This window comes from Bufo gargarizans, chromosome 3, assembly GCF_014858855.1.
Source record: "Bufo gargarizans isolate SCDJY-AF-19 chromosome 3, ASM1485885v1, whole genome shotgun sequence".
In the NCBI taxonomy this organism is placed as follows: domain Eukaryota; kingdom Metazoa; phylum Chordata; class Amphibia; order Anura; family Bufonidae; genus Bufo; species Bufo gargarizans.
The window spans coordinates 230,355,485-230,499,663 of record NC_058082.1 but is presented as its reverse complement, the minus strand read 5'-3'; the positions used below and the strand labels follow the sequence as shown (position 1 = coordinate 230,499,663).

Genomic DNA, 144,179 nt, shown 5'->3' with positions numbered 1-144,179 from the left:
TATATTCAAACCATGGTCTTGTTACCAGTGGGATACCTCAGGGATCTGTTCTGGGACCCATATTGTTTAATATCTTTATCAGCGAAATTGCAGAAGGCCTCGATGGTAAGGTGTGTCTTTTTGCTGATGACACAAAGATTTGTAACAGGGTTGATGTTCCTGGAGGGATACACCAAATGGAAAAGGATTTAGGAAAACTAGAGGAATGGTAAAAAATCTGGCAACTAAAATTTAATGTTGATGATTGCAAGATAATGCACCTGGGGTGTAAAACCCCAGAGCAGAATATAAAATCTGTGATAGAGTCCTAACCTCAGTATCTGAGGAAAGGGATTTAGGGGTCATTATTTCAGAAGACTTAATGGTAGGCAGACAATGTCATAGAGCAGCAGGAAATGCTAGCAGAATGCTTGGGTGTATAGGGAGAGGCATTACCAGTAGAAAGAGGGAGGTGCTCATGCCGCTCTACAGAGCACTAGTGAGACCTCATTTGGAGTATTGTGCTCAGTACTGGAGACCATATCTCCAGAAGGATATTGATACTTTGGAGAGAGTTCAGAGAAGAGCTACTAAACTGGTACATGGATTGCAGGACAAAACTTACCAGGAAAGATTAAAAGACCTTAACATGTATAGCTTGGAAGAAAGACGAGACAGAGGGGATATGATAGAAACTTTTAAATGCATAAAGGGAATCAACAAGGTAAAAGAGGAGAGAATATTTAAAAGAAGAAAAACTGCTACAAGAGGACATAGTTTTAAATTAGAGGGGTAAAGGTTTAAAAGTAATATCAAGAAGTATTACTTTACTGAGAGAGTAGTGGATCCATGGAATAGCCTTCCTGCAGAAGTGGTAGCTGCAAATACAGTGAAGGAGTTTAAGCATGCATGAGATAGGCATAAGGCCATCCTTCATATAAGATAGGGCCAGGGGCTATCCATAGTATTCAGTATATTGGGCAGACTAGATGGGCCATATGGTTCTTATCTGCCGACACACTCTATGTTTCTATGTAAAAAAATTAATAAATAAATTGCACTAGGTTTTTATTCTGCACAGTATCAGAGCTCTGTTGGATTTACTTTAGATTCAGCAGCACCAGCAGCTAGATGAAGGTCTTACATACACTCTACAGAAGCAACATGTTAGGAAATGTTTAATGAAGTCTATGTACAAAGCTGCTTAATTTTATATTTCAGAAGCAAATGAAAACTAAAAATTCAGAGCTAAAGTTTGTATAGCTTTTAAATAGTGTGCCTTGTTGATTTTGTACAAACCTCTGTTTGGTAATGATTCATTTTTATGTTGAGACAGTTTGATAGGGTGCTATTTGTAGAACATTACAGACATCAGATATTAAAATGTACACTAAATATTTTGCACTCTTGCCAAAGAAAACCATTTTCCAACAACAGAAGCTGGGATTGAAATCTGTCAAGACTAAATGGACATTCATTCCTTTGATATTCTCACTACCTTAAACAAGACAACAACAAATATAACCTTACTGAACAATTCCACCAACATTGATTGACACATTTGAAAAGTAAATATAGCAAATGTTTCAACTAACAAATTTGGTTGTGACATCTTTAGTGGCCACTTGACCTTTGGTCCCCTAATCTTTTGGAAATGGAATGCAATTGCAACATTTCAAGTACTTTTTGTGCAAGTAGAAGGCACTTAGTAGCACAGTAATCAGTGGTGATTCCTTTGGGTTGGAGTCACAAATGAGAAATCTAAATACAAATAGATGTTCTCCCTTTATAGACTTATTTACAGACACTCTCTTCTTTATCTCACCTAGATTTGTATTTATTTTTCTTCTATTTGTCTTATGCAGGACATTTGCTCAAGAGAACAACAGAACCCTGGCAAGCAACAGGAGAAGAGATGAGAGTTGATGATATTTTAAGGATGTTGATGCCTAGACTAGTCATGTGAATAAGCATGTGTTGTTATTTGATTTTATGTTTAATATTACTTTATCCTCTGGCATTGCGCAAAATAGCCACAACCCTGGTGGAAGAGTAGATGTCATCATTCTCCCATATTTTTCATATTTCTTCCATACATTAAAGGGGTTGTCTCACTTCCGTAAGTGCCATTTATCATGTAGAGAAAGTTAATACAAGCCACTTACTGATGTATTGTTATTATCCATATTACTTCCTTTGCTGGCTGGATTCATTTTTCTATCACATTATACACTGCTAGTTTCCATGGTTGCAGACCACCCTGCAATCCATCAGTGGTGGCCGTGCTTGCACAATATATAGGAAAAAGCACTAGCCTATGTGCGCTCCCATGGTCCCGGCCACCAGAGAAGCTGATGCTTTTTCCTATAGTGTGCAAGCACGGCCACCACTGATGGAATGCAGGGTGGTCTGTAACCATGGGAACGAGCAGTGTATAATATGATGGGGCCATCTTCTCAAAGAGGTGGTCTATTGCAGTGTTTCCCAACCAGTGTGCCTCCAGCTGTTGCAAAACTACAACTCCGAGCATGCCTGGACAGCCTTTGGCTGTGCGGGCATGCTGGGAGTTGTAGTTTTGCAACAGCTGGAGGCACACTGGTTGGGAAACACTGGTCTATTGGAAAGGTGTTACAGTACATGATAAGTAAGGCAAGTTTCACATCTGCATCCGGCTGTTTCATCCAGCAGTTTCAGAAGACAATGGAGAGAATTGGACAGACAAAAAACGCAGCATGCAGCCAATTCTCTGCATATTTGCCGAGTAGCGGCTGGATCTCTGCTGGACCCCATTATAGTCAGTGGAGACGGGTCAGAAGGCAGCAATATCCGGTAATGCCAGATCTGGAGAACTCCAGCAGACTATTCTCTACCTTCACACTGCATGTCAAAGAGGAAATCTCAGAAGACATCTGTCACTGACCTACCAAGTATGCCTGGATGTGCAGGGGAGGACCTAACAACCAGAGTAGTTTCATTAAGAAGCAGAACTGTCTGCTGCTTACAGTTTCTGCTTATAGTATAGGTACTTTATTCATCTATTCTACATGAGTTTGGAATAAGAGCAGCGGAACATCTCTTAAGTGCCATGGTTTGCCAGTACCGTGCCCACACTAAATTTGTCTTTCAATCCCTCAAGTTTCCATTGACCAGGAACTTATTTCTGTTTAACAACCATTTCTACCGCCAGCTCAGGGGCACTGTGATGGGTAATTCCTCAGCGCCATTGTATGCCAATTTGCTCCTGGGCTGGTGGGAGGAATCCTTGTCTTCAGGAAACAGCAACATATGGTATGTCTGCATGTAGGCATGGTATAATGATGGCTAGGCAAGAAGGAGGTCCTCAGATAGTTTGTGTTTTGTTTTTTAGACCAGTTTCATTCAGAATCCAATTGGCCTTAAAGTAAATTGTATAGGTTTATGAGAAAGGATTCTGTAAAACGTGTAATTTATGCATTTATAGCTCTCCTCCTTTTATGCTTGAAAGTCATGTGGGCTATCCTCCTCAGTGACTGACAGCCTTCCCTGTATGTTTAGTAATGCAGATTTGGCTGTCAGTCACAGAGTGACACCACCCACATGACACATAAAAAGAGCAGTGGTTTAAATGAATAAATTATTGAATCTTTCCCCAAAAATCATATATCTGCTTATCTCCTCCTGCTCTATAGCATTCTGCCTACAGATTGAACTGCATTTTCATGGTGACAGGTTCCCTTTAATATAACTTTATAGTGGTATAAGTGTTGTTTTTCTGATAGACATCTCCAAAACGTACGTGTAGACATTGATATAAAAATAACATTCTTGCTGCTGCAGCCACCAGTTGGGGAAGCTTTCTTTACTGTATATTATTATGCTTAAAGGAGTTATCCGAAGTCTAAAATATCCCCCCCCCCCCATGCCCAGGCCCAGGCCCCTCAGCTAGGGAGGCTTCCCCCCATCGTGGCCTGCTATTGGCTGCTCCCCCCTGTCGCCGGATGTTTTGATGCAGGGTTCCGGAGCGATGCGGGTGGTGGGGTGCAGGGAAGTATAATGTATACGATGGGCCGGGACATTGGAGGGGATCTTTTAGACTTTGGATAACCCCTTTAAACACTATATAATTGGTTCCTAAATCAATATATATGCAGGAATATTGTAGCCCTGTATTGGAAAAGTAATTCTCCATTTCTAAAATATATTAGGAAATTAATTTGTTCAGAATTTTCAACCTATGTATTAGATTAAAACAATGGTGCTGGTCAGCCACATCAAATCTAAATTATAGTAAGCTTCACCTCTAATCCAACTAGTGTTAACAAATCAAGATAGTGAACTTTCTATAATTGTTCCCCTAGCGACACCAGTTGCATATAGAATTTTAGTGAGGGAGCTGCAATAAATATGCCTTTAGGTAATTTATTCAATGTACCTTTAGATAGTCTGATAGTGGTCAAAGGAAAATCTCTCTCCAGCTCTGTCATGCATTTCTGACAATCAGTAAAAGACTGCAGGAAAGAAGATGTGAGCTGACAGAAGAGGAGGAGTTACAAGATGAATGACATAATGAATCACAACCATGGAAAGACGTTATAAAACCAACTATGGCCACTGGATGCCAGCAAAGTACACTAAGTATAGTGGATAACAGATATAACACTAAATAAAATTAAATGGATGAGAAACTATAAGCTGTAACAGCACAACCCTACAAAATGTGGCTAGTAAAAACCTCCTGGTAGAGCTCAGGGCATTCTGGTTGTTTCAAGTTATCCTCTACTGTTGGGACCCCCAGTGATCACGTAAATGGGGGCCCCATACCACCTACAGCCTCACTGAAATGAATAGAGTGGCGGGTCGCATATGCATGTGGCCCCTCCATTCATTTCTATGGGAGTTCTGGAGATAGCCGAGTACAGCGCTCGGCTATCTCTGGAATTTCCATAGAAATTAATGGAGCGGCCACAAGCATGTGTGACCTTCTGCTCCATTAATTTCGAGGGGGGGATGCAGGAGATACAGGGCCCCTGTTCTCGTGATCGCTGGGTAGCACCCCCTAATAGTTATCCCTTATCCTGTGGATAGGGGACAACTTGAATAAATTGAAAGATCCCTTTAAGTCCAGTTGCGGGTAAAAGTCACATCCAATTCAGTAGACGAAAAGGCAAGCACCACAATTGCCAGACTTGATTCATATCTTTGTTCTCAATCCATATCCAAATTGAATACACAGCAAGGGGGTAAAAGGTGCCATCGCTCCAGATTGTGCCCCGCTATTACCCTCTTCCTGTGTATTTGATTTGGATATGGATTGACTGAAAATACAGACATAAATGAAGCTTGGTGAGTGCTGTGCTAGTCTTTTCTCTTACCGCATTTGATATAAATTATTGAAAAAAAGCTGATGAGTTCTACAAATAACAAATATGAGGTTTACACTTTTTAATATAAATTCATATCAGCTGAATGATAATGATGGATGTTATTGCTTTTGCTAGACTGAACAGAGTAGTCCATATTAATTCCCCTCCTTTCACAGTCATAAAAAAAAATACAAGGCAGTTCCAGGGATCTAGGGATCTTCTCCATTGCAATTTGTTGTTTCCAGGATATCAAACAGAACTTGCATTTTTCTTTAGTGTGCGATAGAAATAAGCATCCCTGAGAGATTTTTGTTATCTATACCAAGCTGAAGATGTTAACACTGTATATAATTCAAAGTAAAAAAAAATCAATTGAAAATTCAAGAACAGTTAATACATAACAAAATTCACTTACTGTTCTGTATCATTCCTTCCTGTTATGAAGCAGCTTACCCACAGGATGGTGCATTCTTCGACTGGATCCAGCGGGTCATTATATACCAGCCATTCCCAAAATAGAAACCATTATGGTTTTTTTCTGGGATAGGCCATCAATACCAGATCAGTGGGGGTCCGTCTCACAGCAGCACACACCGATCAGCTGTTTGAAGGGGTCTCAAATGGTAATTAAACTAGATGCATGTAACTGAAACTACTTATCTATGTACGTTGATGCCCTAGCCCTGCATCGAAATACCTTGGCCATGGCAAAACGGGTTGTTGGGGTCCCCAACAGACACCCCTAGTAATTTCCTACAGTGCTGAAACATGCCTGGATTTATAAATTAGAAAATATAATTTAATTTAATAAAACTTCCTTCTAGGACATTTATGTTCCTTTAAAGGGGTTTTCTGTGAATATGAACTGTTAAGGAAAGGTTCCTAGACTGCATTGCCTTCCAAAAGGTTGATACTTCCCTGCTCGGGTTCTATGTGCTGTCGCTTTGAGATCATCATTGGCTACAGTGGCACACATAGCCATGTACATGTCCCGAGGACTGGAAGGTGGAGAAATGGGAGTCTAACGGCAGGGTCAGTGTGGTGGGCAGCAGGTAAGTATGAACCTTTTGGGAGATGATACAGTCTAGGAGCCTACCGTTCAAAATTTATATTTCTGGCAAACACCTTTAAAAGGTATGTTGAATGGGGCTGCTCTAAAGGAAAAACCCTTTGAGGTTTTCCTGGTGCAAAGAAGAAGTCATGGTTGTCCAGGTTCTGAGGCAGCAAAGCATCCCTATCACATTACTACCACCATGCTTTACTGTTGGTATGATGTCCTGTAATCTGGAAATCTGGCATGCTCCCTCTTATTTCTCTGTATTCACCTTGGTAAGGTCCCCTTCACTTATATCTGGTCCTCTGATGTGATGAAGAGTTTCATGTCTGATGGCTTACAATGGTTGGCCACTAACTATTACTAACTGCACCTGTGCTGGGAACAGCTCACACATACAGATAGTTATGGTTAGTCTTATTAAACCACCAATGTATTTTAGTTTAATTTGCCTAATTTATGTGTACTTACAGGTCCTGTTACCTGCCTCTCGGCTTTGCACTGCCGGAATACCTGTGATAGAGGGTCTCGTCCATCAGCAGCCTTCATTCACTTACACTGGGGACAGACAGGGGAACTAGCGTATTCAGTGGCTAGTTTCGAAGGGAAAAGCAAAGAATACCTGCAAGTAAACATATATTAGCCATATTAAACCATCTGACATTGGTGCCGATGGCTTCATGGTTCCTATTACTAGCTACATGTATGTGCTGTTCCCAGCACATGTACTGCTTGTAATACATTGTGGCTAACCCACCAGATGCCTCCCTGCGCCAGGCAAAAAACAAAACAGTTTTCTCTTTACACATACACCCAGCTGAACACTTCTTTCCTCTATCCCTCCCAAATCATTTGCTGTAGTAACACTACAATCCTTGCCAAATTTCAGGCCCTTGGTCATGGAATTATATTAGGTTTAGGCTTGCAGGGGTGCACCTAGCCTTTCTGCTGCCTGAGGCAAAAACTGAAATGGCGCCCCAAACCACCAATGCCAATTTCCTTACCTAACCCCTTTACTCCAGACCTACTGTTAAAGACATACTAGGAAAACATTACATACAGAGCTACAAAACATACAGGGTAATATAGTGCCATATACAGTGCCCACTGTGCTTCCCAATACTACAGTATGCTGCAGAAACAGATAATCCCCCTCCTGCTGACCCCCTCTTGCCCCTAGCTGGTGCTGCCTAAGGCAATCGCCTCACCTCGCCTCATTGCTGGTGCACCCCTGTAGGCTTGTCCCCATAGGTTAAATAATATCTATCCAAATCTCACTATCAACACCACTGAAAATCTTATCCATGCCCTAAACCGTTCTCGCCTCAACTACTGTAACTCATTGCTGATTGGTATTCTATTAGGTAGACTGCCTCCCAATGAATCCATCAACAATGCAGCATTACTGCATGATCAGAATGTAAAACAGCTGCAGAGGTAAACCAAGGATAAGAGGATACAAATGTAGTGGAATTAGATATTCCGGTCTATAACTGGCAATTGTTAAACTGATGTCATTCTACTTGACACAGATATTAATACCATTGTTAAACGCGTGGGGAAAATCAAATGTTCAGCTATGTGGATTGATCATCTCCTAACACACATTGGTATTATATCTAGAACATGTTATCTCCTATGTCATTGTTTCTTACATTAGCCTAACTTAAGGCTCTTTCACACTTGCGTTGTCCGGATCCGGCGTGTACTCCACTTGCCGGAATTACATGCCGGATCCGGAAAAACGCAAGTGAACTGAAAGCATTTGAAGACTGATCTGTCTTCAAAATGCGTTCAGTGTTACTATGGCAGCCAGGACGCTATTAAAGTCCTGGTTGCCATAGTAGTAGTGGGGAGCGGGGGAGCAGTATACTTACCGTCCGTGCGGCTCCCGGGGTGCTCCAGAATGACGTCAGAGCGCCCCATGCACATGGATGACGTGCCATGTGATCACGTCATCCATGCGCGTGGGGCGCCCTGACGTCACTCTGGAGCGCCCCGGGAGACGCACGGACGGTAAGTATACTGCACCCCCGCTCCCCACTACACTTTACCATGGCTGCCAGGACCTTAGCGTCCCGGCAGCCATGGTATCCATTCAGAAAAAGCTAAACGTCGGAACCGGCAATGCGCCAAAACTACGTTTAGCTTAAGGCCGGATCCGGATTAATGCCTTTCTATGGGCATTAATTCCGGATCCGGCCTTGCGGCAAGTCTTCAGGATTTTTGGCCGGAGCAAAAAGCGCAGCATGCTGTGGTATTTTCTCCAGCCAAAAAATGTTCCGGTCCGGAACTGAAGACATCCTGATGCATCCTGAACGGATTTCTCTCCATTCCGAATGCATTAGGATAAAACTGATCAGGATTCTTCCGGCATAGAGCCCCGACGACGGAACTCTATGCCGGAAGAAAAGAACGCAAGTGTGAAAGAGCCCTTACCTACATATACATATAGATCAGCAGGGTAAGCATTATTTTTTTCAGGTAACTGGATGATGCTGTGGTTGGAAATATGTATCAGGAAGTGTATAGTATGTTACTCACAAGCAAGCAGATTATTACCTAACATTTAACAAATACTATCTGAACGGATCCGATCGTAATAATGCAGACGGAGGCTCCGTTCAGAACGGATCCGTCTGCATTATATTAGCTAAAAAAAGCTAAGTGTGAAAATAGCCTCGGACGGATCCGTCCAGACTTTCAATGTAAAGTCAATGGGGGACGGATCCGCTTGAAGATTGAGCCATATTGTGGCATCTTCAAACGGATCCGTCCCCATTGACTTACATTGTAAGTCTGGACGGATCCGCACGGATCCGCACGCCTCCGCACGGCCAGGCGGACACCCGAACGCTGCAAGCAGCGTTCAGCTGTCCGCCTGTCCGTGCGGAGGCGATCGGAGCGGAGGCTGAACGCCGCCAGACTGATGCAGTCTGAGCGGATCCGCTCCATTCAGACTGCATCAGGGCTGGACGGCTGCGTTCGGGTCCGCTCGTGAGCCCCTTCAAACGGAGCTCACGAGCGGACCAGTGAACGCTAGTGTGAAAGGAGCCTTAATCAGTGAAGCTTACCTAAGATATATGAATTTGAGTTTCATGTTCCTATTTCTGTGATGCAGTAAAGAGAATTATTAGAAATTTCACTAGTAATGTTACTAAATGCATCATTTCTCCTGTTTGTATGTTGTAGCAGAAACTATTTTTCAGAAGTGTTTAGTGTTTGGTGATCCTGGTGACTTACGTTGTTAAGTGATAAATGTGGTGGCTGCTGCTGTGACACATCCATTTTAGGCATTCTAGATCATTATGATGCTGTGAGCGGTCAGAGGAGCAGTGTTCAGTTCGGGAAATAAAGGTGTCACAACAGAGTTTGTTTCCCAGAATGAATAGGCTCATGTGAAATTGGCCTCAGGATGCGGCTGGACCTAGACTTTTTTTTACCACACTACAAAAAAAAAAAAAAAAACACTGGAAATCGTTATCCATATGGAATGCAATGAGAAGCTTGAAAATTGCTTCCAAATTGCTGTCTGCTGTGGAATGATTTAATGACTACCAAGACATTTCCAGGTTACTTTTGAGGAAAAATTTGCTTGGAAATTGCTGTTAAATCCCAGGATGTAACAATAAAAAAAATTGCTAGATAGTTGTCTGCAGCAATCACATTTGTGTGACTAAAAATACTTACTTGACTGCACTCTGGTTTGTTTCCATCTTGTATATGTTAGCATTGCGTCCTCTCTCAAGCGGGCACAGGTGCTGTTTTACTCACTCTCCCTGTCCTGGCTGGTGACCAGGTCCTGTTTACCCTCCCTTACCTCACCCACAGCGAGCCCAGCCACTGGTGTCTTGTGCTGCTCTGACAGGCCTCAGCCTGCTCTTCCATCTTTAGCCTGGTTTCTCTTCTCATAGGGTTTCGCGCATTTCCTGGCTCATGAAGGCCCGTACGCACATTCTAATTATTTCCCAGCCTATGGCTGGCTGTCCCTGGGTACTTAAGGAACCTTCCCCTTTGGGAGGGTATATTTGTTTTAGGTTGTCTAGCTTGATAATAGTAGCGATGGTGTGACCTTTCTGTTAGTCTGGAAATGTACTGATTTCTGCCTGTCTCCTGACCTTCTGCTGCCTGACCTGACTACTGCCTGTTTACTTTACTGACCCTGACCTTAGATTATCTTTTCAGATTTGCACAAACTCTGCTTGCCCTGACATCTGCCTGTTACCTGACTATTTGCAAGCTATAGAACCCCTTAAAGCTCAGTTTACATAAAACCCTTTAACCAACAAATATACAGCACAATACATATCTCTTGCATGGGAGGACATTATCATGTTACTATTAAGTAGCATGGAATAGTAGTGCGGGGCATACAAGTAGATCTGAAGATAAGGGCTCATACACATAGATGCACAGTGCCCATAGACTTACGGTATGTAGTAATCTCGCATCTGGATATCACCACTAGAAGGACATTGTGCCCTCTGTGAGGATTCGCTCTGGTAGGCAGATTAGTGGATGCAGTATAGAGGCAACAACAAAGTCTTTGAATTAAACAGTTCAGTATTCACACATTAAGTAAATGACAAAACAAAAAGTCAGTTTCAAGGAAAACAGTCACCTTGTGATTCTGGTGTTCGTTTACACCATGCAGCAAAGAAGAAGTCCTTGGAAAAAGCAGAATCCACCTGCTTTCCCACCAACAAGGTAGAAGGCCTTAATCCAGGCCCAAACTCCCAGGTCCCAACACAAAGACTGACAGAGCTCCACTGTCAGAGAAGAGTAATCCACCTAACCTGACAGTGCTGCCTGTGTTTTATAGCCCAAAACCAAGACCCGGCCTGGAACGTGGGGAGTAGTCACCCACCCAGCACTTTGACTACTCCCAGTAAGAGCCATCCTGGATCAGCTATAACAGCCATACTAAATAGTAACGTGTCAAACAGCAACTGCTGCTAACACATGAAACCGGCTCTTACTTTACCGAGGCCAAGAACATATCTATCATCCACAATTATCCCTTGAACCCTCCTACACCATTTATAGAACAACATAAATTGAGCTCGCTCTGGTGTAGTTGCAGAGGAGAGCCATAATTGTATTGCTTAAAACAGCTAAACACTTTCTGGTGACATTTCAGAATAAGCACTATTTCTGATCAATGTATGACTGGTTTCCTGCATTTTTTCAGTAGTTTTCTGCATGCTATTCCTCTATTTGTCAGTTTTACCTTAACTAATAGGTAATGACTAGCTGTTATAATGTCTCCCATAGAGTGTAAATGAGGAAAACAGGAGATTCTTCCTAAGTCTCACTCATTTGCTCAGAAGTATCATACAAGTACATTACAGAGAAGTAATGAGCAGTAAGGATGCAAATAAAACACTTGGGGTGCAATACAACTGCAATACAACACTTACTATTAACTGCTACAGCCTCTGTGGCTATGTCTCTCTCACTGCAGCTCACTCCTTCCTTCCCTCTCATTTGTCCATACACTTCTATGAGAAGCTTTAATTTAATCCTTCAGTAAGCTGACAGTCCATCTTGGTCTTTCAAGACAGATTCAGCAGAAGATTCACAGTAAATATGTGTTTAAGAATGGAAGGGGAAATGAAAAGAGCTGATATTTTGAAAAAGAAGCACTTTTCTCTGATAAGATATGCTGTATTACAAAGTTTGTTATATCTGCCTGCACTATAAATTCATGCGATGTTTTGTGAAAAGTTAGTAACCATTTAAGTCTATGGCTATGCAAGGGAGTAAGAGTTCTGTATCAGAAAATTGGCTTTCTAACTGCTATGAAGATATAATAAGAAGTTAATTAGTAGAACATTGTACCTAAAACATCACAATGTACAATTTGGATATTAACATGGGATATCCTAATTAAAGTACTTTTACATCGATGGTGTGTCCTCAGTATAGAGTATAAATATAGGGGGTCATTTATGATTAGATATAGGCCACTTTGTGGCGTATATCTGTAGCAGATTTGGTCGCAAAGGGGAATTGTGGCCGAATCTGCGACTTCTTTTCCATCCACGCCATGTTCGCCAGTTCTAAAAGTAAAAGGGGCGTGGTGTGTGCAGACTTGGCTGGCCTCATTTATCATTTTCTGCGCCTATTTTAGGCATAGAAAATAATCTAAATCTACGCCAGCAAGGGAGCAGGCGTAGATTTAGGCCAGTAGTAGATGCACCTAAGTAAAGTAGAGGCCAGTGCCAGTGCAGGGTTATTAAGACCTGCGTCTAAAATGCTGGTCTTAATAAATGACCCCAATAGAGAATAAATAACTGAAGTATGGGCCAGAACTACAATGCTCCTCCCATTGTGTAGAGGACAGAGCTAGTTACTGCAGCGCTGCTCCCATTAACTTCAATGGAAGTGCATTGTCAGACATACATTCTAATGGATACTCAGTGAAGTAAGTTGTCTGCTGTCAACTGAAGATTTTCTGCTAGACTATCAATTCCTAAAATAAATAAAACAACACCACAAAAAAGTTATGACATTATAATACAAAGTTGTTATAAATGTATATATAGGTATAATTTTCTAAGTGTTTTGTTTGGCTAGGTGGTTAAGGTAAAATCCAGTCAAAGTAACCTTTGATATGGTATAGATCTAGATCACAATTCACTTTGTTAAAGCATGGAAATGAAAATTGAACCAAGATCACCAAAAATCACTGATTTGATCTTCTCATATGCATTTATGTATTTGCATCTTACATGTGGCAGAGTACATCCTTTTGTCTGGCTTTCCCATTTACATCTAATAGGAGTATACATGCAGAACACATTTATGAATTCTCAAAGGTGTCCATCTATGAGACATAACATTAATATTGTGACCTTTTAATATCAGTTATCAGTGACATTTATCAATACAGTCAAATATAATAACTTACTTTGGATGATTTTCATGTAGAACTTCAGGAACACACAAAAGTAAATTATAAAAGGTGAGAATATCATCTACAGTTCTAAAAATAATCTGTAGTATGCTATGCTAAAAATGAGAGATGAAATAAAGGTAGCAAGTGATGACTAATTACGAGGAGCGCTTCGAAATCCAGAATAGGTGCAGTCAGCACTGGACAATGATCCATTTCAGCTCCATGTAAAATCCTACACTGATCTGGAATTAGAACGATTCGAGATGCAATATGAAGAAGCCGTAAAGGTCATTGACCTTTGAGTTTGTAGACATAAAATCATCCAGCATATGTATTCAACGAGTCTGCTGAGCTGCTGTAATTGGAACTGCTGTACAGACGTGGACAAAATTGTTGGTACCCTTTGGTCAATGAAAGAAAAAGTCACAATGGTCACAGAAATAACTTTAATCTGACAAAAGTAATAATAAATTAAAATTCTATAAATGTTAACCAATGAAAGTCAGACATTGTTTTTCAACCATGCTTCAACAGAATTATGTAAAAAAATAAACTCATGAAACAGGCATGGACAAAAATGATGGTACCCCTAGAAAACACAGAACATAATGTGACCAAAGGGACATGTTAATTCAAGGTGTGTCCACTAATTAGCATCACAGGTGTCTACAACCTTGTAATCAGCCATTGGGCCTATATATATGGCTCCAGGTAATCACTGTGTTGTTTGGTGATATGGTGTGTACCACACTCGACATGGACCAGAGGAAGCAAAGGAAAGAGCTGTCTCAAGAGATCAGAAAGAAAATTATAGACAAGCATGTTAAAGGTAAAGGCTATAAGACCATCTCCAAGCAACTAGATGTTCCTGTGAGTACAGTTGCACATATTATTCATAAGTTTAAGATCCATGGGACTGTAGCCAACCTCCCTGGACGTGGCCGCAGGAGGAAAATTGATGACAAATCTAAGAGACGGATAATCCGAATGGTAACAAAAGAGCCTAGAAAGACTTCTAAAGAGATTCAAGGTGAACTTCATGCTCAAGGAACATCAGTGTCAGATCGCACCATCCGTCGTTGTTTGAGCCAAAGTGGACTACATGGGAGACGACCAAGGAGGACACCATTGTTGAAAACGAATCATAAAAAAGCAAGACTGGAATATGCCAAACTACATGTTGACAAGCCACAAAGCTTCTGGGAGAATGTCCTGTGGACAGATGAGACAAAAATCGAAGTTTTTGCCAAGGCACATCAGCTGTATGTTCACAGACGAAAAAATGAAGCATATCAAGAAAAGAACACTGTCCCTACTGTGAAACATGGAGGAGGCTCTGTTATGTTCTGGGGCTGCTTTGCTGCGTCTGGCACAGGGTGTCTTGAATCTGTGCAGGGTACAATGAAATCTCAAGACTATCAAGGAATTCTAGAGAGAAATGTACTAGCCAGTGTCAGAAAGCTTGGTCTCAGTCGCAGGTCATGGGTCTTGCAACAGGACAATGACCCAAAACACACCGCTAAAAACACCCAAGAATGGCTAAGAGGAAAAAATTGGACTATTCTAAAGTGGCCTTCTATGAGCCCTGACCTCAATCCTATTGAGCATCTTTGGAAGGAGCTGAAACATGCAGTCTGGAAAAGGCACCCTTCAAACCGGACACAACTGGAGCAGTTTGCTCATGAGGAGTGGGCCAAAATACCTGCTGAGAGGTGCAGATGTCTCATTGACAGTTACAGGAAGCGTTTGATTGCAGTGATTGCCTCAAAAGGTTGCGCAACAAAATATTAAGTTAGGGGTACCATCATTTTTGTCCATGCCTGTTTCATGAGTTTATTTTTTTACATAATTCTGTTGAAGCATGGTTGAAAAACAATGTCTGACTTTCATTGGTTAACATTTATAGAATTTTAATTTATTATTACTTTTGTCAGATTAAAGTTATTTCTGTGACCATTGTGACTTTTTCTTTCATTGACCAAAGGGTACCAACAATTTTGTCCACGTCTGTATATAAACTGTCAAAGCTACGCGCTTCCAGAGCGTTAGAGCCTACAACTATTATGGTAGAATTTCATACCAGTCTTTGACAAACTGTTTGCATAGTTGCACTTTACAAGGAAGCTGCCCCTTCTGTCTTCCACCTTGGCATAGTCACATAAAAGGGGCACTTGTCAGCCGTGATAATTTATATTGCACATAATATATAGCGACTTTCTAATACTCTTCTGGTATTACAAACAATTCAGACACAATTTCCCCTGTAATAAATTAGTAGCATTTAGGAATGAGTGAATTGATTCACCATCGGCCCCATGTACCATCCTCAGTGGGTCAACAAGAGTCACCACTGTGTAGGAAAAAAGCTAAGGGCTTTTGGCCCATTTATTTTAGGATCCGCAGGGATAACAGAGCAGATACCTTAGCAAAACACCAGTAGCATCTGGCTCATAGCCTGATGTTGTTAAAACGCCCTCTGATGGTTTGTATAGGCACTGTTTGCACCCAATACTTACTTTATGACCTCTAATAGTGCCATTCTTCTAATCAGACAATCTGTCCATGCTGAGGATCGCCACTGTATGGCCTCCTGCCTACTGATGAGCCCTTCCATAATAAAAGTGCTTATTAGCACAGGTCCAGATGCAACTGCTTTCTTTTAATCACTTATAGCTATGCCACTGGCCAAAGAGACTATGCCGTCTTTGGGAGAACTTCTCATGGCGGTCTAAGGAGATTGGAGAAAAAAAACATGAAAGACACAGAAATATTAGTTGTGAGTGATTTGATTAAACCCTTTAGTATTCTTTGTCTGCATCTTGTAAAATGTTTTAAATTGTATTTTATGAGCAAGTAAGGTAGTTTTTAATAATTAATTCTAGAAAGGGCATGCCATTTGCCTAATCTGCCTAGGGCACCAAAATACCTTGTACTGGCCTTACTCCTCTGCCAGCAATAACCCGGGGGGCAGACACTGGTCAAAGATATTAGTGAATCGAACCATTGGCCCTATAGTCTCTATAATGATCCCTCCTGGTATTTCCACCTTATTGGTTACATTGGTCTTATTTACCTCTTTCTCCTTAATCTTAATAAAGAAATGTCCTATGGGGTTGGTGCCAGATACATAGGTACCAATGGCAAACACTCGCTGGTCACTCTTTTGGGGGTTCTTTAAAGTTATCAAAAGTTTACTACAGTTTATTTGCTCAGTACACTCTGAGCTCGCTTTCTTTATCACCTTCAACCTCGAGTCTTGTATTCGACGTAATCTATACCCAAATTCTTTTCAAGTGTTCCAAACTGCTGAATCCCAGGTTGAACATTTGCAGTTATTAGTGAGTATAAAACATATATATGTATCAGAACATGATAATTTAGCCATTTGATCCCTATTCTGACACTTAACTTGCATCAGGGAGCAGAAGCTATTTCTACTGTAGATGTTTCCCCCACATATAAAGTTATATTCATCGGGTTATAGTTAAGGCCAGTGTTATACTAATCTGTGGGCTCCACAAGGTAGGTCATTCTTCATCCATCTGTCCTGATTGCAATTCTTGTAAAGAATGCTATTAAAAAGCATCCCACCAGTACTGTCCCTAATAAATGCATCCTAGATCTGATCCTTTTGTCTGAGATAGGGGTGAGGTGTTTCCACCAGGTTCAATACAAGCCTTCTTAAATGGAAGACTTCCCTTTGAAGCTGGACTTTTGACAACTGTATCAGATCTTATTCTGTCCCTACCTTCCTAACCGGTTTACAGTAGGACAGGTGAATCTAAGAGGTACAGTCTGCTATTTTATCAGCTGTAGGGCTTGTTAACAGGACTTGATAATGAGATTACCTTGGGCATTGTGTTTGGAACAAATTAGACACGATAGACAAAGATTTTCTAGAGTAGTTAGTAAGTCCATAGGCTGTGAATAGGCTGGGTATTATCTCTACCATCCCTCCTTTTGACACATGAGTTGTTCCATTGCTCAATATAGCTCTTAAATAACATTAGCCCAATGTCTATCCACACACATAACAACCTTCATTATTCCTTCTTACTCCGTCTCTAACTTAGTTAGTATCTTGGAAATAGCTCACTAGCCCCACAACCATAAGAGGTGCACAATCTGATGAATTCACCCTTCAAATTGGTATAACTGTCAATGTAGGATTAGCACACTCAAATATGAGGAGCCCCACGGAGTTGAAACAATTTATTATAACTACGTATGATAAAATGTGAATAAAATAAAATAAAATAGAAATATAAAATACAGTTGTAAATAAAATTGGATTAAACAATGGTTGTAGTTATTCCTATATTGCTCAGATCAACTTATTCCAGATACTGGTAAGTATCCTGAACTAGTAAGGTGCTCTGAGTATTTGTCAATGGTGAGTGGACCTGCAATGGTATACAGTAGGTTCTGTGTGTATTCAATTGCAAATCCTACAACAAAATAACATCTTACAAATTCATTGCACTCTGTATTATTTCACTTCACGCATCTGTGTTCAAGTTTGCCGAAAATACTATTCAGATTTTTCGAGGGTTTGCTGAAAACAATTTGTGAAAAAATTCCTTTCGGAAAGATTTCTCACTCACGCTCGATAAACACTAAAAAGTTTTGTGCAAAGTCACATGCAATAATTCTCTATATAGGCGCTATGTGAATATCTCTTTGTATTTCCTACAATCCATGCATTTCTTGGTTGTTATATACTTGATTTCTCATAAGAGTTTTTGCATGGATGTATATTCGGATGTTTTCAGATTTTTTCGAAAATCGCCGAAGTTCAAAGAGATTCTATGGACAAAGTTCCGATTCTATTTGTATTCAGAAAACAGCGATGCGAAAGTCTCTGTGCAATAATCACATGCAATAGTTCGGCCTAAAGTCGAAAGCGACAACTACTCAGAAAAAACAGCTGAATAAAAAGGACAGGTAAGCCCACAAGTGTGGGTTATTGGTACTGATATTATACCTATATCTTCAAAGAGATAATAACACAGTGCCCATATAGAGAACTATTGCATGTGATTATTGCACAGAGACTTTCGCATCGCTGTTTTCTGAATACAAATAGAATAGGAACTTTTATTCACATTTTATCATACGTAGTTATAATAAATTGTTTCAACTCTGTGGGGATCCGTCTCTAACTTGTCCGCTATTTTTACTTACTTCTTCTACCACAGAAATTGTTGAACTTTCATCAAGGAAAGTTTGTCCCTTCCCCCCCTCTAAAAGTGTAGTTCAGCGTGTCTGGCATAGTCCAGAGTGGGGGTGAGTCTACTAGTGATCAATCATGTGTTTAGTTATGAAGCTGCTTATTTGTTGTAATCAGCCTTTTAAGAAGGAAGCTGCACCAGGTATCCACTCTCCACAATACTCTACTATTCTTAAAAATTGCATCATTCACCATGGATTTCTAGGGAGAGAGGTTTGCTGAATGGAATTTAAACCTGGAAATATACTCTGTCCTAGAAATGTGGCCATGGACTAAACTAGGACTGCAGCTAATTTTTGGATACTTTGCTGAATTTCAGTAATAGAAATTATAAAAGACTAACAAATTCTTAAAAACATTGCTGTTCTGCATCACATACTAATAGAACACCAAGATCATGTGTTATCCAATAAACTACTATTTGTCTCTTCAGTATCTTTTTTGCTACTGGAAATAGGGGCATGTCCTATAGGGAAGTACTTTTACATATAGTCTCACCTCTTGTAGCTGGGATCCAATGGCCTTTTCCTGGGCATGGCCTAGGAGGTACTGACAAAGACACAGAGGTGTGAACTAGGACTTATTTTAACATGGGCAGGTCAAACAGGCCTCCTGCCAAAACTACTTTACTGGTCTCCCACAATGTATCAGGTACCAATTACAATGTAGCTTCTGAAATAGGGTGTGGTGTGGTCTGAGTGGTAGCCATTATAAGGCTGTATATGGAAAGTCCCACACCTTTCAGTTGGGCTGCCTCACCCTTTCTACTAACAGCCATTTCTACTTAGCAAAGCACATAGTCTGATCCCTGCTGTTAAAAAGGACCTTTCACTAGTTTAAAAACTAACTATATCAGTGGGCAGAGCGGCGCCCAGGGATCCCCCTGCACTTACTAGTATGTCTGGGCGCCGCTCCGTTCGCCCGGTATAGGCTCCGGTGTCTGCAGCTCCATCTGTTGTACTGGGCGCGTTTTTGTATTAGAGTTGTCCCATACTAGTAAGTGCAGGGGGACCCCTGGGCGCCGCTCTGCCCACTGATATAGTTCGTTTTTAGTTTTTAAACTAGTGAAAGGTCCTCTTTAACTGAACATTCAGTAAGTAACATTTCACATTTCACACAATAAATAAGTTTACATTCATATACACGTGAAACTCGAAAAATTTGAATATCGTGCAAAGTTCATTTATTTCAGTAATGCAACTTATTACATGAAAAGCGAGATATTTCAAGCCTTATTTGTTATAATTTGGATGATTATGGCTTACAGCTTATGAAACCCCAAAGTCACAATTTTGAGGTACCCTTTGCTCAGGGGATATGGATTAATTAGATGACTAGAGTGTGACACTTTGAGCCTAGAATAGTGAGCCTATTCACAAAATTCAAATTTTAAGCTGCATTAATGCAATTCCTTTTAATTTGCATTGCTGAAATAAATGGGCTTTTGGACAATATTCTAATTTTTTCGAGTTTCACCTGTATAACACCACAAACAGATAAGACAACACGAAGGGCCCAATTCACATACCTCATCAGTCTCACATTTTCATTCCTTGATGTTAATATATGGTGAAGGTGTTACGCTGACTCGATGAGGAGGCAGTAGAGGAGTAAGTGGAGGAGGAGGCAACAGGAGGCAATGAGAAATGTCCTGCAATCCTGCGCCAAACTGCTATCCATCTCAGGCCCAGCAGCCACTGCATTTATCCAGTGTGCAGTTAGGGAGATATAACGTCCCTGCCCGTACTTACTGGTCCACATATGGGTAGTTATGTGGACCATGCCACAGATGGTGTTGCACAGTGCACACCTGCTTTTGTCTGCCACTTAGTTGTGCAGTAGGAGAAGGTAGCTCTGGTCAGGCGCAAAATCACTGGTGGAGAGGTCTTTTGAGTTCAAATCTTTATTTCATAAATAGCGTATATACATAAAACAATGCATTTCGGGGCTCAAAAAGTCCCCTTCATCAGGTTACTAGATAATCATATCAGCTCAGAGTATACAAAGATATATATATATATATATATATATATATATATATACACATAAAAACCCGCCAAAAACAGAGTACCTGTGGGCTGCCCACAAATAGGAGGGGCGGGCCGTAGTGAAATGGCCTGCTGTCGGAGCGCTGGTGCATGCGCCCGGCTGGCCTTCAGGAGACCTGTACTAGTTGCCTCAAGAAAGGAACTAGGGATGTCATGTGATCGCAAGTCTTGCGATCATACGACTGGTGACCATGGGGATGGGGACGCTCAAGCATCGTGTATATCACGCTTGTGTAGGGGCACAATATACTAGCGTACCTACTAGGGAGTTATCATATGATTGCAAGTCTTGCGATCACATGATTAGTAACCATGGTGGTGGAGACGCTTCAATAGGGAGTAAATCGTCCTTCTAGGGAAGTTCAATGTATTTGCATGACCGTTAAGGGGGGCCTATACATGATAGGGTTGAGAGATAAATACTGAATATGGCATAAATATGTAAATGCATGTTTTTATCATAGATGGACAATGGTTTTAATGCATGAATAATACATAAAAAATAATTAATTAATTAATTAAAAAATATTTATATATAGATATATGAACTTATAAGGTATATGAACTTATAAGGTATTGTTAGTACCCATATTTACTCTTGTTTTGGTGTGAGTTACCCAAAAGATAGATACTTATATATGTAGTCAGGAAACCTTACACGTATGTACAGTGGGATGCGAAAGTTTGGGCAACCTTGTTAATCGTCATGATTTTCCTGTATAAATCGTTGGTTGTTACGATAAAAAATGTCAGTTAAATATATCATATAGGAGACACACACAGTGATATTTGAGAAGTGAAATGAAGTTTATTGGATTTACAGAAAGTGTGCTATAATTGTTTAAACAAAATTAGGCAGGTGCATAAATTTGGGCACTGTTGTCATTTTATTGATTCCAAAACCTTTAGAACTAATTATTGGAACTCAAATTGGCTTGGTAAGCTCAGTGACCCCTGACCTACATACACAGGTGAATCCAATTATGAGAAAGAGTATTTAAGGGGGTCAATTGTAAGTTTCCCTCCTCTTTTAATTTTCTCTGAAGAGTAGCAACATGGGGGTCTCAAAACAACTCTCAAATGACCTGAAGACAAAGATTGTTCACCATCATGGTTTAGGGGAAGGATACAGAAAGCTGTCTCAGAGATGTCAGCTGTCCGTTTCAACAGTTAGGAACATATTGAGGAAATGGAAGACCACAGGCTCAGTTCAAGTTAAGGCTCGAAGTGGCAGACCAAGAAAAATCTCGGATAGACTGAAGCGACGAATGGTGAGAACAGTCAGAGTCAAGCCGCAGACTAGCACCAAAGACCTACAACATCATCTTGCTGCAGATGGAGTCACTGTGCATCGTTTAACCATTTGGCGCACTTTACACAAGGAGATGCTGTATGCGAGAGTGATGCAGAGGAAGCCTTTTCTCCGCCCACAGCAAAAGTGCCGCTTGAGGTGGGTTAAAGCACATTTGGACAAGCCAGCTTCATTTTAGAATAAGGTGCTGTGGACTGATGAAACTAAAATTGAGTTATTTGGCCATAACAAGGGGCATTATGCATGGAGGAAAAATAACACAGCATTCCAAGAAAAACACCTGCTACCTACAGTAAAATATGGTGGTGGTTCCATCATGCTGTGGGGCTGTGTGGCCAGTGCAGGGACTGGGAATCTTGTCAAAGTTGAGGGACGCTTGGATTCCACTCAGTATCAGCAGATTCTGGAGACCAATGTCCAGGAATCAGTGACAAAGCTGAAGCTGTGCCGGGGCTGGATCTTTCAACAAGACAACGACCCTAAACACTGCTCAAAATCCACTAAGGCATTTATGCAGAGGAACAAGTACAACGTTCTGGAATGGCCATCTCAGTCCCCAGACCTGAATATAATTGAAAATCTGTGGTGTGACTTAAAGAGAGCTGTCAATGCTCGGAAGCCATCAAACCTGAATGAACTAAAGATGTTTTGTAAAGAGGAATGGTCCAAAATACCTTCAACCAGAATCCAGACTCTCATTGGAACCTACAGGAAGTGTTTAGAGGCTGTAATTTCTGCAAAAGGAGGATCTACTAAATATTGATTTAATTTCTTTTTTGTGGTGCCCAAATTTATGCACCTGCCTAATTTTGTTTAAACAATTATAGAATACTTTCTGTAAATCCAATAAACTTCATTTCACTTCTCAAATATCACTGTGTGTGTCTCCTATATGATATATTTAACTGACATTTTTTATTGCAACAACCAACGATTTATACAGGAAAATTATGACGATTAACAAGGTTGCCCAAACTTTCGCATCCCACTGTATTAAAAAAAAAAAAAAAAAAAAAAAAGTATACAGGATCCAATACAATTATGTGCACATATAAAGCTTGGTTAATTTTCATGGTGATCATAACCCATTAAATTGTTAAAAAAATAAAATAAAATTAAATAATAATAAAAAAACATATATTTTTTAAATTATGTATATCATAGAAGAAAGGGAGGTGGGGAATATATGAAAATACGAGGGGGGCGTATTGTGCAAAGGGTGGGAGATATGCCCATATAGAAAGGGAGTACAGTCCTTCTGTATCTACAAGTATGTGAGTGTATCTACACCCATAGCTGTTCGCCTTTGTAAGTTTATTTCAAAGGCTTCGTTGAGACCGTAAGGGTTTAGACTATTAAGTTTAAAAATCCAGTACATCTCCCTGCGCCTAATGTACTGGGTATCCTTATGTAGATGAGCCGGGATTTGTTCAATTGGTGTCACAATGAAACCAACTGGACTCCCCTCATGATGTTCTGCCGCATGTCTAGACACGCTGTATTTCAGGTACTTTTTCTTAATATTTGATCGGTGCTTATTATACCTGTTCCGCAATGTTTGAATCGTACAGCCAACGGACATTCCAATAGGTATATGACATGGGTACAGTCACAGTTTAGATTGCTCAGGATGGGGAAGAACTCTCCATTCGCTCGGCTGTGGAAGGTAGATTTTTGGCATATAGTTGAACAACATAAACATCTTTTGTGATCACATCTTGAGCTTCCTTTAGGGGCAGTGGTACCATGGTTGTCAGTATGGTGTTCAACTGAGTTTAATTTGCTAGGTGCGAGAATGGTTTTTAAGGTGCATGCTTTTCTATATGTCAATTTTAGGAACTCAGGGATAATCTGGCTGAGGATGGGGTCTCTTTTCAGAATATACCATTGTTTTTCCAGAATGGCTTTAATGGACGTATGATTTTGATTGTAGATGGTGATGAAGTTACAACTCTATTTATCGCTATTGGTGCCCTTCTCTTGTTTACGTGTTCGAACAAGGCATTCATCTTGGGTAAGTTCAGCAGCTTTGGTTCTTGCACCAGAAATATTAGCAGGATAACCCTTATGGCTGAACCTGGAGGCCAGAATATCGCATAGTTGGGTAAAGTCATCTTCCAAAGTACAGTTTTGTCTCAATCGTTTAAATTGACTAAAAGGGATGTTAGCTTTCCATTTTCTATAATGTGTGCTGTTGAAGTCCAAGTAATTGTTACTGTCAACCTTTTTGAAAAACGTGCATGTATTAATTTTGCTATCCTGAATAAAAATTTCTAGATCCAAAAACTCGATTTTGATGTTATTGTATGTTCTGGCAAAGGAGATGGGGGAATCATTAGTATTAAGATGTGAAATAAATTTTTCTATGGAAGACTGGTCTCCGTTCCAAATAAAAATTAGATCATCAATATATCTTCGGAAGCAAATAAATGTTGTTATTGGACCAGAAGCTTGTTTGGTAGATAAACTCCTCCTCAAAAGCCCCCATAAACAAGTTAGCAAAACTTGGCGCGAAACGCGTCCCCTCATATCTGTTTATAGATTCCTTTCTGGAACATAAATACATTATGCGTAAGAATGAACTCAATGCCCTTCATGATGAAGGCCTTTTGTTGGATAGGCATTTCTTGATCTTTTTCCAGAAAAACGGATGTGCATTTCATATCTAGATCATGGTAAATGTTGGTATATAGGGCTGAAACATCCAAAGTCACCCAATGATAGCTATCTTTTCATACTATATCTTTAAGTAGGGTAATAAGGGATGTTGAGTCCCTTAGGTAGGATTTGAGATTGAAGACATATTTTTGCAAATAGATGTCAATGTAATGCGATAAGTTCCAAACTTATCACATTACATTGACATCCATTTGAAAATTATCCCTGAGTTCCCAAAATTGACATATAGAAGAGCATGCACCTTAAAAGACATTCTCGCACCTAGCAAATTAAACTCAGTTGAACACCATACTGACAACCATGGTACCACTGCCCCTAAAGGAAGCCCAAGATGTGATCACAAAAGATGTTTATGTTGTTCAACTATATGCCAAAAAATCTACCTTCCATAGCCGAGCGAATGGAGAGTCCTTCCCCATACTGAGCAATCTAAACTGTGACTGTACCCATGTCATATACCTCTTGGAATGTCCGTACCATCTACAATACGTTGGCCATACGATTCAAACAGTGCGGAACAGGTTTAATAAGCACTGATCAAATATTAAGAAAAAGTACCTGAAACACAGCGTGTCTAGACACGCGGCGGAACATCATGAGGGGAGTCCAGTTGGTTTCAGTGTGACACCAATTGAACAAATCCCGGCTCATCTACATAAGGATACCCAGTACATTAGGCGCAGGGAGATGTACTGGATTTTTAAACTTAATAGTCTAAACCCTTACGGTCTCAACGAAGCCTTTGAAATAAACTTATAAAGGTGAACAGCTATGGGTGTAGATACAAGTACATACTTGTAGATACAGAAGGAATGTGCTCCCTTTCTGTATGGGCATATCTCCCACCCTTTGCACAGTACGCCCCTCTTGTATTTTCATATATTTCCCCTTCCCCCCTTCCCCCCTTCCCCCCTCCCTTTCTTCTATGATATACATAATTTTTATTTTATTTTTTGTAATTAAAATAAAAATAAAAAATTCTAACAATTTTATGGGTTATGATCACCACGAAAATTAACCAAGCTTTATATGTGCACGTAATTGTATTGGATCCTGTATACTTTTATTTATTTGTGTTTTAATTATTTTTTTTTAATACATATGTGTAAGGTTTCCTGACTACATATATAAGTATCTATCTTTTGGGTAACTTATTATTTTTTATGTATTATTCATGCGTTAAAACCATTGTCAATCGACGATAAAAACATGCAATTACATATATATGCCGTATTCAGTATTTATCTCTCAACCCTATCATGTATAGGCCCCCCTTAATGGTCACGCAAATACATTGAACTTCCCTAGAAGGACGATTTACTCCCTATTGAAGCGTCTCCACCACCATGGTTACTAATCATGTGATCGCAAGACTTGCAATCATATGATAACTCCCTAGTAGGTACGCTAGTATATTGCGCCCCTACACAGGCGCAATATACACAATGCTTGAGCGTCCCCATCCCCATCCCCATGGTCACCAGTCGTATGATTGCAAGACTTGCGATCACATGACATCCCTAGTTCCTTTCTTGCGGCAAATAGTACAGGTCTCCTGAAGGCCAGCCGGGCGCATGCGCCAGCGCTCCGTCAGCAGGCCATTTAATTATGGCCCGCCCCTACTCACAAGGCGATAACGTGACTGAGGAGAGGTGGTTATATGACCCTTCCTCTCCTGCCAGCCACTTCATCAATATAAATACAGTTTTTAATATTCTGAAGAATCGTTTTTCCTCAACCAACTGGTGGATAGATTTTCCACCTGACAATGTGCCCTGATTGATGTCTTAATAAAGTTTTCTTCATATGTATTCATCATCACACCTGGGGTTAGCCCCTCCCATTTGTGGGCGGCCCACAGGTACTCTGTTTTTGCATTTTTATATATATATATATTTATATATATATATATTTATGCACACTCTGAGCTGATATGATTACCTAGTAACCTGATGAAGGGGATTTTTTGAGCCCCGAAACGCGTTGTTTTATGTATATAAGCTATTTATGAAATAAAGAAGATTTGATCTCAAAAGACCTCTCCACCTGTGATTTTGCGCCTGACCAGAACTACCTTCTCCTACAAGCATCCTTTGGGGGATTGGGCATCCGATCCCAAAGAAATTCCTTCTGCGGCTGCAGTCCTGGAAAAAGGGTCTATAATCCTATAAATCTACAATAGTGTTGTGCCTATCAGTAGCACAACCCTAAAAGGTGAGCACCTTTGTCTTCTAACCAATTTACACTTGTGTTGGACGTACACCCCTATTGTGCGCCCCCTACCCCTCTTTTTGTCTTTTTCCCCTCGCTATCGAGTGGAATCTAGATACGCCCGTGTCTTGAAGACTTAGTTGTGCAGGGCAGGGTTTGCTCACCTGGAAAAGTAGTGGCGGCTGGGAACTACGTACTGTGGGACATCCACCGCCATAAGGATTTTAAAGTCTCTGTCTCCACTAGATGGAATGACATCATTTCAAAGGCCAGAAATTTTGAAATGCTGGCATTGAGGGCCAGGGATCGTGGGTAGGGAGGGGAGTACTTCCTCTTTCTTTGTGTTTGGGGGATGGACAGCTGAAAACTTCCATGAGACAGTGTGGACATGCTGGGTGACGGTGGTGGAGGTGGTGGTGTTGCTGCCACATCCCCTGTTTGCGGGGTGGCAGGTGCAACTGTCACTTCCGAGGGGGAGGAAGAGGCCGAGACCGCAGCAGAAGACAAGAGGAGCCTGAGATCTTTTGTGGTTTTTCAGGTGTGTACTCCACTACAGCTTGTGCTTTGCATTTAGATGCCTGGTCATGCAGGTGGTGCTCAGGTTTAGAACATTTATGCCTCGCTTCAGGCTCTGATTTCACAGCGTGCAAACCACTCGCGTCTTGTCATCAGCACATTGTCTGAAGAGCTGCCACGCCAGGGAACTCTTTGGAGCTGGCTTTGGTGTGCTCAGTCCCTGGTTGCGGTGGGCAGTAGCAGTCATACTGGCTAGGGGACGGCCACTCTGCTTTTGCAGCCTGGTCCCTCTTTTGCTGTGGGACTCGTGCTGTGTGACCACCACCTCTTCCTCCGAACTGCACACGTCACTCGCATGACCTTGATTCCATGTGGGATCTAGGACCTCATCATCCTCCACATCATCTTCCACCCACTCTTTACCCCTGCCCTCCTTGCCGGTCTGCACACAGCAAAAAGCAGCAGCAGTTGACATCTGTGTTTCGTCATCATCATCAGAGACATGCTGCGGTGGTCCTCCAATGTCCACATCCTAAAACATAAGTGGTTGAGCATCAGTGCTATATTAATTTCCCTGTCACATACGCAGTGCATATGTATCTCACACCAAAAATGGGTATATGTTACCGGACGAACTAACAGACTAATTAACTATATTAATTTCCCTGTCACGTATAACGTGCACGTGTATCTCACACCAAAAATGGGAATATGTCACCCACCGAACCAACAGACGGATTAACTATATTAATTTCCCTGTCACTTATGCAGTGCACGTGTGTCTCACACCAAAAATGGGTATATGTCACCGGCCGAACGAACAGTCAGATTAACTATATTAATTTCCCTGTCATGTATAAAGTGCAAGTGTATCTCACACCAAAAATGGGTATATGTCACCCACTGAACTAACAGACGGATTAAGTATATTAATTTCCCTGTCACATATACGGTTCAATCAGTATTTTATTGAAGCATATAAGTAAGTGATATAATAAGCACGTCCAAATACCCATACAAGGGAATACATAATAGCCAACACTGGCCTCACAGGTAATTCAAAAGTAGTACAATCCAGAAACATCCAGATATAACATGGTAGTTGACTGACAAGCCTTTAAAAAACTACCCGAATTAAGAGTGAGAGATACTAGGGTAACAGTCTCCAATTACCTTACACTCAAATATAAGAAACAAAAATGAACATGACAAGACTCGACAAACCAAGACATGACACAAACACAAGGAAGGGGAAGAAAGGATAGAAAATGGGTCAGCCCCACTGTATATAACATTTTTATAGACCACTAGTCTGAATGGTACCAGTTAACAACCAGCTGGGGAATGATGCGGAGGCGCGGAACTGTCCCTGTCACATATAAAGTACACATGTATCTCACACCAAAAATGGGTATATGTCACCCACTGAACTAACAGACAGATTAACTATATTAATTTCCCTGTCACATATGCAGTGCACGTGTATCTCACACCAAAAATCGGTATATGTCACTCGTTTAACTAACAGATTAACTATTATATTTTTGTGAGAGGGGTACAAAAATGGTGCATTGCACCCACAAAAAATCACTATAGTTCACCCACAGAATTAACAGCCAGATTTATTATTTTATTTTTGCGTCAGGGGTGCAAAGCTGATGTATTGCACCCACAAAAAATCATTAAAGGTCACCCACAAAACAAATAGCCGGATTTCTAACACTCTTCCTCGCTTCAGCTTCCTGTCCCTGCACTACTCAGAGCTGATGGGCGGTGCTACATGTGATCCAGCCTGTGTAGAGGCCTGGTCACATGATGCACCAGCCAATCACAGCCATGCCATTACTTATCCAGTTCTTCAATGACTGTCTACGGATACGTCACCTCACCTCAGTCCAGGTGAGGTGACAAGTCCAGAGGTCTTTTGCACAGTTTTCAGCCCATGGCTGGATGAAAACAGAGGATGTTGGATTCTGGCTCGAAGGACCAAGTTGTTATGGAAGTTTTTCTTTTACCAAGTCAGGATTGGAGTCATCTGAATTTGATGCAGGCACTTGTTTTTTTGCTAGCTAGCAAAGAGACAATAACAGATAACGGTGTCGTCAAAGTGAAGTCTAACGTATAGACAGGATGCATACATTTTATACCTTCTAGCTGGCGTCTCCTTAATCAGAGTTATTACCATATTTCCATATTTTAGACAAAAAGCATTGGTTACAATATCATGTGAAATACACAGATGGTTGTAGTTAGCTTTAAAAAAATCCCTTTTCTTGTGGTCGCTGAGAAAGTTTCAGAGAGCTTCCTTTATTTGCTTAACCTCAGCACCCCGACATAGACTGCAAGAGTTAACTCTTTATAACATATTTTAGACATACTTTTTCCTACAGATATTGGATTCCTGACCCTGGCTTGTACCCTGACTCTGATACTGGGGGTTAAAGGGGATAGAGGAGGCCAACGTTTTTTTGTAACAACACAGAAGACCTACAAATGCAGCATTCATTAAATAAACATTCATTGCACCTTGTGGCAGTAACTAGTTAGGAATAGCTCTCCTGCGAAGAGCTAGTTAGGAAGCTGTAACAGGTGCTGGTGGGAATTCGAGCTTGGTGATATCTGATGGGGCAAGGTACTGTACTGCCCTTACGGTTGTATTACACCAAAAGATAATCTGACAGATATCTGACAGATTTCTGACCAATCATTGGCCAGATTACTTATTACACACAAATATTTTGTTATACAGACAAACTATTGATCTGATTGGACACATATTAGTCAAATAATCTGTTGGTGTATTAATAGAGCAGTTCTGGAGTCTGCAACTGGTTATAGACCAGGGCAAAACTGGAAATGGTTACAAGTGAGACATAGCTAAGATGAAAGGGGGTCATTTATCAAACTGGTGTAAAGTAGAACTGGCTTAATTGCCCATAGGAACCAACAAGATTCCTCCTTTTATTTTCCCAAGGGGCTGTCCAAAATAAAAGGTGGAATCTGATTGGTTGCTATGGACAACTAAGCCAGCTCTACTTTACACCAGTTTAATAAATGACCCCCCAAAGTGTTTATGGACTGCTACCGAACTGTATTCTATAGTGGATAATCATGCTGGGCATCATGTAACTTGTTACCTCAGTCAAGAGTAACTAAGCAGTATGCCCACCTGATAATGCCTGAAAAGGGTGAAGCTCTATTAACATCGTATGAGGTGAACATGCGCGTAACTCTAGCCATAGCATTTGCTATGGGGCCCAGAGTGGGGAGTGGGGCTCAGCCAGGTGCAAGAACATTGTACTTTTTTGTGGGGAATAACAATATAGCATTTTTTTTTTGCTATAATTTGGATTTAGTGACATATTGTGCTATTATACATACCTATAATGTTTGCTACTTATGCAGCTGGTGGTGAAGCAAACTGCACAGAGACCTTAAGTGATAAGTATTAAATTGTGACCTAAAAAATGTGTGCTAAATTGCATGACCCCCGTAATAAAGCTAGTCCTGCAAAGTGCTGTACAGTCTGATATGCTGCCAAGAAATGTAACCAAGTGTTGTGCCTTGTAGTGTTGAGTGAATTGAGCTTCAGAATAAAGATCCAAAGTAGATTCGCTCAAAACTTCGTTTTAATGCTGTTCGGAAACTCGTCTCCATACAGCATTAAAATGTATGGGCTCCGGTGAGTAGCAATTAGTTATCACCGAAGCCTCGCAAGACTTCGGTGAATAACTTCGGCATTCGATTTTTTTTACTTTAAAACCATTTTAAAACAGGAATCCGAAGTCGGCTCTGTTACCAGGCTGGTACCTTGGTACCGAAGCCGACTTCGGATTCCTGTTTTAGAATGGTTTTAAAGTTGAAAAATCAAATGCTGAAGTTATTCACCAAAGTCCTGCGAGAATTCGGTGATAACGAAATTCTCTCGCTGGAGCCCATGCATTTGAATTCTGTACAGAGATGAATCTCCACAGAGCATTGAAGCAAAGTTTTGAACGAATCTACTTGGGATCCTAGATCCGAAGTTTGTTTTGCTCAACATTAGTGCCTTGTAAATAACTGTTGTGTTTTAACCAATAAACCTGCACCCTCTGAGAGAGGTACTGTAACCGCCACACTAGTTGCCTCAATACAGAGGAAACAATTGTTCCTGTTGGACTTGCTGAGTCTGTGTCAGTCACTGCGCCATCTTCTTGTGGGGCCATATTACAAGTCAGCTATCTAGTTCCAATAATACTCAACAAGTTCTCCCAAAATGAGTTCATTTTCCTATTTTCCTCCTAAGGGTTTCAGACATTACAGGTTGTATTGGCCCTTGACCCACAAGAGGATGGCGCAGTGACTGTCACAGACTGAGCAAGTTCAAGACGGGCTGGTATGGTAAAAGACAGCTGTCAAAGGGCCAATCATTCTCATAAGCCCCCTCATCTGTTGAGGCGAGGGGTTTGTTCCACTTTGATTGGCAATGTGCCCCAAATATTTGCTGTTGGACCGGACCGTGGAACATTTAGGGAGCTATAAACATCACCTCTTTCTCACGCACACTACTTAGACTAGCACATTCCTTGCGAAGATCTTTTCATTTTCATCTTTTTCTTATTTAGACATGACAGGTTGTATTCGCCCTTGACCTGTACAAGGATGGTGCAGTGATTATCACTGACTCGCCAAGTTCAAGAATAAACAGGTGCTTACTCAGAACTAGTACAACGGTTACAGTCTCTCTCTCTGTTACAGAGGATGCAAGCCTATAGGTTACAAGAAAACAGTTATTTACAAGGCCCATGGTTGTTACACTTGGCAAAAGCACAATACTTGGCGGATGCTGTCGCAGGGAGTACTCTCTTAACACTATGGTAGTCAGAAAACAGTTTCTCATAAAACTCTCCACCACAGGCATATCAAGTGGCACTCAGTGGCCACAGTTCAGTACACAATAAACTAGTCACAGTGTCAATGCAGTTTGTTTGTTTGTTATAAAGAGGATCCATGCCCATTGCTGTCTCTGGGTCACTTCACTTCCAACTTCAGACTATCAGACCGTACTTTGCCTCCCCTGATCTCGACCTGTACCTGAATATGGTTTTGCCTGATCCCTCTGGGTTCCATACCACTGTCTCCGACCCACTTGGATCAGCTGTCAACCACAGAGAGACTACTCGAGGTGGTAGTGGCCTCTTGGCTCCCCTGCATCAAAGTCCTGACCCTTGTATGTATGTCTGTGCGTTAAAGAGGTATAGGGTTAAAACCATGGGAGTGCCAGGATAATGCCCTTAGGATTAGCTCTAAGTCAAATATGTTGGTTGATCCAGTGGTTTCACATTCACTACTGTAATATTTCTTTACTACATGTAGTGTTAAAGGGCACCTGTCATCAGATTTTTACCTATGAAAGTGGCTGACCTGTTGCACCTAGAGGCCTTGCTTTCTCTACAACTGCAGTGCCTTCTCCATTTTGTTGATTGACAGGGCCAGGCAGTCAAATTATCATCACCCCTGGCCAATCAAAGTGGAAAGGGGGTAGTAGTGTCAGTGAAAGCGGAGGCTCTATGTGTAATGGCAACGCCCCCATTGCTCCTAGAGGCTAATTTGCATATATAAAAACTTATTTTATTTTTTAGCAATGCAGGCACCTATGAACATGAGACCGACACAGATGCCTTCAGCTGCCATGCGCATATACAATAGCATAAGTTCCATAATTTTAAAAAGTGGAACAATATATATGGCAGCAGAGTATTACTAATGTCCATGTGTGTATTATATCCTTCATTATGGAATTGATCAGGTAGGAGTAGCCAGAACTTTTGACATTCAATGATGATTTATTTCATCCATGTAATCCTTGTGATCCATAAAGACAATAACCCTGCCCTTGTCTGCAGGTTTAATTATAATGTCCTTCTTGTTTTTAAGTGATCTGAGAGCCTCCTCTTCTTCCCTACTGAGGTAATGTTGAGTGGGATATTGGCATTGTTGATACTCAGTGATAGTCTTATTAATATCCCGGTCTATCAGGGCTATTACGGTTTCCACTCCATAGAGGGTTGAAATTAGTGGAGGAGCATAGACCTCCAAGGGTCTGGAAAATGGATAGTATATGAAATACAAAACTAGTGAATGTTGGGGGCAAAGGAGACAGTGTTCGTCAATTACCATATGGCATAAAGTTTTAAAACTCAATCTTGTTAAGCACAGTATTTAATTAATGTGTAGAATCTGTCTCCTGCAAGTGTATCCTTGTTACCGATGCTTAGTTCAAAGTGTCAAAGATCATATATTGTGTCATGTGCCTAAAAATATGAGTAGCAAGGCAGTATATGGTATCATACAATACTAACCAGCCAAGCAATGACTTCACTTTGGCATAATGCTCTGCCAGTATGAAACATCAGCAAGATGTTTAAAGCATGTTACAAAACATACCTTGTTGCCGAGAAAATTCCAGCTCTTAAATAGAAAATTCTGGGGGTGCTGTTAAAGTACACTGAATAAACACAGGGGGAGATTTATCAAAACTGGTGTAAAGGAAAAGAGGCTTAGTTACCTTCAGCAACCAATCAGATTCTACCTTTCATTTTTTCAGAGCTTCTTTGGAAAGGTGGAATTTGATTGGTTGCTGAGGGTAACTAAGCCACTTCTCCTTTACACCAGTTTAGATAAATATCCCTCACAGTATGCTGAATATAATAATTCCTGTAAAACATTTTTGCACAAAGCCTGTCTGTACTGCAACGAGAATACTAGTGCTTTTATTCAGATGGTATAGCATCCTTAACCCCTTCCCAACTGCCATACGGCTATATATGTCTACGGTCGGGACTTTAAAGATGGCGCCTGCTCCTGTTTCATACAGAAGGCACCCACGGCTAATGTCCATGACCATCGGTAATGCCAGTCACGGACATTCAACACTTCAGATGTCCATGGTCAATCCTGACCACAGGCATCTGAATGCTAAAATAAAACGCAAAATGCTGAAAACCCGAAAAAACTGTGGAGATTGGGGGAGCTGGAGAGTGTTAGCAGAAGCCCCTGTTCTCCTGTGTGACAGGAGGCTACTGCACAGAAATTTCTATGGAGCCCCTGCCTGTGGCATGGCTCCATAGAAATACAGTAAAATCTTCATAGACTCCAATGCTAATGCAATGATTGCTTGTTATGGGAAACTAAATACATATTTTTTTTTTTTTTTTTTTAATATAAAAATTCTAATCACCCCCCTTTTCCCCAAAAAAATAAATAAAAAATACACATTATAGGTATCCCCCAGCATGCAAAAATGCCTGTATTATTAAAATATATATATATTTTTTTAATCCAATATGGAAAATGGCAAAATGGGGAAAAAAGTCAAAATGGCCGATTCGTCATTTTTTGGTCACTTCTCCTCCTACAAAAAGTTAAAATTATCAAAAATTCACCCAAAAATAGTATCACTAAAAATGACAGATCGCTCTGCAGAAAATGAGTCTTCACATAGCTCCGCATTTTTAAAAACAAAAGCGTTATAGGGGTCAGAATATGGAGACTAAAAGAAAAAAATTATATTTTCTAGGTTTTTATTTTTATAAAAACACAATAAAAAATATACATATGTGGTATTGCCAGATTCGTACTGACCTGGAGAATTAAAGTAACTGATCAGTTTTATGATATAGGGAATGCTGTAAAAACAAAACCCAAAAACAAAACCCAATTTTACCGCATTTATAAAAAAAAAAATTCCCACTTCCCACCAAATTGTATGCAACCGTCAAAAGTGCCTTTAGAAAGGGCATCTTGTCCTGCAAAAAAAAATCCTCATCCAGCTATGTGAACAGAAAAATAAAAAAGTTATGGCTTTGAGAGGGTTGGGAGTAAAAAACTAAAACAAAAAAAAAAGGAAAAATCGCTCAGTCATGAAAGGGTTACGATTTATTACACATTTTTTTATTACTCTTTCTGTTCAGGTGAAGAGAGCAAAGGCACCTTGAAAACATTACATCATACATGTAAACTCTATATCTGGGAGCTAAATAATGCACAAAGTAATTCTCTATTGCCAAATCCTGTACACTATATAGACAAAAGTATAGGGACACCTACACATTATACCTACAGGAGCTTTTATGACATCACATTCTAAATCCATAGGCATTAATATAGAGCTGGAAACAGCTTCCAATTTCCTAGGAAGGTTTTCTACAAGATTTAGGAGTGTGTCCGTGGGAATTTTTGCCCATTCATTCAGAGGAGCATTTGTAAGGTAAGATACTGATGTTGGATGAGATTGCCTGGCTTTCCATCTCCCAAATGTGTTCAATAGGGTTGAGGTCAGGATCCTGTGCAGCTCAGTTAAGTTCTTCAACACCAAACTCAGCCAACCATGCTTTTATAAAAAATTGCTTTGTGCACGGGGGCACAGTCATGCTGGAACAGAAAAGGGCCTTCCTCAAAATTTTCCCACAAGCATACAATTGTCCTACATTTCTTCCTATGCTTAAACATTAAGCTTTCTTGTACCAGCAGAAGAATGGGTGGTGGTAGCAGAAGTTGGAGCAACAGGTCAGAGCTGCCAGTGTCATCCAGCAGTCGTGTTTTGACAACCAATCCCAGTGTCCTGGAATGACTAACTTGGTCTTGAACATTAACTCAACTGACATCAGACACCCACAGCCAGGAGTCTGTGGGTTCTTCTGAGACCACAGTTAGTTGGCATGCCCCAGGAACAAGCTCTGTGCCCTCACCTGTCCTGAACCTGCTTCTTTCCTTTTCTGCTCCTACTGCCAGGCAAGTGATCTACCCCGCCGGCTCTGCTCCACTTTTCAGCGAGGAAGATATTACTGAGGACAGTCAGCAGCTACTGCCCAGTGCAGATTTGGAGGAGAGATCTGCTGCTTTCTCCTGTAGATGTGCAAATAGCGATGATGAGAGTCACGTCGGAGCAGGTGTTGAGAGCAGTCATGGACATCTCCATGAGACTGGCGAGGGTGCCATACTCACTGGCGTGGGAATTTTTCATTGAGTCGCTTGAGAACGCCAGCATGGCTGTATGTATGATCTGTGGGCAGAAGGTGAAGCGCTGCCAGGGTGCCATGGCCCTGCATCATTACATGGCGTGTAACCATGCCACGAGCAGACCCCACCCCTTTAAAAAAATAAATAAATGTGTGAATCGTCTGAATCAAATTTTTTTAATCTATGCTCATCTCTAGGCATAGTCTTAAAGGGGTTTTCTAGGATTAGTATAGTGTTAACGCTGATGCTAATGCCATTGCTTACCTGATGTAAATCAATCGAATCGCTCTGGTTTGTTTCCATCCTTCTTTTAGCACTTCCTGTTGCTGTATCTAACCAAACCCGTGATGCACTTCTCCTTTCTCTGCCACAGCTTCAGCACTATGCCTAACAATGCCCAGTTTATAGCTACCACCTAGCTAGTTAGACCAGTTTTACATGAGTGCGTTTGGTCCGGGAAACACTCCATGTGATTGCTGCATTTCCCAGATTGAATACTACTCCTTTAACCTGAAATCACAGCAGCATAATGTTGTGCTGTGAGTTCCTGCACGACCACGGGTCTACTATACTGTGCTCACGTAATGTCATGAGTATAGTACAGTAGAGCTGCAATCCGGCACAAAGTCACAACATCATAAGTCATTATGATATTGTGAGTGCTGGTCAGAGGAGCAGCGTTTAGTCTTGGAATTGTAGCCATCACAGAGAGCTTGTTTCTCGGAAGGCTTGGTTTTTTGTGGGATGTTGTATTTTAAATGGCAACATTTTGGGGTAAATATTATGTGTTTGAACAACATATTGACTCCTGACTTCAGGTCTTTATAGAAGATTGGAATTGGGACATAAATACCTGAGCAAAGTCTTATCTGCTCAACAGACAATAAACCTTGTTATTTTATCTGAGAAATCAAGAATCAATACAGGGCCTTGCCCCCTGAGGTGCACACCTGTGAACACATGATTTATGATGCTTCCAGATCTGGGGGAAGCCAGTGGTGCTGTTTCTGAAAAAAAAAGCTGAGCCTTAGCTCATTTATTTAGTGCAAATATGTTTTCAAGAAATATATGCATGTGCCTGAATAATTATTGTTTTATGATTTATTGTTTATGTTTAAAATATAATAACCCATTTGTAATTTTATCATAATATTTCTCATTTTTGTTGATTGTGTCTTCTAGCTCTGTAGAGTTTTATGCTCAGACTTGGCAGATCGAAGATAACCTCCATATCAAATAGCTTTTGGAATTTCTGAATAAATGCATTCTCCTGAAGCGTATTTTCTTTCCTAAATCTCATAACCCAAAGGATAGTGCTGTTTTCACTGCACAAATGATCAAGTGTCTCCAGAAGTTCTTCTAGATACGGATGGTTGTAAACAACATCAGCTGCAAAAATATAGTCAAAGTGTGAGGAGGACTTTGGAAACTTCTTCTCTAAATTAGATCCCCAGATTAGTTCTTTAACTTGTGGCACATATTTACATTTCATTTTGGTATTTCGTAGTATATTGTACTGCAGGTTTCCAATCAGCTCCTCCAGATCTGTTGCTACAACTTGTGCCCCTGAAACAGGAAAGAAGGAGAAGAATGTCAGCAAATGGATTCAAAAACAAGTTTATAAATGTCAAAGTCAGCTACATTATAGAATAAAATTAGAAATCACAAATAATAATATACTTTTATAAATATACTGTACTTTAAAGGGGTTGACCACTATCTATTACAAGCTGCACATGTGTTGGAAATAGTGGTGTTTATTCACTTACACTTCGGGACAGACAAGGGAGCTAGTGCATGTCCATCCCCAGTATAAGTAAATAGAGGCCACTGATAGACGGGACCTTCTATCAGTGACCGTTTTTAGAGTGCAGCACCAGGAAACTGATGAAAAGACATGCAAGTAAACATAAATTAGACATATTAAACCATCAGACATCGAGGACGATAGTTCAAAGCAGGGGTGTCAAACTAATTTTCACTTAGGGCCACATCAGCATTATGGTTGCCTTCAACTAGCTATTTCTAATTGTAAGAGTGTATAAATATAAAACTCTAACATATTGTTAAATAACCTGAGACCGCACAACATGCAGGTTTTTAAAATGTTCCCTTGGTGTTGTGCTTTTTTATAAATATATAACAGTTATATCTAAATATCATAATTATAGTGGATTTGATCACCTATAAGCGGCCATATTGTGATATATTCACCATTATTGTATGTATTTTTAAAGTTGGTTTCTTCTCTATAGCTGTACCAGTCTGATAAGAGTCATTCTTGCCTCCTTATAGATTTATAAATGAGATAAGGATATTCTCTAGACGTATCTAGTACTAATTACCCCTACAGTTGATGTCTATTGGTGAAGCAGAAAATCTGTGGTGTCTGTATACACATATAATGAACCTTTTTTTTTTTTTTTTTGTATTAGATAATCGATAGGACATATGTATTGTTTTACAGTACAGACCAAAAGTTTGGACACACCTTCTCATTCAAAGAGTTTTCTTTATTTTCATGACTATGAAAATTGTAGATTCACACTGAAGGCATCAAAAATAGTCACCTGAAATGGTCTTCCAACAGTCTTGAAGGAGTTCCCAGAGATGCTTAACACTGATTGGCCCTTTTGCCTTCACTCTGCGGTCCAGCTCACCCCAAACCATCTCGATTGGGTTCAGGTCCGGTGACTGTGGAGGCCAGGTCATCTGGCGCAGCACCCTATCACTCTCCTTCATGGTCAAATAGCCCTTACACAGCCTGGAGATGTGTTTGGGGTCATTGTCCTGTTGAAAAATAAATGATTGTCCAACTAAACGCAAACCGGATGGAATAGCATGCCACTGCAAGATGCTGTGGTAGCCATGCTGGTTCAGTATGCCTTCAATTTTGAATAAATCACCAAAAGTGTCACCAGCAAAGCACCCCCACACCATCACACCTCCTCCTCCATGCTTCACGGTGGGAACCAGGCATGTAGAGTCCATCCGTTCACCTTTTCTGCGTCGCACAAAGACAAGGTGGTTGGAACCAAAAATCTTAAAATTTGGACTCATCAGACCAAAGCACAGATTTCCACTGGTCTAATGTCCATTCCTTGTGTTCTTTAGCCCAAACAAGTCTCTTCTGCTTGTTGCCTGTCCTTAGCAGTGGTTTCCTAGCAGATATTCTACCATGAAGGCCTGATTCACACAGTCTCCTCTTAACAGTTGTTCTAGAGATGTGTCTGCTGCTAGAACTCTGTGTGGCATTGACCTGGTCTCTAATCTGAGCTGCTGCTAACCTGCGATTTCTGAGGCTGGTGACTTGGATGAACTTATCCTCCGCAGCAGAGGTGACTCTTGGTCTTTTCTTTACTTAGCTGCTTTTTTCTTGCCATAATACAAATTCTAACAGTCTATTCAGTAGGCTTATCAGCTGTGTATCCACCCGACTTCTCCACAACGCAACTGATGGTCCCAACCCCATTTATAAGGCAAGAAATCCCACTTATTAAACCTGACAGGGCACACCTGTGAAGTGAAAACCATTGCAGGTGATTACCTCTTGAAGCTCATCAAGAGAATGCCAAGAGTGTGCAAAGCAGTAATCAAAGCAAAAGGTGGCTACTTTGAAGAACCTAGAATATGACATATTTTCAGTTGTTTCTCACTTTTTTGTTATGTATATAATTCCACGTGTTAATTCATAGTTTTGATGCCTTCAGTGTGAATCTACAATTTTCATAGTCATGAAAATAAAGAAAACTCTTTGAATGAGAAGGTGTGTCCAAACTTTTGGTCTGTACTGTATATTGTTAAATATTATGAAGGACGTCAATGCATCTATTATCTTATATATTTCTCACTAGGAACGCAAGTACTCCTAAAATATGATGAGAAGAATTTTGAGTATAGATTTTGTTAATGATTCTCCATTCAGGGAAGGCTGTGTTATTTTAACTAACAATCAATCACCCGTTGAAGTGACAGGGGAGACACATATGTCTGTGAGAGTACAAGGTCTATTATATTCTTATCGGTACCATAAATTTGATAGTTGGGAGATGTCTAAAATGGTACCTTAATGTCTATGCTTTAATTGGTACGTGCGTCAAAGTTAATCCCTATAGCTCTGATTTAGGATTCCATATGTTATGTATATGAAATGTAAGAAGAAGTCAGACCTGGACATTTAACCCTTACTAGTAATGATGCTAGTAGCTTATGCAATGGTGCCATCTAGGTATAAATAAGTAACATTACACCAACAGCAGAAATGCATTCTGGGTAATACAGTGACTTCACAGTCGTTATTATATGTACACGCCTAACAGACAATGATTGGACAGAAAAGAAAGGAGAGACACCCCAGCAGAAAAATCCCAATGATCAGAACAGACTTTAGAGCTGACTTCCCTCAGGCTCTGCATATCATCTGCATTCTCAGATAACGTATAACTTTATTATGTGTAGTATTGATTGAATTAATTGGCCTGATATTTAGTAACTCCCCGCTTTAGTGCGGATGTATAATGTTAAAAGTGCTACATCAATATTATCACTATTCAGTAAAGATGCATATTACTGAATAAAAGATGTAATATTGATATCGGAGAAACTCTCTTATTGGAATATTCACATTCCATACTCAATATCAGGCATGATAATTTATAAGTTGTGTCGCAAGACTACCCGATATCCGAGATTGCTCATAGTTTGAGTAGAGTAAGGGTTCATATCTACCCTAATCTCTATTGAGTTTACTGTGTCAACTGAGAGTATATCTCATAATTTTGGTCGAGACGGTTGTAGTAAATTTTATGTTTGAGAGGCGGCGAATTTAGGGCACTAGATATTACTGCGTGTTATTGCATATTATTTAATTTTATATTGATTAAGCGTTAATTGTATTCTAAGTTATTGTATAATAAATCATTTATATTTTTGCATAGACGCTTGTACCATGTTTTATTGATTGCACAATATAATTAAATTAACGACAAACTCTATTTGAGGTGTTTTATATGTCCACCTCTAAGATCAATTCCCTTTAAAATGTTTCCTTTGATCCTTTTTTTTATATAAAGCATTTGCTTTATATCCGTGACATAAATTGGAGGCCCCAGCGAGAACGAGTTGATTTATAACTTATTTGTGCAAATAGTAAAACGTTCCATAAATTTTCTTGGCTAACCAGATTGTTCATATATCTGTGTACCAATTATTGGTAGGGAAAATGAGTGCAGCCAGTAGTGAAGCGGGTTATGGTGATGCTACAGGAGATAGTCCATCTAGCCCGGAACAGTTAATCCATAACATTGCTGAATATGTAAATTCACGGTTGGGTTTGTATCAGGATGTAACTGCATGGTTAAGTGAGCTGCAGGCAGAAGCCAAGAGAGAATGTGTGGATGTATAGACATTCTTTTGTACAGTCAGGAGACATCTAACCTATTTTGGTGTGCTTAAAATTAACAACAGTAAAGACCAACACCTCTTAAAGATGTTGCCCCCAGTCCTGTATGCAGTACTAGAAGTCAGTACCCTATTAAAGAGTAGAAATATGCATATAACAGACATTCAGGCCTACAGTATATATCTCCTATAAAAACAGAGTTAGAATCTGCAAAAGTATCAATAGAGGACTTAAAGCATGAGCTCGATCTCAGCCATGTTGCCTATCATCAACTAAAAAGGGAGGCAGATGAGATGAACCTCAGTTATTGCAGCCTTCAGCAAACAGACGGACCAAGCCATACTATAGTCAATGTTAAAAGTGATCTGTCTGATAATGAGAGATTTTTGGATCCTCCAGCTCTCACCCCAAAATCTAAATATGTCATCATCACATGCTCTCAAAGCGGAATCCGTTCGAGACCCTAAGCCACCCGAGGGTGATGGCATGATTACATAGGAGGCATTAACCCAATTAAGTCAGGCGTTTCAAGCTGTAACTGCCTGACTAGGTGCTAGCAACACCAAAGGCCACAGAAGTGTCCCCCCACACCTTTCCCTGGAGAGGAATGTTCGGGTTAAGCCACCTGTGCCAAGTGGGTGCGATGGAAGTGATCGGAGTATGAGTGATTATGACAGTGATGTGTAAAAGCGTGTGGCTTATTCCCTACTGCGCAGGCATGAGTTTTCCCTCAAGGGGGATGAAAGTTCCAGGAGACTGTAATATTCTGAGGTGGTGAGGTGGTCTCTAGAAAGAAATATGCTCAGTGTTCAGAAGGGGATCAGAGTTCCTCGAGTATCATTACATTTCTAAATGCCACTGTACCTAAATTCTCTAAGAGAGGTTCTCCTGAAATTGCTGATCACTTAAAACTGTAGCAGTCCACCATGGATTCTTTAAAATTGTATTCTGATGCGAACAGGATCAGATTCCTAACATGGGCATTTGAAAATAAGTATCACCTCTACTTTATTTCCTTCAGGGACAGGGGGATCAGGGATTGGCAGGATTATTTGCATGAGGTGAAATTAGAATTTGGCCCTTACCGGACTATTACTGCTACAAAACTTGATATTTATAAACTCACATGTAGATCCAATCAAAGTCCCAGTGAATTCCTCTCTATCCTTAAAAATGCCTATGGGTTAGTGTATAGGTCCCCAAATTGGGAATCTGGGGAATTCAAACAACTGTTTTATAATGCAATGCCTATGCAAATTAAATTTAACCTAACTAGAGATCTTGATCGGCTGCCACTTCACTGTTTAACATCAGTGAGTGCCATGCTACGGGTGAGAAAAGATACAAAAGGTCCCCAGAACAAAACTTATCAGAAGCTAAAATAAACCCTAACCTGGGATTTTAAACACAGTCACGCAGGTACCCTCCGTCTACAGGACCTTTCCAATGAACCAAGCGACAAGAGGTAGGACCTAGGCACACAAAGCCTCATAGCCCCAACGGGTCAGAGGAGATAATAATGGTGATAAGAGGTCTAACTACCATACCCAGTATTACAATAGGGGTACCCTGGGATACAGGCGCTGGAATAACAGGCCCAGACAACAGAAAGAAGGTAGGCCTAAACCCTTTACTTCACCTAGAATTCGGTCACCCACCTCTAGAAATGGTACACCACAAAACCAAACTGTGCACAAATCAAATGATCGGTTTGATCAGTTGGCAGATCAAGTGGCTAAATTAAGCGAAATAGTTAATAAGATGTCCCAGGTGTCCATCGACACTTTTCATGAGACTTTTTTAGGGGCGGCTGCAGGTCCCAGCTCAGCCCTATAAAGCAGGCAGGGTGGGGCAGAGCCCAGGCCAACGAAAGGCTAACGAGCTGGTTGTAGAAGAATCTAATGTGATTCCTAATCCTATATTGCCTTGCAGCGTTCTTGACCCTAAAATTGAGGCCAAAGAGGAGGTGTCTAACGTATTATCTATCTTGCAGTCTAACCATGTAGATTCGTGCACTAATGTGTCTTCTCCAATGAGTGATCCCATCATCTCAGCATCAATCTGTTAGCTGCCATCTGTAAGCTGTGATATAATCCAGTTTTCCCCAAAAGTGGGGGCTGCTGCCGCATGCATAAAGAATATCCGGGTTTCTCCAGAATTCGCATCGCTGCAAAAGGATCAAATCCTCAAAAAGCAGCAGATGAGTGAACATCCTAATTTCATATGTGATTTGTTTCAGGTTGAAGGCCAATATTTTGGTAATTCTTTTTTCCAATATAGTTTTTATAGATTTTCTCCCATCCAAAAATAACATTTATATCATTATCAGACAAATGATATTGATCATACACAGCAAGTGTCAAAATACAATATGAATATGAGCATACAGCTTTATCCCATTATACTGCATGTCATGATAATGAAATAACAAAGTAATAATAATGGACGGTCTAATTCTTGTTCCTAAAAGCGAATCAAATTCATTCGCTCTCCACTCCCTAGTCAGATCCTTGCACAAACTTTTGCCGTAAGACATAATCTGCATATATGGAAAAAAGGTTGGCTCCTTCAAATTCCACTTCTTTCTCAACTCCGTCTGTGTCATCCACCTAGACTCCGTTTCATGAAATAGATCTCCCATTTTTCTAATCCCCGCCTGAGTCCAAGTTATCATGAACTTGCCATCCCCACCTGGTTCAAAGTTAGGGTTGGCCGCTATTGGTAAATGTTTAGACATTTGGTAGGGTAAACCATACATCTTCCGTAATAGTTTCCATACGATAATTGTGTCCCTCAGCACCAGGGAGTTTTTTACTGGTCCTGGTAATTTAGAGATACCAGTGTGCAGCAATGCCACCAGATTCCAGGGTTTCGCCAGTTGTGTTTCCAGTTTAAGATTGGAGTAAAAAGATGTCTTGTTTACCCAATCCAATATGTATCTACTATTGCAAGCTATATTATAACCCCTAATGTCCGGGAAATTAATACCACCCAAGTCTTTCCTTACCTTAAGTTTGCTTAGAGCAATCCTTGATTTTTTTACTCTGCCATATGAATTGAATAAACCTACTCTCCAGAAAAGCCACATCTGCATGGCGTAGCAAGAGTGGGATCGTTTGCATGGGATACAGCAGTTTCGCAACTCCCATCATTTTCACCAAGCAACAACGCCCCAGTAGAGAAAGAGGTAATCCCTGCCACCTATCTAAATCTTCCTTAATTCGTGAGATTAGTGGTGGAAAGTTAAGTTGGTATAAGGAGTGAGGGTCTTTTCCAGTTTTTATCCCCAAGTATGTTATATATGATTTAGCCATCGTAATTCCCAGTGAGTTAAGTAATCTTTTCTCAGAGACCTCCCGCATGGGCAATAGAGGTAGGCATTCACATTTAGCTATATTCACCTTATATCCAGAGTACTTTCCAAAAGCTTCCAAAGCTTGAAAGACAATTGAAATATGTTTCCCCGACTTAGCTAAAAATAAAACCACATCATCAGCGAAGAGTGCTGCCTTTACTTGTGACGAACCTACCCCTATTCCCTCATATAAATCCGACGAGCAAAACAGCCGCGCAAGAGGTTCCAATGCCAGATTGAATAGCAGTGGAGAGAGCGGGCACCCCTGCCTCGTGCCCTTCTTCCGATCGAAAGGTTTCGATAGATAGCCCTGGGTATACACCCTTGCCCTAGGGTATTTATATAGATTCGTTATAAACGTTCTGAAAGTCCCCTCAAATCCAAATTTATCAAGGACTGCCTCCAGCCATGCCCATCTCACATTATCAAAAGCTTTCTCAGCGTCTAAGGTGAGCATGGCTGGAGTCTCTCCAATTTTAGGACTATGGCGGACTCTATCCAGAACCGCCAGGACCGTCCTAATATTCGTAACTGCCGAGCGCCCTTGGACAAACCCCACTTGTTCAGTCCCAATCAGGAACGGCAGGAAAGAGGCCAATCTGTCAGCTATGATTTTGGACAGGATCTTTGTATCCACATTTATTAGTGAAATAGGCCTGTAAGAGCCTGGCAATAGGGGGTCCTTCCCTGGTTTGGGTAGAAGTTTAATGTAAGATACATTTTCTTTATCTGGGTCTATTTTACCCTTCAGTACGTCATTATATAGTTTTAGCATTACTGGGGATACTTGTGAGATAAGTATTTTGTAATATTCCCCCGAAAACCCATCTGGTGCTGGGGCTTTAGCATTTTTTAAACCTTTGATGACCGCTTGGAGTTCCTCTATAGTGATATCCGCATTTAGTTTCTGAAGTTGTTCATCTTTCACCTTAGGCAATTTTACCTGATCTAACAGGGTATTAGTTATTGGAGATGAGGAATTATCCTCATATAGGGCCTTATAATACTGACCTAAAATACCATTTATACCTGCCGGGTCAATAACAACCTTCCCCTTGTTATCTTTAATGCTAGATATAAATTGGGGCGCTCTCTGACCCTTAGCTAAGTTTGCTAGCATTCGACCCGCCTTGTTACCATATCTGTACAATTTGGTCTCAAATTGTGTTTGTCTGAAAGCCTCTCTGTCCCTTTCGCTTAGTTCAAAAGCCTGGCGTGTTTCCACCCATTTCACCTTATTTTCTGCAGTAGGTGTTTCCGTAAATTGCCTATACGTTTGTCTAACTTTAGCGCTCGCTTGTTCCAACGCCTGCTGACTCGCTTTCTTTCTATTAAATATATATCCCATAATGCGTCCTTGCATTACCGCCTTAGATGTGTGCCAGAAAAGTTCCGACTCATCCCAATGGGCCTGATTGTCTTCCTTGTACTCCTCCCACCATCCCACTAGCTTATTTCTAAAATCCTCGCTATCAGTTAAATTCGAGGGGAACCTCCACAAATAATCTGTCCCCTTCAAGAACGTATCCCTCATAACTAGGGTCACTGGAGCATGATCTGATATAACTATAATCTCTAATATCAGCATGTTCCACCAAGCCTGATAAGGTGTCCTGAGTAAAAACATAATCGATACGTGACCATGAGTCTCTGGCGTGAGAATAAAATGTAAATGCTCTATCATCTGGATGATGCTGCCGCCAGGGATCTACCAGTCCTACCGATTCCATCATGGGCCCCAAAACAGCGTCCTGTGCTACGCCATTTCTCACTTCCTTTGATTTGGTTCTCCTATCTTCCTTTTCCATTACTACAGAATTGAAATCGCCTCCCACTATTAGATTGGAAGCCTTATCTATGAGAAGATTGCCTTCCAGTGCCCTAAAAAATTGGGCGTTATTGGAGTTTGGGCCATAAACATTATAGATAGTGTACCTCACATTTTGGACTTGTACCGTCACTTTGACCCACCTTCCTTCATCATCTGCTACAGAATCTAGTAAGGCAAAATTAAAAGATTTGTTAAACAACATCAGGACTCCCGCTCTCCGCTCAGAGGAAGCCGATCCGATCACTTGCCCTACCCACAATTTTTTCATTCTCCCAAAATCTCTCGCTAACAGATGAGTTTCCTGAAGCAAAGCTATGTCAGGTTTCATCTTCTTAACGTGACGTAAAATCATCCACCTCTTCTGCGGTGAGCGTAAGCCCTTCACATTCCAGCTAACTATTTTCATGCTCCCCCCAATTTTCAATAACTGGCATTTTAGCGACTAGGATTGTACCTAGGTACACATAACCTCTGATCATATGTATCTGAAGACGGACAACGGCTGATGCAAGAACATATAAAACATTAGTATAAAACACGCTTGTCTGTAGGTGGTGAACGTCTCCACTCCGGGCTCTTGGTTCCTTCTCTGCCTTGCCAACGGCGTCCCGGGGACCTCCCTCTCTGCCGCTGGTCTCCCTCTCGGGTATTCATCTGCAAGAATTACGCTGCAACATCTGGGTCCTGAAAGGATTTAACTTCGCCGCTTGGCATGGAGACTTTTAAAATCGCTGGGTATAACAGCTGAAATCTCACTTGCTGTCTGTACAACTCCGAGCATACTGTACTGAATTCACGCCTTTTCTTTGCCACCATAGCTGAGTAATCTGCGAGCATCAGTATGACGTGCCCTCTCACCCTCAACGGTCCTTTGCGAGCTCTGAAGGCCCTCAAGATGGATTCCTTGTCTGTATAATCCAGGAACCGCATGATGACTTGGCGTGGTTTTGGATGTGTGTTCTGAGAGCTGGCATTACTTTGCCCCTGAGAGTCCATAGCCGGTCCCACTCGGTGAACCCTCTCCACTTTATGTCTCCCACTCAGATTTAGGGCTTGTGGTAGCTCAACCTCACAGATTTCTCTCAAAGCTGGCTGCTTGATACTCTCTGGCAAGCCCACTATCCGTAAATTATTCCGCCTAGACCTATTTTCTAGGTCTTCTAAACGGTCTTTCAATATAATGTTCTGCTTGAACAGGTCTTGATTGTCACGACTGTATCTGGATACATCCTCCTCCATTGTCGCGACTCTTTGCTCCAGTTCTTCTATGCACGTTTCGTGCCTCGCCACTGTATCATGCAGTTCATGCAGAGACTGTGTAAGGGTCTTGGCGAGTGTCTCCTTAATATCCGGAGCCAGGTACTTGGCTACCTCAATGGCTAAAGTTTTATAATCGATTCTGAGCAAATCATCAGTCGGCTTTACCTCTTCTGCTGCCGCTTTACCAGCTCCTGTGCTGTCAGACAGGGATGCAGGGCGGGAATCCGCCATCTTGCCCAGCTTGATACTTGCGGTCTGACTTGTACCGCTCTTAATTTGCCGTCTGCCGCTCCTCAAGAGATAACAGTCCATGGACCGGGTACCGCCGCTGTGTGGGTACTCCCTGGCAACTTTCGGAGTCCCTTAGTGCCGCTATGAACGGAGCGCAGGAGATATCAGGGAGTCAGGCGCCGGAGCTCACTTACTCCACGTCCTGCATTCCAGCGCCGGAACCGGAAGTCCTTTTTGGTAATTCTTATCTCCAAGATGAACTTATCGGGCCAATTAGGAGTTTACTTGACACAGGATCACAAGCCACTATAGTGTCATACAGTTATTTCCAACAGGTTATGGATGTGACAGCAAAAAGGCCGAAATTGGAATCGTTTGATGGCTCTTTGATAAGTGTAGACGGAGACGCTTTGCAGGTAAAAGGTACAGCATGGTAAAATTCAAAATAGGCAAGAAAGTAATTAGACATCCCAAACTTATTGTGGACCTTCCCTATGATTGGATGATCATAGGAATCGACCTCCTGAAAAGATTGAGTAGATCAATGAAGCAATCTAGACTCAGGTAAAGGCACTTATTGCCTATGAGTGCTCTTGCAATGCACAACCCCAACCTAGTTGTCATGTGATTGAAGAAAGGCTTAATTCTGTTAATGTTTGTTTTAAGAACAACTGGATGCCGGATGTCACGATCCTGGTAAGTCTGGGCAAGATGTCACTGTTACCGCTCATACCATAACCATCCAGAAGGCAGAAGGACAGAATTGAAAAGGTATCCTTGGATGGGAAAGTATTAACTATTTCTCTTGAAGGGGGAAATTATGAAGTTGCGGACCTGGCATGGATTGAGAAGGTCAGTGATAACTTATTGATTCCCGTACTGGTGAACAATATAGACCGGGTGAAATATGCCATGTTGGATCTAAAATCTGAAGCCAGTTATATAAGCCTAGGTCTTTTAAAAGAGGTCAACAGCCCTAAAGTGATTAAAGGTTCCTCTCCACAGGACCAATGGATTCATGATCTGGATGGAGATTCTCAGAGTCATAATGTGATTGCGAGATGTCTATTGTCTATTTCCATAGGAGATAAGACTATGGAACATTTATTCATCGTATTGAATGAACCACGGTACCAGATGTATTTAGGTAATGACCTTCTACACCGATTTGCCGTGCAGATTGATCTGGTCAACAATACTCTATGGTCCAGATTACCTGGAGACCATTCCATGTCCTTAATGGTATGGCCATTGTAAATCACATACAAACAAAATAATAAGAATCCAGTTGCTCAAGGATTAGCTGAACATCACGATTGTACCAATGCAGGAAATAAAGTTGAATCACCAGGAAATGATTTCCTGGAAGAACAATCTTTATCTCCATACAAGTATTATGAAGAAGAGAATTGCAAATCCTTACCATGTGTATATGTAGACGGCTGTTCTTTCCATACCAATATAGGAACTGAACGTACATTGATTGCGGGTATCGGAATCGTGTGGAATAATATATTCCCAGATGTGTCTGTGGGGTACAAAATTAGTTCCAAAAGTAGCCAAGTCGCAGAGCTTACCTCTGTGTATAAAGCCATACAAATGGCTATCGAATCTGGTATTAAAGAGTTTGTTATAATCACAGATACTAATTATGTTTGCAACTGTTTTGTGGAGTACCCCCCTGGATGGAAAAGGTCTAACATGGTAAGAAGCAACTACAAGTCTGTCAAGCAGGGTAAAATGTTTTGTAGGCTCGACGAGATGCTCATCGCCCACGGTATCACCATTTACTGGAAAAATGTAAGAGGCCACTCAAAATATCTAGGTGTGGATAAGGAAGGGAATGATTTGGCAGATTCCCTTGCCAAACAAGGAGCCATTAATGGAGAAGTCCTGAATATTGATGACCTTATGGGAACTGTTCAAGTGAGGGCAATGAAAAGAAGACAGGCCCAAAAGGAGGACGAAGTTAATGTAGTGGATGGGGGCAAGATTCCCCTAGTGAGGATCTCATCATGAGTCAAAGCGGGGATCCAGTCATTGGTATCTTTTACAAACACACTGAAGATCCACAGAATTGTCCCATAACTGTGGAAGACTGTGTAGGCAAAGAAGAGTTATGGATTTTGATGAAAGGTAAGTCCCAATTCTCGTTACAGGATGGATTGTTGGTAAGAACCTCAAAGAATGGTATCTCACATTGGGTGGTACCCGGAGCATTTCGAGGCTTGATGTTACAGCATGCCCATGACGCCCCAACGGCTGGTCATCAAGGTGAGATGTTAACGTATGAATTATTATGGGGTTACGCTTATTGGCCTTATATGTTGCAAGACATTCGCACATATAGTCAAGGATGTTTAATATGTCCTCAATTCCAGCCACAAGCACCCACTCATCGGGCACAGCTGATGAAAAGGGGGATGTCAATGCCATGGTCAGACATCCAGATTTACTTTATTGGACCAGTAACAACTTCATCAAAAGGCAATAGATATATGTTAACCGCGACTTGTTTATTCACAAAATGGGTGGAATGTTTGCCTTGCAAAACATGCAGTTCATTGTGTGTCCCGAATGCATTGAGTCCGATCTCGGAAGTCATTTCACTAGTGCGGTGATGACGAAAATGTGGGAGATACTGGGGATAAAAAGAAAGCTACATATAGCTTATCGGCCAGGCTCTAGTGGTGTAGTAGAATGCTACAACCAAACAATGGTCAACATTCGAAAGAAATTTGTCAATAAATCCGGTAAAGACTGGGATGTAAGGTTGCTTTTGGTTCTCATGGCCATCAGGGCCACCCCAAGAGCGGCAAACAAACTTTCTCTCTTCGAAATGATTACAGGCAATAAGATGGAGTTACCCCAGCATTTAATCTACTGGACAACAGACCACAATTTGATTAATGCTTCAACAGCTCATAAGTAGATGTAGAATCTACGCAAGCACCTTCAGCATGCATTTGCGTTTGCCCAGAAGAATCTAGAGAAAGAAGCAGTAAGCGCCAAAACCTACTATGACCTGAGGACTACTCGAAAGGAATACCAGATTTCCGATCAGGTTTATCTCTATAACTTTGCCCGGGATCAGGTGAAGGAAAGGAAGTTCCTGCCTTCCTGGAAGAGACCCTATGTCATCGTTGACAAATTGTCACCTGTGGTCTACAAGATCAAAATTCCTAAGGGGGATGGATTTATAGAGAAATGGGTGCATATTAATCAATTACGTGTTTGTCATCCTAAGTCACAACTTCGCAAAAAGGAAGGATTACTGGATGATGAGGAGTGAAGAGATATCAAGGTTCCAGCTAAAGACAGAAACCCAGGATCGGTATCATATAAACAAACGAGTGTACTAACCTATCCTTGTAAGATCCTCACCTGCTTTGCACTCCAGGGGAACCAAGAGGGGTCCTCGTGGAGTTGCGGGACAGGTTATGCGTGTCTCTGATGCACCAGCGCTGACCCCTTTGCGAGCCAGTGCGGAGATGCGTTCGCGTGGACATCGGAGGGGAGGACCGTCGGAGTCCCGGGGACAGAGTGGCCAGGCGAGTGACAAGACGCCGCGGCCAGGGTTGTCTCCGGTGTCTCCTGCGACTTCCGTTTCCGCATCTGGGTCCACGCGCTCGCATACTCGCGCTGAGTCAATCATGCGTCCGTGCGTACGCACGAGGGCAGGTTCGCAAAGGGATACATGGTCGCGAGTACGCGCTTCTTATGCACTTCGTCGACCAGTGGCGCATATTATACTGACTCACAAGAGCAAAGTGGATTAGGGAGCTAGCCATGGGTTAATCAACTTGTGATTGCCTTAGGCCTTGTACTCAGGTGCAGGGCAATTTGTTCACCTATGGTAGTGGACACTTGGCACCCTGGGATTGGTCAGCAGGCATTTAAAAGGAGGTCTCTCAGGGTGATCAGTGCCCACTGTTATTTTCCCTCAACCAGGTATAGGTCACAACTCCTAGTGACTGAAGACTGCCAGGAACTTTGTCCTTTACAGCGGACCCAAGATCTGGAGTGACTCGACTGCCAAGTGCACAGCATCATTCAGCACTGGTTGGGACTATTCCTGGAATCTCCTTGCCTGGTTTTTTGTTATTATTCCTTGTTACCAGCAAGTGTCCTGGATGTTTATGTTTCTGGTGAATAAACACCTTTTTGCTTTCATCACTGGTCTGTTTGTTGGTGCCTTGCATTACAGAACAGTGGGCCAAACTAACAGTTGCCATGGACAAGATCCAGCAGCAGCTGAATGAATTAACGGGAGCCGTTAACCTGCTGTTCCAACGACGCCCAAATATACCAGCAGCCGCTGCAGCGCAAATCCAAGAGCAACTGACAACTGTGATGGAGGAGGTTCAGCAGCTTATCCAGGGAGCCTCAGCACTACCCGTCACTATCGCAAGGCATCAAACAGAACCTAAGATCCCTCTGCCTGACCCCTTCACAGGAGAGCGACAGGAGTTCTTAAACTTCAGGGACTCCTGTCTCCTTTATTTCCAGTTACGACCGATGGCTTCTGGCACTCTCAGGCAGAGAATTGGGATTGTAATGTCACTGCTACGTGGAGACCCCCAACGTTGGGCATTTAACTTGCCTCAAGACCATACAGCTTTTTCGTCAGTGGATGCCTTCTTCGAGGCTATGGCTGTGATTTACGATGACCCGGATCGTACTCACACCGCAGAGACCAATCTTGAGCATATTCAACAAGGCCGCCGCCCAGCTGAAGAATACGCTGCAGAATTCAGGCGATGGGCAGCTTTCACCACCTGGGGCGACGCAGCCCTACGCCATCGCTTCCGTTTGGGACTTTCGGATGCGGTCCGGGATCTTCTTTTGGCCTTGCCTACCCCCTTCTCGTTGGAAATGGCTATCTCTCAGGCAATCGATGTCGACAGGCGAATCCGTGAGAGGCGAGTGGAACGGTCGTCTCGGTTTTCATCCTCTCGACCACATCCAGGGCCTCTAAAATCGGCCAAAGAGCCAATGGAGGTTGGATCCTCCCATCTCACACAGGCAGAACGAGCTTGTCGCCAACAGAAAGGCCTGTGCCTATTTTGCGGAAAGTCTGGACACCTCGTTAAAACCTGTCCCCTCCTGCCGGCGGGAAACGAATGAACCTAGGGGGCATAGAGGAGAACCCCCTAGGTGCTATTATCCCTCCTCCAAGCCGGGTGATGGTATCCATATCCTTACGGTGGCAAGACAAGGTCCATGAGTTTTCAGCACTAATCGATTCGGGGGCCGCTGGGAATTTTGTGGACTCAACCTTGGTTCGTCGACTTGGCATCCCGTTGATCCAGCCGAAAACCACCATGTCAGTGACCGCGATTGATGGTTCCCCTCTTCAAGATGGTCGTGCAGTGTGGATGACTCCGGGAATACAGGTAACGGTGGGGGCTGATCATCGGGAGACCTTAAGCCTTTTTGTCCTTGACATGCCATCCACTCCCGTGATTTTGGGTCTCCTTTGGTTAAGGCTCCATAATCCAGTAGTGGACTGGCGCTCGGGTCTTATCTGTCAGTGGAGTACGGAATGCCTTACTAAGTGCATTCGTCCCGACCTGTCACTAGCCTCCATGGAAGTATTAAGTACTTTACCACAGCAGTATCATAATTCAGGCTCAGCGGGAGTATATTAAAGAGAACCTTGAGAAGAATTTCATTCGTCCATCCACTTCCCCTGCTGGAGCTGGATTCTTCTTTGTGGAGAAGAAGGATGGAGGCTTGAGACCTTGCATCGATTATCGTGCCCTTAATCGGATTACGGTGAAGAATCGGTATCCACTGCCTCTGATTGATGATCTGTTTTCTCAGGTGGCAGGGGCCCGAGTCTTCACCAAACTCGATTTAAGGGGTGCTTATAATTTAGTTCGCATTAGAGAGGGTGACGAATGGAAGACCGCATTTAATACCAGAGACGGGCATTACGAGTATCTCGTGATGCCTTTCGGTCTCTGTAATGCTCCTGCGGTCTTCCAGGAGTTCATCAACGATGTTCTCAGAGATTTCTTGGATAGATGTGTTGTTGTCTATTTAGATGACATACTAATCTACTCTTCGGATCTGGTCTCTCATCGGAGACACGTGTGTCAGGTTTTCCAGAAGCTGAGGGAGAACCGCCTCTATGCCAAACTTGAGAAGTGTCTGTTTGAGGTGAAGGAGTTGCCTTTCCTGGGGTACATTATCTCAGAAAAGGGATTGGCTATGGACCCATCCAAACTTTCTGCTGTCTTGGATTGGCCTCAACCTAAGGATCTTAAGGGGTTGCAGCGTTTCTTAGGCTTTGCCAACTTCTACCGCAAGTTTATTAAGAATTTTTCTGCGATAGTAGTACCTCTCACCAACCTCACTAAGAAGGGAGCTAATCCTTCTAAGTGGACGAGAGAGGCAGTCAGAGCCTTTGAGACGCTGAAACAGGCCTTTTGCACGGCACCAATTCTTACTCATCCAGACACCTCCAGACCTTTTGTTCTCGAGGTCGATGCCTCAGAGGTCGGTGTAGGGGCAGTTCTCTCACAGTATTCTGGGGACCCCGAGAGGTTACATCCCTGTGCCTTCTTCTCTCGGAAGCTCTCTCCAGCCGAGTGTAATTATGATATCGGCAATAGAGAGCTTCTGGGAGTAAGATTGGCTTTTCAAGAGTGGAGACATTGGCTAGAGGGTGCAGAACATCCCATCACGGTTTACACTAACCACAAAAATTTGGAGTATCTAGAGAGTGCCAAAAGACTCAACTCCCGACAAGCCAGGTGGGCATTGTTTTTCACCCGCTTCAATTTCCGCCTCACTTATAAACCAGGTTCCAAAAACGTGAAGGCAGATGCCCTGTCCCGCTGCTTCTCTGAGGCTGCTTCCGTCCTGGACTCTGAGCCAGAAACCATTCTCCCAACTAAATGTTTTCTTGCTGCCCTGGGGGCCGCAGAAGTAATGGAGGACTTGTCCTCTCTTCTTGAGCCCTCACAGGCAGAGAGTCCACCTGACAAACGCGAGGGTCGATGGTTCGTACCCATTAACCTTCGATTGGAGGTCATCCGACAGCTTCATGACTCAAAGTCTGCCGGGCATTTGGGTGTTAAAAAAACACTTGCCCTTGTTAAACGTCACGTGTGGTGGCCCAACATGTCCGTGGATGTTAAGGCCTATATCCAGGCATGTACCGTTTGCGCCAGATGTAAACCGTCCCGGTCTGCCCCTTCTGGGACTTTACTCCCACTGCCTATTCCCCAGGCTCCATGGACTCACATTTCCATGGATTTCATCACAGATTTGCCAAGGTCCTCTGGAAGTACGGTAATCTGGGTAGTGGTGGACCGTTTTAGTAAAATGGCCCATTTTATCCCACTCCCTGGATTGCCCTCGGCCAGAGAATTGGCAGATCTGTTCTTGAATCATGTCTTTCGATTACACGGAGCGCCGGATGACATTGTTTCAGACAGAGGAGTGCAATTCATCTCCCGCTTCTGGCGTTCTTTCTGCTCCCGATTGGGTATTAATTTGTCTTTTTCTTCTGGTTTTCACCCAGAGACCAACGGTCAGACGGAAAGGACTAACCAGACCCTGGAGCAATATCTCCGGTGCTTCGTGTCAGACTGCCAGGAGGAATGGGCAGCGTATCTACCCTTTGCGGAGGTGGCTTATAATAACTCTGAGCATGCTTCCACTAAGATGTCTCCGTTCAGGTGTGTGGGGGGCAGGGATCCAAGACTCTCTTCTTTGGCCGGACCCTCCACTGACTCACCGGTGGTGGATCAGTGGTTCAAGGATAGACGTCCCATTTGGTCGTCGGCCCAGCGGAATCTCCGCAGTGCGGTGGCGCAACAGAAGAAATTTGCTGATCGTCATCGCACCGTAGAGCAAAAGTTTAAGGTGGGAGATCAGGTGTGGGTCTCCACCCGGAACATTCCGCTGCGTCAGCCATCTTCCAAGTTGGGTCCTCGATTCATTGGCCCATACCCGGTGACACAAAAGATCAACCGAGTTACGTACAAGGTTGCTCTTCCACCGTCGATCCGAGGAGTAAACACCTTTCATGTTTCACTTCTCAAATCGGCAGCCGACTCCGCTCCCTTCATTCAGACCCCATCCCCGCTGGAGGTCCAAGGGGTACCGGAGTTCGAAGTGAACAGAATTTTGGACTCTCGTTTTGTCCAAAGGTCTCTTCAATACTTGGTGGACTGGAAGGGTTTTGGTCCAGAGGAGAGATGTTGGATACCTGCTCGCCAGGTGCATGCGGATGAGTTGGTGGCAGCCTTTCACCGGGATAATCCGGGGAAAGCTTGCTTGGAGTCTTCAGAGCCGCCTCCTCGAGGGGGGGTAATGTAAGATCCTCACCTGCTTTGCACTCCAGGGGAACCAAGAGGGGTCCTCGTGGAGTTGCGGGACAGGTTATGCGTGTCTCTGATGCACCAGCGCTGACCCCTTTGCGAGCCAGTGCGGAGATGCGTTCGCGTGGACATCGGAGGGGAGGACCGTCGGAGTCCCGGGGACAGAGTGGCCAGGCGAGTGACAAGACGCCGCGGCCAGGGTTGTCTCCGGTGTCTCCTGCGACTTCCGTTTCCGCATCTGGGTCCACGCGCTCGCATACTCGCGCTGAGTCAATCATGCGTCCGTGCGTACGCACGAGGGCAGGTTCGCAAAGGGATACATGGTCGCGAGTACGCGCTTCTTATGCACTTCGTCGACCAGTGGCGCATATTATACTGACTCACAAGAGCAAAGTGGATTAGGGAGCCAGCCATGGGTTAATCAACTTGTGATTGCCTTAGGCCAGGGATGGCCAACCTGAGGCTCTCCAGCTGTTACAAAACTACAATTCCCATCATGCCCAGACAGTCTACAGCTATCAGCCTACAACAGGGCATGATGGGAGTTGTAGTTTTACAACAGCTGGAGAGCCTCAGGTTGGCCATGCCTGCCTTAGGCCTTGTACTCAGGTGCAGGGCAATTTGTTCACCTATGGTAGTGGACACTTGGCACCCTGGGATTGGTCAGCAGGCATTTAAAAGGAGGTCTCTCAGGGTGATCAGTGCCCACTGTTATTTTCCCTCAACCAGGTATAGGTCACAACTCCTAGTGACTGAAGACTGCCAGGAACTTTGTCCTTTACAGCGGACCTAAGATCTGGAGTGACTCGACTGCCAAGTGCACAGCATCATTCAGCACTGGTTGGGACTATTCCTGGAATCTCCTTGCCTGGTTTTTTGTTATTATTCCTTGTTACCAGCAAGTGTCCTGGATGTTTATGTTTCCGGTGAATAAACACCTTTTTGCTTTCATCACTAGTCTGTTTGTTGGTGCCTTGCATTACAATCCTCATGTATTTTTCCTCTGTAAAAATGTATCCCTTGACTCACTTCTGAACCAAGAACTTGCTCTGTTAAAGAAAGAAAATTATGTCAAATTGAAGATGTATGGTAGTGTAAAATCCTCACCTGTCACACACTCCAGTGTGACCAAAAAGGGTCCTCGTGGAGCGGCGGGACAGGTTACGTGTGTCTCCACTGATACACCAGATCCGACCCCTTTGCGAACCGGCGCGGGGATGCGTTTGTGTGTGCGCCGGAGAGGGAAGACCGCCGGGGTCTCAGGGACCGGTTGGTCAGGCTAGTGGCAGTACGCCGCAGCTGGGCTTGTCTCCGATACCTCTTGCAGATTCTGCTTTGGTGTCCATATCGACACGCCCGTGCGTCTGCGTGTACGCTCGGGAACGGGTTTGCAAGGGGATGTGCGGTCATGTGTACGCGCTTCACTGACCTGTGATGAGAATAGCACCTGGCCACAAATTCAAAGAAGATTAGGGGGGTCGGCATTGGGTTAATTGCCAATGACCAGCCAAGGCTGTGTACACAGGTGTAGGGCAGTTCATGACCTATGGGGAGAGGACACTTGGACCCTGGGATTTGTTAGCAGGCACATAAAAGGTGGTCTTCCTGGTTGGTCACTGCCCACTGTTATCCTTCCCTTTCTAGATACAGGTCATACTACTTGTGCTAATAAATGAAGGTTGTCTAGACTCCATCCTTTACATTGGGACCCAGGATCCTTTCGTCTGGCAAGTGTGCACAGCGAATTAAAACACAGATTGGGACTTCCCCTGGCTTCCATTCGTTTTGGTATTCCTGTTATTTGTTACCAGTGAAGTTTGCCTGGACTTTGTTTACTTTCTTTTAAATAAAACCCCTTGATTTGCTTTATCTACACTGTTCTGTTTCGTTGGTGCCTTGCATTACAGGTAGTATGACTTTCTTTTATTGTAGGGGTGATAAAAAGAAGGATGTATGTGCTTATATTTGTCATACAATATATTATAGGAGCAAGATGGCATCAAGGATTTTTTCTGTTATCTACATCGTGCTAATATTAGAGAAGGAGTTCCACGCTGAACCGATCGCTGTACCAGGCTCTTCATCTGAGATCATGCAGCAGAATACCATAGGATTCATCTTGACGAATAAGAGGATTCTATCCCAGAAGATCTACGTCAGTTTGGATCCAAGCATCTCCATTAAAAGACAGTTCAACGTTTCCGAGATTCAGTCTCCAGAGATAAAGATATGGTATCAAATACACGTCGGTTATTCCCAAGAATGGATTACACAAATCCTGGAACAGACAAGAAAGACCCTGACCAGGGAACAGTTTTCGAAGAGTCAACGACCAAAGTGGTTCATTTCTGCGATTCCAGCTGCCATAGGTGTAGGAGGCGCTGTCATTGCCACCGGTGTATCAGCTGCTAATTCCATCTCTATTAAGACATAGGAACTTGAGATCGGTTTGCTAAAAATAAATCAAATGACTATTCATGCAGAGATGGAAAATCAGAAGCAACATTTATCGGACTTATATTCCGTTGTGGAGGACATTATCGTTACCACCAACTTACATTGAAAGTTATTGACCCACTCAATAAATCTTCATGAGAATAACGAAAATGTTAAACAAGAACTCATATTCATAAATTGACTTCCATATACAGGTCTATCACGATGAAATACAAAGTGGGATGCAATTTTTCAGAAAGACTTTAGCAAAGCTCTGGCTGGAACATTACAAACCGAGACCAAACACCCCAGTTCTTAAGGAACCCGTATGAAAAACCCTTTTGACATTCTGATATAATCCAATTTATTTCAATGGATTCGATTGTAATGAAGGGAGATTTGTTGTGCTTTTTCATAGGTATATAACATTTATATCTAAATATCATAATTATAGTGGATTTGATTACCTATAAGAGGCCATATTGTGATATTTTTGCCATTTTTGTATCTATTTTTAAAGTTGGCCGAAATAGGTTCATGGAAAGAACACTGTTCATAAGGTTTCTTCTCTATAGATGTACCAGTCTGAGAAGAGTCAGTCATTCTTGTCTCCTTATAGATTTATGAATGAGATAAGGATATTCTGTAGACATATCTGGTACAAATTACCCCTACAGTTGATGTCTATTGGTGAAGCAGAACATCTGTGGTGTCTGTATACACATATAATGAACCTTATTATTTTTTTTGTATAAGATAATCGATAGGACATATGTATTGTTTTATATTGTTAAATATTATAAAGGACGTCAATGCATCTATTATCGTATATATTTCTCACTAGGAATGCATGTACTCCTAAAATATGATGAGAAGAATTTTGAGTATAGACTTTGTTAATGATTCTCCATTCAGGGAAGGGGTTGTTATTTTAACTAACAATCAATCACCCGTTGAAGTGACAGGGGAGACACACATGTCTGTGAGAGTTCAAGGTCTATTATATTCTTATCGGTACCATAAATTTGATAGTTGGGAGATGTCTAAAATGGTACCTTAATGTCTATGCTTTAATTGGTACGTGTGTCAAAGTTAATCCCTGTAGCTCTGATTTAGGATTCCATATGTTATGTATATTGAATGTAAGATAAAGTCAGACCTGGACAGGTCCTTGGTGTATGACCTGGGAGAGGTACTATATAGCTGTATAACTGGTACCAGGTGTAATACCAGGTATCACTCTTAACAGTGAATGTCAGCGCGCAGACATCCACTGCATTAACATAGTACAGGTGCAGGACTGTGGCAGGGTAAAACCCTTGACCCCGTCTGATATGACTGGAGCACCGATTCCCCTGACACTGTCCTCAGTGGTAAGTGCTCAACGCATTTCCATACACTAGACATGCATTTCATCAGGAGCAATATGCACCACAAATAGTAAAGCCCAAAGCCTCTGATATAGATGTTTGACTGAGGCTATGAACAAAAGGCAGAGGTAGGGTAACCTGCCTATCACCGAGTTCCTCTAGTGTGAGGTACGGTATCATTACTGGAACCTACGCTCCTGCCTAAGCTGACCACCTCTAGGTTGAGGGGCAGCGTGGTGGTGTGCAAACAAATCTGCGCTGTAATGGCCGCAAAGCGACTCACAGAATGCTGAGATTTAAAGGGTGAAACCCCGCCCCGCTAGACATGAAACCCGGCCCCACAAGACTTGTTTTAGCGTCCGATCCCTACATATATTCATTTAATAAACCAAACACAAGAAAGGGAGAAAAAAAAGGAGAGAGAGAGAAAGAAAAGAAAGGAGAGACACCCCAGGATAAAAATCCCAATGATCAGAACAGACTTTAGAGCCGACTTCCCTTAGGCTCTGCATGTCATCTGCATTCTCTGATAACGTATAACTTTATTATGTGTAGCATTGATTTAATTAATTGGCCTGATATTTTGTAACTCCCCACTTTAGTGCGGATGTATAATGTTAAAAGTGCTACATCAATATTATCACTATTCAGTAAAGATGCATATTACTGAATAAAATATCCAATATTGATATCGGAGAAATTATCTGATTGGAATATCCACATTCCATAGTCAATATCAGGCCTGATAATTCATAAGATGTGTCGCAAGACTACCCGATATCCGAGATTGGTCATAGTTTACACAGAGCAAGGGTTCGTATCTAGTGTTGAGCGCGAATATTCAAAGTGAATTTGTTTTGCGAATATCGGCACTTCAGGAATTCGCGAATATTTTGAATATAGTGCTATATACTGGTAATGATGAATATTTGTTTTTTTTTTAAGTTTTTTTTAACACAGTACATATCAGGTGATCATCCCTCCCTTCTTCTAGATTGTGGGCCAATGAGAAGGCTTTGTCACAGCTTAGCAACATCCTTGGCAACCAATAGAAAAGTTGCCTACCCCTTACTATATAAGAACCTCCCCAGCTATTTTCTAAAGTTTATTGCAGTTATGAAAGAGACAGCAGTGTCATTGCTGTGCTCTGTGCTTTGTTGTATTACATTAGACAGTTAACTTATATACAGTTGCAAGAAAAAGTATGTGAACCCTTTGGAATGATATAGATTTCTGCACAAATTAGTCATAAAATGTGATCTGATCTTCATCTAAGTCACAACAATAGACAATCACAGTCTGCTTAAACTAATAACACACAAAGAATTAAAAGTTACCATGTTTTTATTGAACACACAATGTAAACATTAACAGTGCAGGTGAAAAAGGATGTGAACCCTTGGATTTAATAACTGTTTGAACATCCTTTGGCAGCAATAACCTCAATCAAATGTTTCCTGTATTTGCAGATCAGATGTGCACAACGGTCAGGAGTAATTCTTGACCATTCCTCTTTACAGAACTGTTTCATTTCAGCAATATTCTTGGGATGTCTGGTGTGAATCGCTTTCTTGTGGTCATGCCACAGCATCTCAATCGGGTTGAGGTCAAGATTCTGACTGGGCCACTCCAGAAGGCGTATTTTCTTCTGTTTAAGCCATTCTGTTGTTGATTTACTTCTATGCTTTGGGTCATTGTCCTGTTGCAACACCCATCTTCTGTTGAGCTTCAGCTGGTGGACAGATGGCCTTAAGTTCTCCTGCAAAATGTCTTGATAAACTTAGGAATGAATTTTTCCTCCCATGATAGCAATCCGTCCAGGGCCTGATGCAGCAAAGCAACCCCAAACCATGAGGCCCCCACGACCATACTTTACAGTTGGTGTGCTGTGCTTTTTCTCCACACATAGTGTTGTCTGTTTCTTCCAAACAACTCAACTTTGGTTTCATCTGTCCACAGAATATTTTGCCAGTACTGCTGTGGAACATCTAGGTGCTCTTGTGCAGACTGTAAACGTGCAGCAATGGTTTTTTTTGGACAGCAGTGGCTTCCTCTGTGGTATCCTCCCATGAAACCCATTCTTGTTTAGTGTTTTACGTATTGTAGATTCGCTAACAGGGATGTTAGTATATGCCAGAAACTTTTGTAAGTCTTTAGCTGACACTCTAGGATTCTTCTTCACTTCATTGAGCAGTCTGCGCTGTGCTCTTGCACTCATCTTTACAGGACGGCCACTTCTAGGGAGAGTAGCAGCAGTGCTGAACTTTCTCCATGTATAGACAATTTGTCTTACCATGGACTGATGAACTCCTAAAGATGTCTAGGGGTTCACATACTTTTCCCACCTGCACTGTGAATGTTTACATGGTGTGCTCAATAAAAACATGGTAACATTTAATTCTTTGTGACATTTTATAACCAATTTGTGCAGAAATCCATATCATTCCAAAGGGTTCACATAATTTTTCTTGCAACTGTATATAATTCAGATAGTTAGGGGGAGATAGACCAGTGCAGGGTGTTAGGTAGTGTAATAGGTTCTGCTGTCCATACATACATGCTACAGACATAGTGCCGTGATGTCATCATTAATTGCCGAAAATTCGCAAGCGCAAATATATTGGAGCACTCTACCAGCATATAAAGCTATTCTAATGATCTGCCATGCGAATCATTTTCTCCAGTCTCAGGAAACTTATACCCGCTTGAAAAATGTAGCTTAAGTGACCCACGCCGGTATTTCGCACGCATTACGCGAATAATACATTGCCGATTTTTGCAATGAAGAATATAATCTCGAATTTGAGAATATATGACGAATATTCTACAAAATATTAGTGAAATATTGCGAATTTGAATATTGCCCGTGCCGCTCATCAGCGCTCATCGTATCTACTATAATCACTATTAAATTTACTGTGTCAACTGAGAGTATATCTCATAATTGTGGTCAAGACGGTTGTATAAAATTTTATACTTGAGAGGTAAAAAGAAACGCTGGTATTTGTGTTAGAGCCATCTAGTGGCGAATTTAGGGCACTACATATTACTGCGTGTTCTTGCATATTATAGAATTTTATATTGATTAAGCTTTGATTGTATTCTAAGTTATTGCATAATAAATAATTTATATTTTTGCATAGACGCTTGTACCATGTTTCATTGATTGCACAATATAATTAAATTAACGACAAACTGTTTTTGAGGTGTTTTATATGTCCACCTCTAGAATCAATCCCCTTTGAAATTTTTCCTTTGATCCTTTCTTTTATATAAAGCATTTGCTTTATATCCCTGACAATGGTCAGTGTGCTGATGTTTTGTTTTAGGTCTTTAGGTCATAAAACCAGAGTGGAGGATGTCACCAGTCATGTGTGATCTCTTTGTCTTCTTTAGATTCATTATTGAAAGCATCTGTTTGCACAAATAAGTCATCCAAATATAGACAGAACACAGGTAGCTTGAAGCCGGAGCTGTGGCATCAAAGCAGCGGACAGTAGATTGTTCTTGCTTTTAGCATCTTGTAACTTTGCTCTTAGACCAATATTTGAATATCTATTAACTCCATCTGAAGGTGATGGGGTACACTATTGACATCAGCAGTGAAAGGATTGGCAAATATAGCAAAGCTTGAGTGCTGTGTTTCTAAAGTCAGAGAAGTGTCGATCAAACTCATTTATTAACTGGCTCACTTGTTTGGCCAAGAGAATGCATGAAAAAGCACCAGTAACTGAGGCGGAGATCTTCTGACATACTTCCATAGGTGAAGTTTATGCTGGAAAGCTGTGATCATGTTGATCATCTGCATGGTGTCTTTTTTGCATCACTGCAGTCTCTGATTCAATTCTCGATTATGTTACACAACAAAGAAAATGACACAGCCAGTTTAGATCTGACTTTTCAGGCGAAGGTTTTGCTTTACTTTGCATGAAAAGTGCAATTTGTTTCCTAAGCTCAAAAATTGTTTAAGGACTGTGCTTATTCTCAGCAACCTTACTTCTGTATGGTAGGGCATATTTCCAAACTCTGAGTCCACCTCCTGTAAAAAATAGCTCCAACTGGCAATAATTCAAGCCACGTGCCAGTTTCATAACCTTGGTCACTACATTATCTAGTTCCAGAATCTTTCAACACAAAACTTCTTGATGGATAATTCAATATGTTACTACAGCTGTGGGGCAGTTACTTTTTTGCGTTTTCTCCTTCATTAGTCCAACTAAGGCTGAGTTCACACTTCAGTTATTTGGTCAGATATGCAGATAAGCGAATCAAATCCAATGAAGTTGAATTTAATCCGAATTTTAGGAAAAATTCAATTCGCCATGAAGTAAAATTTCCTCGTGCTTCGTGGAAGCAAATAAATTTAACCTGAAATAGTGTAAAAAAAATAATCATACTTAACTTCTCCATTTGCTTGCGATGGGCCGGCCGCCACCATCTTGATTGAAGATCTTGGCCGAAATCCAGTGTGTGGAGACGTATTACGTCACTATGCCGGCCAGCGTGATGACTTCATTTTGGGCCATGTGTGATTTTGCGCAAGATCTTCAAGCAAGATTGCACGAGCAAATGGAGGCTGTTCTGCCCAGCAGGTTAAGAAAAATGATTCAGATTACGTCTGCTTAAGTTTAATAGCACTGTAGTGATTAGTGAGGTTATAGCACCATCTAGCAGTCTTAGAAATGTACTACACTTTGTTTTTCTGTTCATAAAGATTATTGTATTGTGGAAAGGAGAAGCCCAGTCTCCAGTCTCCATGTTACAGGACATCAGCAGAGCTGTCTCCTGCATATCTCCTTTTCAAACTCCACCATCCTGGTTAAAGCATATCTGGTGAGAGATCTACCTCTGTCTCAGGGATATTGTGTTATGCAGTGCTGTTAAGCTAGGTATAAGTGTTACTCAGGGAAGAGGTTGTAACTGTTAGATGCTAGACATGTAGTCTTATGTTAGGCAGCCATTTTACCACGTGCTTCTATGTTATGCAAATGTTACTGTACATGCTATGCTATATACTTATACATGTTATTTGTATTCTTATAGTTTTACCAAACAATTGATCAATCACATCAAATACTCCTGTTTTACCAATAAACAAGTTAGACTATAAAGAACAGTCCTCGTATTTGGAAGACAGGAATGGTTTATGCTGACTGCACACTGTGTGAATGTGTATGAACACAGAACAGTAAAACAGATGCTACTCACCAGAGATAGTGGATCTGACTATACGGAGCAGCCATCACACACGCAATCCTGCGTACAAGGTTGCAGTGGCTGCCATACAGTCACAAAAAGTGAGAGTGCCGCCCCCAGCAAGTGCAGCACGATCCAGACCACACTGAAGTCCGTTTTTACATAGACTGAGTTCACACAGAGACATTAGGCAGCCAGGAAAAGGCACACAATGTCCACTAGCCAGGCATCATCATACAGGACCATATCACAAGCAAGCTGCTCTAGCAAGTCCTCAATAAAAGAAAAGGCTGCTTGCCCGTGCAGAAGCTGAGGCTGCAAAAGTAAGGTCTTCCTTTGCTGCACAAGAGTTGCAACTAAAGAAGGAGAGAGCGTTAAGGGAAAAAAAGAGAGCATGCCTGCAAGCATTAAAGGAAAAAGAGAGCGTTACTGGAAGAGGAGAGAGCACGCCTGCAAGCGTCACTGGAATAAGAGAGAGCCCGCCTGCAAGCATCACTGGAAAAAGAGACAGCATGCCTACAAGCATCAAATGAAAAAGAGAAAGTGTCACTGGAAGAAGAGAGAGCACGCCTGCAAGCGTCGCTGGAAGAAGAGACTGCATGCCTGCAAGCGGAAAAACTCGAAGCAGAGAAAGAATGGGCAGCTGCAGTGGCCAGAGTAGAGTTCTTAGAAGCCTTAGAGTTCTCTGAATCCGAGACGCACAGCCAAGTACTTGGGCCAGATCTAGATTAACAAGATCCAACACAGCGTGTCTCAGAGTACGTCCATCAGCATCCCAAGACAGATGACAACTATGATCCAGTATATCAGCCAGCTTATACAGAGTGTCAAAGATCGTACTTTGAACCACAGTAACTCCAACAGGATGGTATGCGACAATACGATGCTGACCAAAACTACCGCCCTGCAGAACTAAAACTACAACCTTCGCTTCGACTTAAAGGGATGCCCTTTTTGTCAGAGCGGTATTATACAGACTTCCCTAAGCCAGAAACCCCTAAAAGGTATGGTGATATACCACACATGCAACATAACAACAACACACCGGGTAGTATTGCCGCTAACCAGGCCGCCATGGAATTCGCTAAGTTCTTTGCTAAACGGGAGCTGGTTACCAAAGGACTTATAAAGTTCACTGATCGCCCCGAGAACTACAGGGCATGGCGAGCCTCCTTCCAAAATGCCATAAGAGACATAGATCTTTCCTGTAGTGAGGAGTTAGATCTCTTGGTAAATGGCTTGGAAGCGAGTCTGCTGATCACGCCAAAAGAATCAGAGACATTAACATAAACTATCTGCGTAAAGGCCTAAAGATGGCGTGGGAAAGACTTGATGTGTGTCAATAGAAGCAATAGAAAATGCTTTATATAAGAGAATTGATCATTTTCCCAGAATAGTGGATAGAGGTTACCAGAAGCTCAGGGAACTCAGTGACTTGTTGATAGAGGTACAGGTTGCTCAGGCAGAAGGAGATCTGCCGGGGCTAGCATTCCAGGACACCGCCAGAGGTGTCAATCCGATTGTCCAAAAACTTGCTTATAATTCACAAGAGAAGTGGATGATGCATGGTTCCCATTATAAACAGGTTCATAATGTAACATTTCCCCGCTTCGTGGTGTTTGTAGACTTTGTTACTCAACAGGCAAGGATCAGAAATGATCCCAGTTTTGACTTTACATTGTTATGTTCCACTACTCCTGGTGTCAAACCTCATAAAACATCAGTGGCAGTCAACAAAACTAACTTTGCCTCCACAGGTTCTCCTTACAGGCAGTTTAAGTCTTCTCAAGAAGAAAACATACTCAAAGATCTTACCAAAGAATGCCCCCTGCACAAGAAACCACATCCTCTACTAAAATGCAGAGCCTTCAGGGAGAAGTGTTTAGAGGACCGCAAAGAATTCCTCAAAGAAAACAACATCTGCTTCAGGTGCTGCACTACAACATTGCACTTTGCCAGGAAATGCAATATCAGTGTGCCATGCACAGAACACAACATGGCTTTACACCCTGGACCACCTTCTCAGGTATCCTCCCAAGCAGAGGAGCATGAAGGGAAGCAGATAGACACTGACACAGACACCGCAGTAGTCACTTCTCACTGTACAGAGATCTGTAAAGGACTCGCAGGAGGGAAGTCCTGCTCAAAAATCTGCCTTGTCAGAGTTTATCCAGGCAGTCACTGAGATAAGGCAATCAAGGTATATACAATCTTAGATGATGAAAGCAACAGGTCATAAGCTAAATTCACCTTCTTCGACACCTTCAACATCGTAGGGCCCAGTTCTCCCTACTCCTTAAGGGCATGTGCAGGTACTGTTGAGACGGCGGGAGGAAAGCAACTGGGTACAAGGTAGAGTCCGTGGATAGTCAGACCTGCTTGTCCCTGCCAACCATACTGGAGCGCAATCACATACCTGACCACCGTTCTGAGATACCTACACCAGGGATGGCAGCATACCACCCCCACCTGAAGCGTATAGCTCACCTGATACCGGAACCGGACCCAGAAGCCCCGTTAGTCTTACTCCGTGGAAGAAATATACTACGAGTTCACAAGGCTAGGGGACAGATTAACGGTCCCCAGAACGCTCCATATGTCCAGAGACTCGACCTAGGATGGGTGATCATAGGAGACGTCTGTCTAGGAGGAGCACACAAGTCAACCCCAGTCAACAGTATGCTCACCAACACACTTGAAAATGGATGTCCTTCCCTATTCCAGCCATGTCACAGCAGTTTCCTGATAAAAAAAATGCCACACAGCACTCTTGTGTCTTGTTCTTTTCGCAGATCCCTCCTGTGAAGACCACTCCTATGATGGTGAGCAAGATCACTTAGGGTGCACAGTTTTCCACAGGACAAGAGAAGACAACATGGTCGCAATGTCCATAGAAGACAGGCTGTTCTTGGATATCATAGATCAAGGAATAGTAAAAGACAAGTAAAAAAACGCACCTTTACCATTTAAAGCCTGGAGACAACACATACCTAACAACAAAGAACTTGTCTACAGTCTATTTATCTCCCTCAAGCACAAACTTCAGAGGGAACCAGAGACAAGAGAATTTTTTTTTACCTTCATGGAAAGAATATTCCAGAACAACTATGCAGAAATGGCTCCAAGACTCCAAGGAGTGTTGGTACTTACCCATATTCAGTGTGTTTCATCCTAAAAAACCAGGGCAGATACGAGTAGTATTTGACTCAATTGCTAGGTGCGAAGGAGTCTCGCTAAACGATGTCTTACTGTTTGGTCCAGACCTCAACAACAGACTTCTGGAGGTACTTCTATGCTTCCGCAGAGATTCTGTAGCATTTATGGATGACATACAACAGATGTTCCACTACTTCCTTGTCAAGGAAGAACACAGAAACTACTGGAGGTTCTTTTGGTACTGCAACAACGACCCCAATGAAGACATTGTAGAGTACCTTACGAGAGTGCACATCTTCGGAAACAGTCCTTCCCCTGCAGTCGCTATCTACGGTCTCAGGCAAAGTATGGGTCAGTTGTCAGGTCCTTTGTGGAAAAAGATTTCTCTGTGGACGACTGCTTGAAATCCACACCCACGAACGAGACCACAATCAGTCTCCTGAAAAGGGCTCAAGAGATGCTCGCTTTATCTAATTTGATGTTGCACAAAATTTCCTCCAACAGCCGTGAGTTAATGGAAGCCTTCTTACCCAAGACCATTCAGTGATCTAAAGGACTTAGATCTTAGCACCGACTCTCTTCCCATGCAGCGGAGTCTTGGGTTGCTCTGGGATTTAAAGGCAGATACATTCACCTTCCAAATCAGCAAAGAAGAAAAGCCATTCACACGCAGAGGAGTTCTGTCCACCATAAACAGCTTATATAGTCCTCTGGGATTCCTAGCACCTGTTACCATCCAAGGTAAAATGATACTAAGGGACTTCACCACGAAGACATCTGATTGGGATGATCTGCTTTCCATGGAGAAAAAGGACCTGTGGACAGGATGGAAGAAGTCTCTCGAACCTTTGACCAGCCTTCATGTGGCACGACCCAATCCTCCCGTGCCATCAACCGAAGTCAAAATGTAAAGACTATATATTTTCTGCGATGCTTCAGTCAAGGCGATTGCAGCCGTAGCATACCTAAAGACCATTGATGTCAAAGAACAATGTCACATAGGGTTTGTCATGAGCCAGACCAAACTGGTGCCACTATGCAAACACACGATTCCCAGACCGGAGCTCTGCGCTGCTGTGCTTGCAATGGAGTTGGCTGAACTTATAACAACAGGAATGAACCTGGAAATCAAGGAAGTTGAGTTTCCTACAGACAGCAACGTAGTCCTAGGATATATTTGTAACAAAACCAGACGCTTTTATGTCTATGTTTGCAATCGGGTGCTAAGCATCAGGAGATCCACTTGTCCTAAACAGTGGCACTACGTGACTACACAGCATAATCCTGCGAACCACGAGACTAGATCTGTCACACCGAGCGACCTTTAGGACACAACATGGTTTACGGGTCCTGCATTCTTGTACCGTTCAACGTCTTGCAGCATCGGATCCGACACATTCGAATTGGTAGACCCAGATGCCGATAAAGAAATCCGACCTGAAGTATCTGTTCTACGTACAGTGACTTCGGACCACCAACTCAAATCCCATTGTTTCAACAGGTTCTTCACGTGAATGTTGCTCTTTTGTGCTATAGCCTATGTAGTCCATACAGGTCAGACATTATCTGTGAGCCAGAAGCCCTGCAAAGGTTGGCATTACTGCAAACATAACTTTACCGCTCCTAATCTGGAAAGGTCCAAGAACATAATAATTTGCACTGTACAACGTGAATGTCATGCAAAGGAAATAGACTACCTCAGCAAAAGCCAAACAGTCTCCAAAGATAGTGCTTTGGAAAAGCTTGATCCCACCATTGACCAAAATGGGTTGCTAAGAGAGAAGAGCCCAGTAGTGGCGTCTGTCGACGACAGACGGGGAGTGTTCTGCCCAGCAGGTTAAGAAAAATTATTCAGATTACGTCTGCTTAAGTTTAATATCTCTGTAGTGATTAGTGAGGTTATATAGAATGTGTCGGCAGATAAGAACCATTTGGCCCATCTAGTCTGCCCAATATACTAAATACTATGGATAGCCCCTGGCCCTATCTTATATGAAGGATGGCCTTATGCCTATCTCATGCATATCACCATCTAGCGGTCTTAAAACTGTACTACACTTTGTTTTTCTGTTAATAAAGATGATTGTATTGTGGGTGGTGCAAGGCATTGTGGGAGTGTAGCGCATTCTGGGAAGGAGAAGCCCAGTCTCTAGTCTCGATGCTACAGGACATCAGCAGAGCTGTCTCCTGCATGTCTCCTTTTCAAACTCCACCATCCTGGTAAAAGCATATCTGGTGAGAGATCTACCTCTGTTTCAAGGATATTGTGTTATGCAGTGCTGTTAAGCTAGGTATAAGTGTTACTCAGGGAAAAGGTTATAACTGTTATATGCTAGACATGTAGTCTTATGTTGGGCAGCCATTTTACCATGTGCTTCTGTGTTATGCAAATGTTACTGTATATGCTATGCTATATACTTAGATATGTTATTTGTATTCTTATAGTTTTACCAAACAATTGATCAATCACATCAAATACTCCTGTTTTGCCAATAAACAAGTTAGACTACAAAGAACAATCCTCTTATTTGGAAGACAGGAATTGTTTATGCTGAATGACAGACTGCACACTGTGTGAACATGTATGAAGACAGAATAGAGGCGGTAAGTATGATTTTTTTTATGTTCATTTTTAACTGTATTACTACTTTCAGATGCTGCGATCATGTATGAACGCGGCATCTGACGGTCACAATAATGGGGAGCAGCGCTATCAACGCTCCCTGTCATTGCGCCCACTACTTACAAAAAAATGCGCTTTGCGACAAAGTAATTTACTACGAAGCAATATTTTTTTTTTTTTTATTCGACAAATCGAATTTTCTAAAACTTCACTCATCTCTAGTTATTTTGATCAAATATTGTGAGCCAAAACCAGGTGGGGGTCAAAAATACAAATCGGTCAAGATCTTTACATTACACCTGAGTAGGCTGAGTAGGCTTCTTTACTGGTTTTGGCTCACAATAACTGATGGAAATAGCTGACCAAAAAACTGAAGTGTGAACTTGGTATAAGGCAGTTTTTTTAATCAAAACATTGCAGGGCACCATCGGTATTTAGCCCCACCAACTTTTCCCAGGGCAATTTATTTGTACTTTATGGACTTATCCACCACATCAAAAATGTCCTTCCCCTATGTTGTCCCATGCATGCAGCTACATCCAAGAGCCAAACTAAGTGGTAGTATCTGCGCTGTCACAGTATGTCCCTTCTCTGTGAACAGCTGAACACAGAGCCGCTGCTGACTACCTGAAAGATAACGGTTGCCGCGATCCACAAAATAAGTATATTTTAAATATAAAAGTGAGGTATCAGCGCTGGAAAAAAAGAGACATGGGGCACAATTGGGTAATGGAATACCTGTATGGCTGGATGTAGGTCCGGAGATACTCCTGGTCCGGAATCAATTTTCGTAGCACTCGATAGTGCCGGGTGGACAGCGATTCTTCTGGCTCTACTTCAAAAAAGGCGCACGCCGCTCCGGCCGGCAGCTGACGCGCGCACGAAGGAGCGTGATGGTAGGGGAATCCGAAAGCGCAGCGTGTGACGCCACAACTGTGGTACGGATACTTCCGAGGACCAAAAACAATCCAACGCGATTCGAGGCCGGCGGGCCTCTTCGTCAGGGATCCAAGAGCCCCCTTAGTGACAGAAAAGTCTACCTTCATGCCTCTTATAAACATGGTTGTGTTGTCTGGCCTTTCATCAACAGCTAATGAAAAGACCAGATAACTGCGTCCCTCTTTGGACAGCTGTGTTGTCAGATTTCCTTCTAATTCCTCAACACGGTTTGCGATGGTGTTTCTTGACAAACTGACGTTTTTAAAAGTCTGTATCTGATCAGGGCACACCCGCTTTAGCATGTACTGCTTCAAAAATGCAACCTTTGAAAATCACTTTGAAGCTTAAGAGATTTCTTCAGCCACAATAGAGCTAGCCTTCATTGATGCTTCATTTTTTTATGTAACTTTTGTAGACATATTCTACTGCAACAGTCTGCTTTTTAAATCTTGCGCAATTTGTTGTTTTTCTTGGAAGCTAAATTTAGCATACTATGTTCCGTGTTTGGTGTCAAAATGCCGACGTATATTGTACTCCTTTACCACAGACACTACCGCATAACACAAAAGACTTATCGTTTTTTCTCCTTGAAGCACAAACATGTTTTTGCTTTGCCATTTTTATTAAATTGCCTTCCTTCTGCATCCATTTTTCTCTTGTTGGACATTTTGGGATTATTAATTCCTCAACTCGACATATAGCCAGCCACTTCCACCTCTTTAGCATCAGAACTCAGAATGCAAAATGGCGCCTGCTGCTTGTGCTGGCATCGCCCCCTCTACCAAGCGCTTTCTTAATAAAGTTTACTGCCAGAACCTGCCCTATACAAATTAGCCGCCCAGAGTAATCATCTGCTGACCACACATTCTGACATCATAATGGATTTGTTGATACCATCATCTGCTGCCCATAGTTTATGATATTATAATAGAACCGTGGATATCATCTACTGTCCATACATTGTGACATCATAATGGAATCCCGGGTAATGTCAACATGTTCATCCATGCAGAGTGGGGAGCTCCTCTGCCAGCTATGGGTTCATCACATGGGTCTTATTTCTGATTGGGCCCTATCTGCTCTGACAGAATTTATACTTTCCAACCATCCCAAATCCAGTGGGACAACTCTGGATTTTGGTGGCTGTCCCGCAGTCCCAGAATGGCTGAGGTTTGTCCCACTCTCAGCTGGTCTGTGGGACAGTCCGGGAATCAGCCCCTGCTCCTCCTCCTACACAGACCAGCAGCTTGATGTGTATCCTGCCTGCTGCTGGGGAGCTCAGATCATCGGTAAAGAGGGCACATATCTGGGCATAACTACTGTGAATGGGGAACATATCTGGGCATAAATACTGTGAAGGGGCACATCTGGCCATAACTGCTGTGAAGAAGGCAAATATCTGGTCATGACTACTGTGAAGGTCCCAGGTGTCGGACAACACTTTAAAAGGTTGCATTAACACCTCTACGTGTTTATGTACAGTATAATAATAGACCAGCTTCTCAATGAGTCCTGGTGCTCGTAGTTCTAATCTGATTTTCCACTATATATATATAAATATATACACAGTACAGACCAAAAGTTTGGACACACCTTCTCATTCAAAGAGTTATCTTTATTTTCATGACTATGAAAATTGTAGATTCACACTGAAGGCATCAAAACTATGAATTAACACATGTGGAATTATATACATAACAAAAAAGTGTGAAGCAACTGAAAATATGTCATATTCTAGGTTCTTCAAAGTAGCCACCTTTTGCTTTGATTACTGCTTTGCACACTCTTGCATTCTCTTGATTTGACCATGAAGGAGAGTGATGGGGTGCTGCGCCAGATGACCTGGCCTCCACAGTCACCGGACCTGAACCCAATTGAGATGGTTTGGGGTGAGCTGGACCGCAGAGTGAAGGCAAAAGGGCCAACAAGTGCTAAGCATCTCTAGGAACTCCTTCAAGACTGTTGGAAGACGATTTCAGGTGATTACCTCTTGAAGCTCATCAAGAGAATGCCAAGAGTGTGCAAAGCAGTAATCAAAGCAAAAGGTGGCTACTTTGAAGAACTTAGAATATGACATATTTTCAGTTGTTTCACACTTTTTTGTTAAGTATATAATTCCACATGTGTTAATTCATAGTTTTGATGCCTTCAGTGTGAATCTACAATTTTCATAGTCATGAAAATAAAGAAAACTCTTTGAATGAGAAGGTGTGTCCAAACTTTTGGTCTGTACTGTATTTTTTCCTATTTTTCTGCCGATCGTCTTGTGTAGGGGCTTGTTTTTTGCGGGAAGAGCTGAAATCTTCATTGGTACCAATTTTGGTTACATAATATTTTTTGATCATTCAATATTACACTTTATGGAGCAAAACCTACAGAAGAAACGAATCTGACTGCGCACTATTATCAAATACCATAAATACTTTATTAATTACAAAACATGATATATATCAAGGACATAGTCATTAAAAACCAAGTAGACAGAGAAAAACACCACCCTGATGGGACATAGGCTACAGACAGTGTTGTCATAAATTAATATATAATAAATAATGAATCAATAAATATCACAAAGGTAGGTCCCATATAATTACATAATGTATACATGGGGGACAGCATGTTAACAGAATAATAACCACTAGTCCAAAAGAACGTCAGGAATTACCACCAACTTCTACCCATATAGCCTGATGTCATTATAGAAATAAAGAGAGACCTACCAAGACAAGTGCTGTATGTCAGCAAACAGGATGGCGCTACCCCAACGCATGTTTCGGCGTGCCTGACGAAACGCGCGTTGGGGTAGCGCCATCCTGTTTGCTGACAGGTCTCTCTTTATTTCTATAATGACATCAGGCTATAACGGTAGAAGTTGATGGTGATTTCTGACGTTCTTTTGGACTAGTGGTTATTATTCTGTTAACCTGCTGTCCCCCATGTATACATTATGTAATTATATGTGACCTACCTTTGTGATATTTATTGATTCATTATTTATTATATATTAATTTATGAAAACACTGTCTGTAGCCTATTTCCCATCAGGGTGGTGTTTTTCTCTGTCCACTTGGTTTTTAATGACTATGTCCTTGATATATATCATGTTTTGTAATTAATAAAGTATTTATGATATTTGATAATAGTACGCAGTCATCTTCGTTTCTTCTGTAGGTTTTGCATATTTCATGGGAGCTGGTACTTGTGATTCCTTATAGGTTGACCCTCGTATTGTTGCCGCAATATGGGTTGTATATGCTGATTTCAGCCTGGGCATGAGGGTCCACTTTATGGAGCAAGTAGACCAAAAAATTGGTTGTTTTGGCACAGGTTTTTTTTTACAGCATTCACCTTAGGCAGGAGATCATGTGATATTTTTATAGAGGAGGTTGTTACAGAATCAGCGATACCTAATATATCAATTTTTTATAATTTTTTTTGGTTTTACACAATAAAACCATTATAGAAAAAAAATATGTTTTTGTGTTTCCATTTTCTGAAATCCATATTTTTTTTATTTTTTGGGGCGATAGTCTTAGATAGGGTCTAATTTTTTGCGAGATGAGGTGAATGTTTGGTACTATTTTGGGGTGCATATTACTTTTTGAACATTTGATATTGCACTTTTTGTGATGTAAGGTGACAAAAAAATAGCTTTTTGGCACAGTTTTTATTTTATTTTTTTAGGCACTTACCTTTTGGGGTAAAGTGTGTGATATTTTTATAGAGCAGGTCATTACAGACACGGCGATACCTAATATGTCTATTTTTTTTTTTTTTTTTGGTTTTACACAATGAAAGCATTTTTGAAAGCCATATATTTTTTTTTTCATTTTTTGGGCAATTGTCTCATGTAGGATCCCATTTTTGTGGGATCAGGTGGTGGTTTGATTGATACTATTTTGGGGTAATGTAACTTTTTTAATCCCTTTTAATGCAAAGTGAGGTGGGCAAAGTTCAATCATGGTTTTTCTTTTTTTTTTTATGGCATTCACTGTGTTGGGAAAGTAACATGATTCTTTTATAGATCAGGTTGTTACGGATGCGGTGATACCAAACATGTGTAGTACAGTATATTGAATTTTTTTAATTTTTAATCAAAAATAAATGTGTGGCTATAAGAAGAAATTAGATTATTTTTTTCACTTTTTTTTTACTAAGACCCACTTGGTTCTTGAAGATCCAGTGGGTCTGATGGCTCTTCAATGCAGATATACCATGGCAAGCCGGATGCCTGTGGCAGCGTCCCAATGAGGAAGGGAGCTCCCTCCCTCTGTGAACCATTCAAGCATGGGGCCGCTGCCATGGCACAACAGCGGCCCGATGGGAGAGGGAGGGAGCTCCCTCCCTGTTAATCCTTTCGATGCAACGGTCACTATGGACCACAGCATGGAAGGGGTCCACGTCACGGACTGTGGGGATCAGAACCTTTTAGCTGGCATTAGGATCGTCTGATTGGCTAGTCTGTACAGATTAGCCAATCAGATAGACCACCGGCCCCGGGACTGCCTTCACTGATCTCGGGCCAGTAAGCTGAGATCGCTGGCTGTGTGTAACAGCCAGGATCTCAGCGCTGTCACCATGTCTGCAGAGCGCTAAGTAGCAGAGCTCCATGACGAGTATATACATAATATAGCACTAAGGTGTTAAAGAAGATATGCTCGCATAATATGCTTCTCTATGCAAGAGCAGCATATTACAGGTACAGGTCTGAACTACTAGTAGCCATAACAGCACAACAAATATATATTCTGCCAATTGGCTACTAGAAGTGCTAAAAGACTATTCTCATAGTATGACTATTATGTAGGGCATTACTACTAATAGGGGCAGTCTTAGGGAGCATTATCGCTATTGGGATACTGTAGGTGGCAATATTACTACTGAGAGCAGACTGGGAGCACTATTACTATGGGAGGGCACTATTATTTCTGTATTATAGTGTTTGAGGGTATTGGGGAGCACAGCAGGCACAGTATTGATAGTAGCAGCAGGATAACAATGTTGGAACAGAGGAGGATGAAAAGTGAGGAATGATGTCTGTGTGCCAAACTCTGCAGAGACTAGATGTGGCTGAAATATATCATCATGACGGTCTGGTCTGAATAGAGAAGATGAAGAAAGAGAACATCTACATCAGAGAGAACATCACTGAATGGAAGAATTATGTAGCACTATATTCTCCTGTATGTTTTGTAGAGCTGTATGTTAAGTTTTCCAAGTATGTCTTCAATAGTAGGGCAGGAAGAAGGGGTTAGGATGGGAATTTAGCATGGGGGACAGTTTCAATTTTCGCCTCAGGCAGCAGAAAGGCTACGTGCACCCCTGATTGTGATATCATAATGGGTTCCTTGATACCACTGTCCATACACAATGACATCATAATGGAATCCTGGATACCATCATCCACTGCCCATACATTGTGATAATATAATGGAATCCTGAATAATATTTTATCTGCTGCCCATACATTGTGACATCATAATGGAATCCTGGGTTCCATCACCTGCTGACCATACATTGTAACATCATAACTGAATCATGGATAGCATCATCTGCTGCCCATACATTGTGACATCATAATGGAATCCTGGATACCATCACCTGCTACATGTAGAGGTAAGTGCCTAATGTACTGTGTATAGGTATATATATATATATATATATATACACTTTAAAAGATTCCCCTGCAGGCACAAAAAATCCTCTGCCTGCATGAGACCGCCGTCACACAGGACGTCGGTCCTCCCTCCAGCGCTGCATATTGCACCTGTGTGCTGACATTTACGTGGGCTGGCTCGGTGACGTCATATCACCGCGCCAGTTCATGTGCACTGCCTGTAGGCGGAAGTTGAGCTGAGCAGGGCCGTTTGAAGGAATTTGGGGGCCCCAAGCAAAATAGACCTGGAGGCCCCCCCCTCCACACTGATGCATTATGTGTGTGTGCGCGGCGGCATAGTGTGAAAGAGCTCCCTGTCCTGTTCCCTTTCCTATAGAGCTCTCTCTTTGGTCCCTTAGAGCTCTGCACCGGCCCTTTCTCTGTGTTCTCCTCACCCCCCTTCCCTGTGTTCTCCTCATCTCCCCCCTCCCCCTCCCTGTGTCCTTCTTATTCCCCCAACCCCACCCCATGTCCTTCTTACTCCCCCTTCCCCTGTCCTTCTTACTCCCCCTCCCTGTGTCCTTCTTATTCCACTACCCCATGTCCTTCTTAGTCCCCCCTCCCTGTGTCCTTCTCTACCTCCTCTACCGAGCTCTCCTCCTCTACCTCCTGGCTGTCACTCAGTCCGGCCGGGAACCGGGAGATTCAATTTCCTGTTCCCGGCCGCGGCCAGACTAAAAGGAAGTGAGCACTCACTCAGTGTACACTTCCTGTCAGTCCGGCCGGGAACAGGAAACTGAATCCCCTGTTCCTGTACTGCGCGGTACCCGGCCTGACTGGGTGACAGCCAGGAGGTAGAGGAGGAGAGCTCGGCCACGCTACAGAGCAGCAGTCAGCACAGCAGAGGAGGAACTCGGGAGGCAACCAGGAGTGCTGCAGTCGCCTGAGGCTCTCTATAGAGCGCTCAGGCGGCTGCAGCCTTAAAGGAAGCAAAACAAGCACCGGCTCTGCTTGGGGCCCCGGGCCCCAAGCAATTGCTTGTTTTGCCTGTCTGTTAGCGACAGACCTGGAGCTGAGCGGCCCCACAAGAGGGAACCATCTCCTGGACAACGAGTAAACCCCCTGGACAACGAGCACATCTCTTGCAAACAACCAAGCTGGCTAAGGCTACTTTCACACTAGAGTTTTGGCTTTCCGTTTGTGAGATCCAACATGGGCTCTCACAAGTGGTCCAAAACTGATCAGTTTTGCCCTAATGCATTCTGAATGGAAAAGGAGCCGCTAAGAATGCATCAGTTTGCCTCAGTTCAGTCACCATTCTGCTCTGGAGGTGGACACCAAAATGCTGCCTGCAGCATTTTTCTGTTCGTCCTGGGATGCGGAGCGAGACGGATCTGTCCGGACACACAATGTAAGTCAACGGGGACGGATCAGTTTTCTCTGACACAATCTGACACAATAGTAACCGGATCCGTTCCCCATTGACTTGCAATGGAGTTCATGACGGATCTGTCTTGGCTATACACTCACCTAAAGAATTATTAGGAACACCTGTTCTATTTCTCAATAATGCGATTATCTAGTCAACCAATCACATGGCAGTTGCTTCAATGCATGTAGGGTTGTGGTCCTGGTCAAGACAATCTCCTGAACTCCAAACTGAATGTCAGAATGGGAAAGAAAGGTGGGCTACAACAGCAGAAGACCCCACCGGGTACCACTCATCTCCACTACAAATAGGAAAAAGAGGCTACAATTTGCACAAGCTCACCAAAATTGGACTGTTGAAGACTGGAAAAATGTTGCCTGGTCTGATGCGTCTCGATTTCTGTTGAGAGATTCAAATGGTAGAGTCCGAATTTGGCGTAAACAGAATGAGAACATGTATACATCATGCCTTGTTACCACTGTGCAGGCTGGTGGTGTAATGGTGTGGGGGATGTTTTCTGGGCACACTTTAGGCCCCTTAGTGCCAATTGGCCATTGTTTAAATGCCACGGGCTACCTGAGCATTGTTTCTGACCATGTCCATCCCTTCATGACCACCATGTACCCATCCTCTGATGGCTACTTCGAGCAGGATAATGCACCATGTCACAAAGCTCGAATCATTTCAAATTGGTTTCTTGAACATGACAATGAGTTCACTGTACTAAAATGGCCCCCACAGTCACCAGATCTCAACCCAATAGACCATCTTTGGGATGTGGTGGAACGGGAGCTTTGTGCCCTGGATGTGCATCCCTCAAATCTACATCAACTGCAAGATGCTATCCTATCAATATGGGCCAACATTTCTAAAGAATGCTATCAGCACCTTGTTGAATCAATGCCACGTAGAATTAAGGCAGTTCTGAATGCAAAAGGGGGTCCAACACCGTATTAGTATGGTGTTCCTAACAATTCTTTAGGTGAGTGTATAAGACATAATACAACCGGATCCGTTCATGACGAATGCCTGCAGTTGTATTATTGTAATGGAAGTGTTTTTGCAGATCCATGACGGATCCGCAAAAAACGCTAGTGTGAAAGTAGCCTATGTAGTATTGATTAACCCTTTGCCTTCTCCCAGACAGTAAGAGTTATGCAGAGAATTAACCCTTTCTCTACGTAATTCATCTCATTCTCCATCTACAATTAGCAAGTACCTAATTAACCCTTTTCCTGCAAAGATTCATTCCCTAAAGGTTAACCCTTTCCAGGGATTTACCCCTAAAGGTTAACCTTCCCTGAAGGTTAACCCTTTCATTAAGGTTAACCCATTCCTCGCTTACCTTCCTATATACAGGAGCTAGCTAGCTGGTCACCCTATACTAGAGATAAAGGTTAACCCTTTCCCTAACTCATGTACCTTGTTGTCCCCCTTTAACCAGGGCTGTCTTTAACAAGGGGCAAAAGGGGCAGCTGCCCCGGGCCCAGTTGCTCCTGGGGGGCCCAAGGCAGATACCTCTTGAGCCCTGCTGGTCACTGCCCCGGGTGTCAGGCCTGCCGGCACTCCACGCAGCCAACTGTGAGAGCTGTGATTCTCTTAGGATAAAGGACCTTAGATTACATCATCACCATGTGACCAGTAACCTAGCAATATTACTGGTCACATGGCTATGAGGTAATCAAAGGTCCTTTCTTTCTACCAGGAGTGTTGCTGCAGGAGAAGTTTGCCTTAACTGTGGAGCTTTTTTTGTGAAGATTACATCAGGAAAAGGTGACAGGGACTGTTATGCTAATATACTGTAAGCTACTATATAGTGTGGGGTGCTGTATACTGTGGGGTGCTATACTGCTCTACTGTATACTATGGGGTGCTGTATACTGTGCGGTGCTGTATAATATGGTGTGCTATACTGCTCTACTGTATACTATGGGGTGCTATACTGCGCTACTGTATACTGTGGGGTGATATACTGCTCTACTGTATACTGTGGGATGCTGTATACTGTGGGTTGCTGTATAGTTTGGGTGCTATACTGCACTACTGTATACTGTGGGGTACTGTATATTGTGAGGTGCTGTATTCTGTATAGTTTGGGGTGCTGTATACTGTGAGGTGCTGTATACCATGAGGTGCTGTATACTGTGGGGTGCTGTATATTGTGGAGTGCTATACTGCTCTACTGTATACTGTGAGGGGCTGTATACTGTGGGGTGCTGTATAGTGTGGGGCGCTATACTGCTCTACTGTATACTGTGGGGTGCTGTATACTGTATAGTTTGGGATGCTGTATACTGTAAGGTGCTTTATACTGTGAGGTGCTGTATACGGTGGGATGCTATACTGCTCTACTGTATACTGTGAGGTGCTGTATACTGCTCTACTGTATACTGTGGGGTGCTATACTGCTCTACTATATACTGTGGGGTGATGTATACTGTATAGTGTGGGGTGCTATACTATATACTGCATGCTGTGGGGTGCTGTATACTATAGGGTGCTATACTGCATACTGTGGGGTGCTGTATACTATAGGGTGCTATACTGCATACTGAGGGGTGCTGTACTATAGGGTGCTATACTGCTTGCATACTGTGGGGTGCTGTATACTATAGGGTGCTATACTGCATACTGTGGGGTGCTGTATACTATAGGGTGCTATACTGCATACTGTGGGGTGCTGGGGTGCACTGTAATGCTAGGGTGAGCCGAGCCCCGGACTCCTTCCTGCAGAGCGGTGCCCACTTCCAGCCTGAGCCCAGCTGCCCAGAGCACTGATCCTGAGCCGCTGGAGTCTCCAGAGCTGGAGGTATTTACAGTCATTCACTGTACTCTATCAGGTGTGTGGATTTTTATGAAACTTTTTTATATATATTTTTTTAAATACCCTGTATTTTTCGCCCCTGGGTCTTATGGGGCAAATACTATGAAGCCCTTTATTAGTACTGGAGGAACGGGAAGCGGTGAAGGATCTGTATTCACCACTTCCTGGTCCTCCACTCGGCTGTGTGCTGTAAAGGGCTGCGCACCATGTGACCTCACTGTGCACAGCCTTCACAGCTGACAGCCGAGAACCAGTAAGAAGAGAGAGAGCACTGGTGGTGAGGAGCGGTGATGTCCAGGAGCAAGAGAGGTAGGTTATTTTTTTTTTATGGGGGCATGATGGCTGTCATGGGGGCATGGTGGCTGACATGGGGGCATGGTGGCTGACATGGGGGCATGGTGGCTGACATGGGGGCATGGTGGCTGACATGGGGGCATGGTGGCTGACATGGGGGCATGGTGGCTGACATGGGGGGCTGATCTGAGGCATTGCGGGGCTGATCTGAGGTCTCATTAACATTTGGGGTCTGATTGCTGGTCTGACCTGAGGTGCAATGGAAAATATTTTTTTCTTATTATCCTCTAAAACCGTGCGTCTTAGGGGGCTAAAAATACGGTCCTCAAACCAGCGATTGTCTGAAGCAGAGAGAAGATACCAGGACCACACAGAGGAGAAGCCAGCTGCTGCAGACGGGACCAGGGCCAGGTGAACTGCGAGGGGGGGGCGCCAAAATGTAGCTTCGCTTGTGTTGGCAAAAATCCTTGCACCGGCCCTGGATGTGGCCAAAGGAAGTCCACTTCTTTGCCTTTCTGTGACTCTTCCAGTCTCTCTGCATCTCTGTTGCAACCTGCTGATGACACTCAGTGGCCACTTTCGTCTGAGAACATCCTGCTTGAAGCCTTGCAATGGCAAGGTACTGTTGATCAATTCTTAGGTGTCGTCTTGGCCTTATAATGTAAAAATGTGAACAGCAGGATGAGGAGGACTGTTTAAATACCAATTCTAATTGAACCAGGAAATTTATTGGGTGATTCATGGATCAAACACCAAGTTGTGAATTTTGCCGTTAAGCTCCTTGTTAGAGAACAGCAAGTTTTGCAAAAAGTACTGAAACATTGAAAACTTGGACACCTGCAATAGAAATTTTTTGAGAAGGTCACATTAAGTTCACCTGTAAAAGTTAGATTGCATTTTAGGTTCATCCTAAAATGTCACCCACAAGCCAAATATCCCTAACTTTTTGTGAGTAGTGTGTGTGTGCATATATTATATACACACACATACACACACACACACAAGAAGATTAAACCAGCATCTCCATAATACATATGAATAAATAAATAAAGGTGCAGGTGCATGCTTCCTTGGCTGCAACATAATGCATAGAACTATGAGTAGCAGCACACTGCTTAATGCACAAAGACACAAGTAAATGATAAATATATAAAAAGTAAACTGCATACCTGCTATGCTTACTTTGTATAATGCTTGTTTTCCGTCTATCAACCTGGTGCTTTTAGTCAGAAGTATCACATAGCTGGATTCTACTTTGCCCAGAAACTTGTAGGTCAAAAGCCCAGGAGAGGCATGTGTTAGAGTAGGAACCGTCTGTTAGAAGCCACCTTGTCGCTGGTAGATGGGCCTGATAAATTTTTGACAAATAGTATGCACAAAGAGCTTTTACTTTTCATACAGTAAGTAAAGCAGATTTGCCCCTTTAACAGTGAGTTCCACAGCACCCCACCCCTTTGACAGTGACCTCTACAGGGGCTCGCCCCCTTAACAGTGACCTCTACAGCACCCGCCCTTTAACACTGACCATAGGTTACAGTCCCCTTTACTGATCTCCACCATTCCCTGCCCCCTTAACAGAGACCTCCACAGTAACTGTCCCCTTAACAGAGACTGCAAAAGTACCCCGCTCCCTTAACAGTGACCTCCACTGTACCCTGCTCCCTTAACAGTGACCTTCACTGTACCCCACTCCCTTAACAGTGACCTCACAGTACACCGCTGCCCTAACAGTGACCTCACAGTACCCTGTGCCCCTTTAATAGTGGCCTGCACAGTCCCATCCTCTCTTAACAGTGACCTCCACAGCAGCCTGCCCCCTTAACAGTAACATCCACAGCGCCCTCCCCTTTAACAGTGACTTCCACAAAGGCCGCCCCTTTATAAGTGACCTTCACAGTACCCCGTCTCCTTAACATTGCTTTCCACAATAACAGTGACCTTCACAGAGCTCCGTGCCCTTAGAATGTGACTTCCACAACACCCCACCCCCTTAACAGTGACCTCTACAGCACCCCACCCTTTAACACTGACCTCCATAGCGGACCGTCCCCTTAACTGTGACCAGTGATGGCCAGTTCGCATGCGAACATATGCGGGCTGCCATCTTTTTTCACAAGTCCGGCGAGGCACAGGTAAGCCCTTACCTGTGCCTGTGCGTGAACCGGTCTAAAAACAAGTGCGGTCAGCGGGAGCAGGCAGTTCCGAGAACAGCCACCGGGGGCCTTCATCGGGCTGTTCTCGGAACTGCCTGCTCCCGGTGACCGCATTTGTTTTCAGACCGGCTCGTGGCACAGGCACAGGTAAGGGCTTACCTGTGTCTCGCCGGACTTGTAAAAAAAGATGGCAGCCCACATATGTTCGCGGGCAAACAATGCGAACTAGCCATCACTGACTGTGACCTCCACAGTTCCCTGCCCCCTTAACAGAGACCTCCACAGTGCCCGCACCTTTAACAGTGACCTCCACAGCGGCCGATCCTTTATTAGTGACCTCCACAGTACTCCATCTCCTTAACAGTGATTTCCACAACACCCGCCCCCTTAACAGTGGCTTCTACAGCAATCTGCCCCTTAACTGACCTCCATAGCAGATCGTCCCCTTAACTGTGACCTCCACAGCAGCCTGCCCCTAGGGTAGCCAGAGGTCTGGTTTTAGGCCGGACAGGCTTTTAGACTCCTTGTCCTTCATCCGGCGCAGGGCCTGGACGGACACAGGGATGCCCTTTTGAACAGCTCACTCTCAGACAACAGCACTGTGCTGTCTGAGTGTGAGCTGCAGGGAGAAAGTCACCATCCCTCCCACCCCTGCAGCTGACAGAAGTTGATTTTTACCTTCATTTTTTCAATCCCTGTCGGCTGCGGAGTGTGAGGGGTCGTGGCCTAACCTGATTGGGGCGTGGCTTAGCGAGACCTGGGGGTGGGGTTTTTAAGCCTGTCTTTTGAGGGTGGCCTGAATGCTTCCTTAACAGTGTCATCCACAGCGCAGTGAATAAAAATGGCTGGGTTGTTATGGAAACCTGGTGTAAAACTGTGTGTATGTGGAGACTAAGGACCTGCGGGACATGTGACCGTGTGTATGGCAGTTGGGATATGAAGAGAAAGACCTGCAGGCTTCTATTGGCTAATGTAGGTGTGATGTGCCATATTTGCATTTTTTGGGATTATCTCAGGAATGGTACGTGCTAGTCAGCTGAGCCTGTCTAAAACCTTCCAGAACACCTGATATACCTGTGTGCAAAATTTCGTGATTGTAAATGCGATGGTGAGGATTCCTTTAGCAGACATACACACACACACACCTTTTTTTTTTATATCTATATATATATGTAATACAATGTATCTGAAGACTCTGTAGTGTTTAATAAATATATATATTTCTTAGTATACAGCGTGACGAGTCTCAGAACGTACACACAACAGGACGTGAGAGAACAGAACGTTAATAGGGAGGTGGAGTTGCCAAACTCCCCCATATCCTTTTATACTACCCATACACAGTGACATCATAATGGAATCCTGGATACCATCATCCACTGCCCATACACTATGACATCATAATGGAATACTAGGTATCATCACCTGCTGACCATACATTGTGACATCATAATGGAATCCTATATAGCCTCACATGCTACCCATACATTCTCACATCACAATGGAATTCTAGGTGCCATCATCTACTGCCCATACTTTGTGACATCATGATGGAATCCTGGGTACCATTACCTGCTGACCGACCGCACATTGTGACATCATTATAAAATCCTGGATATCCTCACTTGCTACTCATACATTGTGACATCACAATGGAGTCCTAGTCACCATCATCTGCTGACCATACATTGTGACGTCATAACAAAAACCGGAATACCATAATCTAAGTCCAATATATTGTAACATTTTAATGGAAAACTATGTACCATCACCTGCTGACCATACATTGTGATATAATTATGGAATCCTAGATACGATCATTCCCTGCTCATACATTGCGACATCATCAGGAAATCCTGGATACCATCACCCACTGATATATTGTGACTCGCAGGTGGGTTCTGCCTTGCTTTGTGTGTGTGTGTGTGTGTGTGGGGGGGGGGGGGGGGGGGGTTATCTTTCCTCCTCCTTCAGCCATATGGATATGGCCTATGTACACATTCATCTTTTGCATTTGGCCTCATGTAGGGGGCTATTTGTATTATGGTGTGCATATATGACAAGTCTGCTACTATAGCTCGCATGTGGACTCATTCTGTTAATGGGATCTCCACATCAGTTTATTTTGCTGTGTATCTAATCTACTTTGTTTAAGTTGCCTGATGGACCTTCTGTATAATTGAAGGGGAAACTTGTTGGGACCTTGGGACTGTTATGTACCTATTCATATTAGGGTCTGTTAAGGGCACAATAGTATTAGGCACGGGGACAGAGTGCCTCTACCATTAAGACACATCTCATCTATGGGCCGAGATAAGAAAAAGGGAAAGCTCCCTCTTTTCTCCCAAGAGTCAAAATTCCCTTTAATGTTTGTCCTATATCTTTGCATTGATGCCCTATTTGGAGGATATTTTCATTGGTCAGATAGTGCTGCACCTACAGGTTATATTATGGCTCCAAAGAAAGCTCTTTTTTATTGAATTATTTATTAAAAGTTATGCTTTAGGTATTAGCGACTGTGATTTCTTTATAATTTAATATAATATAATTCATGTGGATGCATATATCCACAAATATACACGTGCATGAGATGCACCTCTAAATCTGCGCATAAATACATTCTCTTCAATAACAGATCTAGACATAGTGGAATCCTACTGATATATAAATCATTGTAATGTATACCCATATAATGGATGTTCACCTAAAATACAACCTAAAGCGCTACGTGCATAAAGTGACGTACAAGGATATACCACCACAAGAGAGACACTCTGGATCGTTATTGTGCACGCTGTGTGTGAACAGCCCCTTTCTAATATTATAATGGTGTTTATTCAGCTTGGTTCTCTTTATAGATAGCAGCGCACTTTTTTTTTTTTCCTGCTCCTTGTTGAGCGAACATGTTCCTACTCTTACATTGTGACATCATAATGTAATTCTGGGTACCATAACTTGTTCCCCATACATTCTGACATCGTAATGAATTCTTTGATACAACCTTCTGCTGCTCATACATTATGACATCATAATACAGGATGACCCACGAAAAAGTAGCCCGCCTGCAGCGATAGTTTGACAAGAAGAACGAGCAAGTGGATAGGTTTTTTTTTTTATTACCCATAAGTTACAAAAGATGCTGAAAGTGGTCCCCGTTCATGTCTATGCATCTTTAGTCACGTCGGATTATGTTGGCTGATACAGCTCAACAGTGATGCTGCAGTAACAAAAATGTCCTGTTTTTTCCAATAAAATGGGGCAGCATGCCACACCTCATGGAACTCACTGATATGGGATCATAAACTGTTTACAGAGGAGCGAACTGTGAGCAAGGGGTTATGGCCACCACGTTCCCCAGTCTTGTCCACCTGCGATTTTTATCTTTAAAACAGAAAGTGTCCACTAACAATCCACACCCCCTGGATCAACTCAAGGAAAACATCACAAACACTATCTTCAGCATCACTGTGGAAGAGCTGCAAGCGGAATCAGCCAACATAATCCAACGTGCCCAAAGGTGCATAAACGTGAACGGGGACCAGATTCAGCATACTGTAGTTTGTGACTTGTGGGTAGTTTAAAAAAAAACAATCCACTAGCTTGTTCATCTTGTCATAGCAGGAGGCGGGCTACTTTTTTGTGGGCTACCCGGTAGAATCAGGACCATACATTGTGACATCATAATCGAATCCTGAATACAATCTTAAGCTTCCCATAAATTGTGACATCATAATGGAATCTTAAGTACCATCACCTGATGACCATTAATTGTAACATCATAATTAAATCCTGGATACCGTTACATGCTACTCATACATTTTGACATCACAATTGAGTCCTAGGTACCACCATCTGCTAACCATGACATCATAATGGAATCCTATGTACCATGATCTGCTGATCTTGTATTATGACATCATAATGGAATCCTGAATACTATTATCTGCTTCCCGCTGTCATACATATATACAATATACATTGTGACACCATAATGAAGTCTTGGATACCATCACACACTGCCTATACACTGTGACATCATAATGGAATCATGAAAGCTATCATCCGCTGCCTATATATTGTGACATCATTATGGAATACTACATAACATCATCCGCTGACCATACATTGCAACATCATTATGGAATCTGGGTTCCATCAACAAGTGACCATACATTGTGAAATCATAATAAGTCCTGGACACCATCATCTGCAGCCCATACATTGTGACATTGTAATGGAATCCTAAGTACCATCACCTGTTGAATATACATTGTGACATCACAATAGAATCCTCGGAACCATCACCTGCTGACCATAAATTGTGACATCATAATAGAATCCTGGGTACCATTACCTGCTGACCATACACTGTGACATCATAATGGAATCCTGGGTACTATTACCTGCTGACCATACACTGTGACATCTAATGGAATCCTGGGTACTATTACCTGCTGACCATACACTGTGACATCATAATGGAATCCTGGGTACCATTACCTGCTGACCATACACTGTAACATCATAATGGAATCCTGGGTACCATTACCTGCTGACCATACACTGTGACATCATAATGGAATCCTGGGTACCATTACCTGCTGACCATACACTGTGACATCATAATGGAATCCTGGGTACTATTACCTGCTGACCATACACTGTCACACCATAATGGAATCCTGGGTACCAGTAACTGCTGACGATACATTGTGACATCATCACGAAATCCTGGGCACCATTACCTGCTGACCATACACTGTGACATCATAATGGAATCCTGGGTACCAGTAACTGCTGACCATACATTGTGACATCATAATGGAATCCTGGATACCATTACCTGCTGACCATACACTGTGACATCATAATGGAATCCTGGGTACCATTACCTGCTGACCATACACTGTAACATCATAATGGAATCCTGGGTACCATTACCTGCTGACCATACACTGTGACATCATAATGGAATCCTGGGTACCATTACCTGCTGACCATACACTGTGACATCATAATGGAATCCTGGGTACCATTACCTGCTGACAATACTTTGTGACATTATAATGGAATCCTGAATACTATCATCTGCTGTCCATTCATCGTGAATCACAATGAATGGGCATCAGATGATAGTATTCAGGATTCCATTATAATGTCACAATGTATTGGCAGTGGATGATGGTATCCAGTATTTCATTATGATGTCACAATGTATGGTTAACAGGTGATAGAACCCAGAATTCCATTATGATATCACAATTTGTTCACGGACTCAGGCCATGGCCTTCGTACCCTGACTACACTAATGCCTGATCAGCCTTTAGCCTCCCAGCACCCTCTGGGTGTACTGTACCACCTGGAGATCAGTCCAGTGGGTCTACACCTGCAATGGGCTCCTCCCCCTAGGGCCCTCTATGTAAAAACCCGTCCCAGATGTAGGAATGCTGAGTGGTATAGTGCAGCCTAAAATGTCCCTTTATGTGTGTCACGGTGCGCCTACCTGGATACGGCTGGACCCCAGGCTTTGGCTCCCTAGCAATAATTAGGGGGGAATAATTGAGGGATTTGAAGGAAAGATTGAATCCAGACCTTGTATGTAGTTGAACAGCAGCTTTACTTTTGTAAACGTTCATCAGAATCAAGCTTCAAGCTTTGTCATGGTCCCAGCAGGCTTTAGCATGAAAACTGTCAGGCAAACTCTACTCTGCTACACCTGTTTCTATCTGGCTCTGCTGTACTGACAGGCTGACTGTATAACTAGAATTCTTCTGTCTGCCAAACGCACACCTTCTCTCTGTACTCTGACTCTTAAGTTATGCCAGGGAACTATGCTCCTGGCTTCTGAGGCTCTTAAGCTTTGACCTCCATGGCCAGCAGAGCTGAGGGTGCTCTGGCTTGGACACATCCAGCAGAGACGTGCCCTGCACACCTTCCCCTAGTTCCCACCCTTCCTGCAGGAAGTAGGACTCGCCCACTTCTCCACAGAGGGGTTTTGTCACGAGGGTGTCAAGAGCCACGTCTGATACCCGTCTATACCCGGGGTCAGGAAGTCGCAGCGGGTGGCTGCGCGCTCTATGTCTAAAGATAGTGCTGTTTCTTAATGGTAGTTTTCTGGGTTTGCCTTGCAATCCTTTTTGGCTCAGCCAGGGCGACTCGGTCAGGGTCATCATATATGAGACCCAAGGCCCCAAAAAATGCATCCACTGACCGGAGAGCCTGGGAATCAGTGGGTAAAGAGAACGCCCAGGATTGCGGGTCCCCCTGAAGCAGGGAAGTAACAATCCCCACCCGCTGTTCTTCATTACCAGAGGAGAAAGGGCGCAGCTTAAAATATAACTTACAGGCCTCATGGAACGTCACAAATTTGTCCCTTCCCCCAGAAAACCTGTCAGGAAGAACAACCTTGGGTTCCGCGGCAACCTGGTTACCCATAACAACCGCTAGGCTTGCGGTCTGTTGCAATTGCTGCTGTTGCTGGAGGACCGACGCCTTCAATCCTGCCACCTCCAAAGACAGGCCTTGAAGTTGCTTTGTCAAAGCAGCAATAGGATCCATGCTGGAGTCTAAATAGGCAGAAAGAAAAAGTATTTATTTTATTTATCTTTTTTTTCTTTCTACCTACACAAAATAAGGGCCAGATATAATATCATGACCGGCGTGCCGATCACATACGTGACGCAAAGGGAGGGAAATGGGAAGGCCCTGTCCAAGGGAGAGGGAAAGGTGGTGACCCCTAACTCACCTTGAGGCTGGCACCTGACTGCCCTGACGTCCCTAGACGGGTTCCTCACCCGTACGCTGATCACGTGCCTAAACCCTGGCTTTCCCTGAGATGAGCCCTATGTAGTGAATAGGGCGGTGGGAACACTAGTCCGCACCACTAACACTAAAGGAAAACACCAAGTAGAGGACAGACAATACAGACAAAACATATAATCCCAGGTGGGCGACAACAGCGGACAACAAAAGCCCAACAGGGATCCGGAGGGTAACGCTCTGGAACAACAACCAGGAATCACAGCTACGCAGCTCCAGTGGGTCAGTATAGAAGTCCAGGCAGGAAGCTCTATATCTGGCAACCAGAGAAGTGGGAGAGGGGAATATAAGGAGGTTGGGAGTGCTGGACAAGAAACAGCTGAGAAGAAGCTACAGATCCCTGAGTGAGCCAAAAAGGATTGCAAGGCACACCCAGAAAGCTACCATTAAGAAACAGCACTATCTTTTGACATAGAGCGCGCAGCCACCCGCTGCGACTTCCTGACCCGGGTATAACGGAGTCAGATGTGGCTCTTGACACCCTCGTGACAGGTTTAGAATGGAATGGGAAGCTCCATTCTACCTAACTGCAGCTCTGCCGTGTTTTCTGACACCTGCTGGTGAACCAGGCACATTACATGTGAACATAACAGTTACAAACATTAGAAATGCACAGTGTATAGGACCTGAAAAAAATACATAGGATGATGCTTTGTAGCCCATTAGAGATAGTAGCAGGGTGCAGCAGTGGTAATGCCACTGATCCCAAATCCCTCGTGTCCCAACCTCCCTTAGAGGTAGCACCTGTTACACTCTTCCAGAAAGTATATCTTTACAATCAGAGGTATTGGGAAGAATAAGGGGTATACTTAGTCATCACCCTCTGAGGGAGTTGGTCATGTGGGACAGTGGGTTTGCACCCGTCGAACATGACAGTTTGCTCAGGCCATGGATCCCACTGATCAGAACCCTCCAAGTCTCACCAACCTGCACAAGGAGATGGCGCAGCAGCGAGAACGTCAGGATCAGATTCTTGCCTATCTGCGCAATGTGAATGTGCACCATAATGACCTGACGTCCACCAACTCCTGCTGTAGAGGCTAACCCGGCACCTGCTCCGACATCCCTCTACGTGCCATGATCAGGCCCTCATCTTTCTGCCCCTCTTAGCATTAATGGGAATGCCAAACAGTGGCCTTCCGTAGGGTGTTCGACGAGGCTGGACACACAACCTTAGCCGTTTCTTCTATACATGAGCTAGTATGCAGTCCAGTTCCAAAACCCCGGCCTCTGAACTGGCTAAAATAATGAGGCACTAGTGGCCACCATCTGGGAGGGTCTCTCCATGAAAATTAAGGATGAGCTGGCCAGTCGGGATGTCGCCTCTACCCTGTATGATCTCATTACTCTGGCCACCCGGATTGATCTGCGCTTCCAGGAACATGCTAAGGTGGTAGCACATGAAAGACGACCAAATCGTCCAGTTTCCTCTTTCCAATGATCTTCTGTCCCTCAGCCTTCCACTGCTGCTGAACCCATGCAGAATGACCAAGTCGGGCTGACTGAACAACAACAGGGCTACTGTCGTACAAGGGGACTTTGCTTTTATTATGGCAGTGCTGGACATATCCTCCATTCCTGTCCTCTGAAGTCGGGAAACTCCCGAGGCTAGGGTCTGTTGGAGAGGCAACCCTAGATGAACACAATTCCTCTCCCCCTCTGACTCTGCCGGTAAGCTTGTCGTTGGCAGATGTTCGATATACAGATATCCTGCTTATGGATTCCGGATCGCCAGGGAACTTCTTGCAAGAATGCCTAGTGGATTGTCATCAAATTCCTGTTTGACACCTGCAGAGACCTTTGATGATATCGTCCATTGATGGAAGGGCTCTATCTGAGTCCATACAATTTATTACTTAAGCTTTAAAATTACAGGTGGGAGCTCTTCATACTGAAGAAATTTTGTCTGTCCCATCCTCTCCTGCTGGGCCTTCCGTGGTTCCGTGTCCATGAGCCTGTTCTTGATTGCAGGTCCAGAGAGGTGCTTTGTTAGGGACAGTCCTGCCTAGGGAAGTGTCTTTCTTCTGTACAGCTGACTCGGTCACCTCAGCTACCACCAAATCTCCAGCGTTTGCCTGCAGCTTATCATGCCAAAACGAACGTCTTTGATAAGAAAGAGGCTGAGATGTTAAAATTATGGAGCTAAGCAGATACTGTGCCAGGGTGCCCCACCCACAGTAATAGTGCTCCCCAAAAATCCCCCAATAGAAATAATCTGCCAGAATGCAGATAATAATGCCCCTATTGTAGCCCAAAAGTAATAATGCCCCCATAGTGCACATACTAGTAATCATGTTCCCCATAGTCCCCCAGTAGTAATAATTCTCCTTACAATGAGTGCCAGTAGAAAAATGCTCCCTTATAATGTGCACCAGTATAAAAAAATACCCCCTATAATGTGTGACCATACAAAAAATACCCCCCTTCCTTTCAGATCAGACCTCCATATCAGACCTGAAATCAGATCCTCAAATCAAACCGCCATATCAGATCCTCAAATCAAACCTCCATATCAGATACTCAAATCAGACCCCCATATCAGATGCTCATTCAGGCCCCCCAATATCAGAAGCTCATCCAGGCCCCATATGCTCATACAGGCCCCATATCAGTTGTCCTGGATACCATCACCTGCTGACCATATTTTGTGATATCATAATAGAAACCTGGATATCGTCATATGTTACCCATACAATGTGACATCATAATAGAATGCTGGGTTCCTTCACCTACTGACCATACATTGTGACATCCAAATGGAATTCTCGGTACCATCACTTGCTCCCCATATATTCTGACATCACAATGGATTCCTTGATACAACCATCCGCTGTCTATACATTATGACATCATAATAGAATCCTCCATATCATCTCCTACTTTCCATACATTGTGATATCTACATCACCTGTAGAAGGAGGCGCTCCAAAGGGAGCAGGAAAAAACACACTACACCAAACATCTTCAGGTAAGGGCTCATTCACACAACCGTAGGCTGTCCGTGCTGCGGACTGCAAATTACGATCCGCAATGCACCAACACTGACACGTGTGCATAATGAAATACTGGATAGCCTCACATGCTACCCATACATTCTGACATCACAAAGGAATCCTAGGTTAAATCATCTGCTGACCAAACATTGTGATATGATAATGGATTCCTCAATACTATCATCCCCTGCCCATACATTATGACAACATAATGGAATCCTGGATACCACTATCTAGTTTTCATACATTGTGATATTATAATCAAATCTTAGGAACTATCACCTGCTGATCATACATTTTGACATAAAAAAGGAAACCTGAAAAATGTCTTCTGCTGCCCATGCATTGTGACATCATAATGGAATCATGAGTACCATCACTTAGTGACCATAACTTCATTTGAATACTATACGGAGATTCGTCTTTTTGAAATGAGTTGAAATGAGTCTTCAGTGAATAACTTCGGCATTTGATTTTTAAAATTGAAAACAGGAATCCTAAGTCGTCTTCGGTACCTGCTGGTAAATTCGGTGATAACGAATTTCCCTCGCCGGGGCCCAATACATTCTAATGATTCACAGAGATGGATCTCCGTACAGAATTAAAACAAAGTTTTGAATAAATCGACTTTGGATCTTGGATCCGAAGCTCGATTCGCACATCCCTAGTGACCATACATCATGGCATCTTAATGTAATCCTGTAATCCTGCCACGATTGGCTGCCCGCCGGTGACCACGCCTGCTAGGGCGGAGCTTGAGCTATATCAAGCCGGAGAGTGTTCAGCCGCGTACAGCCATCAGAGCGCCGGGATGCTGTTGCGCTGTGCACTACTATGTACAGCGTCCACATGGGCTAATCTTTATGTACTTACCTGCTAGATCTTACCTGCTCTTGGTGAAATGCAGGCTTACTAACGCATAGAGTAGGTTACTGTGAAGTGTGATTAACATTCTCAATAAAGGAGTAGTCGTAAAACCAAAGCACTATCCCCGTTAGTGACCATATGAAATGAGGCAGCCACACAGAACCTATTGTTTGATTCTGCCTTAGGGAAGTGTCCTGAGGATATCCCTCAGCACAGCAGCGTACAGTTGTGCCAATGACGAAGTGCTGAGTTTTTTTGAGAAGAGTGGCACTAGTGTTGATATATTTCTGATAGTGCCACATCTCAATTGTAAAGCCTTTGAAATAGGGGTGTGTGTATAGTGCCTTCTTCTCTTTCATCAATCTTGAGAGACGGCAGGTTTAGGCAGACATCTATATGGCCTCCATCCTTTAAATTCCACCCCCCTATGAGGTGATACTTGTCAGCCTGATTAGGTGTTACAAGTGAGCTTCTTGCTCCTTTGTTTTAATAAACATACAAAATAAAGATTTATTGTTTTATTTTTTAACGTTCTATTCAGGAATAGATTATGATGCATATAGCCTGATGAAGGTGGCGGAGCGCCACTGAAACATGTAACTCACATATCATTTTGTATAGGTTTTGTAGGGGTTTTTATCAGTATACACTTAGTCCTCATGCACATGACCGTATTTTGTTTCCGTGTCCGATCTGTTTTGCGGATAGGATGCGGACCCATTAATTTCAATGGGTCCGCAAAAAACGCGGACAACACACCGTGTGCTGTCCGCATCAGTATGTCCGTTGCGTTGCTCCGCAAAAAAATATAGTGCATGTCCTATTTTTTTCTAGTTTGCAGACAAGGATAGGCATTATTACAATGGATGTAATTTATTGTAAACTGGTCATAGTAAGGGTACTTTCACACTAGCATTATTCTTTTCCGGCACTGAGTTCCATCCTAGGGGCTCAATACCGGAAAAGAACTGATCAGTTTTATCCTAATGTATTCTGAATGGAGAGAAATCCGTTCAGGATGCATCAGGATGTCTTCAGTTCAGTCTTTTTGCCTTTTCAGGACGGAGATAATACCGCAGCATGCTACTGTTTTATCTCCGTCCAAAATTCCAGAACACTTGCCGGCATTGAAATGCATTAATGCTGGATCCGGCCCGAGTGTTCCGGTAAAACGGATCCGGCATTGTGGTCTGCGCCTGCTCAGACCCCAAAAATGTGAAAAATAAATAAATGCCGGATCATAATTTCTGGATGACACCGAAGAGACGGATCCAGCATTTCAATGCATTTGTCATACGGATCAGGATCCTGATCCGTCTGACAAATGTCATCAGTTTGCATACATTTTGACGGATCCCGCAGGCAGTTCCTGCAACAGAACTGCCTGCCGGAATCCTCTGCTGCAAGTGTGAAAGTACCTTAAAGCAGGAATAATAAAGAAATGGCACAACATAGAGTCATAAGTAGTGTTGAGCGAATTTGTGTTTTAAGTTCGGCGTCTAAAGTTCGGGTTGGGGTTATTGAAAAATCGTGTTATGGATTCCACGGACCATAACGGAATTTAGAATCCATAACATGATTCTTCGATAGCCCAAACCCGAACTTTAGACGCCGAACTTAAAACACAAGTTCGCTCAACACTAGTCATAAGAATAGATGCTCCAGAATTGTTATTACATGGGGAATGCAAGTAGTTACTGAAACAGATACATCAGGGGAGGTTACAGGCCCTTTGTTATATAAGTGATGTCTGTATGGACAAGGAGCATCACTAATGATGCTGCAGATTATGGGTCGTCAATGACACATGGGCCCCTTGTTGGGGGCCTGTGGTCTCGTGACGTCAAAATCTGACCTGCCTGCTGGGATTTTTCTCTTTAGAGTCAATGCAGAGTCCAACCCTTGTCTCTGTCCTTGTTAGGGTATAGATGCCACAGAGACCTTGTGACCCCCACATCACCGACCCATGTACTACATGGACGTTCATTCATCATTTCTAGAAACATGACATTATACTGTACTTACCAAGTAGACAAGCCACTATTGCAACTAGTCCTGTCCCAGATCCAATCTCAATTATATTTTTATCTTCTATACATAACTGTTTTCCATGTTTTTCCAGAAAATAACACAACACAAGGGCCTGTGAAAAAAGATCATAATGATCAAATAACTGCATAGGAATTCAGAACAAAATATAAGCCCACTAGGTTTTATGTATAAAAACTATTTAACAAAATGTCAGTGTTGCTCGTAGTAACGGTTTGTAAGGCTGAAAAAGACCTATCCCCTGGAAATCTCAGAAAAAGTGTAACTACCACCACAGCTCAAGAAATCCTGAGATGAGTGGAAAAAGCAACAAGTTTTGAAGAAAAATAGTAATGAAAACAATTTTTAAGCTGTCCACCATGTTCCACTCATATCAGGTTATATCATGTCGTAATGAAAGGTAAGGAGGTACACAGCCTTTTATAGCAGTCACATCCTTTCTTAACAATCAGCCCAATCCTAAAAATAAGAAAATTGGGATTTGAGTTACTGCTTTTGTGGATTAGTGACTTTTGTGTAAGGAAAGATTTTAAGGGTTTGTCCAGCTTTAAAGGGAACCTGTCACCAGTTTTATGGTGTCCTAACTAAGGGCAACATAAATAAGTGACTGGTTCTCTTCAAAATGCTGGGTCACTTTCTTTAATTGGCCCAGTGAATCTGCCATCATCTTGTATTGAAAAGCTCCAACTGATAATGATGAGTCATGAATATTTATGAGCTCCTGACTCTCCACGCCCACCTGCTGCTGACAGTTATTTTCCATATGAATCAGCAGCAGGTGGGCAGGGGAGTGGCTATAGCTCTGAATTAAATATACGCTGGACTCGATGACCTCACGCTGGACTCAAATCAGCTCATTAGCATGCGGCATCTTTGTGTATATTATGAGGTAACCATCTGTCACACCAGTAAATGAAAACATCTAAAGCACTTTTTAGTAGTTAATGATTGTATATAATTAGTTAGATTATAATCAAATATCCACATGACAGGTTCCCTTTAAAACATATTTCACCAGCCCCCTCCTTGCCAAACCTGTGGAGGAAAGGACACTTATCTGCTCCCTGTTGCTGGGTTCCAGCTCCTTCGGTTAGCTATGCTCCAGTTCCCTGCATGCCAGCTTCTGGAATACAGTTGCAAGAAAAAGTATGTGAACCCTTTGGAATTATATGGATTTCTGCACCAATTGGTCATAAAATGTGATCTGATCTTCATCTAAGTCACAACAATAGACAATCACAGTCTGCTTAAACTAATAACACAAAGAATTAAATGTTACCATGTTTTTATTGAACACATCATGTAAACATTCACAGTGCAGGTGGAAAAATGATGTGAACCCCTAGACTAATGACATCTTCAAGAACTAATTGGAGTGAGGTGTCAGCCAACTGGAGTCCAATCAATGAGATGAGATTGGAGGTGTTGGTTACAGCTGCCCTATAAAAAAAACACACACACCAGCTCTGGGTTTGCTTTTCACAAGAAGCATTGCCTGATGTGAATGATGCTTCGCACAAAAGAGCTCTCAGAAGACCTACGATTAAGAATTGTTGACTTGCATAAAGCTGGAAAGGGTTATAAAAGTATCTCCAAAAGCCTTGCTGTTCATCAGTCCACAGTAAGACAAATTGTCTATAAATAGAGAAAGTTCAGCACTGCTGCTACTCTTCCTAGAAGTGGCCGTCCTGTAAAGATGACTGCAAGAGCACAGCGCAGACTGCTCAATGAGGTGAAGAAGAATCCTAGAGTGTCAGCTAAAGACTTACAAAAGTCTCTGGCATATGCTAACATCCCTGTTAGCAAATCTACGATACGTAAAACACTAAACAAGGATGGAATTCATGGGAGGATACCACAGAGGAAGCCACTGCTGTCCAGAAAAAAAACATTGCTGCACGTTTACAGTTTGCACAAGAGCACCTGGATGTTCCACAGCAGTACTGGCAATGAAAGTTGAGTTGTTTGGAAGAAACACACAATACTACGTGTGGAGAAAAAGAGGCACAGCACACCAACATCAAAACCTCATCCCAACTGTGAAGTATGGTGGTGGGGGCATCATTGTTTGGGGCAGCTTTGCTGTGTCAGGCCCTGGACGGATTGCTATCATCGAAGGAAAAATGAATTCCCAAGTTTATCAAGACATTTTGCAACAGAACTTAAAGCCATCTGTCCACCAGCTAAAGCTCAACTGAAGATGGGTGTTGCAACAGGACAACGACCCAAAGCATAGAAGTAAATCAACAACAGAATGGGTTAAACAGAAAAAAATACGCTTTCTGGAGTGGCCCAGTCAGAGTCCTGACCTCAACCCGATTGAGATGCTGTGGCATGACTTCAAGAAAGCAATTCACACCAGACATCCCAAGAATATTGCTGAACTGAAACAGTTCTGTAAAGAGTAATGGTCAAGAATTACTCCTGACCGTTGTGCACGTCTGATCTGCAACTACAGGAAACGTTTGGTTGAAGTTATTGCTGCCAAAGGAGGTTCAACCAGTTATTAAATCCAAGCGTTCACATACTTTTTCCACCTGCACTGTGAATGTTTACATGGTGTGTTCAATAAAAACATGGTAACATTTAATTCTTTGTGTGTTATTAGTTTAAGCAGACTGTGGTTGTCTATTGTTGTGACTTAGATGAAGATCAGATCACATCACATTTTATGACCAATTTGTGCAGAAATCCATATCATTCCAAAGGGTTCAGATACTTTTTCTTGCAACTGTATGTGTCGCTGCAACCAATTACTGGGTCATGGGTCGTGTGGGAGACATGTCACCACTGCGGCCAGTCATGAGACCCAACTGAAGCAGAACTGAAGGAGGCAAAACCCAGCAGTGGTAAGCAGGTATTCTTTCTTCCACATGTACAGTGGGGAGGGAGAGGCTGGCAAAAAATGTTTACAGCTTGACAGCCCCTTTAAGATTTTGTGAATTGTGTCATGAAATACCAGAATTCTGACACAAATTGTGCCAATGGTGTGTCACACATTTATTATGTGTTTTGGACCCTTTTAAAATCTACCTCAACAGTTTTGTGAAGTATGTAGGAAAAGGGGCATGGCTTGCACGAGTTTTCAATTGTGCCAAATTAAACATCCACATTTATCACGCAGTGTCGGCTATTTTGATACGTTTTAAGCAATTTTTGGGAATATACAAGTCTTTTTCGTGATTCTGAGATATATTTAAAGGGGTATTCCAGGGAGATATTTAAAAAAGTGCTGGAAAGAAAAAAAACATTACTTACCTGCTCTTCTGCTGTTCCATCGCTGCTCTGGTCTTCACTACTGTCCACGTCCTGCACAAACAGGAAATTTCTTGGAATGTACAGCTAATTGTATGTCACCGCTGCAGCTAGCAATAGACTGATTGGACATTTCAAGTGGAGAACAGCGTGGACCACAGCAGTGTTGGAACTGCAGTGACAGGTGGTTTAGATGATTTTTTTTTTTTTTTCAGTTTCTGATATTATTTATATCTCCTGGAAAACCCTCTAAAGCTCCACTACTTAGCTTGCTTCATGAGTTACCTATGCTGAATTACTGGGTACTGATGGATCGTATACTGGAGCTGTCATTTTGTAACAATGATATATTGTTGTATTTAATAACCATGCTTTTCACAGTAGGTGATTATAGGCTGCAGACAGCTGGAGGTGGCTCAGATGACTATTCATTGCCACTGATCAAAGTCCAAAAAGGCATGCCCATCTTCTATAAATACTGAAGAAGACAGCTATACAAATGCCAAGCTGCAGAAGAAAGCGTTCTTCAGAGGATGTGCTCCTTGCCAACATTTCTGCAAGAGCATACAACGTTGTAGAACTGGGTGGCAGCTTTGTAAAAGAACAAAATTTTATACCAAAATGTAGTTGATGATCTTGGTAAGGGTGCGTCCATACTTTGCGGCATAGCCAAAGTAGATTCAAAAGGAATAAGCAATATAAAGGAAAAACTTCTACTTCTCTTTCCTGCTTGAACTCCTTCTGGCTTTGGCTCAAGAAACATCACTAAAAAAAGCTGTGTATGAAACCCACCGTAAGTTGGTTTTTGCTTTGATGGCTGTGGATATGCCACCAGTGGGGTCATACTCCTGTGATACCCACCAATAAGCAGAAGGAGGACAGCATCTCTGCAGTTCCACACTTGGACATACAGTACATTTTTGTGCAATAATACCTTTTTATACCCTTACAACAGGAAGCCTCTGGATAGTTGCATATTTGATCATAAATACAAACATACAAGAATCTATATCCATGTGTAATTTTTAACCTGGAAGGGATTTGTGATGTGTTTAGAAACACATTTATGAAAGCTTTGAGGAATGATTGCATATAGCAACCAACCTCAGCAATTGCCCTAATACCCATGAAGATGCCAGTCACATGATAAAACATGTCAGAGGAGCATATCTTTAATATTTTAAAGTCGACAAGTGGTCCTGTGTTTCTAATATGCAGTAGGGTGGTACATGCAAAGAGTTTGATAGGAGATACTTGAAGGAATATTGCACAGAACCCGGTAGGGATTTTATCATCTTAGAACAGGTAACACTAAAGGTAAGTTTAATATTGCACACAATTATATTGAGTCCTGCTGAAATACAGAGACATGGTATATTGTTTTATCCCAGCGGCAAATTGGAATAATTAATGGTAATTAGATACCTCCCACCTAGTAGGGTCAGTTTTTTCTTTTGGCCATACATGATTCTTGCAGCAGGACCCTCTGAGCCTTCAGAGGAACCTACTACATCATCTTTCGAAAAGTTTGTAGCTACCAGGTTTGTAAAACGAAGAATACTATTTAACAGGTAGAGATTTAGGGGGGAATTTATCGTGAGGAGAGTGAGTCAGCATTGCCATAATTTGCTCTAAATGTAATCAAACATTGCGAGCTGCTTGATAAATTTAGCACATCGTTATACATAACACTTTTGGCAGGAGATGTTTATCCCGTTTGGAGTGAGATTGTACCTTATTTGTGACTTCTTCAGGAGCAGCAGTTAATAAATCCGGCGCTATGTCTAATTAACATAGCTAACTATGGCCCCTTTTCCACCCAGTTTTCAAAAGTGGTGAGAGCAGCGCAAAATCACAAAATACACATATTTTCGCCTATGATTCTGGGGCAAAGAAAATGAAAAACTTTCACATGTTTTATAATATTTACAGGTTTTTTTTCCAGATTTTTGTCATATAATGTATACCTAGTTATACAGGTTATGTTATTTTTTTTTTTACAGTACCAGGGGCAGAAACAGACAGTATATGGACTCGTCGCTGTGAAACCAATCATTATATAGCACTGCATAATGTCTGTCTAACAATCTATAAATACTTGATAATAAAAAAAAAATTGTTCAGTCCATTACAGGCAACTACACTGAACAAAAATATAAACGCAACACTTTCGATTTTGCTCCCATTTTGCATGAGCTGAACTCAAAGATCTGAACCTTTTCTACATACACAAAAGACCCATTACTCTCAAATATTGGTCACAAATCTGTCTAAATCTGTGTTGGTGAGCACTTCTCCTTTGCCGAGAAAATCCATCCCACCTCACAGGTGTGGCATATCAAGGTGCTGATTAGACAGCATGAATATTGCACAAGTGTGCCTTAGACTGCCCACAATAAAAGACAACTCTGAAATGTGCACAGTTTTGCATTTTGCCTTACTGTTCATAAAAAGTCAGTATTTGGTGTGGCCACCATTTGCCTCACGCAGTGCAGCACATCTCCGTCGAATAGAGCTGATCAGGTTGTTGATTGTGGCCTGTGAAATGTTGGTCCACTCCTCTTCAATAGCTGTGCGAAGTTGCAGAATATTGGCAGGAACTGGAACACGCTGTTGCATATGCTGATCCAGACCATCCCAAACATGCTCAATGGGTGACATGTCCGGTGAGTATGCTGGCCATGCAAGAACTGGGATGTTTTCAGCTTCCAGGAATTGTGTACAGATCCTTGCAATATGGGGCCGTGCATTATCATGCTGCAACATGAGTTGATGGTCGTGGATGAATGGCAAAACAATGGGCCTCAGGATCTCGTCACGGTAGCTCTGTGCATTCAAAATGCCACCAATAAAATGCACCTGTGTTCGTTGTTCATAACATATGCCTGCCCATACCATAACCCCACCGCCACCATGGGGCACTCGATCCACAAGGTTGACTTCAGCAAACTGCTCACCCACATGACGCCACACACGCTGTCTGCCATCTGCCCTGAACATTGAAAAACGGGACTTATCCGTGAGCAGAACGCCTCCCCAACATGCCAGACACCATAGAATGTGAGCATTTGCCCACTTAAAGGGATTCTGTCACCTCCCCTAAGCCAAAAAACGATTTTAAAGCAGCCATGAAGCACAGCTTACCTGGATTAGGCTGTGCTCTTTTATCTTGTAATCCGTCCAGCAGTTACTGCAAAAAACGACTTTTATTGATATGCAAATGTGTCCTGAAGGTGCCCAGAGGGGCGTTTTGTTCTTCTTAGAGAGCCCAGTACCGCCCCTCTTACAGTGCCCAGCCCGCCTTCCTTGCACTGTCTAACCGCCCCCAGCCTGCCACAGCCTCTCCTCCCTCTCCTCCCCCTCCCTCACGCCGAACGAACTCTCGCACAGGCGCAGTACCCACTGAGATCTGCGGCCTGTGCGATCAGCAGGAGACTAAGGGCAGGAGCTTCATCCTCGTCACTGTGCATGTGCTGAGCCCAGTGACGTCCGATGCTCGCTCTTCCCTGCTGACTGAGGGAAGAGCGAGCATCGGACGTCACTGGGCTCAGCGCATGCCCAGTGACGAGGATGAAGCTCCTGCCCTCAGTCTCCTGCTGATCGCACAGGCGCAGCCCTCAGTGGGTACTGCGCCTGTGCGAGAGTTCGTTCGGCGTGAGGGAGAGGGAGGAGAGGCTGTGGCAGGCTGGGGGCGGTTAGACAGTGCAAGGAAGGCGGGCTGGGCACTGTAAGAGGGGCGGTACTGGGCTCTCTAAGAAGAACAAAACGCCCCTCTGGGCACCTTCAGGACACATTTTCATATCAATAAAAGTCGTTTTTTGCAGTAACTGCTGGACGGATTGCAAGATAAAAGAGCACAGCCTAATCCAGGTAAGCTGTGCTTCATGGCTGCTTTAAAATCGTTTTTTGGCTTAGGGGAGGTGACAGAATCCCTTTAAGTCGGTTACGACGACAAACTGCAGTCAGGTCCAGACCCTGATGTGGAAGATGAGCATGCAGATGAGCTTCCCTGAGACGGTTTCTGACAGTTTGTGCAGAAATTCTTTGGTTATGCAAACTGATTGTTGCTGCAGCTGTCCGGGTGGCTGGTCTCAGACGATCATGGAGGTGAACATGCTGGATGTGGAGGTCCTGGGCTGGTGTGGTTACTCGTGGTCTGCGGTTGTGAGGCCGGTTGGATGTACTGCCAAATTCTCTGAAACGCCTATGGGGACGGTTTATGGTAGTGAAATGAACATTCATTGCATAGGCAACAGCTCTGGTAGACATTTCTACAGTCAGCATGCCAATTGCACGCTCCCTCAAACATTGCGACATCTGTGGCATTGTGCTGTGTGATCAAACTGCACATTTCAGAGTGGACTTTTATAGTGGGCAGTCTAAGGCACACCTGTGCAATATTCATGCTGTCTAATAAGCACCTTGATATGCCACACCTGTGAGGTGGGATGGATTATCTCGGCAAAGGAGAAGTGCTCACTAACACAGATTTAGACAGATTTGTGAGCAATATTTGAGAGTAATGGGTCTTTTGTGTATGTAGAAAATGTTTCAGATCTTTGAGTTCGGCTCATGCAAAATGGGAGCAAAACCGAAAGTGTTGCATTTATATTTTTGTTCAGTGAAGTAGGAGTCAGAAAGAAGTTTCTGTAGTCACAGTGAGCTCCATACCTTCTAAGTCCCTGTGCTGCTGCATAGGTTCCACATACGCTATGTGAGTCCCTGGACGGTACAATGCTGTAGAACCAGAGCCATTTGCAGTACAATACTAAGGTATGAAGATAAACTTACTGAAGGCCAAACAAAAGCACCATACAGATCTGTTGATTCCACTATTTTTATCTCATGTCCAACAAAGTTGAAACCTTCCCAGGCGACGCTTTTAAGAGAAGCTGGTACATATCGACGTTCCATAATTTGTGGTACTATAATCTCATCATTCTCATGACCTTCTACAATAAAAAAAAGAACATGATTTAACATGATAACATTGTACAGTCGTTATAATAGACTTTCATTTATTGTTTTGAACTTCCAAATAAGTATTGCTCTTAAACTAGTGGATCTTTCATGTTGCAAGAAAAAGGAAGTGAACCCTTTGGACTACATAGATATCTGCATTAAAGGGGTTGACTAATCTCAGACCTCCCAAGTTTCTCTCTTTTGGAGGGACAGTCTCTCTTTTTGACCCAAGTCGCTCTGTCTCACTTTGCGCCTTAAATGTCCTTTGCTCCTTTTTGATCTTAGATATAGATTTGCATTATTACATTCACAATATTAACCCAGAAAGTACTTGTCTGGTCCCTCTCTGTATATTAGAGCCAGTCTTGAATATTATTTCATATTATTGCAGTAAGGATTTTATAAATTTCTATATTAAGATAACTTTTGCGCCATTTCGTAAGAGAAAACTACTGAAGTGCATAGATCTGCAGGAACAATGTATCTTTTATTTTTTTTTATAATGAACCATAAGTGTCTCCCGAGCATAAGTGATCCTGTACTGTACCTCATCCCTGAAGTAGAAGGCCCCAGCTGCCCTGATGAAGGCAATGTCAATGCAGCAGCTTTGGATCATCTACATTAAAGGCTCTGATGCCATAATGGCTCCAAAGGCCCAGGAGGAAAAAAAACATTTTGAGCCAATAAGTTGCCAGTAGGGTCTATTTCTTTTCATCAAAACCTAATAGACTTATGGGGGTTGGGCCCTGAGAATAATTTCCTTTGGTGGGCTCAAGGAACCCCAGTCCGACCCTGCACCTACACCACCAGAGCAGTAGCCAATACTTCTAGGTAACAGTGGTCTGCCTTGACTGAGGGACAATAATAAAAGCGTCATTTATAAGTTTAGCCTATAGGTGGCACTCATATATTTTTTTTTCAGGTTTTTCAGGTAATAGGAGGAACTATCCTAAAATCTAGGACACCGTGAACACTTGTATCTAAATGTAGTATACTCTTACTTTAATCAGTATTACAAAATTGCCTAAATAATCTTTGATGTTACTGAACTATGCTCTGTCCCAAGTATATTCATTCTTGACCTTCAGTAAAAATCTGGTATCTCATGTCGAGCAATCATCTGAATTCACCATCTTATTCTCAGCATGCACTCATTGTTCTTTACTGATATCCAAAGATTATACCATAAACATCCTTATATTTACTTAAAGGGGTTATCCCATGATTAATGTAAAAAATAAAAATCACACATCATATAGTACATGATAATATCTTTCTGACAAACTTAAAACCAGCCCTGTACCTCACATGGATCCAGCGCTTGTGCCATTCATTGCTCCAATTACAACTACTAGATTTATTTCATACCGTCAGCTCAGGTGGCGTGTCCTTTCTCAGGGGTGTGTCCTGGAGGCAGTTGAAGGATGGAACTGAGCATGTGCCTCCGTCTCAGTGAGCAGGACAGAGAAATTAGAAAAATAGCAAACAGCAGGTGGCGCTATATAGATAGATATCAGTGAATAGCTCAGTGGCTATACTAAATATTTAAATACATGCAGTTACAAAACTATTCCGGTCCAGGTGCTGGTTTGAAATATGTAGAATATTGTTTTGTGGGACAACCCATTTAGCATTATTACAATATTGATTTTAACAATTATTAAAGGGAATGTTTCATCTACATTTTTGTGCCCGTTAAGACCATATAGTGACCCTTGTTTTCTCATCTGTTTTTATTTTCCAATTGTAGATTTTTTTTTTTGTGTCCATTTCTAGAACATGATTATGAAGGCAGCATTTAGACATATGCTTTACAGCAGCCACCATGGGCCATTGACACAATAAACGAGAACGAATCTCATTGACTTCTATGGGAGAATTTTCTAGGCATGCTCTGTGACCTGTGCAGAGGTTAGTAATGAATAGATAAGCTGTGATATCACCTACTGTGGATGGTGGATCCTGTGCTATCTATATATGGGTGATGTCTGTCATTATATTTCTGCCTGTGATCGTAAAGAGATGACTGCTGAAATGTTATATGAACATACCAGGAAGTGGCGTCTATTATTAGGCTTACTGGCCAGTGTGCAAAGCCACAAATTGTAGGATTTTTTTTTTTTAATATAGAAAAATGTTAATTAAAAACATTACCAAAAATTATTTAAAGTATGTTTAACATAAGGTCATTTTCTGATGGCACAGTCCCTTCAATAACAACCATTTATTGTGAATTTAGGTTAAAGAGGACCTATCATGGTTTTTAATTAATTGAGATAAATACCTTTACTTGCGGGGTACCCTCCGCTGATGCTGCCACCCAGCCTGATTTTTTAAAATACCGCTGCTACGCCCCGCTGTGCCCTCCTGAAGTTCTCGAACTCCGTATGTAAATACTGAGCATCGGTACAGGGAGGAGGAGACGCCAGGGTTTCTCAATGGGCGTCTCCTTCTCCCTTGCTGTGTGGCGATCCAATCACAGCGGAGAGCGGCACAGCCAGGGAGAAGGAGACGCCCATTGAGAAACCCTGGCGTCTCCTCCTCCCTGTACCGATGCTCAGTATTAGCATACTGAGCAGAAAAAGTGCAGGGGGGCACAGCGGACCATAGGAGCGATATTTTAAAAAATCAAGCAAGGTGGCAGCATCAGTACCCCCCCAAGTAAAAGGTATTTATCGCAATTAATACAAAACCATGAAAGGTCCTCGTTAATAAACCAACATTAATAAGCTGAACCTGACTACATTACAATTACCATGTTCATCTGCCATGTTTTTTGCTGAGCTGACTTTTCCTGGTCTTCACAGCACACTGGCAAAAAAATAAAAAATGAACATTAATGAATGGAATAGTGTAACTAATTTCATATTCAAAATGACTGTAAAATGTAAACAAAGTTTATTAGTAAAGAATATTCACCACTGGACTGAATCCAGAGAGCCATATTTGTGGTTGTGAAGTACATGGTACCCTTTATTTTTTGGCAGTTTTAACATTCCCCCTGCGTGAGCGGAGAAAAGTTGCAGATTGCCGCGCAAAAGTTATACACCAAAAAGTGGAATATATGTGTTTGAAAATATTCGTAGAAAATATTGACTGACTGAACGAAACATGACAAAAAATAGGCCCTAACATAGGCTGGTCCACTATTTTCTATAGACCGTGTCTTCCTTTATATGGTGAGAGGAGACTGAGCACTCTGATATTTCCATAAGGGTCCATTCACACATCCGTATGTGTTTTGGGGATCCACAGATCAGCAAAACACAGACACCGGCAATGTGCGTTCTGCATTTTGCGGACCGCACTATAATAGAAAATGCCTAATCTTGTCTGCGATTGCAGTACCTCCTGATGAAGCCTACGTTGCGAAACACGTGTCAAGGTTGAAGCAGTGGGGGAACCGTGTCACCACTTTTCAGCAGCAACATAGGTAGGTAACTTTGTATCTGGATTAGGGTGGGACTAGTGGCTTGCAGTTATTGTTAGATGCCATCTTTATGAGTAGTATTGCACCGTCCTAGTATACCCGCCAGCATCCATTGTTTGGACGCTGTGAATAAGAATCAGGTAGTTGCTCAACACTAGGGAACAGCAATTGCACCCGCAACTACTCCAATATTCACAGCTTCTGTCAATTGTCTGTTACCTGCTGTATATGGTCACATTATCCCCCATTGTGATTCACCACATTGTAGAGCCCTTTTGTGACCCCGTCTCCATGTTCTGTCCCTTTTGAGTCTCACCTGTTATGATCATGTGATTTATATTGAAAAAATTTTTTGACCTTGTAAAATCCTTGCTCTTTTTTTGTATAAGTTGTAGTAGGTTGGGGAGTGAGGTTCGGTTTTTGGGTTATTGTAGGCTCTAATTGCAATTGCGGACAAGAATAGGACATGTTCTATTTTTTTTTTCGGGAACGCATTTCCAGATCCAGACAGCACATATGGTGGCCCCATAGAAATGAATGGGTCCGCAATTCTGTTCCGAACAGAATTGTGGACGTGTGAATGGAGCCTAACTCCCATTGTAGTGAATGGAACCTACACAAGCAGTGTAGTAGAACAAATTATGCTGCTTCTGTAACACCGAGAGTGTTATGGTTCCCTGAGCCGGCGCTGCCTCTATGTGGCAGCAGCGTCTGTCTAGTTGCCAGGGGAACCAGATCAGCTGTGAACCGAAGCCCTGGGCCAATGAGGAGGCATGTCAGGATGCACAGCTGGCAGCTCCGCCCATAGTGCAGGGACGCCGGCGTGAACTGTTCCCGGCACACTATATAAGGCTGGCGTCTGCAGGTGCCAGTAAATTTCTTGTCCTCTGTCCCCCCCCCCCCCCCCTTCCTTTGTGGTATTATTGAAGACTCCTCTGGCTTGGATTTCTTGATCGACCTTCGGATCATACACTTATAGCTGAAGTGTACGCCAGCCTGTAGATGGCGTACACTTCAGTATCCGACGGACGGCAGGGCAGGGACGCTACTATTTAATTAAGAGACATAAATTAGGCTCATCCCAATCCAGTGCAGGGAGATCAAGGCTGGTGTATGGTACACCAGTTTTCATAAATGTCCCCCAATGTCTTTGATATGGTAGTAAATTGTCAGCATTGCCAGGCTTTGCTTCTTTGTGAAGATGTCAGTTATGTTGGTCTTAGTTCCAAGGCTTTATTCTGTTGCTATGATGCCACAATACTGTTTGTCTTTATTCCAATGCTATGTTCTACTGTAAAGTCACAATAGTGTTTGTCTTCGTTCCTAAGCTATGATACGGTCAACATAGCCAGTGCCATCATTATAAAATATTTTTTTGTGATAATATCACAAACAGTTATGGTCAGTTCGCAGTGTTCATCAACGAACACACGCGGGCTGCCATCTTTAGTAAGGTAGACTCACCCGTCCGGCGATGCACAGGTAAGCCCTTACCTGTGCCCCGAGCCGATCTGAAATCAAATGCGGTCACCGGGAGCAGGCAGTTCTGAGAACAGCTGCCGGGGGCCTTCATCGGGCTGTTCTCGGAACTGCCTGCTCCCGGTGACCGCATTTTATTTCAGACCGGCTCGCGGCACAGGTAAGGGCTTACCTGTGCATCGCCGGACGGGTGAGTCTACCTTACTAAAGATGGCAGCCCGCATGTGTTCGCTGGTGAACACTGCGAACTGACCATCATTGATCAGAAAGGCCTGTGCCTTTATAACAATTGTTGTAGACTGATGACTTCACAATAGTGTTTGTGTTATATGCTTCATTGTGATTATTCTGCCAAAGATGTACATGAGAGAAGTCTCTGATGAGAGTGAGTGGCAGTCTCTTGTAGAAGCAATAGAAGATAGTGAACTATTTTTAATCAGTTTCCTAGTGACACCAGTTGCATGTAGAATTGGGCGCAATGGATGCTTTTAGGTAATTTATTGAATGTACCTTGAGAAATGCTCATAGAGGTCAACGGAAAATTCCTCTCCAGTTCTGTGAAGCATGTTTGACAAATAGGAAAAGACTGAAGAACAGGATATGATCTCACAGAGGAGGAGTTACAAGATGAATGGCATAATGAATTTCAACCATAGATAACTTATAAAAACCAAATAAAAGATGGCCACTAGATGGCAGCAAAGTACATAGTATAATGGGTAACAGATACAACACTGAATACAAATAATATGAATTCTAAGTGACAGCCATTAGCTGGGACAGCACAGTGACCTAGTCACTGTACTGATTGTCTTTGTTTCTATGCTCTTGTCTACATTGAGGATGTCAAAATAGCCATTGTGTTTACTGCAAGCTATTTTGTAATGCCATCCTGTCACAATGACCTGTGTTATTAGAAGTTAACAAGTTTTGTTTGAGTTTGATTTAGTAACAGCTTATGGAGGATAGTTAAAAAACTGACTAGAAGAGAAATTGTATTTTTTAGACCATAGCAACCAATCACAGTACATCTTTCATTTTTGTAGAAATCTGTAAGAAATTAAAGTTGTCCTTTGATTGGTTGCAATGGGCAACCAAATCATTTTGTATAGTTATAAATATCTCCCCAAGTCTTCATTATTTGGCTATGATCTCTTGTAAAGACAATGAAATGGGATTTGCCTTTATTCCTAAACTCTATTATATTGTTATGATGTCACAAAAGATTTTGCCTTTATTGCTAGGTTGTGTTCTCCAACTTCAAATAAATCCTCTGGAATTTTACCTGGATCTCTGCATTTATTTCTAATAAAATCTGGACTGATTGTTATGTGAAACACAATATATCTGAACTAATAACACAAAAACTGTTCATGTCTAATATTGAGCACATTGAGCAATAACCTCCACCAAACACTTTCTGTAGCTGCAAATAAGAAGTTCACAAAGTCCAGGAGGAATGTTGGACCAATCTTCCTTGCAAATGTGTTTCATTACATTAGTATTTCTGGGATGCCTTGCATGCACAGCCCTTTTCAGATCATGCCATACCATCTCAATAAAGTTAAAGTCAGGACTCTGACCTGGTCATTCCAAAACACAAATCTTTTTTAACCATTCTTAGTTGATTTACTTAGATGCTTTGGGTCATTGTCTTGTTACATGACCCAGCATCTATACTGAATATTTTTAGCTTTGTATTAGGAGTAAAAACTATAGAGGAGATTTAACAAAACTGGTGTAGTTGCCCATAGCAACCAATCAGATTCCACCTTTCATTTTCCAAAGGAGCTCTGAAAAATGAAAGGTAGAATCTGATTGGGTGTTTAGCATCATGCACACGTCCGTGAAACACTGACCATGTGATACCGGCCTGGATTTCTTCTCAGGGCAGGAGTGCACGGTGTCATTGGTTGCTATGACGCCATGCGCTTCCTGCTGCCGCCACAGTACAGTAATACACTGATATGTCACAACACAATGATATATGTGCATAGACTCGTAAACAATACACACACACCAATTAACTAAGCAGAATGGACTGTGCGGGAAAAATACAGCACTATAGGAAAGGCCATTTAAATATGGAAAGAATACAAAATAGTGAGCAGACAGTCATCTATAGATAGAGCAGCTGAAGTGCTGTAGCTTAATAATAATAATTAGTATTATTATATTACTGAATTCAGGAATCTACAAACTGGTTTTATAACATTAATAAGAAAAAAAAAAAAATAGTGTCAACCATACATTCTCTTTTTTGCTCTGAAATGGATAGTTGTGTCTCAACAGATCTGTCTGGATAGATTTTTGGAGTCATTGTTGGATAAGTGGCGATTACATCATATAATGTATTACTTGTTATTTAATAAATAAATTGCACAGTACAATGATTCATGTTATAAGTAATCCACGGAAGGACAACCAAATGAACATGAACAGACCTTTAGTAAAACAATGACATTACCTTGCACTTGGGGAAGAAGATCATCAGACAATAATAATCTCTGCATTCCTTGGAACCCACTTGGAGGTTGGCATTGGATATTCCCTCCAGAGACAGGGAAACGGTGTATTCCTAGTGTAAGTTGTGCACAGCTCATGTCATGATGATGCTTCCCATACAAGGAGAAGGCTTAATGAATCCTGACAGCTGCAGCTAGAACACAAACTGGAATGTCCTATCACCACATTCCTTGAGAAGGCAGAGCGGGGGACACACGTCACTGATTTATTGAATTCTCTCTGCTAAGTTCATCTACACATCGGAAGATTTTCTCTATTGTAAATAATTTCATAAACAATTCATTTGCATTTGGAAATATCCACAAATTCATACATGTAATAAAACTGAAAATACAAAACCGGTTAAAGTTAGGTGGTTAGAGTTTTTCAAAACTTTGCCCCATTCCAGTAAATTGTATAAAATAAAATAAATCCCATGCTTACCAGTTTCTCCCAAACGGTTCTATAGCACCACACCTCCCGTTCTTTGCAGCGACGTTGACCATATGCAGTTTTTCATTCAGCTCCTGCAACCATACTTTAGTAAAAATACAATGTTAAAGTAAAGAAAAGCTAAATTATAAATGAAAAAGGATTTTTTTTTTAAATGTAGATTTCTTTAAAATATTATTGAGCATATTTTGTGCTTCCCACTAAAAGCAAAAGTACAAGAGGCTCCCATATGTGAAGCAGAGCAAGTGGCTCTGAATTTCATACAAACTAAATAATAAAGGGCAGACTAGATGGACCAGGTGGTCTTGTTCGGCCGTAATATGTTTCTATGAATGCTGTGTAACCACAATATCCCACAATGGATATTTATCGACAGGATAGGCTGTTGGAGTCCCTCACCTTTCCTAGTGTTTGAATGGAGTGACGGTCAAGGATACGCAGTGCAGTCCATTCACAGTTTATTGGACTAATGGGCATAAAACAAGACAGTATCTCTACAAACTGTCACTCGCTACGCTTGGACGACAGGTGAAATGTAGTGCAGGGTTTCCAAATGTCTCGCAGTTCAGTTAAAATCCACTTGTCTGATATACTGCAGTTGTGTCCAGTTCACACAACACTTTTATATCTGCATTAAAGGACAAGAACAGAAAACAGTGCAGCCCATCCAAGAGCAAATCAAATATGGGATTTTGGGATATCAACCGTGATACCATGCTGTGTGCTGAATGCAGCTGAGACACCTCATCTTGTGAGGACCCGAGGATCCTGCAGCCTAGCCATTGGGGAAGCCCACCACCAAAGAGACAAAGGAGAACCTCCAGCCCACCGTTAAGGTACATAGCAGAATCCTGTTAGCGACAAGCAATTGTGGTGTGCAGAGCAGGCCACTCTGATGCTGCTCTCAATTATATCACAGGATCAGAATGGTGAAAATTACTTCCTGAGAAGTGCAATGTTTGCTGCCTCTTTGGCAAGCAATATATCATTACTACAGAGATCACAATAACTAAAGAGAGCAATATCTCGGGGGTACATAGGATAATCAAACAAAAACTGCAGGATTTATGTAAGGTAGACAGTCTGCATTTTCAAAAGGACATCTCCTCTTTAAGGCTTTGTTCATATCTTGTTTTTTTCCCACATTGGAGGTATACACCCTGAATGTGCCACTGTATACAGTATATTTTTCTACTGTGTCCCTCTGCATAGTAACACACAGTAAATTAAACTTTCTTTTACAGTGAAAAAAGGGTATTGTCAGTGAGTATGGACCCATGGTGACCCTCTCTACCACAGTACAGTATCTGTGGTTACGCTCTACTTCCATGAGCCTTACCCTATCCACCTGCATAGATTCAAGTACATTAGCTGGTGAGGAAGAAGATGGCCCTTAGCAGTTCCTGAGAAATCAGTACTAGTTGAAGGGTTCTTCTCTTTCTGGTCACTTCCTTGACATGCTCGGGTTAATTCAGGTAGCCAAAACGATCAGCTCATCGAAGATCCCGACCTTACAACTTGTCTTTAATTTGATCAGAAAGCCTCTCCCAGAAGGCAGAAAATCAAAGCTTAATTATTTCAGTTCAGTTCCAAGGCCAGGGTTCAGAAATTGATTGCATACTGACTTAAAGTAAGTGAACCTTGACGTAGAAGTAATATTGAGGAGGCCAGCAAGGAAACATGTCCAGGTTACTGAAAAATTCTCCAGAAAGAGTCCGAAAAAAGTGTTGAAAGTTACTTGTAATTGGACCACACATGAATAAAATTGTTGGTACCATTCTGTTAAAGAAAGAAAAACCCACAATGATCACTGAAATAACTTGAAAACTGACCAAAGTAATAATAAATATTTACTGAAAATCAGACATTAGTTTTGAATTGTGGTTCAACAGAATAATGTAAAAAAAAGAAACTAATGAAATTGGCCTGGCAAAAATGATGGCACCATTAACTTAATATTTTGTTGCACAACCTTTTGAGGCAATCACTTCAATCACGTGATTTTTGTAACTCTCAATGAGACTTCTGCACCTGTCCACAGGTATTTTGGCCCACTCCTCATGAGCAAACTGCTACAGCTATCTCAGGTTAGAAGGGTGCGTTCTCCAGACTGCATGTTTCAGCATCTTCCACAGATGTTCAATAGGATTTAGATCAGGGCTCATTGAGGTCCACTTCAGAATTTCCAATGCTTTGCTCTGCTATTGTTGGATGTTTTTAACTGTGTGTGTTTGGGTCATTATCCTGTTGGAGGACCCATGCCTTGCGACTGCGACCAAGATGTAGATGGTGGATGACACAAGATGGATAGGCAGGCATGGTGAAGATACAAGTGAGGCAGGCAGGATGGCTACTTGGCAGGAACACAGAGGAGGCAGACGGACTGAACTAAAACTGGATATGCTGTTGAGGGGTTGGATCTTCCTCGGTTGTCACAGGAGGATAGGTTGGTACTAGATGCCCCGATTGAATTAGAGGAATTAAGGGTAGCAGTGGGTTCCATTGCCAATGATAAAGCGCCGGGTCTTGATGGTCTCCCTGTGGAGATATACAAGGCTTTAGCGGACACATTGCTCCCTGAGCAGTAGAAAGTACTAAACTACTCTTTAGAAGTGGGTGAGCTACCGTCCTCCATGCAAGAAGCGTTGATAGTGGTCATTCCCAAGCCAGATAAGGACCATTCGCTGCTCGACTCTTATAGACAGATTTTATTATCAACAGATGTTAAGGTGCTGGCGAAGGTCTTGGCCAATCGTCTGTCTAAAGTTATATTATCCATTATACACCCAGACCAGACTGGTTTTATGCCCCAAAAATCGACCGCAATTAATATAAGAGTCTTTGCTAGTCTACAAGTACCCGCTGATAATATGGGGGACAGAGCTATATTTTCTTTGGACGCGGCCAAGGCCTTCAACAGCATAGAGTGGCAGTTCCTATGGCGTACTTTAGAGTATATGGGATTTGGGGGCACGTTCATTTCATGGGTAAAAGTGCTATATTCTAACCCCAAAGCAAGTATTAGGGCGAATGGAGGTGTGTCAGCGAAATTCAATTTGAGAAGGGGCACACGCCAGGGGTGTCCATTGTCGCCCCTGTTATTTGCAGTGGTGATAGAACCTTTGGCAGCGGCAATACGCAAATCCCCTAATATCCAGGGCTTCAAGTATGGGGAGGTGCAAAACAAAGTGGCGATGTACGCGGATGATACTCTGCTATTTTTGGGAGACACTGAATCCTCTTTGGTTACAGTGATGTCGATCATTGACCAGTATGGCAAACTGTCTGGCTTGACCATAAATTGGCATAAATCTGCGCTGATGCTCATTGATGGTCAGGCTAAGTCGCGTGTGATAGACAGGAGTATCCCTTGCGTGGAATCTTTTAAATACTTAGGAATATACAGTACAGACCAAAAGTTTGGACACACCTTCTCATTCAAAGAGTTTTCTTTATTGTCATGACTATGAAAATTGTAGATTCACACTTAAGGCATCAAAAACTATGAATTAACACAGTGGAATTATATACATAACAAAAAAAAGTGTGAAACAACTGAAAATATCATATTCTAGGTTCTTCAAAGTAGCCACCTTTTGCTTTGATTACTGCTTTGCACACTCTTGGCATTCTCTTGATGAGCTTCAAGAGGTAGTCACCTGAAACGGTCTTCTAACAGTCTTGAAGGTTAATTAAGCCAACAATCAGCTCCAGGAAGACCAAAGAAGGTCTAAAGTTACCTGTGAGTACTGTTACAATTAGACTCCTATGTGAAGCCAAGCTATCTGCAAGAAGCCCCCGCAAAGTCCCACTGTTGAAAAAAAAGACATGTGCTGAACAGGTTACAATTTGCCAAAGAGCACATTGACTGGCCTAAAGAGACATTTTGTAAACTGATGAAAGTAAGAATGTTCTTTTTGGGTCTATTGGCCGGAGAAAGTTTGTCAGACGACCCCCAAACACTGAATTCAAGCCACAGTACGCTGTGAAGACAGTGAAGAATGGTGGAGCAAGCATCATGATATGGGGATGTTTCTCATACTACGGTGTTGGGCCTATTTATCGCATACCAGGGATCATGGATCAGTTTGAATACATCAGAATACTTGAAGAGGTCATGCTGCCTTATGCTGAAGAGGAAATGCCCTTGAAATGGGTGGTCCAACAAGACAACGACCCCAAACACACCAGTAAACGTGCAACATCTTGGTTCCAGACCAACCAGATTGACGTTATGGAGTGGTCAGCCCAATCCCCGGATCATAATCCAATAGAAAACTTGTGGGGTGACATCAAAAATTTAGTTTCTGAAGCAAAACCAAGAAATAGAGAAGAACTGTGCAATGTAGTCCAATCATCCTGGGCTGGAATACCTGTTCACAGGGGCCAGAAATTGGTTGACTCCATGCAACACAGATGAACAGCAGTTCCCAGAAATGGTGGACTTGTAAAGAAGAATACAAACACTGCTATTTTTTTTGAACAGTCTAATATTCACTTTTCCTTAATTTCTTTTGGAGTAACTACACAAATTTGATATATTTTTCTTCATGTTTTGATTTGGAATAGAATGTGTACTGATCCCAATGTATTTGTGTGCATGTAAATAAAAGCTATTAGAAGGATTTTGAGCTTTTATTCACTTTTTTAAAACACACTGCTATTATTTTGAACACAACTGTACTAGTACAGTAGGTTGGTTGGGAATAAATGTACCTTTAATGCATAAAAAAAAAAAAAAAACAATGTCAACAGAACCTAAATGTATTCCAGCAGGGCAATAATGACAAGGAAGTTGAGAAGTACTGTATGGTTTGGAGCACTGCAGCATTGGGAGAAAGCCAGAAGACAGTGGTCAGAGGTCAAACAGCATAAGCAGTTCAGCAGTAGGTGCCTATTCAATGTCAATACATCAGTGATGAGTCTGCAAGGGGGACCAATGTATACACTTCCAGCTATTGTGAACTCCCAATACTCCAGCAGTTTAGTGATCCCAAGCATTTGTCATCTCTATACTTTTAATGGTAGAATATGCATCCTTTATGTACATTTATTAATTTCATGGCAGAGAACAGATTTGATGTTTTTTTAGGTGCTGTTTTTAGACCATAATGCATACAGAGAGCAAGAGGCAGTCAATCTATTTGCTGAAAACGTGGTGGCCATATACCCTTGCTCACAGTTCACTGTAAACAGTTCATGAACCAGTACCAGTGAGTTTGGTGAGGTGTGGTATGTTGCCCCATCTTGTTGGAAAAAGCAGGACATATTTTCTTCAGCAGCATCACTGTTGAAGAGTTGCAAGCAGTATCAGCCAACATAATCCTACGTGCCCAAAGACGAATTGACGTGAACGGGGACCACTTTCTGCATCTTTAGTGACTTGTGGGTAATTCGAAAAGAATAAAAAAAAATAATACACTTGCTCATATGGTGACAGATCCTCTTTAAATAATTACCCCCTGCCACAAAATTATGGTTCAGCCATGTTGGCTTCTGCAGCTTCACTAAAATATTCCTGTACCTGCATGATAATCATTCATATCCAGATGCCGCATCTGAAGTTCAAGGCATATTCCGATGTCGTGTGCAAGGGAATAGCCGCACAGCTGCATCATAGTATAGGTCTTCAATATCAAATTGAAGAAGGTTGGACTCCCAGAAGCCCTCATAGATAATCTGTTTGAGGAGCCTGAGATGTCCACATGTGCACCGTGGTCTTTTCATAGTACAGCAGCTGTGTTTGGTACCGTAGCTCAATCCCATTCACTGAAACGGAACTGAATTTTGACTCTGCGGACTTTCCGCAGTAAAATAAGTCCTGGGTAGACATAGCCTAAGGTCTATTTACACCCATAAGGTATAATTACATGCAGGAAATACTACAACTGTATGGAACAGATTTTCAGTCGTAGAAATTTCTACAACAAATCCGTGTGACTATAGACTAACTGCACCAAGTTCCTATTTCAGACATTGGCACTGGTGAAAGGTAAACTCTGTTTTACAGGGGCCATGACATCTAACATTTACTTAGAGGAGCATCTGCTGCCTTCTCTGCTCTCCTTAAGAACAGTGATGACACATTTTACTGCACTTGTTAAAATCTCGTAAATTAAGAAGAATGTTCTTTAGATTTCTAACCACAAGTCTTCACACATTGCTGGGCAAGAACATCTAGCATAATCACAACATATACTGTGTGCGGTAATAGACCTGATGGACAGCCATGGCAAGTCCTACCTAATAGAAAAATGTATGGTAGGACAGCACCACTTACTTGAAAACATTTAAAGGCTTGCGGCGGTGCTCGTGGAGTCAGGTCCCGGCCTCAGGGACCCCCCCAAAAAGCCATGAAGAAATGAAAAAGGTCACGGCACTCTCAAAGCTTCCAGGTTTAGTGTTCTTTATTACACTAAGATGTACAGCAGCAACGTTTCGACAACTAAGTCTTTATCAAGCTACATAAAAGTTTACAAGTGACTAACACATCATTTTATAGGGGTGTGTATCCATACAAATTAATCAGGGGGTTGTGCTACAAACAACAAGCCCTCCCCCTTAATAGGCTCAAACAAGCATACAATACAGTGTCCATGATTAATTAAAATAACATTAACAACCACTGTGTATAATAACATGAGGCATACCAAGTGTTCAGGCGAAGGTTCCCATCCTGCAGTGGGCCCGTGGCGGTCGGCGTCTTCCGCATACAGCTGCGGTAGCGCGAAACTCCGAACGAGATTCACATGAATCACGTGTCCAACGCAGCGGTCACATGATCGGTGACTCACTACCTGGCCCCATGACACATTACGCAGTTAAGCGTCCGGTCGGTGTCATGGTAACCACAGGTCCTGCAAAAACAATTCATCGTGCTGCACGGACCTCTTAAACTAGTGATAAATTCGGCGCGCATATCTAAATGCTCAAACGTCGATCCCCACGGGCACAGTACTGGACTGAGAAAATAAATTAACCAGGGTGTCATTTCATTCAACAGCGACGCAGGACCCATTCCCTGCAGGGTATCAAAAACAGCTCAATCATATTGGTTAAGTTCCCCACTGGATAAACGTATAGCAGAAGGGTATAGCACCATAAATTAATCTCAAAAGAACCCTATATATATCTCTTAGGGGCTGCACCAAAAATGCAAATATAAAGAGGGAATATTCCAAAATGGCACATAGGGTGGGATACTATATATATATCTCGATATTAGGTATCCGACCACCTACTCCCCACAGGTATATACCTAAGGGATATGTCGGTGTAACACACCTAAAAATGATAAATTGGGACTGGGAATACTCGTCCTACCTAATGTGATTCCAAAGCAGCATTTTTATTTACTGATGGTGATAATGCATGTATGAAGTTATTATGTGGATTTGTCCTGCCAAAAACATTTACAGGGATTTTTAAAGTTGGGCTCAGAGAAAGGGGGTTGTAGAAAGAAAAAAAAAGAAAAAATTCATCTTTTAAATGTCCCACTGCCCTGTCCACGCTAGGCCTGCAGTTCTCACTTGCCATTCACTGTTCACATGACCACTGCAGCCAATCACTGTCCTCGGTGGTAACATGTGGATGAATGGCTCATGATTGCTGAGGCCAGTGATTGGCAGCAGCTGTCATATGAATGATGGATGTGACAGCATCACTACAAGCCCAGTGGGGAACGCAGCCCCCGTGCTCTGTGCCCATTTTTTTGAAGTCTTGATAAACCCCTTTAAAAACCTTTAACAAAAAAAAAAAACCTTTACTCAAAGCACGGAAAGTGCTTTCTATGGGTCTGTATTCCACATGCTGAAAAAACAGAGCAGAGCCGATGCAAGCCGAAGGTGCAGAGAGCTCTGAGAAGTGCCGCTGCACCTTCCGTGTTTTAGGCACCCTTTAACTACCCATTCACATACTTTCTTTAGAAACAACTGCTTACAGAACTAAGCCCCTCGCAGTTCCCCACTAACACACCAATGCTCCATTACACATCCACTGGGTCTCTTTCTAAATAAACCACCACCCTCACAAATTATGTATGTATAATGTATGTTTATATACATATGAAACCCAGGTGGAGAGATCTCTACACTGGTTATATACACTGAACAGGTATATAGCCAGATGGCTTGATCACAGATGAAGTAATTACCAAGAACACATCAAAATTACAATTACAATGATAGAAGAAAACGTAAGGCAGCTCTCACCTGCAGTAGTAAAATCACCAGAGGTGCACGGATGCCGCTCCTGGATGCGGTATATACAATAAGAAAGAGAAGAAAATCCAGCTCTCTCCGGTGAAAAAATGAAAAACTTTAATCCAGCAAGTTTAAAATCCATACAGGTGTACAAATAGCAGTCAACGCGTTTCAGACCTCAGAGAAATATGGGTCCTTCCTCATGACAAACGTGTTTATGAAATGGGAGCTCCCTCTTAAGTAGCACATACTAACCCCAGGTTGATAGATATCACCTGGGAGGTGGAGACCCAAGGGGGCGTTCCCATGCACATGACACAGAAGAAAACCCTTTTTAATCAAGGGCAAACACCAGCAAAAAGGAAAAAAAGGAAAAAAGGAAAAGAACCTTACATACAGGTAAATTAAATCACTAGAACAGTGATCATTATAAAAATACAAATACAAAGAGAGCAAAAATACTAATGGCAAAGAATGTGTGTAAGAAAAAAGACGGCACGATCCCACATTAGTACTGTAAAATGAGATCATGGCGTCTCTTCAACCCACAGGGCTGGCGAGATTCTAACTGGAAGATCCAGAAGGCCTCCCTGTTAAGGAGTTTCCTCCTGTGATCTCCCCCCCTAGGCGGCAGAAAAACTCTTTCTATGCCCTTAACCTGTAGGTGGGATACATCACCAGCATGTACCACTGCAAAATGCAGGCTGACCGCAGAGACATTCCGGTCCTTATAATGAGGCACATCGGAAATGTGTCTGCGGATGCGATTTTTTAAAGGAGTGGTGGTGCAGCCCACATACAACAAGGAACACAGTGTACATGTAATAAGATACACCACATGCTTGGTATTACAATTAATATAGGACTGAATATTGTATACCCTTTCGTTGTTCATGGACTTAAACGTTTTCTCAGTAGTCATGTGTTGGCAACAAATGCATTTTTTGTGACCACACTTAAAATTCCCTTTATGCTGTAACCAGATGGCTTGTGGTTTTTTGGACACTGAAAAAAAGCTAGGACTACAGGTTAAGGGCATAGAAAGAGGGGGGGGGGGATCACAGGAGGAAACTCCTTAACAGGGAGGCCTTCTGGATCTTCCAGTTAGAATCTCGCCAGCCCTGTGGGTTGAATAGACGCCATGATCTCATTTTACAGTACTAATGTGGGATCGTGTCTTACACACATTCTTTGCCATTAGTATTTTTGCTCTCTTTGTATTTGTATTTTTATATATGATCACTGTTTTAGTGATTTAATTTACCTGTATGTAAGGTTCTTTTCCTTTTTGCTGGTGTTTGCCCTTGATTAAAAAGGGTTTTCTTCTGTGTCATGTGCATGGGAACGCCCCCTTGGGTCTCCACCTCCCAGGTGATACCTATCAGCCTGGGGTTAGTATGTGCTACTTAAGAGGGAGCTCCCATTTCATAAACACGTTTGTCATGAGGAAGGACCCATATTTCTCTGAGGTCTGAAACGTGTTGACTGCTATTTGTACACCTGTATGGATTTTAAACTTGCTGGATTAAAGTTTTTCATTTTTTCACCGAAGAGAGCTGGATTTTCTTCTCTTTCTAATTACAATGATAGGTAAACCAATGGAAAGTGCATTATTTGAAGTAAATGGATGTAGAGAGATAAAAAGAGCAAGGGAACGAGACAATATACAGAGGAAGGTGCGGGGAGGATTATGGTTACACTACAATTATCAGAGCTATACCTTCAAAAGTGACTGGCCAGCCATCTTAATGTGTATGGGGTATCACAAACCTTCCCCAACAGATTCAGAGGAAAAAAGGATTGGGCATGTTGGATCAAAAACAAAAAGAAGAAGAAGTGGATCAGCACTGACTTTTTGATGTTAATAAATCTTCACTTTTATTGCCACAAACAAAACACAGAAAGATGTGACGTGTTTCGGCTAAACAGCCTTTTTCAAACAAGCTCAATCTGTGCCCCCCCAAAAAAACAAACAAAAAAAAAACCATATTAGGCCGAAAAAAAATTTGGAGCATTACTGGTTTCTGGTTTTGCTGACATGAACTCATTTGCATACTTTTTTCCCCCCACTGCCTGAAAATAGGTCTCTACACATCCATTGGGTCTGTTCAATGATATTCAGTAGCCACTCCCTTTCCTGGAAGCTGCGTCTTATGCCTCATTCACACGTCAGTGTTCGGTCAGTGATTTCCACATTTAAACACAGAACAGGAGCAGATCTTTCCCTTATACCTTATGTCTGTGGAGGCTCCAATCCTGGTTTTGGCTCACAGTCACTGATGGAAATCACTGACTACAACACGGACGTGTGAATAAGGCTTAAGACATCTCACACAGACAACTGGTACTCTATAAATGAGGAGAGAAAAGAACCCAAAAAAGCTGCCTACAGATGGGTCACCTCCTTTTGGAGGAGTCTCTGGCAGACATGAACGAATTTGCAAACAAATATTAATAATAAATACAGTAACAATACAACCATGGTCAAAAAACCTTAAAGGGGGTTGTCCAGTCCTTTAATATGGATGGCCTATCTGATCGGGAAGGGTCAGACACTCTGAATTTGGGAGTAGCTCCGGAACTACACAGCTCCGTCACTGTAGTGGGCAGATATTTGTACTGCAGCCTCTCCTCAAGATAAAACAGACCATCAATATAAAAGGACATAAACTCCTTTACCCAAACACATGATGCATGTTATATAAAAATATCAGAGTTTGAGGGTGAGTAGTATAAAATGTACTTCGCAACAAGTCATGGCCAAAAACACTAAATATTAAATGGCAGCCAAACAAAAATATTAATAGTTGCAGAACATTTAATTTTAGAAGATGGTTCATAAAAAAGGTAAAAAACAACAATTTCATATATAATATAAGGGTCAAAACTGCTATTTTTTTTTACTTCTTTCTACCCCTCAGAGTTCTTGGCATTTTACTGTTGCGCTGAAACACAGGCTTGGCTGCTACCTGCACTACCTTGTCTTCATCGTCACTTGAACTGCTTGTTTCCAGGGTTTCTGTCTTTCCACCTGAACCAACATTGCCAGGGTTGCTTGGCTTTGTTCCCTTGTAAAGGTCTGTGCAACTGTTGAGTTTTTGTGTTTTCCTGTCCAAGTCATCCCCAAATGATTTTTCATTCTTAGGAGATAAAGACTTGGTTCCGGTCCCAAGAAAGCCACCAACCACACTCTCAGATGGAGGACTATCCAATTTTGTCTCCTTTTTCTTCTTCCCTTTCTGTGGGTTTCTATTAGGCTTTGCATTTTTCTTATCCCCGAGTGCATACTCTTTCTCCATCAGTACTGTGGCCTCTTCTACTTCTACAGCGTCACTATCTTTTTCCTTTCTTTTCATACAAGTCACTGCTCTGCGCACTCGCTGACTCTTCAGACCATGAGCCTCATGGTTCTCCATCCGAAAGAAGGAATCAATCCGGAGCTGGGTCTGAACAGAAAAAAACAAGAATATACTTGAAATGATGAGTTGGCACATTGCAATCATTAGACTATGCTGTTTTAAAGTCTATAGGAAGTTGCAGGCTACGGTTTCTACTAATGTGCAGTGGGGCAAGTATCAGACGTCACAGTTGCCAAGAACATAGATTAGCACTGCCAATGTGGTTACTGTGCATCTAAAGGTCAGAACGTAATTTAGATCCAGATCAGTTACTGCAATGCGAACACTAAGGCCTCTTTCACACTTGCGTTGTCCGGATCCGGCGTGTACTCCACTTGCCGGAATTACACGCCGGATCCGGAAAAACGCAAGTGTACTGAAAGCATTTGAAGACGGATCCGTCTTCAAAATGCGTTCAGTGTTACTATGGCACCCAGGACGCTATTAAAGTCCTGGTTGCCATAGTAGGAGCGGGGAGCGGGGGGGCGCACCAGAGTGACGTGCCATGCGATCACGTCATCCATGCGCCTGGGGTGCCCTGACTTCACTCTGGAGCGCCCCGGGAGCCACACGGATGGTAAGTATGCTGCTCCCCCGCTCCCCACTACACTTTACCATGGCTGCCAGGACTTTAGCGTCCCGGTAGCCATGGTAACCATTCAGAAAAAGCTAAACGTCGGATCCGGCAATGCGCCGAAACGACGTTTAGCTTAAGGCCGGATCCGGATCAATGCCTTTCAATGGGCATTAATTCCGGATCCGGCTTTGCGGCAAGTCTTCAGGATTTTTGGCCGGAGCAAAAAGCGCAGCATGCAGCGGTATTTTCTCCGGCCAAAAAACTTTCCGTTCCGGAAGTGAAGACATCCTGATGCATCCTGAACGGATTTCACTCCATTCAGAATGCATGGGGATAATCCTGATCAGGATTCTTCCGGCATAGAGCCCCGATGACGGAACTCTATGCCGGAAGACAAGAACGCAGGTGTGAAAGAGCCCTTACTCTACTCAAGGTACCAATGAAGAATTCTGTCTGTTCTTGAATTAGCCAAGTATTCATCCAGAAAAACGGATCTGGTATTTATCTTTGTCACTGATTTATAGGTCTGCGCATGTGCATACCGGGAAACCGGATCCGTTTTTCCAGAACACTTGATACCTGATCCGGCATTAAAGAGGACCTTTCACCAGAATAAAACTTCTAAAGTAACTATACAGGCATGCAGAGCGGCGCGCAGGGACCCCCCTGCACTTACTGTTATACCTGGGAGCCGCTCCGTTCTCCCGTAATTGCCTCCGGTATCTTTACAGTTAGGCTCCACCCAGGGGAACCTGCCGTCGGCTCATTTTCCCATGCTGTAGCGCTGGCCAATCACAGCGCTCAGCTCATAGCCTTAGAGAGAAAAAAGCCTCTCAGGCTATGAGCTGAGCGCTATGCTTGGCCAGCGCTGAAGCATGGGAGAAGGAGACGCCGGCAGGTTCCCCTGGGTGGAGCCTAACTGTGAAGATACCGGAGGCAATAACGGGAGAACGGAGCGGCGCCCAGGTATAACAGTAAGTGCAGGGGGGTCCCTGGGCGCCGCTCTACACGTCTGTATAGTTAGTTTAGAAGTTTTATTCTGGTGAAAGGTCCTCTTTAACACATTTCAAAAAGAAATTAATGGCGTATCCGGCAAGTGTTCCGGAATTTTGGCCAGAGAAAACACAGCAGCATGCTGCAGTATTTTCTCCGGCCAAATACCGTAAAAGGGACTGAACTGAAGACATCCTGATACATACTGAACAGATTGCTTTCCATTCAGAATGCATTGGGACAAAACGGAAGCTTTTTTTTTTACGGTATTGAGTCCGTACGACGGAACTCAATACTGGAAAACTTTAACGCTAGTGTGAAAGTACCCTAAACCATGCCCTGCAGGGTAAAATGTATATAACTAAAAAACATACAACTAAATTTGTACCATTTTTTACTAAGAGGAACACTTACAATTTAAAAGGATTGTCAAAGAGTAGACACAACTCTCGTCTAATGGCCGTGTATTATTGCAACTCAACCGCATTTACTTGAATAGGACCGTGTTGCAATACAAGGTTTCTAATACCAAACAATCCCTTAAATATTCAATCTACATGTATAGGTCTACCATAAAGGGATACATTTGGGGGTAAAGAGAGATTTACCTGGTGTGTGTTTAACTGCTTCAGCACTGGCAGTAAGACTTCATCAGTCTTGGAGCGATACCAGCCAAAGCGGCTCTCACAGAACGTATATGGAGTTAAGAAAAACGGTCAATTTAAACTTATACATTTTACAATGGATGCTGACCATCTATCTAACCAGAGGTTGCTGTGAATGTTAATCATTAGATGGGCTCTGAGATACATTAGTGAGTCCAGAGAATTAAATGCCCCTTCCAGTAACCGCATCACATCTGATGGGTATATAGCAGCTTAGGTCCACTAAAGTGAATAGGTGAGCTGAAATACCACACACCTCCTGTGGACAGGTGTGGCACTGTTTTTGGAAGAAAGCAACCATGTTTACCTAATCCTACACAACCTGTTTTAATGGTTCAACTTAACAGAAATCCAGCCACATTGAAAAAAAATTGGGGTTTTCCCTGGGAATAATTTTAATTAAATATGGGGTTGGAGTGCTCCATTCCCAACCCCTCTCCATTTGGCCTCAGACTCGACACACAGGAAGTAGATTGCTCGTTCAGCCAATGACTGAGGCAGGTCACCGCTGCAGCCAGTGATTGGCTGATCAGGCAGTCCAAGCCTTTCAAGACCACAAAGAGGGGAGGGGCGGGGAATGGAGTAGCAGCCGAATAGCAGTGGGGGGGAATCAGTGAGGTGAATACTGATGGCTTGTTATTTTAACACACTCCACCCCCATTTTTTATTAAAATAATTTTTCCAGAAAACCCCTTTTAAAAAAAGCTCATCACTTTTAAGGCATGTTAATTAAAGTAGTGCAATTGGTGGGGCTACAAACTAAAGGAACAACAAATATTAGAAGAATAAGGGGTTGTCAATCTGTATTAAATGGGACATATGAAAGAAGCCATAGGAGACCACTTCCACCCCTAATTACCAATAAAACATGCCTCACACTGTGCCATGTCAGTCCTAGGAGTTAAACACAATTCACTCCATAGTCCAGCTTTTATAAGAATAATTGCCAATCTGTCGTCAGTGTCCTTAATCAGGGCAGTGGGAACAGAGGACTAAGGGTTCATTCACATGCCCGCAAGCGTTTTACGGTCCGCACATGGCTGGCACTATAATAGAAATGCCTTTTCCTGTCCATGGCTGCGGACAAGAATAGGACACGCTCTATTTTTTGCGGGGCCAAGTAACGGAAGAGCGGATGCGGACAGCACAGAGTGTGCTGTCCGCATCTTTTGCGGACTCATTGAAAATTAATGGGTCCGCACCCATTCTGCAAAATTGACCCGGACCCATTATGTAAGAATCAGTTCCTTGGATAGTGTACAACCATAAGAAGACCAGACCTAAGTAACTATATCCTCTATGTCCCTCCAAAATGTCTTTATCAGGTAGCAATCCCACCAAATATGTGAGATGGTACTGACCTCTAAGTCACATATCCAACAGGTATTTTTAGGTGAAACCCCTATTTTGAAAAAGAAATCAGGGGTCCTGTACCATCTAGTTACAGTCTTAAACATATTTTCTTTTACTTTCACACATCTTTAAAAACCATGTAAGTTGGCCAGGATTAGGGATATCTTTTTCTGAGTAAAGGAACAATCTAGTTCTCTTTCCCAGAGTGATATAAAAGGTTGGTTTGGGGATAGCACAGTTTCTGAGCAAAATATTATAGCTTTGGAGGAGAGTAAGGTAATAGAGTATAATTATCTAACCAGGTAGGGTCAGAGCTCCCGTCAGAACTAGGAAATCTAAACCTACAACATGCAGAAGAGAAGTCTACTAATCGTATCGTGGAAAGAGGTGCCCAATTTTGTTGGGAAAATAGTAATGTAAGAGTGAAGTCTATTGGTGTCTCACGACCTCAGAGACCTTTACACCAGTTTATTCCACCAGGAGGATATGTGTTTGCTGGCTGAAAAAGAAAACATAAAGGAACCAAGAGAGAAAGAAGATGTTTAGATAGGGCCAAAGAGGGATGGGACCTGCATAAATTGCCAGATACAGCATTCATTTCCATTTGAAATGCATTAGTTAAATTACTAATACACTGAATATTTTTAGCTTTGTATTAGGAGTAAAAACTATAGAGGAGATTTAACAAAACTGGTGTAAAGGAAAACTGGCTTAGTTGCCCATAGCAACCAATCAGATTATACTTTTTTTTTTCCAAAAGAGCTCTGAAACATGTAAGGTGAAATCTGACAGGTTGCTATGGGCAACCTATCCAGTTTTCCTGTACACGAGTGTTGATATACCACCCCCTTTATTTCCTAGAAAAAAAGACAAAATAATACAAATTTAAAAGGCTCAGTCAGGACAAGTCTCCTAAAAGCTTCTCATTCTGAAATAGTGTCTTGGAAAATGTAAATGTTATTTCTATTATATTATTGTATTTATTTTATATTATTGTATATTAAGGATATTGCCGGATTTCATCTAGGTCTGGTCGGCCCCAGGCAAAAGCTCCTTCGGAATCATCTACCACAGGCTTCAAATAAGCATCAGCTACTGCTAGGTTAGGAAATGCAGGATGCAGCTCCAGATCCCGTAATTTCTTCTTTACTTTGGTATCATGTGGATTAGGTCTCATTTTCTTATTCTTTTGGGCTTCTGTCCACCATTCCCTGCAAAGAAATGCAGTCAAGGTTGTCCTGTTGTAACACGTTCAACACTGAAGGTACTCTACTGTAGTTCAAACCTTTAAGGAGGGTCATTACATAACCTTGACGAAACAGAACGTCTGGCAATGTAAATGGATACTACCAACACAATTTCAGGTTCACAACCTTTGCAAGTTTGTATCACCAAATTAGTCACTGCTTCTCAAGTGTATCCCCAAGTGTCCTTTACAGCCAGCTCTCCAAACCAAGCATTGAAAGAAGTGTAGAATGTTTATGGCCTATCCTCAGGAATAGATCAGTGGGGGCTGACTCTCAGCACACCTGTCAATCAGCTGCTTTAAGGCCAGAAGTACTCATATACTTGGTAGCAGTGATGTAGGGTATTACAGCTTTGTCCCAATCACTTGAATGGACAAAGCTGCAATACCCTTGACCACTAGTACTATAGGTACAGCTATGTGCTTGAGCTATGTGTTTGGTTCAATAGGGTTGACCCTGGTGAAAGAGCTGCTTTAAAGTAATTAATGGCATATCGCAAAATCAGACATCTACCAGTCTCTAGAACTAAACAGCAGCAGTTCTGTTCCACTAGTACAACCACCTAGTGATATGCCGACAATGGCTTTGACGAGAAAGCCTCTTTAAAGAGAACCTGTCACTTGAAAATGATGAGAAGCAGATCATCATAATACATAGTTTTGTTGGAAAATATTTAGTATAACCTGTATTCTGTTCATTTAGATCCCTGCTCCTTAAAGGGGTTATCCGAGTTATGGGAAGAAAAACATTGCAAAACTCATCCAGACTTACATATACATTAGTTAAGCATGATTTATTTATATATACACACACACACCTTTGCATAGTGCCTCTTTTGTTTACATGCTGTGGGGACATATAGCAACAATCACTGAGCTCTCCCTCATGAATATTTGACCCAGCCCCTCCCCCTGCACTGTAGATATAGATATATTGATTACTTATATTTATACGTAGATGTGTATAAATACCTATAATTATATATATATATATATATATATATATATTTATTTATAGGTATTCGCATAAAACCAAACAGTCCTTTTGTAAATTACTTTATATTTCCTGGTGGTCTTGTTTCACCTGCAGCGCTGCAGGTCACATGACGCCCAACGTCCTCCACCAGGCCCCTGTGGTGACGTTTAGTGTACAGGCTTATCCCTGCCTAAGGGAGTGGCCCGGCTCTGTACATGAAGCATCAGAGCCTGTGTGCCCGCCCCTCTCTCAGCATCCTGCTGCCGGCTCCTATGAGGAATATTGCATGCGCGATCACTCCCCAGCCCTGTGAAATCAGCGTTCCCGTCACAAGGGATCCCGCCCATAAGCCCCCACGACCAGACGCACATAGGTAATTCTATGTGCGTATAAGAATATATTCGTCTATATCAATAAATATATCTCTCTATATCTATAGAGCACTGCAGATATAGATATATAGATTACATATATTTATACATAGATGTATATAAATCTTTGTGTGTGTGATGAAACATTCGAAGTCGATTCGCATAAAACTTTGTTTCAATACTGTACGGAGCGAGCGCTCCCTACAGTATTAGGATGTATTGGCTATGATGAGTCGAAGTTATTACTTTGCGACGTCTCGCGAGACTTCGCATAATAACTTCAGAAATTGATTTATACTTTAAATAAACATTTCAGTTCGGGGTTCCAAGTAATAACTTCAGCTCATCGGAGCCAATACATTCTAATACTGTATGGAGCGCTCGCTCCGTACAGTATTGAAACAAAGTTTTATGCGAATCGACTTTGAATGTTTCATCACACACAAAGATTTATATACATCTATGTATAAATATATGTAATCTATATATCTATATCTGCAGTGCTCTATAGATATAGAGAGAGATATTTATTGATATAGACGAATATATTCTTATACGCACATAGAATTACCTATGTGCGTCTGGTCGTGGGGGGCTTATGGGCGGGATCCCTTGTGACGGGAACGCTGATTTCACAGGGCTGGGGAGTGATCGCGCATGCAATATTCCTCATAGGAGCCGGCAGCAGGATGCTGAGAGAGGGGCGGGCACACAGGCTCTGATGCTTTATGTACAGAGCCGGGCCACTCCCTTAGGCAGGGATAAGCCTGTACACTAAACGTCACCACAGGGGCCTGGTGGAGGACGTCGGGCGTCATGTGACCTGCAGCGCTGCAGGTGAAACAAGACCACAAGGAAATATAAAGTAATTTACAAAAGGACTGTTTAGGATGATATAAGGCACATTAGAATAAATATATATAACTCGGACAACCCCTTTAAGTCCAGTGAGTGGTCTTATTCAATAATTGACAGCCTTCCCCACAGAAGAGTGCATAGATACTTATCTGCCAATCACTGAGAAGGACCACCCACCGGACACCTAAACCGAGAAGGAGTAGTTATTCAAGTTTCACTGACTTTTCCCACAAAACTATATATCAGTCTGCTCTGCTCTTCCTGCTCTATAACATGCTGCCTGCAGATGGGACAGCACGTTCACCATGACAAGTTTCCTTTAAGACCAGATTACCAATGCAAAACCAACTGCTCACATACACTTATAGGGCAGGTCCTCGTTGACTATTCCGCTTCCACTTGTTCTAATAGGGCATGTGAAGCTAATGGGAGGTGGTCCTCTCATTCACCAGAGCAGAAAGCTTAACCATAGCTAAGGAAAAGGGAAGTTGTCAGTGGAAGTATGAGCTGTATTTTTGGAGCGGAATCAGGTTAACCTGAATTTTCCAGGGTCGTACATGGCAGGGCATAAGGTACACACCTTAAGATTTTTTTTCTCAAGCACCAGTAAAGAGGTAGTACAGTAATTTAATGGCAGTGCTGCAGAACAATACATTAATCACTTGTTATTATCTATTCTAAGGGATAAAATCATGAACGTGTCCATTGATAAAGTGATACAAACTAAACTCATGTAAAAGCATTCCCATATTAAATAAAATAAGAAGTATAGTAAACTACTTACTTGAACTTGATCAGAGGTTCTAGACCATGCCCAGAAAATTCATTCAGTATCTCCATGGCAGAAACATAGCCAACCGAGGATATTCCGTCAGTATAATCACTCCCCATCAAGTAGGCTAAATTAATAAGTTTGGAACGATCTAAGCCTGCACAAGGATATTATTGGGGGTTAATCAAAGGGTGAAAGTATTCTCACACTGGTAAAATATAATTTGTTAAAAAAATCTAAATAAAATAAAATAACACACGCCACACCTCCCAATATACGGTACATGCTCATTTGCCTCTTCCTAACCAGAGATTTGTTACCTGCTGTGACAATTATGACATCAGGAAATACTGCATGCAGATCGAGACACACTATACTGACAATGTGTTTATATGGCAGAACACACATGTAATACAAACACAATGTGACAGAACTATTGAAAATGCTGCTTTTTTGGAGCATGTTGCACCAAAAAACTGGCGTCCATGGTTTGCATCACATTTACTAACCGTTTTACACTTTTTTCTAAACATTTTACGCCTTATCCGGCAAGGGGGCGTGGCTTTGCTGGAAAGGGCATGACTTCATTGGAAATGGGGAGTGGCCTTAATGGAGCTCTGTGCGCCAAAATTTTTAAGTGAAACTACGCCAACTTATAGGTGGCGTAGACTTAGATTAGACATTTTTGGTGCACAGACAAATTTCTGGTGCACAGACAAATTTCTGGTGCATGGACATATTTTGGTAACACAAACAAAAAATTTCTAGAGTAAATCTGGCGTAATATTTATACTCCAAATTTATAAAGGTCCATGTGTCAGAAAAGTAAATTTGTCAAATATGAAAACTGTGTTTCCTATTCTTGGACAGTGCAAAGTACAATACTAATAATAAATCTCCCCATTATGTTCATCACAAGATACACTGTACAGCCAAATGCACGTGGCCATACATTTGAATTTGTAGTATTGTCTAGTTAAGGAGTTTCCATTGCTAAAAGGAGAGAAAAAAAAATGTAGATTGTGTCCTACTAAAGGCCCTTTATACATACATATACACATACAAAGTATCTCACAAAAGTGAGTACACCTCTGACATTTTTGTAAATATTTTATTTTATCTTTTCATGGGACAACACTGAAGATATGACACTTTGATACAATGTAAAGCAGTCAGTGTACAGCTTGTATAACCGTGTAAATTTGGTGTGCCCTCAAAATAACTCAACACAGCCATTAATGTCTAAACCACTGGCATCAAAAGGGAGTACAAAATTGTGCCCAATTAGCCCTTTTCCCTCCCTGGTGTCATTGACTCTTTAGTGTTACAAGGTCTCAGGTGTGAATAGGGAGCAGGTGTGTTAGATTTGGTGTTATCGCTCTCAGACTCTCTCATACTGGTCAATGGAACGTCAACATGGCACCTCATGGCAAAGAACTCTCTGAGGATGTGAAAAAAATTGTTGCTCTATATAAAGATGACCTAGGCTATAGGAAGATTGGCAACACCCTGAAACTGAGCTGCAGCACAGTGGCCAAGACCACACAGCGGTTTAACAAGGCAGGTTCCACTCAGAACAGACCTCACCAGGGTCGTTGTCTTTTCAAAATAGACACAGTGCTGCCAGCATTGCTGCAGAGGTTAAAGGGGTGGGGGATCAGCCTGTCAGTGCTCAGACCATATGCCGCACACTGCATCAAAGTGGTCTGCATGGCTGTCCTTCCAGAAGGAAGCCTCTCCTAAAGATGATGCACAAGAAAGCCCGCAAACCGTTTGCTGAAGACAAGTAGACTATGGATTACAGGAACAATGACTGCTGGTCTGATGGGACCAAGATAAACTTATTTGGTTCAGATTGTGTCAAGCGTGTGTGGCGGTAACCAGGTGAGTGCAAAGAATAGTGTGTATTGCCTACAGTCAAGCATGGTGGTTGGAGTGCCATGGTTTGGGGCTGCATGATTGCTACCGGCTGTGGAGAGCTACAGTTCATTGAGGGAACCATGAATGCCAACATGTACTGTGACATACTGAAGCAGAGAATGATCCCCTCCCATCGGAAACTGGGCCTTATGGCAATATTCCAACATGGTAACGACCCCAAACACACCTCACAGACGACCACTGCCTTGCTAAAGAAACTGGGGATAAAGATGCTGGACTGGCCAAGCATGTCTCCAGACCTTAACCCTATTGTGCATCTGTGGGGCATTCTCCAATGGAAGGTGGAGGATCACAAGGTCTCTGACATCCACCAGCTCCGTGACGTTGTCATGGAGGAATGGAAGAGGATTCCAGTGGCAACTTGTGAAGCTCTAGTGAACTCCATGTCCAAGAGTTAAGGTAGTGCTGGGAAATAATGGTGGCCACACAAAATATTGACACTTTGGCACAATTTGGCCATTTTCACTTAGGAGTGTTACTCACTTTTGTTGCCAGCAGTTTAGACATTAATGGCTGTGTTGAGTGATTTTGAGAGCACAACAAATTTACACTGTTACACAAGCTGTACACTGACTGCTTTACATTGTATCAAAGGGTCATATCTTCAGTTTTGTCACATGAAAAGATATAAAAATATTTACAAAAATGTTAGGGGTATACTTTTGTGAGATATACACACACACACACACACTTTATTCATATATTCTATCAGTGCACAGAAAGTCAACAGAACTGAAGGACAAGGCTAAAGCTCTAAATACAGAGAGCACATATCCTGATGCTGCATCTATAATGAGTATGTGGTTAGGGACAATGCTGAACCCAGAGTATTTCACAATTCATCATGCTTAACAAATTATGCAGAAAAAAATAAATACTGTTGTTGTTTTCTAGTATAACAAATATTTGCTCAGCAGAAAATAAGAATATAATGCCGAATGGACAGATTTACAACAACACTGAAAAAGGGGGAAAATGTACAAATATAATAAGTGTTAACTATGGTTTTGCATGATCCATGCATCATTAGATGAAAGGCTCCTTACTTCTATTATATATGACCGCAGAACCCTTCTAATAGCCATGTGCAATAATGGTATATGGAGCCCTTTTAGCAGTGGTAATAAGGTAGAGCAATTGAGCATACTGTACATACAACATGAACAGGGCACATCTTGAATAAATAGCATTGCATTTAAGTTGCCTGCCGTCATACAGTATTGCATAGCAAAGAGTATTTATGTGACACTCTGTAATGTCTGGAGAAAGGGAAAAAAAGTGCAAACATTTTCTGGAGCTACTACTATGCTGGAATTTAAAACCGAACAATAGTGAACACGGCACATGGGATGAAAAGGAATCATATGGCGACTTGTAAATCCAGTTGGAATCACTGATTGACTTAACTATCTCGGCAAGTCAGACAAAGATACGCCGAAAATATAAAGGCACAACAGGACAAAGGAGGAAGTCTAAATATTCCATGATATGGATACAGGCTATGCAACCCAATCCCGGGGCTGAACAATCCCAGCGATGGTGTCCCTGAAGAGCAAAGCTCACTTGTGTCCAATGGGAGGAAGCTGGTGTGTGCCTCTACTGTACATGACATCAGCCTTAGCACAATGGCCTACTGTGCTATCAGATGGGCCTTTTAGGATGTACAGTAATAGGTCCCTATGAATAAAACTTGAGCAGCTCACGTATCTGTAACAATTAAGCAGGATAAAATGTCTACATGTCTGGCAACCTCACACTGCTGAGACCAAACTGCGGTGTAATAAAATACATGAAGAGGGCAGATACATTTTGTTGCAGTAAGTCCAGAGCAATGCACTTAATGTATGCGTAAAATGCAAATAGCGCTAGATTTTTCTTGATGTTTTCTATGGATTAAAGTATCACTTTATTAGGATGTATGCAGTATTTTATTATAATGCATTTATTGTTTTATTACAATTTATGCATTGCTTTATTATAATGTGCCTACTTTATTACGATGTATGTATTACTTCTTTATATTGTATGTATTACTTTACCAGAAAGTTGCAGTGCAGCAATATTGTATATCCAATGTTTTCAATGCTTATTTTACACATTTAGTTCAGGAGGATCCTATAATAAGTTAAAACTGAAAGCTGCAAAGCCAGTTTTATTCATTTCTTTTAGGTCTGTGATCCGTTTTGCCAGGATATACTATCACTTTATGATCAGTGACCGTCTCACCTCTGGCACTTCACCTGAGAGTGGAGGATCCAAAGCACTTTGGGGCTCATTTATTAAGACTTAATAAAACCTATCGCTGGCGATGGACCCGCCAAAGAGGCACTGGCCTCTACATAACTTCGGCGCATCCAGCATTGGTCTAAATGTACGCCGGCTTCCTTGCTCTGTTATATGTAGACCATTTTCTATGCCTAAAACAGACGTAGAAAATGATGAATGAGACTGGCCTGTCGGCCCATCCCCTTCCCCTTTTTTAGACCTGGCGTCAGCGGGGAAAAGTCGCAAAAAATAATGCACCAAGACAAAAGATGCAAGCATTATATATGGACTAAGCCCTCATTCTGATATTATAAAATCTGAGAGAATATTTTGATCAAAACACATCTGTGCCCGCCTACCTGCTCCAAGGTGGTCTCAGTCTGGAAGGTCCTACTCTAAACCTACCAATGCCATTGGGCATCTATATTCAGGAGAGAAGACCCTGCACATATATGAGATGATAATATATGATAAATGAGAACCATCACAGACATACTGCACATATAGTGTGCTGCGCCTTGTTACCTCTATGTGCAACAAGCAATCAATGAGAGGAGCACACACAGCTATATGTACCATCTAATCAAGGTCGTCTGTTAGATAGGTGGGGCAAAAGTGCACAAAAATGTTGCTCCCCAGATAATAGGAGCGCATTCATGTGAATTAAGCTTAGTCCATATATAATGTTTGCATCGACTGCGATGCAATCTGCGCCACAAATACGTCTAATATAGGCGTATTTCTGGATCATAAATGACCTCCTTTGTTTTCTGAGCATAGCAGCAGCTCCTGGAGCTAGAGAACTGCAGCCGGGCCCATTCACTTGCTCTGGGTTGTGGACAAGGTGCTGCTGTGCAGTGAAAGACTATGACGGGGCTGCAGCATTGACTTAGTGATATGCCATTACTGTATAAGAAGGGAATAACGCTAAGTTATGGGTATCAGGGAACAATAGCTGAAGTGAAGAAGTAAAAGTGAAATTTAAAATAATGTATGAACAGAACACTGGGACATTGAATGCCATTACTTATGATTTACACTTGGAACAACAGTTGCATTTCACACAACAGCTGTTAGACTTAGCAAGATTAAACTTTGGATAAATGATATCCCTGGCCTATTTGCTAAGCCCCTTTATAATCAACACCAACAACCTAAAAAAAAAATCATGTTCCAGAGCGACAATGATGTCAAAAGGGTTTCCAGCATCTGAAGCGAGAACAATGGGGGGATTTATTGATTTACTAATCAAAATGTGCAAGAATTCTAGTGAAAATTCCACACAAAAAAAAAAAAAACGATGCGGTTTAAGACTGACTAGACAGTGTTAGTAAATGTGGGTCAATGACTTCAGCATAAACACCATTTCTAATCCCGTGTTCTGAAAGTAGATTCTGAGATCAAGGTCTTATCTGGGTCTCTAAATGGACACCAAGGTCTTCAAGAACTTTACTGCTTTAGGAACAGGCAAGTTTGCCAAGTCTCTCAGCATACAACTTCAGATATTGGCAACTTACTGTGAGTGGATGATTTAAGCCAAAATGGGTAGTAGTATACAATAAAAAGTATAGAGAGACCGAATACAATTAGATACCCTTACATACAGCATACATTTATGTATCACATACATTATACTAACCTAGATCAGTTGGAATAACTGTAACTGAGTAAACATATGTACTGTGCAATCTAAAGGCCCCTTTACACGGGACAATTTTGTAGGCGATCATCAGGATAGAAATGTCTACTCGTCAGTGAAGACCGCTGCATTTACATGCAGTGATCTCCTCCACATTATGGGGAGGAGCGATCGCAAGTGCCATCGCTCATCCCCATACAGACTCGTTTGCAAACCGCAATTTAGGTGTCCACACAAATTAGCATATTACCCGACGAACAATCGTTCATTCGCTTGTTCATTGTGGAATTGGCGGTACCTTTACATGCCAGATAATCGCTATGAACGCTCGTTAGAGATAATCTGGCAGATTCCCGGACAGTGTAAAGGGCCCTTGAGGAGAAGAAAATCCCAGTATTAGTTAGCCAAGAGGTGTGACGAACATCTATCAGTAACTTAAAGCATCTGTGGCGATAGAAATGTCCCTTGAAAGAACATCTGTCAGCAGATTTGTACCTATGACACTGGCTGACCTGTTTCATGTCCACTTGGTAGCTGAAGACATCTGTGTTGGTTCCATGTTTATATATGGTCGCATTGTTGAGAAGAACTATGTTTATGTACATGCAAAGGAGTCTTTAGGAGCAACGGGGGCGTTGTCATTACTCCTAGAGGTTTTGCTCTCTCTGCAACTGCCGCTACCTCTGCACTTTGATTGACAGCGCCAGGCAAGGCAATTTTAAAAACTGTCAATCAAAGTGGAGAGGTCTCTAGGAGTAACAGCAATGCCCCTGTTGCTCCTAGAGGCTCATTTGTATATATTAAAACTTGATTTTTCTCAGCAATGCGGCACATATGAACATGGGACCAACACGGATGCCTTTTGCCGACTTGTTGCATGTGCACTTTGCAGCTGGTATCTTAGGTACAAACCTGCTGACAAATGCCCTTTAAGCAGCATTTAGTGTAACATATCAGAGGCAAAGAGTCAGGTCATTGACTTTTGGAATACGCTATTAATTTGGGTTATCACATGTTTAATGTGGTAAGAGTATTTGTAGACACGGATGTGTAAGCAAATTGTTGCATACAAAGGATTGTCACTCTCTATACCCAAGACTGCAATAAATGCCAGCCATTTTTCTAGCTAAAGGCTTCTAATTTACTTACCCAGCTGATTCTGAATATCACACAACTGGTAATATTCCACATATTTATTTTGAGAAAAGAAATTTTTGTAGACATGTCGTGCCCCAAAAAGCCAGATATCACTATCGTCTGTGATAGTGCCAGAGGTCTGGTCCATCAGGTCTAAAATGGCACACTGAGCTTCTGCCTCCATAGGAGCCACAATGTAAGGAATACCAAACAGACGCAAAAGTTCCTGGAGAGTGAAAAGAAGAAGATTACTTTGTACACTTACAATTCTTCGTGAACTGCATCTCTTGCTAAAAAAAGTTGACTCTCTAAACCTACATGGCGTCTGTTGTCCTTTTTTATCCTACATATCAACTTCACAAACTGACTGTTCACTTTCTACCTTGACAGTGGCTATGGTCACAAAATAATCTATGTTATTCATTTAACCTCTAAGTGGGTTTAAAGTTATGGCTGATTGGTGTGTGTGTGTATACTATTATGTAGTCATAGTCAGGGTGTATATTGGGGCCCAAAATGGAATTTCCAAAGTCAGAAGCAACATTATATTTGAGGTACACAGCACTGCTGCATTAGGGGGGCAGCATGTCATATCCCGGATATGTGAGAGAGCACTGGACAATAGTGTTGTAGAGTAGATACATTTTAAGCAGTTGTCTCACTTCAGCAAATGGCATGCATCATGTAGACAAAGTTAATACAGGCCACTTTCTAATGTATTGTGATTGTTCATATACCTCCTTTGCTGGCTTGATTCATTATACACTGTTCTTATCCAAGGATTACGACCACCCTGCAATCCAGCAGCAGTGGACGCGTTTTACCATTACTGGCGTCTTTTCCTAAAGTATGCAAGCATGACCAACCCTGCTGGATTGCAGGGTGGTCATAACAACTGGATACGAGCAGTGCATAATGTGATGGAAAATGAATTCAGCCAGCAAAGGAAGTAATATGGACAATTACAATACATTAGTAAGTGCCTGGTATTAAAGGGCTTGTCTCACTTCAGCAAATGGCATTTATCAAGTAGATACAAGCCACTTACTAATGCATTGTTATTATCCATATTGCCTTCTTTTGAGGTGGTTGTGCCTTACACTATAGAAAAAGGCGCCGGCCTATGCATACTCCCACAGTCCTGGCCACTTTTCCTATAGTATGCAAGCACAGTTACCACGGCTGGATTGTAGGGTGGTCATAACTAGGGATGAAATATCCAAAGTCGATTTGCATAAAACTTTGTTCCAATACTGTACGGAGCAGAAGCACCGTACAGTATTATAATGTATTGGCCCCGATGAGCTGAAGTTATCGCTTTGCGAAGTCTCGCGAGACTTCAGGTAATAACTTCATCAATTAATTTGTACTGTAAAAAAAAAAAAAAAACTTTTCCCAAACTCAGGTTTGGTTCCAAGGTACCACTTGTAGAAATTGATTCACACAACATTTTTAATTTAGCAATGACGTGACACACCTGCATCTTAGTTACTAATGTCATAAAATATATTGTTTATTGGGAAATATCAGACAGCACTAACCTGACTTTCTAGGTACATCTGTCCTGTCACAGACGCAGCAACACGTTCCTGCTGCTGCCTCTGTGCCTGCAGCGAGGTCTGCTGAACAAACAGATTATTCTCCAGCGACTCCAGTTCTTCCTGCAAGAAGATGAAACAAGCACAGTGATATAGCACAATATGGCAGATTTACTAAGCCTGTCCAAGATGTAGATGGTGGAAAGTGAGGCAGTCTAAAGATGCCCTAGATTTAGCACAGTGGCTCAGGCTGGATGCAGGGATTCTGCATAATGTTATACCAACTATTGGTTGGCTTACTTTGTGACAGACATCTGGAGCAAAATGGTACATCTTAAAGGGAACCTGTCACCTCCCAAAACCATCCCAAGCCGCCAGCAGTACCTGCGTGTAGCCAGCAGTGTGTTTCTGATGATGCCTTTCTTCCTGAAGGCAGATGCAGCAAAAGTACTGAAAACTTTGTTTTATCCCTGGCCCGGCGCGCTTCTCCACACATGCTCCAAGTCACGGTAACCACGCCCCCTTCCCTGCCCCTTCGCCGTGACTGACAGCGCTTATGCGTGAGAGTTCGGCAAAGCCAGCCGAACTGGCGGCTGTCAGTCACAGCGAAGGGGCAGGGAAAGGGGTGTGGTTACCGTGACTTGGAGCATGTGTGGAGAAGCGCGCCGGGCCAGGGATAAAACAAAGTTTTCAGTACTTTTGCTGCATCTGCCTTCAGGAAGAAAGGCATCATCAGAAACACACTGCTGGCGGCTTGGGATGGTTTTGGAAGGCGACAGGTTCCCTTTAAACCATGGCCCCTCATCCCATAAAGACAAGCACTTTCCCACAAAGCCGTGCCTGCTCCCTTGGCAGACAAGGCACAATGGACTCTCTTTTTTTTTTTTTTTTTGCTTACTTGCTTTATAAATATGTATAAAATGAAATGCACCAAAATTTTTGTTCAAATTATTGCAGAATTCAGGCACAGCCACTATATCAAATGTGGGCCAATGTTCCTGATGGTGAACAAATATGTATCAAAGTCCATTACAAGAATTGAGTAAACAACATTAAGGAGGATAGGCATTCCAATTTCAGAATTGCGCTGAGAATCAATTTATTAAGGCTGAGTCCATCATAATTCATATAAATAACTTAAAACAATTCACGGAAAAACTAAAGCTAAAAATCTATAAAAGTCAATAAAGAACAACAATAAAAAGTCCACAAGTATAAGAGAGATTAGCTATATTTCGTTCTATTAGTTGCCTCCTCTCTATCAAAGCGCAGATTAGTTGGAAGTCCATCTTGAAATATCCATACATAGGGACAGATATACATACATATTTCAAGATAGACTTCCATTTATAACTCTTTCTAAAAGGAGCGCTCCAGGATTGTATCCATTCAAATTGAAAGGCGGACGCTGGCTTTTATGCACCATGCCTACACGCTGACTGCGCCTCTTCCAAGCGCAAGGACGGCGCATACACAGACGGACCTACAGGCTGGAGGGGAGATTCGGAGGTAAGCTTGCAGAGCTGATGAACACGTGGGACGCCATGACAGGCACTAAGACTCCGACCCCTTGAACACAGAACCGTGAGTAGGAATATCGAACTAACTAATGTGCGCTTTGATAGAGAGGAGGCAACTAACAGAACTAATATAGCTAACTCCAGCATAACTGTTAAAGGGGTTCTGCAGTTTTTTTAAACCGATGATCTATACTCCATTTAAGTGAACAGAATTTAGCCCCGCCCAGGCCATTGATACTAGTCGTGACGTCACTGGGCCTGCGGTAAACAGCGAGAAGGCCGCGGCACTACTGCCAGCGCAGCTGCCTTCTCAAACTGCTGATCATCAGGGGTCCCGGGTGTTGGACCCCCGCCGATAAGATGCTGATGATCTATCCAGAGGATAAAAAAAACTACAGAATCACTTTAAGTTTGTTACTGATCACTAACATCTAAAAGGACATGTTATGATAACCAGTATGGTGCCACACATGGGAATGATCCCCAATGCAAGTAAAGTGATCTTCATAATCCTAATGAACATTAGCCAACATCTGACTTGGGCCTCATGCACACGACAGTATTTTTTCATGGTCCGCAAAACGGGGTTTCGTTGTTCCGTGATCTGTGTCAGTTTTTTCTTCCGTGTGTCTTCCGTGATTTTTGGAGGATCACCAGACATGCGGAGCCAAACAGATCCGTCCTGACTTACAATGCAAGTCAATGGGGACGGATCCGTTTGACGTTGACACAATATGGTGCAATTGCAAACGGATCTGACCCCATTGACTTTCAATGTAAAGTCAGGAGTCCCTATTTAACTTGAAGCGTCCCCATCACCATGGGAACGCCTCTGTTAGAATATACCATCGGATTTGAGTTACATCGTGAAAACTCAGATCCAACAGTATATTCTAACACAGAGGCGTTCCCATGGTGATGGGGACGCTTCAAGTTAGAATATACTAAGAACTGTGGACATGACTGCACCCTGCTGCCTGGCAGCATCCGATCTCTTACAGGGGGCTGTGACCCGCACAATTAACCACTCAGGTGCCGCACCTGAGGGGTTAATCAGGTGCTGCCAGGCAGCAGACCCCCCTCCCAGTTTTAAATTCATTGGTGGCCACTGTGCCCCCCCCCTCCCTCCCCTCTATTAAATTCATTGGTGGCCAGTGCGGCCTCCCATCTACCCCCCCTAATTAAAATCACCCCCCCCCCCATCATTGGTGGCAG

General features: G+C 42.4%; 2 protein-coding genes across 5 annotated transcripts in view; both read right to left on the bottom strand.

Moving 5' to 3' along the window:
• Positions 1-37,349: 37,349 nt before the first annotated feature.
• LOC122932453 (protein-lysine methyltransferase METTL21E-like) lies at positions 37,350-113,206 on the bottom strand. 4 transcript variants are annotated; one of them, XM_044286863.1, is made up of 7 exons: positions 113,024-113,206; positions 108,403-108,458; positions 105,477-105,637; positions 97,407-97,524; positions 79,774-79,830; positions 37,758-37,838; positions 37,350-37,661 (listed from the first exon to the last, which is right to left on the bottom strand). In XM_044286863.1, the coding sequence occupies exons 2-7, from the start codon at positions 108,416-108,418 to the stop codon at positions 37,429-37,431; spliced, it is 666 nt and encodes a 221-aa protein (XP_044142798.1). In that variant the 5' UTR covers positions 108,419-108,458; positions 113,024-113,206; the 3' UTR covers positions 37,350-37,428. The 4 variants fall into 4 exon arrangements, with proteins under 4 accessions (XP_044142798.1, XP_044142796.1, XP_044142799.1 ...); XM_044286861.1 differs by having other exon boundaries at positions 37,350-37,838; XM_044286864.1 differs by lacking the exon at positions 79,774-79,830.
• Positions 113,207-123,563: 10,357 nt separating this feature from the next.
• The window catches only part of ERCC5 (ERCC excision repair 5, endonuclease), a 50,179-nt gene continuing 29,563 nt past the window's right edge, over positions 123,564-144,179 (bottom strand). Inside the window, exons 11-16 of the mRNA XM_044284585.1 lie at positions 141,448-141,567; positions 139,919-140,132; positions 132,937-133,081; positions 129,712-129,912; positions 127,292-127,376; positions 123,564-125,161 (exon numbers count right to left, since the gene is read on the bottom strand). Coding sequence (XP_044140520.1) covers positions 124,616-125,161; positions 127,292-127,376; positions 129,712-129,912; positions 132,937-133,081; positions 139,919-140,132; positions 141,448-141,567 — 1,311 coding nt within the window. The 3' untranslated portion in view covers positions 123,564-124,615. The remainder of the gene's footprint in view (positions 125,162-127,291; positions 127,377-129,711; positions 129,913-132,936; positions 133,082-139,918; positions 140,133-141,447; positions 141,568-144,179) is intronic.

Bases quoted from the DNA above. Each gene is read 5' to 3' on its own strand.
- LOC122932453 (XM_044286861.1), bottom strand. The intron at 79,831-97,406 runs GTAAGTACAGTA...ATCTCTCAACAG, and splicing joins AATAGTGGCTTGTCTACTTG to AAATCGAGACGCATCAGACC. The intron at 37,839-79,773 runs GTGAGCTTGTGC...TTCCTGTTTCAG, and splicing joins TCTTCAACAGTCCAATTTTG to GGGCACAAGTTGTAGCAACA.